This window comes from Sturnira hondurensis, unplaced genomic scaffold, assembly GCF_014824575.4.
Source record: "Sturnira hondurensis isolate 20B ecotype Veracruz unplaced genomic scaffold, ASM1482457v3 Scaffold0011744, whole genome shotgun sequence".
Lineage (NCBI taxonomy): Eukaryota > Metazoa > Chordata > Mammalia > Chiroptera > Phyllostomidae > Sturnira > Sturnira hondurensis.
The window spans coordinates 1,176,933-1,320,700 of NW_028084375.1; the positions used below are offsets into that span (position 1 = coordinate 1,176,933).

A 143,768-nucleotide genomic window follows, 5' to 3' on the forward strand; every position below is an offset into this window, starting at 1 on the left:
TCAGAAGTTCCTAAGATTAGGAGGTGGCCATCTTTGGGAAACCATTGATCTGCATTATTGTGGTGATACAGTGGTGAACAGAGGAAGTAAGATCCTACACCCAAGAAGAGTCTATTCTGATGCAGGAGGGACAGAAAATAAACACATAAATTAATTGATAGGATGTTGTTAAGTGCCATGAAGATAATTTTAAAAAGGCATCCCAGTGGTGACTAGGTATGAAGAGTGGTCAGTGAAGTCACTCTCAGGAGGCTTTTGAGCCAAGCCTGAAGGCAATTACTGGCACCCTTGGCTCTGTTTCCCCAGGGTCCTATGGAGATTTTTGGAAAATCTGTGGCCTGTTAGTTCAGGAAGTAGCTGGCTGTTACCCTCCCCACTTATGAATGAGTTCTATTAAGCAGACCAGTTCCAATTCACACAGTAAATATTAATCTGTTACCACCATCCTAGGGATTTGAGTCTCTTGTGTCCCTAAGTTTCAAGTCAAGGTCAAGAACCAACCTTGTGCACAATACCTCATGCTCTTTCTTTCCAACTTGGGCCTGGCATAACAGATCCCTCATAGGAGGGTGGTAAGAAGAAGAATAGCTGTTCTGCCACCAACAAGGTGACCAGAGAGTACACCATCAACAGTCACAAGAGAATTCATGGAGTGGGTTTCAGGAAGCGCACCCTTGGGCACTCAGAGAGATCCAGAAACATGCCGTGGAAGTGATGGGAACTCCAGGAGTGCACACCGACACCAGGCTCAACAAAGCTGCTTGGGCCAAAGGACTAAGCGATGTCCCATACCATACCCAAGCGTGGTTGCCCAGAAAATGTAATGAGGAAGATTCACCAAGCAAGCTCTATATATTGGTCACCTACACACCTGTCACCACTTTCAAAAATCTATAGACAGTTAATATGGATGAGAACTAACTGCTGACTGTAAAATAAAGTTATAAAACTGCCAAAACAAAAAAGAGAGAAAGAAAGAACGGACCTTGTTGCTTTAGGGTTAAGAACAGCCCCAGCACTGTTTCATGCACATTGTCTAGCATAACAGCCCTAAAACTGCAATGCAGTGGCAGGGACCGAAAAGGGTGTGTGATTTAAATCCTTTGGAAATAATTTCCAAAACCTTTTTGGAAAAGTTCAAAGTGGACTGGCCTCAGCAAGGGTCTGGTTTATTGCCAAGCCCTGGGACAGAGAAACTGGGCCCTGGATCCACCCATTTGGTGAGCTGGACTGGTGTCTCTCAAGTTTTGCAGCACATGAAGACAAGGACTGGACCTTAGGGCCAGCACAGCAGCCGGCTTCCCTGGAAGAAAGCCACCTTTTCCTACAGGCTGTGAAAGGGAGGGGACAGGGAGAGAGTCAGCTAGCTAAATAAGGTATTACAAAAAGTGTACAAAAAGAACAAAACGTTCTCAGCACAGATAACCAAAGACTAACTCCTCTTCATTCTCCTCCCAGGAGACGGTGTGGCTAATTTATCCTGGTGTGTGCCTGGGAATCCTACAATGATGCTCTCATATTTTGTCTCCCGTGTTGTCCTTTGTTTTCCCAAAATAATTACCTTATTTTATTTTAAAATAACCTTTCCTTTGATTGTAAAGATAAATTAGACCAATTTATAAATGCAAGTAAATGTATATAAATTAAATATCCAAATTATGCGATCATAAATATTTTACATATAAGATTCTTCTTTTCCTTTTTTTAACAGCTTTATTGAATTACGTGACATACAGTAAAGTGAACAAATGTAAATGTACAATTTGACAGTTGTGACATATACATGTCACAGTCAAGATGGTAAACATAGAAATCCACCAGAAATTGGGGTAGGGGTGGGGTTGGATGTGTTCTCCCTGGGTTTTAGCCTCTTCTTATCAGCTCACAAATTTGTACTCTGAGTAATGAGACAAGATGAATCATTCATAAAAATTTTTTGCACAAAAGTGGGAAGAAAGAAAAACAGCTTCCCACACACTTGGCAGGTAATCAGTAGTTCATTAACCTAAATCATGTCACTGTACCCTTTCTTCATTGCGCACAAGACTCAGCTGGAATGTAAAGGGCTGGGAAAGGTGCCCAGCTGGTGTCCCGGGCCACCTCCTGTCTGCCCTATGTGGGGTAGGAGGAGATTCTGGCCCTCAGTTCCTTAATAGGCCTGCCTTCCTGCAGTTCATTCTCACTGGGTACTCACTCGGCCCAGCGCTTCAGGCATGAGTTCAGTTCCTTCCCCGTCTGTAACTCCTCAATCTTCCTGTGGTCCAAGAGGAGAAGGTGCTTATGTATCCTTCATTCCAAAGCCAGCCTCTCCTCCTAGCGTCTAGACTTAATACTTCCTGCTCTTCTCCACTATTCAGCAATATATTTTTTATATACCTACCAGGTGACAGCACTGTTCTAGTTTCCTGGAATATAGCAGAAGTTACAACAGTAATCCCTGCCTTTGTGAGCTTACACGCTAGCTAAGCAGGGAAACTAAAAGCTAGACCCTAACTTCCACCAGTCTTTCTACTCTGTAGTCTTCAATAAGGTCCTCTCTGCATTACTTTCCTTCTGCTTTCAAAGATACATAGGAGCGTATTATCCTCATCCTCTTGCAACTTGTAGATGCTCTTCTATTCCTTTCCTTTCTATTTCCCGTTGACTGAGTCCATTTATATCCCATGGGTCAAGTCCTCTTGTCCCTCCTCTACAGCTGAACTCAGAAACGGAGACCTTCTCCAGTCCTCCCTCTACTGAATGTCCCTTGTTCCTTTGCACCCTGGTTTCCCACACTCTTTTTTCCTTGGGTTTCCACACTATGCTTTGTCTCTGGTTTTCTACAGCTCCAGCTCCTCCCTGTCTCCTCCATGGGTACTTCTTCCCCAGTCCTTGACTATGGACAAGGTTCTTTCTGTTGCCCTCTTCTCCCTCACTCTCCTACTTTCTACTGCCACCTCCAAGGGCAGACAACTCTCAGATCTCTATTTAAGCACTGACTGCCCATTGGTGTACAAAAGCTGGATATCTAACCTGCTTCAGGACTTCTGCACCTGTGCACCTCACCCTTACTCAGGACACATAAAAACCAGGTGCGTTAACTTCCTCAGTCCACCAGCATTCCATCCAACTTCCCGGTCTCAACAACAATAGTCCTTAATCCTTTCAATACCAGAAGGAACAATTCCTTGCCTAGAATTGTGCTGAGACACTAATTATCAAGAAAACCAGCCAGCTCCCTAAGGGAAAATTTAGTTAATTGGTCAATTAAGCTAGGGGATAATCGCAACCTTGGGTAAAGAAGGCTAGAGAGCAGCCTTTGGCTTCAAAGGAAGACTTACCATTGCTAGGTCGAATTCCGCACAGCACCAGAGTGAACTAGGGGAAGAGAAGGGGGCCTGGAGTCTCAGAGAAAGGGGATTAGAGGCGGGGGCGGGGAGAGGGGCAGGCACTAAGGGGCTAGAGTCAGCTATTTGCCTATTCTGTATCCTGGGCATGGCTACCTCAACAGAGTTTTGCTCCCATTAGTCAGCAAATTGATGTGGGATGACAATGATAAAAAGCAGGAAACTCGTATTACTAATACATATTAAATGGTATCCTGGATGGGATCTTAGAACAGAAAAAGGATATGAGACTAAAAACTAAGGGAATCTGAATAACGTATGAATTTGAGTTCATAATAATGTATCAATATTGGCTCATTAATTGTGATAAATGTAGCAATCTAAAGTAAGATGTTAATAACAGGGAAAACTGGGTATAGAGTATGTGAGAGAACCCTCTGTAGTTATTATCTTTGCAATTTTTTTTGTAAATATGAAACTATTCTTAAAGTATTCATTAAAAAATAAAAGGAGTAAATTCCAATGAATTCTCAATTTTGAATCTTTGGCTCCCTAAGTTCAAGGGGAAGGACCTATCACTGGGAGAAGTCCTGCTGAAGGGGACTGACAAGAACACTATTGTTATTCCCCAAACCTAGAAACACTGGTGTGGGCTTTGATGTCATCCTCTCCCAAGCCCTCTACATCTAAACTGTCAGTAAGTGCTATTTACTGAAGTGTAAAATACTGTCTCTCTCATCTATCAGTTTCAGTGTATCACATTAAAAGCTTTGTTTCTGTATAGGAGAAAAAATGCTGCAAATAAAATCAAAAGACTCATGCGTCAGGAACAATATTTATAATTCAAATAATAAGCAAAGAGCTAATTAATTTATATGAAGAAATACTAAAGATAAATAGACTAAAGGGAAAATAAAAAATGGATGGCAACAGGCAATGCACAAAAAGAGAAAAAGAAAAATGACTAATAAACACAAAAAAATGCTCAAATTTACACATGATCAAATGAATGCAAATTAAAACGACTACGTGGGGGGGACCCAAGAAAACCCAGAATTCATTTATAAAAAATTGTCTATTTATTCTCACATGTTTAAACTTCAGTCACTTTCAAAGTACTCTCCATTTGATGCAATACACCTACCAAGACATTTTTTCCACTGCTCAAAATAGTATTTGAGCTTGTCAATTTTGATGCTTTTTAGTGCTTCTGCCATTATTTTGGTTTGTTTCACCTCTTCCACGTCAGCAAAAAGTGTCCTTCTGAGGACTTTTTTCATCTGGGGAAACCAAAAAAATTTTACTCAGGGGGTGAGATTGGGTGAATAGGAAGAGTGGGACATGGGGGTCTTGCCAGTTTTTGGTCAAAGACTGCTGAACACTCAGCACTGTGTGTGTGGATGTGCTTGTAAGTCATTCATCATGAAATGGGCAAAAGAGTTGAGAGTCTTCAAAACAATTCACTGAAGCCAAATGCAGCCTCTCACAACGCCAGCTGACACACTGGTACAGATGGGTTCCTAGAACACTCACCCAGAGGGGGAGGCTTGTGCTACAAGAGGCCTGCCCTCCAGAAGTTAATTCCAGGGTTTTTTGGGTAACCCCTTATACAAGATGCCATTTTTTCTGCTAATCATATTGGCAAAGTTTTTAATGTTTGGAAATTTATGGAGTTGTCAAGCTGTAAAAAAATAGGCTTTCTCAAATATTCTTGGTAAAAGTGAAAATCAATGCAAACTTTTTGGAGAGCAACAGGCAATAATGATCATTACTTAAAATACAAATATCCTTTAACTTAGCAGCAATTCTGCTAGTGCAGTGTATGAATATAATTTCAAGATATGCCGAGGACTTCCGGCCAAGATAGAGGTGTAGGTGGAAATACTGTTACCTCTTCACACAATCAAGTTTAAAGACAACAAAGATTTACTAACAAAAATGCAACCAAAACAGACAGAAAATTGAACTGTACCGAAGTCTGACAACAACAAAACCATTCGGCCTGACCGGTAAGAGGGGCAGAGTCAGTGGCTGGTGGAGAAGGGTCTCTCAGGAAAAAGCAGCCGGACCGACCCAGGTACACAGGTGGCCGTTGGCAGATCTCAGGTGTGGGGTGGCAACAGGCGAACCCAGTGAGGGCGTAAGGCAGCTGACCAACCGTGGTCACACATTTGCATGCAGATAAACGAGGCAAAGGAGCAAGCAGTGAGATAGATTGCACAAACCAGGGCCCCAGAAATAGGAATTAAAGCCTAAAAGCACCAATTGGAAAAACTTTCGGGGGGTTGAGGTGCTAGGAGAGGCTCCCAGGCTCACAGAGAGTTCGTTGGAAAGACCCACAGCGTCCTGGAGGGTGTACAAGCCCACACACCAGGGAACCAGCACCAGAAGGGCCCAGTTTGCTTGTGGGAAGCAGCAGAGGGGACCAAAATTTGAGAGAGAGCAGAAAAAACGCCATCGACTCTCTCTGCCCCTGCCCCCACATACAGCGTCACAACCCAAAGACCTGGGTTGCCCTACCCTGGTGAACACCTAAGGCTCTGCCCCTCATACATTACAGGTGCAAACAGACCAAAACATTATGGCTCAAGAAGAAGAACAGCTCAAAGGCCCACAGCCAATACTTCTAAAGCAACCAAGAGATAGCCAACCTATCTCTCAGATGCACAGTTCGAAATACTGGTGATCAGGATATTCACAGAACTGGTTGATTTTAGTCACAAATTAGATGAAAAATGAAGGCTACACTAAGTGAAATGAAGGAAAATGCACAGGGAACCAATAGTGATAGGAAGGAAACTGGGACTCAAATCAATGGAGTGGACTAGAAGGAAGAAGAAAAGGACCAAACAGAAAAGAATGATGAAACAAGATTCAAAAAATGAGGAGAGGCTTAGGAACCTCCAGGACATCTTTAAATGTTCCAACATCCAAATTATAGGGGTACCAGAAGGGGAAGAGGAAGAGCAACAAGTGGAAAACTTATTTGAACAAATAATAAAGGAGAACTTCCCCAATCTGTCAAAGGAAATAGACTTCCAGGAAGTCCAGGAAGCTCAGAGAGTCCCAAAGAAGTTGGACCCAAAGAGGAACACACCAAGGAACATCATAATTACATTAGCCAAGATTAAAATGCAGGAGAGAATTCTAGAAGCAGCAAGAGATAAGGGGACAGCATCTACAAAGGAGTTCCCATCAGACTGTCAGCAGATTTCTCAAAAGAGAACTTATAGGCAAGAAGGGGCTGGAAAGAAGTATTCCAAATCATGAAATGCAAGGACCTACATCCAAGATTGCTCTATTCAGCAAAGCTTTCATTTAGAATGGAAGGGCAGATAAAGCGCTTCTCAGATAAGGTCAAGTTCAGGGAGCTCATCATCACCAAGCCCTTCCTATATGAAATGTTAAAGGGACTTATCTAAGAAAAAGAAGATAAAATATGAACAGTGAAAGGACAGCAAACTCAGTTATTAACAACCACACCTCAAACAAAAGCAAACTAAGCGGACACCTAAAATAGGAGTGGAGCCACAGAAATGGAGATCACATGGAGGGTTAGCAACAGGGGAGTGGGAGGAGGAGAGAGGGGGAGAAAGTGCAGAGAATAAGTAGCATAGATGGTAGGTAGAGAATAGACAGGGGGAGGGCAAGAATAGTATGGGAAATGTAGAAGCTAAAGAACTTGTGACACATGGACATGAACTAAAAGGGGGCAATGGTGGGGGAGGGGTGTGGAGGGGAATGAAGCGGGGGAAATGGGACAACTGTAATGGCATAATCAATAAAATGTATTTTAAAAAAGATATGCCAAAGTGTGTGTATGTGGGTATATGTATATCCGTATCTGCATTACAAGGATGGTCTATTCAGCATAATTTCTAAAAGTAAAATCCAAAGTAATGATCATAAAAAGGACACTCAAAAAATAAATTATAATACATCTATACTATAGATGTTAAAACAAAGTAGGTTTGTATATGCCCATAAGAAAAGATCTCCCAAGATAGAATACTGAGTTTTTAAAAAGGAAAATATAAAGTAGGAAGAAAGGAAGGAAGTTAGAAAGGGCAGAACAATATTTATAATATGATCTCACAAAATTAAAAATACATACACACAAACATAGAGCCAGTTACACAATTAGTAGCCCAGAAGCACAAGATGAAAATGATGTGGGTGCTCTCGTTCAAAAGTTAAGACTTTCAAGACACAACAACAGAACTTTAAACTGGCCCATCTGAATGCAGGGCTCCGTGCAAGGCCATAGGCCGCGAAATTGGTCCTCTTTCTCTCTGTACAATTCATTCTCGTTATTTGCAGGTTTTGTATTTGCCAGCTCTCCTACTTGCTAAGATTTATTTGTAATCTCCAGATCACTACTGCTCACAGCACTTTCATGGTCATCCACAGACATGGAGAGAGCAGCGAGCGATCCGAATAACGGGGACGGGCACATCTCCCACTGAAGTCAAACAACGCGATGCCCTGACTTCTTGTTCCCATTTTCATACAGTCAACAAGTATTTTGCTCGTGGTCTAGTTCGTGCCAAGATTTTTGCATTTTGTGTGCTTTTTGGTGATGCGTTTGCTATTTGAAATAGCCCCCAAATGTAGGGCTGCAGTGTTGTTTAGGGCTCCTAAGAAGGCGCGGTGTGCCTTACAGAGAAAATGCAGGTTCGATAGGCTTCCTTCAGGAACAAGTCCTGGTGTTCCATGATAATGACTCAACAATACATTGACTAAGGTGTCTTTAAGAAGAAACACACAAAAAACAAGGTTATATGTTGATCCGTGGACAATGTTAGGATCAGAGGCTTACAGGCTTACCTGACCCTCTATTTCCCCCAGGAGCAATGGTTGAGCATTTGCTAACTCAGTGTTCAAGGCCAGCTTATAGAACAGAACTATCTAGAACAACAGTCAACTGTGTGTATGGCTCGTTGTATGTATCATACTTATATTTACATATATATTGCCCTTAAACGTTTACTTGAAATACACAAGAAACCTTAAGAGTGGTTCCTTTCGTGGAGCTGGACTGGGGCTAGGGAAGAGGAGGGGAGACTCATTTTTCACTTTTTACCTTTATATACTATTCAGTTTTTTAAAAACTCTAAGCCTATCTTATTTATAGCTTCAGAGAATAAATTTAAAACTACATATCTCTCAAATTCCACTCATCTCCTCCATGTCTAGTGCAACATTAAATCAGGTCCTCACTACCTCAAGCCTAAATTATTGTAGTGACCTCCTGCCCTTTCTTCTTCTAATCTTTTCTCTTCTCCAATCTTTCCAGAAAACCACCGAAAAATGGATCTTCTTCCTAGGACTCCACTTTCAGCATATCATTTCCCTCTGAAAAGTCTCAACAGTTCTCCACTGCCGATTATAGCAAATCACTTTCAGAGTCTTGCGTAGTCAGGTCTCCACCTGCTCTCTCCCTGCTCCCCAATTCCAACTCTCCTCTCTAGCCATCTCTCTCTCTCTGCGCCCCATCTGCCCCCGTGCTGGGCCAGTTTCTCCTCCCTACCTTCGCCTGTTGATCTCTGGATCCGTGCCGCACCTCTAGCAAAATCTGGCCCACTGTGTAGTTTCACTGGTAGTGAAACTACTTTACTGGCCCTTTCTCTCTTAGTTCTTTTTCTTGTAATTTTTCCCACTTATGATTTTTTGGGAGGCTAAACCACACAATGAGTGCTTTGTTTATATCTTATTTATGATGCTCTAATTGTATAATATATTTCTTTAAAAACCACTTAAGCACTTATTATATGCCAGACATTATTCCAATTACTTTACAAATATTACCTCATTTAATTTTCACTGGTGGCCTTTGAGGTAGGTAGTATTACTAGTCCTATTTTAAGTGTGGAAACTGAAGCATAGACAAAATTAATAAGTTGCCCAGGGTCACTCAGCAGAGCTGGAGCACACACCCAGACAGTCTGATGCTAGAGTCAGGCTCGTAACTATATAAATTCTGCCAGCTGACTGTGCAAATGAATGAATTATATGTCAAGTTTCTTGAGAGAGAGGACTGTATCTTTCATTTCTTGTGTTGAGAACCCCGTATCATGCTTAAGAAAGTCTTATCGCCTGCTTTGCTGGGCCTCATTTTGATGCGAGATTGATACTCCTAGCCCTGGGAGTGGACTTGGGACAGGAGGCATTAACCTAAGCATGGTTCTCTTGAACTTGTGAGCTGCCTCATGCCTCCTTGAATACCCCATCTTTCTCCCATAGATGGGGGAGAAAGATGCTTAGCCCCGCTTCTGGCTTCCTCCTCCTCCTCCTCCTCCTCGCCAAGAGCTCAGTGAGTCCTGTGGCCACAAGGGGGCCAGATGGTCTGATTGTCTAACCACTACGCCATACATCTAAAACTAATACAAAACAATATTGAATATAAACTGTAATTGAAAAAAATAAAAATTTTAAAAAAGAGGGTGACATGGATGTCAACTCCAATGGGAAGATTCACCGAGCCACTGGAGAGCTAAGGGTGTGATTTTCCTCATCCAGCAAGCTTCTGGCCATCCTACCCTGTGGTCTACCCACATTGGGTCCTTCCAGGGCGCAGGGGGCAAGGTCACCATTTTAGGACTCATGTGAGGCTGGGTCTGAGTCTTGGCTCTACCACTTACTGTTCACCTGCTTTCTGAGCTGCAGTCAGGCCTCTGAATTTAATTATGCTGTTGCGAACACATTAACGGCTGACTGAGCACCTGCTATACACCAAGCACAGTCCTAAGTACTTTACATATATGAACTTGTCCAATCATTAAACTCTAGGAGGATGTGCTATTATCGACTTCATTTTATTTTTTTAAAATATTTATTTGGTGTTTTTTTTTCAGTGAGAGGGAAAGAGAGGGAGAAACAGAGGGAGAGAAAGAAACATCAGTGTGAGAGAGAAACATCAACTGGCTGCCTCTTGTACATGCAGGGACTGAACCCTCAACCCAGGCATGTGCCCTGACCGGGAATCAAACCCAGTACCTTTTGGTCTCTGGGACGATGCCCAACCACCCCAGCCAAGGCTACTGTCTTCATTTTACAGAGGAGGGAACTCAGGCACACAGAGGGAAAGTTACCTTCCCAATGACACATAGCTAGCAAGGGGCAACCTGGCAACCTTCAGAGCATTGTCATGAAGACTTTTTTTAAAAAAGGTAATACACATAATATAGCTGACAGATGACGGCTACATAAAACAGAAAATCTACATAAGAGTGACTTAAAGAAATTAAGATTCATTTCTCTTTTACATGGAAGAAGCTCAAAACAGGCAAAACAGGACTGGTAGGGTGGCTCCAACCCACGAGGGACTCAGGCTCCGCCCACAGCTCTTCTTTGCTGTCCTTAGCTCCTGCTCCCCTTCTCAAGCTGCCTCCTGGAAAAAGGATTTGTAGCTGCAAATACCATGCCCATATTCTAGGCAGCAGGAAGAGAATGAGGCAAAGGTAAAAGGTGACACCTCTCCGCTAAGCGAGCTCCTTTTAAAGAGCTTTCCAAGAAGCCCTCTCTGAATGTTCCCACCCACAGCTCACTGCTTCTTCAATCTGAGGGAGCACAGCACTACTATCAAAAACGTAAGGGGCTGGAAGATGGAGGTGTAGGTGGAAACACTGTGCCTCCTTGTACAACAAAGTTTAAAGACAATGAAGTTTTAGTAACAAAAACGCAGCCAAAACATAGAAAATTGAACTGTATGCAAGTCCAACAACAACGAACCACTCAGTCAGACCAGTAAGAGGGGCGGAGTCAGTGGCGGAGCGGGGTCGGGCTGGAAAGACCATTCGGTCAGACCAACCCAGGGGCGGAGGCGGTTGGTGGATCCCAAGCGTGGGGTGGCAACGGGAGGACCCAGTGAGGGCGCAGGGCGGCTGGCTGACTGCGGTCACACATTTGTGCACAGATAAACCAAGCGAAGGAGTGAATAGTGGGACAGACTGCTCAGGCTAGGGCCCCAGTGACAGGAATTAGAGCCTGAAAGCACCAACTGGACTTTCTCAGGGTTGAGGGGCTGGGAGAGGCTCCCAGGCTCACAGAGAGTTCATTGAAGAGACCCACAGGGTCCTGGAGGGTACATGGGCCCACACACCTGGGAACCAGCACCAGAGGGGCCCACTTTGCTTGTGGGAAGCCGCAGAGGGCACAGAAATCTGAGAGAGAGCAGAGCGGAGCAAAGTGCCATTTTTTCCCTCTCAGATCCTGCCCCCACATACAGCATCACAACCCAGCAACTGGGTCACCCCACCCTGGTGAACACCTAAGGCTCCGCCCCTCATACATAACAGGTGCGAATAGACCAAACATTATGGCTCAAGAACAGCTTGAAGCCCCAGAGCCTATAATTCTAAGTGACTAAGAAATAACCAACCCTTCAGATGCACAGTTCAAAATACTGGTGATCAGGATGCTCACAGAACTGGTCGATTTTAGTCACAAATTAGAGGAACAAATGAAAGCTAAACTAATTGAAATGAAGAGAAATACATAGGAAACCAATAGTGATAGAAAGGAAACTGGGACTCAAATCAAGGGAGTGGACCAGAAGGAACAAAGAAACAACCAAACAGGAAAGAAGGAAGAAACAAGAATTCAAAAAAATGAGGAGAGGATTAGGAACCTCCAGGACATCTTTAAACGTTTCAACATCCGAATTATAGGGGTACCAGAAGGGGAAGAGGAACAGCCACGAGTGGAAAACTTATTTGAACAAATAATAAAGGAGAACTTCCCCAGTCTAGTGAAGGAAATCGAATTCCAGGAAATCCAGGAAGCTCAGAGAGTCCCAAAGAAGTTGGACCCAAGGAGGAACACACCAAGGCACATCATCATTACATTAGCCAAGATTAAAATGAAGGAGAGAATCCTAGAAGCAGCAAGAGATAAGGAGATAGTCACCTACAAAGGAGTGTCCATCAGACTGTCAGTGGATTTCTCAAAAGAGACCTTACAGGCAAGTATTCCGAGTCATGAAATCCAAAGACCTACAGCCAAGATTACTCTATCCAGCAAAGCTTTCATTTAGAATGGAAGGACAGATAAAGTGCTTCTCAGATAAGGTCAAATTCAAGGAGTTCATCATCACCAAACCCTTATTATATGAAATGTTAAAGGGACTTATCTAAGAAAAAGAAGATAAAAAATATGAACAGTGAAAGGACAGCAAACTCACAGTTATTAACAACCACAGTTATTAACAAACTCACAGTTATTAACAACCACACCTAAAACAAAAGCAAATTAAGAGGACAGCTAGATCAGGAGCAGAACCATAGAAATGGAGATCACATGGAGGGTTAGCAACAGGGGAGTTGGAGGAGGAGAAGGGGGGAGAAGGTACAGAGAATAAGTAGCATAGATGATAGGTAGAAAATAGACAGGGGGGAGGGCAAGAATGCTATGGGAAATACAGAATCTAAAGAAGTTGTGACACATGGACATAAATGAAAGAGGGGGAATGGTGGGGGAGGGGTGTGCAGGGTGGAGGGAAATGAAGCAGGGGGAATAGAACAACTGTAATGGCATAATCAATAAAATATATTTTCTAAAAAATGTAAGGGGCTCTGTTAGTAAGGAAGCACAAAGTACTGAATAATGAATAGGCAACTGAAGTATCCCTCCCTAGGCCTGGAGATGGCACCTCCAATCCTAGATGTCTACATTTCAGTGTGTTCTCATTTGACAGTCTTTCTGAAGTCTAACTTGAATTTCTTCTTTTGTTGCCTCAGCTTCTTGTCCTGTTTTTGCTCAAACCCTTTATTCTTTTTTTTTTTAAGATTTTATTTATTTATATTTAGAGGGGAAGGGAAGGAGAGAAATATCAATGTATGGTTGCCTCTCGTGAGTCCCCTGCTGGGAACTGGCCTGCAACCCAGGCATGTGCCCCGACTGGGAATCGAACCACGATCGTGTGGTTCGCAGGTCCGCACTCAATCCACTGAGCTACGCCAGCCAGGGCCCCTTTATTCTTTTTTAAAAAAAGAATTTTTAAAGGTTTTTTAAATTTATTTTTAGAGAGAGGGGAAGTGAAGGAGAAAGAGAGAGAGAGAGACATCAATGTGTGGCTGCCTCTCACGTGGCCCCACTGGGGACCTGGCCTGAAATGCGGGCATGCACACTGACTGGGAACCCAACTGGTGACCCTTAGGTTCACAGCCCGCACTTAATTCACTGAGTTACACCAGCCAGGGCTAAAACCCTTTATTCTTATACAGGGGACAGACAAGAAGCACAGCCTTCATCCTCTAGATGGTTCAAACATTGAAAACCATTCACTCATTCACTTGACAGATATTCACCAAATACCAACTATTAGCCAGCAATCACACAAGGCTCTTGAGATACATAAATTTTAAAAAATGTTCAGAGGCCTCATTTAGCTTATAGCTAAAGGGGGAAAATGTGTTTTTTTTAGAGAGATATCTGTTCTTTAATGAACAGTTATGATTCTCATGGAAGAAGGGTGCTTCACCAGGCTGAAGAGACACGGGAGTAGGCCCAGTGAGGACACACAAGTCCAAGGAAAGGCGGCCGGATAGCACATGCAGTGCCCCGGGAATGGCAAGGTTTATAAGACTGGAGCACAGTCTTACAAAGTGCCCAGTGCTCAGCGGCCAGGGATGAGGCTGAAGGGGTAGGAAAGGAGAGAAGGTAAGACCTTGCAGAATTTGTATGACAAATGTTTAACTCAAGACTGTAGGTGATGGGGAACTATTAAGGAGCAACATAGTGAGATTCACATGTTAGGTGGGGGTGAAGGGGTATGAGGCTAGAAATAGGGACCTCTTGTTGGAGGCTATTTTGATAGTTTAAGAAATGATAAATAAGGGCATGGCGGGCAGAATGGAAAGAAAAGTTAGAGAGTGAGAGAAGTGAGCACAGTAAACAAAGACAACATTTCTCCTCACCTGAGCAGCCAAAACCTTCTGGTTATAACTAATGCCAGTGGCTAGCAATGGTCTCCAGAATGGATGAGAGTAGGAAGGATATACAGCCCTTAGCTCAACCTCACCCTGGGGACTTCGTCCTTTCTCTTCTATTTCAGACTTTAGGCTGCATTTCTGGGTGTGTGAGCTAAGGGTTCCAGAGGCTTCTAGTGCTCACCAATATGCACATTCTCCCCATTCTCCCTTTGCATACAGCCAGACCACACCTCCAGCCTCCACTATGGTTAGACTTGACCATGAGACGAAGTTCTAGCTGAAGGAATAGGAAGGGAAGTAATGTATTCCAGTGCTTCTCAAACTATACATGGCAAAAAGATAAGTTTTTTTCCTTTCTAATCCGCTGTAGACCAAAACTTTCATAAAGTACAGAACAAATTAGTTACTAGAAAATTAAATTTAAAGATTTTATTTATTTATTTATCTTTAGAGGGGAAGGAGAGAGGGAGAGAAACATCAATGTATGGTTGCCTTTTGTGCATCCCCTGCTGGTAGTTAGCCTGCAAGGAACCGGCCTGCAACCCAGGCATGTGCCCTGACCGGGAATCGAACCGCGATTGTCTGGTTCGCAGGCCCGCGCTCAATCCACTGAGCTACGCCAGCCAGGGATCTAGAAAATTAAATTTAAAAAGACATAACTTACGTCCTAATTTTTTATTAAATTCAGCAGACAAGTAAAATTACTCTTTCAAAATTGCTGTGAGACTGGCCTGGCTGATGTGACTCAGTGGACTGAGTGTCAGCTTGCAAACCCAAATGTTGCTGGTTCAATTCCCAGTCAGGCACATGGCTGAGTTGTGGGCCAGATTCCCAGTTGGGGGTGTGTGAGAGAAAGTGATGTTTCTCTCTCACATCTATGCTTCTCTCCCTCTCCATCCTCCTCCCTTTCCCTCTCTCTAAAGATAAATACATAAAATCTTTTTTTAAAAATTGCTATAAGAGTTTCTAAAAGCTTACTTTCCATTTCTGTACTTATCACGTCATGCACCATTCACAAATTGTTTGCAAACTGACAACGGCCTGTGCAGCCCATGGGGGAGGCACCTACTTCTAGGCCCATGAACTGCCTCCCCATGTGAGCTCCTCCATGCTTTTTTGCAGGCAGGCCTTCATTAACCTGGTTCCTGATGGCTGCATGGAAGCCATCCTGCCATCCAAGGAACAAGAAATAAGCTTCTATTGTAGTTGAGCCATTTTTTAAATTTATTACAGCCATTAGTCTGTCCTCACTAACAGGACATGCTTCTACTATTTCTTTCACAAGAGCAATTCTGTTCAGAAAGGATGCTCAGGAAATGTTGGAAGTGAGAGGTTAAGAACAAGTGTTAGGATGGAATGTGACCCACGCTCTCTGGATGTTTGTGGAGCAATGGTCAGCGGTAGGAAATATGTTTCAGGTTGTGGAGGTACCTTAAAGTATTTCTGTAGCTGGTCTCACTCTGCAGGATTGCATGTTAGGATAAATTTCCACTTGGGAAAAAATCAAAGTTTTTTCTTAGGCTTAAATATGAAAATGGTTTAGTAGAAAGATATCCATAAAGCTGCCTTGGATGTAGCATCTACTGCCGGCTTTTAATTTCAATGCCCAAGCTTCTCTACAAAAAAAAACCCCGATTTTTCTAGGATGAGACTCTCCCTCACCTGTGTTGTGTTGGTGTCTACTCTGCCTTGACAGCAGGAATTATCCTTCTTGAATTGTAACTTCCTTTCTCCCTTCTGTAGTTTCAGGGCCTCTCCTTGCTCATAGGGGAGGGAGAAAGAGTGTTGGTCAGGCAGAGAGATCAGTACAGTACACGGATAGTCATAACTGACTTTCTCAAAAGTAAAAGAGAACAGCCCATATGCCTAGGTTGGCTGTTTCTTCAAGCAAGATAATGGATCTCCCAAAGAAAGTGTGCAAAGTTAAAGAAACTGGCAGCTCTCAGCACCCCTAAGGTTTATTTCACTAGGAATTTCATCCACCTATTGAACTGCACAGACATTAATAATTAATTTGCTTCACTGCCCTACTACGAGGAGGCAGTGGCATTCTACTCAAGAGACAGGTTGTGGGTGGACACCTGGGTTCTTCCAACTTGTTTCAAATTGCTAGATAATTCTGAGTAAGTAACTGCACCATTTTCTCCTGTTCAAAATGTAGAAGAGGATTATTTCCCTCCCAGAAGGAGAAAATATCATATAATTTTTCTATAGAAGCTCTTTAATCTATAAGAAGAGTTAACTGAAGACCATTCTGAAACAAAAAGCATCTTAATTTAATCCTGATACAAGGTCAAGTTCTTCTGATTTTTAAGTGAAGAACTTGAACCACTGAAGTAAATAACTATAGCACAAAAATCTGCATCTATTTAAACTCTATATTATAATAAATTAGAGCAGGAAGGAGAGAAAGTAAAAAGAAGAAGAAAAGAAAATGGAAAGAAAGTGGAAGTCATAAGAAGAAATTCAGATGATAAGACACTGATAGATGACAAGAGGAAGGAGAGGGTGAGAGGCACAGAGGCAGAAACAAGGGGTGAAAGAGAGAAATGGGAAGAATTAAACTTTGTGAGAAGAGCTCTGTGCCAGGTGCTTTACATCCATCACTACACATTCATTCAATGCATATCCATCATATAAAGTTTCAAGTAGGGGAGTGACATGATTGATGTGCACTTTTAAAAGATCACTCCAGCCCTGGCTGGTGTAGCTCAGTGGATTGAGCGCAGGCCTGAGAACCACAGGATCTCGGTTCGATTCCCAGTCAGGGCACATGCCTGGGTTGCAGGCCAGTTCCCTGCAGGCCAACTCCCAGCAGGGGACGCACAAAAGGCAACCATACATTGATGTTGCAACCATACATTGATGTTTCTCTCCCTCTCTCCTTCCCCTCTAAAGATAAATAAATAAATAAAATCTTTAAAAAAAAAAAAAAAAGATCACTCCAGCCCTGGCTGGTGTGGCTCTGTGGATTGAGTGTCAGCCTGTGAACCAAAAGGTTGCTGGTTCGATTCCCAGGAGGGGCACATGCTTGGGCTGTGGGCCAGGTCCCCAGCTGGAAGACCTGCAAGGGGCAACTGGTCGATGTCTCTCTTACACATGGATGTTTCTCTTTCTCCCTCCCTTCGTTCTCGATATAAATAAATAAAATCTACAAAAAATAAAATAAAATATCACTCTAAATGTGGGTAGACAATTTCAGAGGCTGTTGTGGAAGTCTGGGAAAATGATGCTGGCTTGGATTAGAATGGCGGCAGGTATGCAGGGAAGAAAAACAGTAACGGGATTTTTTTTTAGGAGGAAGAACTGCCGGAACTAAGCCCTTTTAATATGTTTGCATTGTACCTTATACTTCTCTCACTATAGCTTTATTACAATTGCCTATTTGCTGGTCTGCATTTCCTTCTAGCCTGGGGCTGCCCAGTACGGTAACCACCAGCCGCACGTGGCTTTGAGTTCCTGAAACACGGCAAGGGCACTGTGAGATGGGCTCTAAGTGCAAAATACACACCACATTAGAAAAACTTAACTCAAGACAAAGAATTGATTACATATTAAATGATAATATTTTAGATATATTTGGTGAAAAAATGACTAAAATTCATTTTCTTGGTTTCTTTTAAGGGTCTTAATGTATCTACTAGAAAATTCAAAAATTACACTTAACTCAAATTCTATTCCTATTGAACAGTACTATGATAGACTATGAGAACTGAGGTATCTCCAAGGCCTGGCATTTAATAAACACGCATTGAATGAATAGCTCAATTATACTCAGCTGGGCACATTCAATCTCTAACTACAGGTGTGTGTCAACAATGATAGTTTTTAGCTTTAACATTGGCTGACAGTGTTGACAATGCCGACCTCCCCATTGGCTGGAAAAGGTGGTACTTCCTAAAACATCTAGACCCAAACATTGCCCAGAATTTGGCAAAAAAATTTAGAGTACTTCTGCAATTCATTACTTGTCTCAAAACCCCCAGGGTTATGTAATATGGACACGTGTTATGTTATGGACATAGTTCACTTTCAGCTCAGTCCGTCGCTCTAGAAACTGAGTGGCACAGATGTGGCTCTGTAATGGAAAACCATCTAAAGGTGTGAGCTCTTAGCAACCACGAAAACATGAAACATAACACCTACACATCAAAATCTGTGAAGCACTTTTAAAGTTGTGACTTAGTTTTAACCAAACAGTTCAGCACCTTGCCAGTGTCTGTGCTTCTACTGAACTCAGGTGCTTGAGGAAAAGGAAATTCGACTCTTGGCACAGCCAGTTCCAGTGGAACACTTGCGTGTCTTCGAACACATCAGCATTGCTCTTGTTTTATTCCCCTGCAGCCTTACGAGCACTGTGCTCAGCTGTCACATCACATCAATCAGAAAGAACAATTCTATGAGCCAGTAGGGGTCTGGCATGTTGTATCTAAGAATCCTTTTAATGAATTCACTTCAGTCTTTAATCTAAGGAAACAGTTCAGTAAGTCCCTTCAACAAGTTTCCACCATTCCACAGTAATAAATAAACTAGATCTTCATGTTCTGCTTTAGTCTTTTCCATACATACTAAAAAGCAAATATGGCTAAGGGCAGAAACACAAAGAAAATTCAGCCTTAATTCCTCCATCAAATCACATGACTTGGAGCTCCCTGCCCACACTCTCCTATTGAATGATGTAATGGGAGCTGGGCCCACTAATGGCTTCGTACATGAATAACGTCAATAATGTGCAGAAACGTTTTTCCCCTGATCAGTGTCAAGAGAGCTTAGCTTTTCCATATTTAAACAAACTTTTCAAGTTCTATATTGACAAGAGGTTAGGCCTTACCAGTTAAATTAAGCATACTTCTTTTTCCCCTGAAACTTTAAGCGTCCACATTCCAAGGTCAAGAGAGCCTGACTCTGGTACAAGGGCTGTAGGATAGACACCTCCACGCTAAGCTTTATTGATGAAGTCATTGTGCCACAGTGTCCCCATCCTGGTATTTTCCCTGTGTATCATATGAGATATGGCATGTTCATTCATTCAATCAATATTTATTGAGTATTTGCCATATGGAAAGCACTTTGTAGGATATCAAGATAAGTGATACTAATAGCTATCATTTAATGAGTCCCTGTTATATTCTAAAGCCTTTAAAATGCACAACACTGCAAGGAAATGAACTCTGTTTCACTGAAGAGTAAAACAGGCCTCTATAGGTGTTTACATTTCACAGATTTCTGGCATATAGCATGGTATAGAATGCATGTATATGAAATCCTAAATGCTATTTCCTTTTTAAAAATGTATTGATTAATTTAGAGAGAGAGAGAGAGACAGAGATGGAGAGAAGCATCTATTTGTGGTTTCACTTATTTATGCATTCACTGGTTGATTCTTGTATGTGCCCTGACCGGGGCTCAAATATGCAACTTTGGTATATCAGGACGACACTCTTACCAACTGAACTAACAGGCCAAGGCCTAAATGCTCTTTCTAGTGAGATCAACAGGTACGTCAGATTGATTATTTATTTATTTTTTGAAAAGATTTTATTTATTTATCTTTAGAGGGGAAGGAAGGAGAGAGGGAGAGAAATATCAATGTATGGTTGCCTCTGGTGTGCCCCCTGTCGGGAACTGGCCTGCAACCCAGGCATGTGCCCTGACTGGGAATCGAACCGCCATCCTTTAGTTCACAGGCCTTCGCTCAATCCACTGAGCTACACCAGCCAGGGCAGATTGTTTAATCTGTAGTATACCTACTGGTATCCTGAACTAAGCTCTTCCCAAATGTTTGTTGATGGTGCCAACCAAGAGAGAGAGAAATAGTCTGCTTTCTCTCCACACTAAGAACAACATGGCAAAAGATACTTACCATGCATGTAGCAATAAAGCAAAAATCCCTAAATCTGAATACGGATAAACTAGGTAAATTACCTACCTTTGAGATTTAAAAACATAGTCTGAATTAAACCTGGACTGAGTTTGGTACATAGTAGAGTGTTACTATGTACTCTGACCCACTCTAAGTAGAGTGGCCCTGGCTGATGTGGCTCAGTGGATGGAGGGCTGGCTTGCAAGCCAAGTCGGGTCCCCAGCTGCCCAGAGGCAACCACACATTGATGTTTCTCTTCTTCTTTCTCCTACCCCTCCCTTCTAAAATAAATGAATAAAATCTTTAAAAAGAAAAGTAGAAACATGTATTAGAATGGAGTGACACAATAACTCAAAGATATCACCGTGAAAATGTTCATTACTTACCAGGGTGATGTTTTGGGGAGTCGACCTCCACTTGCCCAAATTACCATCACACAAAAATCTTATTCTACATGCCCGGTGAGGGCAGAATACAGAGCCTTGGAGCTTGCTCTTCGGGCCTCTCAAGGTGTAATTTACATCTAAATTAATTTCAGAGAGAAAAAGTAGGTAAAATTGTATTTTTTAAAATCGCATTTTAATTTTTTTCTCCAGGCCACCTCATTTTCTGCACTCTTAACATGGTTCCCTTCGCAGTCTGAGCCCAAGAGATCATGATGACAGAAGTTATCAATGAAAAAAGACTACCCAAGCCCACTCCAGGGTTCAAGAGACATCGGCCTCATCCTACACTCCCCGGCCGCCAGCGCCCCCTCCCGGGTGGCGGGCGCATCACAAAGGAGCTAGGGCGGACACTGCCCTTCCAGGACTTCGGCGCTTTCTGCGGTCCACCCCGCGCCCCGCCCGCCCCGTCCCGCCCCCGCCGCCCCGCTTCTCTGCACCCACGCGCTGTCCCGCCCAGGACTACTGTGGTTACCACAGTTCTCGCCAGGACTGCCCCACCCGCCCATACGTAAAATGCTGTCTTTTCCCCTGAAAAGTTTCTAGACGGTAGGGACTATTTTCTTCTAATGTAACCTTCCACCAAACTGGAGGGAAAAGTTACCCGAGGCCGGAGGAGGGCCGGGCTCGGGAGGAACCTGGGGGAGCCTGGTTTTTTAAAAGATGTCTTTCTATCATGAAAATGAGTAATTGTGCTCCCACCGACCCTCAAACAATAGCTTTTGTTGTTGGGGTAATTGTAAAAGGTTCACGGTGATGCTAAATATTTAAGATGAGCATTTAAGAAAATTAATATAGAACAGATTCCACTAGACAAATGGCCCTTGTGTTCAGAAATGATTCGTTCTATCGATTCTCGCGTTATCTGACCCTTCCTTCTCGGGCTCCCCAATCCTGTCTCAGTTATCGGAGAACAAGGCCCCCTGGGAATGACTTCTTAAATCGTGGAGACAAAAGTCAAACAGAGAAACCACCTTTTGGGGCAGAATAGGTAAACTAGCCTGCAGAAATATTTAATAAGTAGGAAAACCCAGTAGACCTGTATTTTTCAGTTTGTAACTGGAAAAAAATCAGTTTGACAAGGCATACTAGGGAGGGAGGGGCGAAGGAAAGGGAGTCGGAATAAAAGGCTGGAAAAATATTACATAGTAAAACATTCTTTCATGAATATTCTGTGTCACGAGAGAATAACATGTGTCTTTGCAAATACCAAGTTGAGATGTGTATTTCTTACTGTAGGTTGCTGTAAAAAATGTTTTAAAACCGCTGCACTAGACAGTGGACTTATTTTAGGATGCTTAATTGGAAAGATTTGAAAGTTACCTAATTTATTTCTCCATACTTAGTATTTCTCTTGAAGAATAGTGTAGACTTTAATTATCTTTCTTGCTTATCATCTTCCCATCTCAACATCAGCAAATAGTGATTTGTGAATAATTTATCTCTTTAAAGCTGTTATTTCCATAAAGAAAATTATAACAAAGTATGAAGGCAAATCTGCCAAACTCCCCCTTTTTCAATGGCTCCTCTTTTACCCTCTGTCCCTAGAGCCACAGACGTGTTCCAAATGTGTCCAAAAGAGCTATCTCCAGGGCATTCACAGGAAGCCTAGGTTGCTGAAATATGTCATCAAGTATTCCTTTGTGTCTATTTTATTTATATTTATTATAGTTGACCCTTAATGCCAACTATAGGTGAGGAGCACCAACCTCCTGCAGTGGGAAAGTCATACATATCTTTTGACTTTCCAGTTGTCCTTCAGTGTCCTGAGGGATTGGTTCCAGGATCCCCGTGGATACCAAAATCTGCAGATGCTCAAGTCCCTTTTATAAAATGGCATAGACGAATGCATACAGTCAGATTCCTAACTATGAAAATACTGTTTTAGGCCCACAGTCAGTTGGATCCACGGATGAGAAACCCTCAAATACTGAGGACCTACTGTACATTTTCTGAAAAAATATCTACTCAAAAGTAGACCTGCACGGTTCTAACTCATGGTGTTCAAGAGTCTACTATAGCCCTGGCTGGTGTGGCTCAGTGGGCTGAGTGCTGACCTGCAAACCAAGGGGTTGCTGGTTTGATTTCCAATCAGGGGCACATACCTGGGTGTGGGCCAGGCCCCCACTTGGGGGTGCACCAGTGGCAACCACACATTGATGTTTTTTCCCCTCCCTTCTCCTTTCTCTAAAAATAAATAAATAAAATATTTTTAAAAAAGAGTCAACTGTAAAATCTGTAAAAATTTTCTTTTCTTTATTGCTCATTAAAAAATTTTATTTTTCTGGATAGGTCATGTGAAAGCCTGAAATGCTTGAATTTGACTACATTGCTTCTCAGACAGGGAAATTCTCTTTCATGCTAACCAGGGCTGCAGTCTGTGACTGAATTTTCTCTTTTTAGTCCTCCCATATCCCCATTGCCTACACTCACTTCATTCTTGTGATTTTCATTAGTTCAACATCCACATCAGAAGGCCCGAGTGTATGTGTCGGTGAGGGTGCTGATGGTGAAGGAAATATTCTTCATTGTCAATAGTGGGCCACAGACTCAACAACAATAACATAATTATTATTATTCACATAGTAGATGTAGATAACATTTACTCAATACTTTTTTGTGCTAGGCATCAGGTCAGTGAAGTCTAATAACACCATCTCATAACTGAAGAAACTGCACTTAGACAAGGTTCAATAATGTGCCAGTGAATGCTTGGCGGGACTCCATCAGCTGCCAGGCTCTCCTTCACTTTTTTTCCTGAATGTTGGGCCTGAGCATTTCCCTCCAAAGACCTCCTGCCTAATGGCAGTTGTGATATCAATGAGATATTTTATGCTGCTTGAAGTCATGCCTTATTAACTGGCATCTGCGGTGCAGCACGCACATGCTACGGATCTCCCTACCAGGCAGGAGGGGTCACTGCACACGTGGGCTGAGGAAGGTAAAATGTTCACAAAAGCTGTACACAAACCTACCCTGGGAGAAAGCAAAAGCAAACACTGAAAACTTACTTAACTGGTTTTATTTCCTTGGCATATTCATCATGGGTCAGGGCTGCTATTCAACTAGTTATGCCACTTATCAAGTATCAACCTGGCGATAAATCTTGGACTTTGACCTATGGGGGTCATGGGCAGTTGTTGGAGATCTATGAAGGAGAGGAACAGGGGATGGGGAGAATTTTAATGCAATTAGAAAAGTGATATTTTTGCCCTGGCTGGTATGGCTCAGTTTACTGAGTGCCAGCCTGCAAACCGGAAAAGTAATATTTTGAAAAATGGCGTGCTTTCCTTTTTTCCTTTCTGACTTTAACCTTTAGTTGGCCTTTGGCTTCCACCTGCCTGAGGGGGATGAGGGTTTGTTACAGAAGGATGGTGGTGGTGTCGGGGATGTCGATACTGAGATATTTTTTTTTCTGCCATTTATAATAGGATTTTACAGCAAGACAATAATTTTGTAAGCCAGGTTAGTGGCTTGAAAGAAGATTTCTTAAATTGCTTTTCAGATTTAAAAAAATTCTGTAACTCCCTCAAGAGTCCAGCTTGGAAAACTTAACTCAGGGAGTTCTTATTTGATAAGACTGCCAGGCTTCAATGCCTGCTACTACATGGGAGAAGGACACGGAGTAGAGGAAGGTGGAGAAGCCTGTGCTTTTTTGGTCCTGGAGGTAATGGGAAGAAGAAGGGGGAGAGAAAAGGGGGGAAATGGAGAACAGTCCGATGAGTGTCCTTATTTCTCCTCTCCAGGCTCCTGTCTAGGGATGAGAAGTGGCATCAGATAAATGGAGGGAACATCAGGGAACATCAGGGAACATCAGGGAACATCCTACCCCTGGGAGGGCCCTGTAAGGAGGCACAGGGTGCCCTGTATCCACCCTGGGAGGAGCACCAGCAAACTCTAATCAGGCAGGGGGCCCTGACATCTGACTTTTGGGGGGTGCTGTCAGAGAGGGCCACAGTACCTGAATGTCTGGCTGAGGAGCTTGCTGGAGGGGTGACCTTAGTGGGGTGTCACAGTAGTGAGGACTGCAGAGTGAACCATGCCCACCACCGTCCCAGGGTCAAGGTCAAATAGGCCTCATAGACAAACCATAATGGGGCCTGTAGAGCTAGAGAGCTGAGGGGAGTTTGAAGGAGAGCTATGAGGCCTTAGCAACCTAAGGGAGGCCAGCTCATAAGTTATACCTACAAGTCCTTGAACAACAAACTTCAACTGCAAATACTGCAGGGCAAGCTGTGACCAGGTAGGTGGAGAAGCACATTGCCCCAAAGGCTAGAGGAATCAAAGAACCCCGCACTTGGAGGCTCTGGACTCTCTCCCTCATCACACGGTTGCATAAGCCATGCTTGTCTCCTGATGCACTCAGAGAAAAGCTGGGGGAAAGGGGGAAAGTCTAAGAATGCTGAGAAAACCGAGCGTTACTTTCCTGAAAATAATTAGTATTACTTGAAGGGATTGTTTATTTTTTTAAAAAGGTTTTTAAATTTGTTTTTAAAAACAAACAGGGAGGGGAGGGAGAAAGAGAGGGAGGGAAACTAGATGTGAAAGAGAAACATCAGTTTGTTGCCTCTCACATGCCCCTAACCAGGGACCTGGCCCACAAGGCACGTGCCCTGACTGGGAATTGAACTGGCAACCTTTCAGTTCACAGGCCGGCACTCAAGCCAGGGCAGGGATTGTTTAAATTACTTGATGAGACTTAACTTTCTCTTTTCACTTTTCTTTAAATTATTTTTAAAAATGATTGTGAAATATTTAAGAACCACTGAAATAAGAAGCAATATAAGGAAACTAGATACCTACCACTTAGTGTAAAAAATAAAACCACACCAATACAGTTGAAACTTCCAGGGTATCAATCCACGAATGCCACTTTCACTAGGTTGAACAATGTGAAATTGCCAATATCAGAATTTTTTTTACCTACAATCCCTGCCCAGCAATTTTATATGATTGAACTTAATATTTCTTTTTTTCCAAATTTTTTATTTAATTATTTTTCGAGTACAGTTTTCTGTATATTACTCCCATTCCATCCCACCCCCGTGCTCCCCCCTCCCTCCCATTTCCACCCTTCTCAGTTGTTGTCCATGTATCTTTTATATATGTTCCTCTAAATCCCTCCCCTATTTCCCATGAAATTCCCTCCCCTCTCCCCCCTGGTCACTGTCAGCCTGTTCTCTATTTCAGTGTCTTTGGTTATATTTTGCTTGCTTGTTTGTTTTGTTGTTTAGCTTCCTGTTAAAGGTGAGATCATATGATATTTGTCCTTCAACACCTGGCTTATTTCACTCAGCATAATGCTTTCCAGTTCCATCCATGATGTTGCAAAGGGTAGTAGCTCCTTCTTTCTTTCTGCAGCATAAAATTCCATTGTGTATATGTACCATAGTTTTTTGATCCATTCATTTACTGACAGGCACCTAGGTTGCTTCCAACTCTTGGCTAGTGTAAATTGTGCTGCTATGAACATTGGGGTGCACAGGTTCTTTGGGATTGGTGTTTTAGGGTTCTTATGAACCTAATATTTCATTGTGGTCAGTACCTGGGTCATTCCGTTGCCCACTCGGAGTGCCTCCCTTCCTCTCCCTCATTTATCCACAGCCTTCAAGACGAGATCTGAGCCATACTCCTTTCAGGAAGTTTTCACTGAAGACTTGAGCCTACATAGAACTTTCCTTTCTCTTTCCAGAATGTACTGTCTGTCTCACACAGTTAGCATTGTTTTATATGTCATGTTCTTTAATTGTCTAGACCACTTAAATTAGCACTGGGCAATACTATGTTATCTTCTATTTTGTTAATTAATGTGTAGAAGAAATAACATGCTTTTATTAAATATTTGTCTGATTAGGGGCAATCATTTACTTACTTCTGGGAAGTTATTACTTCCAGCAATTTTATAACAGATGCTTGAACCCAAGCCCACACCATTCAGAAGAGCTATGCCAAGGTGAGATACCTGGGAAAGAATCAGAATAGGGAGCCCGTCATTCATGATTGTAGTCAAATGTTGTCATGTCCCATAAAATACCACATTATGGTAGAGGATATCTGAAGAACTAATAATATAACCCACCATTTATGGAGTAATTAATATAAGCAAGGTACCATTGTAGGCACTTGATGTATGTTATCCGTGATTCGATAACCCTGTAGGGGAGGCACTGTCGAGATTTACCCACATAACCGCACTGACTCCCATTCTTAGCCAGAGAAGTATTCTATGGTGATTTATTTTTTAATCCAATCTTTATACCAATGTATTAGCATAGTTAGGCTGTGCTACATTAACAAATTAATTCTGGGATTTCAGTGGCTTAGCATAATAAAGGTTTGCTCTTGTTGTTCTGGTAAAGTCCATTGTATAGTGGGCAGCTGACTAACTAGTTCAGCTCTCTTCCCTGCGGTGATTCTGCCATCTATGCTGTTCCCATCTGTGGTTCTGCCATCTTCCTAAAGGGGAAGCGTTGGACGGGAAGTAGCCCACCATTGCCACTTGTATTCCCATTGTCTGGGACTCAATCTGGAGGCCCCACCTAACACAGCTGCAGGGAAGGCTGGCAAGTGCAGGGCCACGACTAGTCAGTAAGCCACAGCCAGTGAATCAGGTGAAGGAGGACCCGGAACTCCAGGAGGGTCTCCGCATTTTCAGGACTCGAATCAGAGATAATCTTAATTTCAATGCTATCAATTCAACTAGCTGAGGTAGCCAGGCCATCTGATTGTCTTTCTGGTCTTAGAGGTTCCTGGACTTTCCTAGATATTGAAGAACATCCCGGGCAAAGATAAAGACATAAAATAAAAATAGTAGCCCTGGCTGGTGTGGCTCAGTGGATTGAGCACTGGCCTGCAGACCAGAGGGCCACTGGTTTGATTCCCAGTCAGGGCATGTGCCTGGTTGCAAGCCAGGTCCTCCGTTGGGGGTGCACGAGAGGCAAACACACATCGATGTTTCTCTCTCTCACTTTCTCCCTCTCTTCTACCTTCTCTAAAAATTAATAAATAGAAATGTTCAAAAAAGCTAAAAAAATAGTAATAACAATGGGTACGTTAGTAATACTAATGGTAATAATACATAATAGTAAGAACAATGACTACTTTACTAATGATGATGATGATAATAAGTAACTTGTTAAATTGAGAGGAATCTCTAGGGTTTTTTAGAATACATCTTTATATGATTACTGTGAGTTGTATCATTTCTCTGCGAAGATAGTGAGTATAGCATGTTGTCCACAGAGCCTGGGGTCCCGAGGCACTCAAATGGGCTTCAAGCCTGAATGTGCTGGCAAATTTAGTGCATGTGTACTAATATTCAAACTTCTGGGGGAGATAATCCATGGCTTTCATAGAGATTTTCAAGAGGTTCACATGGCAGAAAAGTCTAACATTTACTTTTCTAGGATAAGATGAAGATCTATGAATAGGAGAAGCAGAGTTCAGAGGCGGCCAGGAAGCAGGGAACTCAGGAAGGGGAAACCCAGTCTCACCTGACTCGGTGCTCACACACCAATGCGCTGACAGGCAAACCTACAAGTGCAGATTATTTCCTGGGTGAATGAAGGGTAAGTCATTTTCCTTGGTGAACCTGGGCACCTTTCATATTTTCGCATTTCATTACCTTTATGTTTCAGGCAGCAGGAAAGGCATTAAAAATGAATCCGATCGTCATAGGAGATGGCCTCCTCGCTACTTCTCACTCCTGCTGTAACAATAAGAAGAGACCCAAAGGGATCTTACCACTCACCTGCACCAGAAACCTCTAAACCTTAATTCTGGAGGATACTTCAGTCTCCTCATTGTCAAATAATGATATTAATCCCCATGTCCTCCAAAAGAGTGAATCAGTAACTCTGGAGACTATCCATGACTGTATTAAAGTGCAAACGCTGCTAAATTAGAAAAGAATGGGTCTTAGAGAGAGAAAAAAAGGAAGTTTTAATCAAATTTTACTTCGCAATCTATTATAATGAACAAGCCACATAACAAGTGTGTCTATAAAGTAATTCAATTCATTTTTCCATGAAGCTTTATGGAATCAGTTCAATTACTTTATAATTATACCTGCTCAACTCTGTGGCAACAACATAGATGAGACAAGTATAGCTTTGCTAATGGTGCTTCTTAAATAACATTAATTTAATTCAAAGTTTAACTAAATTATTATCTTCCATGAAATCACACAGCAACTCACAAAGAAGTCTTGATGATGGATGAAGTTGCTGCTCTTGCATTTCTTGCAAAATATATTTGAAAGATAGAGACTTCAATTGCATCTTACTAAAAGCTAATAAGAAACCCTTTCAGATACAAGTCTGAAACTTCCTTTAGCTATCTCTTACCTCTTGAGAATTTTCTGAGCCCCTAGAAAAGTCCTCAGCTCCTCTAAACATAAGATGGAAACAAATAATATTCTTAAAATCTAGCAGCAGCTCCCAGAGTTCCCCATTTTTTTTAAGTTGAAGATATTGGGTCATCAAACCATACAGGTTCAAGTGTACAACTCAACAAAACGTCATCTGCACGCTGCATCATGCGCTCATCACCCAAAACAAAGTCTTTTTCTGTCCCTATCTCTCCCCCCTTTGCCCACCTCCACCCATCCCCACCTCCCTTCCCCTCTACCATCACACTGTTTCTGTGTTATATACATATACACACACATAAACTATGTTTCTGTGCTAATAATATTTCTGTGTTAGATGTTTTATATATATAATGTTTTGTGTCATATATATATATATATATATATATTTGCTTAATCCCTTCACCTTTTTCCATCCAGCCCCCGGGCCCCCTCTTTTCTGACAGCAGTCAGTCAGTCCCAGGCCTGTTTCTATTTTGTTCATCAGTTTATTTTGTTCATTAGATTCCACAAATAAGTGAGATTGTATGGCTTTCTTTTACTGACTGGTTTACTTCACTTAGCATAATAATCTCCAGATCTGTCCACACTGTCACAAAAGGTAAAATTACCTTCTTTTCGTTTTAAAGCCAAGTAGTATTCCACTGTGTAAACGTTCCACAGCTTTTTAATCCACTCACCTACTGATGGGCACTTGGGCTGTTTCCAGATTTCGGCTACTGTAAACAGAGCTGCAGTGAACAGCGGGATGCATATGTTCTTTCAAACCATGTCCCTCATATTTTATTTGACATTGGTCAAACAGAGATGTTCACTTGCCCTTTATTTCACGATGCTTCCCCTGCCAAGTGAGGCGTTTCAGTGTCCTCCTTTCCACTCATGCATGTTGACTGCTCCTGACTTCCAGGCTCAGGGCAATTTGCTTTCAATCCTGGGCTGGGAGGTGCTCAGATGGTGAAGATTTCTCCACTGTTTTTCTAGCTCTTAAGTTTTCCCAAATGAGTAGCCCTCGTTGAGCTCCTGGTTTTGACCACCCTGAGGGTGTGTTGTAGGGAGCAGGATGCTGGTTTTTAAGGAGACCTGGCATTGTCCCTGACAAAGTTGCTTTCTGCCTGCACTGACCTCTGCCTTGGCCCTTCACCCCAACACCTACCTGTCGGCCTCACACTGAACCGGAGTAGTCAGTGATTGGCCGGGTTCGCATATTAGCTAAAGGACAGCAGGGGTGCCTCGTGGCTCACTGCCTTTGAAGACATGTTGAAATCATTTGTCTTTCTGCCTTGACACGCTCCAAGCTACAGGTGGTTCCAATTTTCAACTCCTGGTAGAAACCATAAGCCAAGGAAGCAAATAAGTGTTTCCATGAAATGTAGAAAAGAAACACTCTCCTGCTATCTAACTGTGAAATGCCCAACTTGGTAATTCCATTAACTTTTGACCTTCTTTCTAATAAACCCATAAGGAGAGGATTCGATTTTTCCAAGTTGGCTGCTGAAGATGGGTAGACTTTTAGCGACAGTATGGGATCCAATGTCTTCAATACACCAGACTGGATTGCCTTTCAGACCCCTCCAATACGTTATAAAGGCACACATGAATTGATTTCTGAGGATCCCACCCAGGTCATTTATTCTGCTGCTTTGGTCCCCCATCATTACCGAGATGATGGCTCCAATAGAAGCAAGGTCCCAGCTACCAGTCCTATAACTTCACTCTAGAAACTTGTGTTAGATGAAGACAGAAAAATGTTCCAACATTATATCCAAATTAGTATGGACATTCCCTTGGAGGCATAGGGGGTGCATTTCTGAAATGGGGACCTTAACTGTATTGTCCTTTATGAGGTGCTATTCCAGTTTTGCAAGGTGGTAGAGTTTTCTTCAAACCCTCTGAGTTACAGAATCTCTCTACCCCTAATTTCTTCCAGCTACCAGTCATTCAACTGTTGATAATTTTCCCATACTGCGGCATAGTTAGGACGCCTTTCATAATGTCGAAGGGCTCACCCCATTCTGATTGTTTGTTCATCCCTACCGTTGTTTCCTGAACTCTCTTCTAAGGTGCCTATAGTTCCCACAAAACTCCCATTTTAACATTCAGCCTGATATTCTTCCTTTATTTCTTTGGCAGGAAGCACAACACCATTACGCACATACATTTTGCCAGCCGTTGTGGGTGAAAACTGTTTCCCAGGGCACAAACAAAATGACAGAAAAATGGGTCACAGCGAAGTAAACAACACACGGCAGAAAGAACTCATTTAACTGAAGTAGCAGCTTCCCAGCTCCCACCCTGGTCCAGGCCACCATCATCTCTCACCATCATCTCTGCAATAGACTCCCAACTCCTCTTCCTGCATCTCTCCTTTCCCCCACCAGTTATTCTCTTCAGGCAGCCAGACCCCAAAGGGTCAGCCAGGTCTTGTCACTCCTCTGCTCAAAACCCTCCCATGACTTTCTTTTCACTAAGAGCAAAACCTGAATTTGGCCTCGCTTTCTTCAGATCCGTGCTCCTATGTCCCCTTAACGATGAAGCCCCTACAACCGCCCACATACAGTAACTTCCTCACTCCCATCTCTGCACCAAAGTCCCAGTTCTCCTGTCCTGCTCTTTTCCCCATCCACAGCACCAAACCCCCAAACCCACATATTTCTTTATTTAAGGTGCGGCAGTTCATATTTTCCAAGACGGCCGTAAGATTCCCCATTCCACATACTTTTCTTACAAAGTGATGTTTCCAGTGCCCCCTTTGAGAGATGTTCTTCTCCTCCCTGAATTGAGGTGGGTCTGTAATTGTGGTGGAAGTGATGCTATGTGATCTCTGAAACTAGGTCACACAGAGCCATTTAAACTTTACCTGGTTCTCTTGGAGCAGGCAATCTTGGAATGTGGCCACTAGGATATGAGGAAGCCCAGGTCACAACGACAGGTCAACAGCCAGCTGTTCTGGTCAACAGCCCCAGCTGCTGTCCAAGCCAACAGTCATCATTAACTTTTAGACTTTTAAGGAAGCTTTTGAGATGACTTCAGCCTCTGTCAACCCACGCGATTTGAAGTGAGAATGGTTTAGTCTAGCCCGCCTAATCCCCTTCCAGAACCATGAGATATAATAAAATTGTTGTTGTTCTAAGCCACTAAGTTTTGAAGCCATTTGTTAGTTAAAAATAGATATTAGAGCCCTGGCTGGTGTGGCTCAGTGGTTGAGTGCTGGCCTGCGAATCAAAGGGTGGCCGGTTCAATTCCCAGTCTAGGGCATATGCCTGCGTTGTGGGCCAGGTCTTCTGTAGGGGGCGCATGAGAGGCAACCACACATTGATATTTCTCTCCCTCTCTTTCTCTCACCCTTCTCTTCTCTAAAAAAATAACATAAATAAAATCTTTAAAAAGTAGATATTAGAAAAATATATGTGTTTCTCCCCACTAGTGTATGTTACATGATTTTAGGGATTGTTTTCTTTGTTGCATTCCCAGTATCTAGAACTGTGCTTGACATATTGCAAGTACTCAATAGATATTTTTTGAATGAAAGGATGCAGGATGCATTTTTAGTGTGGTATGCTGATGGTAATTGGTCAATTGTATGTGGTACAGTCTGTTGGTTTAGACCTCATTGGCAGAAAGCATAAGTTGGCACTTCAGCATGGCAAATATATGTTCAACAAGAATATTTCAGAAGCAAATAACATTATAAAAATTACAATAATTATTGCAGGAAAACATAAGATAGGATTACAGCTTTATATAGTATTTGTCTTTTGCTGATTGATTTCATTATTTTACCATAGGCTTTTCCAGATCAGGTTTGGAAAGACTTCAGAAGTATTTTCGAAAGGATTAGTGATTTTTCTCAATTCAAATAATGAAGTTCTTCTAAGAATGAGTATTTGAAATCACTCATGTTTTTGGCATAAAATAGGATAAAGTGGAATGAAAATGGGTGGCCTTGTGGGCACCCATGTATAAGAGAACACAATTTGGATTGCATACTTCCACTGCCTATTTTCATAGACTGGTGCTCTGAAGGAACTGTGCACATAAATAGAAGAAATAAATATAATTCTGGATCTCACCAATCTTACACCAAATACTTTGATTTAGTATTTGAAATGGAGCAAATATATTAAAAAATAACCTTGCTCATTAATGTCATGTGTAAAACTTAAGTTGTTGTTGTTTTTAAAGAAACACCACCCAAAGGGGATTGGCTCAGGCCATTTTCCTCAGTCATCTGCTTGCTGCCACCCTCCAAATACTATCTCCAAACACGATGGAGTCAGGACTGGTGGGGAGGCACCTAATTAAAGTCAGAGAGCATGATGAGCTCCTCTGGGTTGCATTGTGTGGCCACACTCATCTGGTAAGTACAGGGCTGGGACGATTGTAACTGGGGAGTTAGGGCTTGAGATGGGTGGGCTGGTCACCAGACTATCACTGAGAGTCCACCCTTGTTGAGGAATCAGCAACTAGCGCCTTGGAAGCCAAGGAAGAAGGTGGGTTGGGCGGGGTACATAATATCTTTTCAGTTTTCCCATGTGCTGTCCTTTGCCCCTTACACGTAGCTCAGAAACGGCCTCTTAAGACGAGTCTCATGGTGGGTCAGAAACTCCCCTGGTTCTAGAGCAAATATGACTTGTGTATTGCTTAAAGAGCAACAACATCATTAAATATCTAAGGAAAACATGAACAGTTTATCCTCCTGGGAGGTAATGAAAGACAAGATATCTTGGCTTCCTGGAAAAGAGGTTGTTAGTTTTTGTTTGGGGAAAATTACGTGGATGGTCTTGAATGGACTAATCAATATTTTTGAGCAATCCATCTCAGCCATGATTGAAGCAAAAAACAGATGTGGAGTCTACAGCTTCTTAGAATTGAGTATTTTTACTGAGTCTACTTACAATGATTTCAAAAACAGTTTTCATACACTAATCACCCTAATAAGCAATTATGTGTGATTCCTGAATCCAGAAAGATTTCAGAATAAAATGGCTTTTAAAAGTTCTTCACTTAAAGCTGCCATAGAGCTACTTGGCTGAATGTCTCTTGAGAAAGAATGTCATTTTGCTGCCTTTGTTCCAATGACAGTTGTTGGTGCCATTGGGCCTCACCATCTGGCCTGTGGCATGATGTTCCCCTCTTGATGAGGTACAAGCTTTGAGTGGAAAGTGGGGAAGAGTCCCAAAATCTCCCCCAAAAGTCCAGGCAAGTGAACTGGGGAATATTTTCTTTGGGAATCCCATTTTTCTCACCCACCCAAATTTAGATATTGTTTCTGAATATAATTATTCTTCCTTTATTTTTTTAAATGTTATTTATTTATTTATTTGCAGGCCCAGACAAACTTGACTAGAAAAGCAGCCCGGACAAGTGTTAGGCTGAGCCTATGACGTGTCACACACCCTAACCAATTGCAAGGCCAAGAAAGGGGGAGGGCGGAAGTGACGAGCTGTATCCCTCCGCGGAGCGAGAGGGTCGGTGGGGGGAGTCGGTGCCTCTCTCCCCCGCGCCAGCTCCCGTACACGGAGCCGCATTCCTTGGCCCTCCCACCCCCCCTCCCTCGGGGCCCCCCCCGCCCCCCTCGGGAAAAAAATCCAGCCCAAATCACTCGAACCCGAGGGAGGTTTCCTTGCACCCTCAGGGAGACGAGCTTTCAACAGTTCCCTTTTCTCCGTCTCCCCCCAAGCCCCCGTCCCCTCCCCTGCTCCCACCCCCTACTCCCAGCGCCGAGTGCAGGTCCCTTTAAGGCGACGGCGCCTTCCTCGGGTCAGACTAACGGCGGCGACGACCACGGGAGGTGAGTGAGCGAGCGAACCTTCTTTCTCCCCACCCCCTTCTCCCGGGGGTTCCGTTATCTTTTGACTCGGCGAGGCGTTCGGAGGCTAGACAATGAGAGGGGGATGGGGCGGGTACCCGAGGGGTGGGGGCGGGGGCCCGGTGGTAGCGCGCGCCCCCGCCCCCTGCGAGTGGCGGCGCGGCCCGCGGCGGTGGCTGGCGTGGGGTGCGGTGCGCGAGCGCGTATTTGAGTGCGTGCGAGCCGCGGGAGTTGCGCGGCGGGCCGGGCTGGGAGGCCCCTGCCTACCCGCCGGCCGGCGCCCCCGCCCCCCGGCGGCAGCCGCGGCGCGCGCGCGCGCACTCGTGCCCCACGGACCCGCACACACCCGACGGCCACACGCACGCCCGGCGCCAAGCGTCTCGGAGGAGTGGGCGGGTGCGGGTGCGGGCGGCGGCCCATTGGGGAAGGGGCGGGGGCGGGGGCGGCTGGAAGACGGCGCGGCGGGAGGGGCCAGCGAGGGGGTCAGGCTGCGCTGGGAAGTGTACGGGAGGAGCGGCGGGGTGACGTCCCACTGGGTAGGGGGAAGTCCTCGGCCCTCGTATCTTCCTTCTCCCTGTGAAAAGAGTGGGGCACTCGTATTTGAGCGCGAGGAGGGAAATGAGTGATAGCTCAGCCTCTCCCCTGTGTTATGTAATTCCCATTTGGTGCAACAGTACATCCCAAGGTTTAGTGCTCTGCATTTAATTTATCAAGTCTCCTCCTTTGGCCCTAAGTTTTCTGTGGGTTGGCGCTGTGATTTATAAAATGGGATGAAGCCAAAAATCTTTATTTTTTGGTTATTATATCCTGCCGCGGTGGGTGCCATGTTTATCCCAGGGACTATTTTTTTTTGTCTTACTACTAACTCTGAAAAGGAGTGATGTCGTTGATCCACCTGCTTTCCCTTCTTTCTGCGAGTTGTCCTCATTTCCTACCCCTTTTAGATACAGGATTCCCTCATACTGTTAGTAATGTTGAACGTTTCTCTGCCCACTAGTTCTGGACATTCTTGGCTCAAAAAATGCCCTGGCTGGGTAGCTCAGATGATTCCCAATAGCTCCCTGGTCAGGGCACATTTAAGAAACAATCAATCCCTGGCTGGTGTAGCTCAGTGGATTGAGCGCGGGCCTGCGAACCAGGCGATCGCGGTTCGATTCCCAGTCAGGGCACATGCCTGGGTTACAAGCCAGTTCCCGGCAGGGGACACACCAGAGGCAACCATACATTGGTATTTCTCTCCCTCTCTCCTTCCCTTCCCCTCTAAAGATAAATAAGTAAAATCTTTAAAAAATAATTAACCAACGAATGCATAAATAAGTTGGATAACAAACTGATTTATCTCAAGAGTAAAATTCTTTAACACCTTAGGAATGGTAGAGTTGAAAAGAACCTTGCAAATCATTGAGCTCAATCTCATTTTTGAGTTGGAAATTGAGGTAGAGTTGTATTATCTCAGAACAACTCTCTGAACTCTTACTTAGACACTTCCCACCTCAGCTCAAGCCCTCCCATATAGCTATTTTGGAGATACATCTCAAGCTAACTGAATGAGAAAGGAAGGAGCAAGGAAGGGCTGCTTCCTTGGTAAAGAACATTGAATTTTGAGACCCCCATTGCTCTTGGGGCTGGAGGTTGGGCTCTAAATTCAGTCCACTTGGTACAATCGTGTTTAACTTTGGAGTGCATAAAAAGCTCTTTGGAGGTTGCTGAAAGTGCACTTTGGCGGGGGGGGGGGGGCTCATCCTTAAGTCTGTTGGGTGGAATGGCAAGGGAGGTATCATTTCTACATTTTTAACCTGTTGTCCTTTGGCTGAGACTGATTGAGGTAACTACTACATTTATTAATTGTAGGTAACTACTACAATTATTAATTGTAGCATAAAGGTGCTCAGTATAGAATCTTAAAACAGTATTAAAATTGCAACCTAATGTCCTTGGTTGCCTGCCCCTTTCCTATGTAGGTGGTATATCCCAAACTAATGAACTAACAAATGAAGGCTCTTGGGAGAAACAGGGTTTTGTTTGTGTTTCCACCCCCACCTTGAAGCAGTGGTATAATTTAGGGAAGTAGATCTCACAGTGTGATCCACCAACACCTGGGCATCTCCTCAGACAGCTGAGGAGAACCAGGAAGTTGTAATTGTTTACAGAATGACACTAAGATGCTAGTTATCTTCTCCACCGACATTTGCACTCATGCTCCAAAAGCGAGGATGGGTAAAACTACTGGTAGTGTCTTAGCACAAAGCAAAGATAGTGTGTGGATGTCCAAGCAGAAAATGATTACTTTTCTTAAATCTCAGGTCTTCAGTACATGTCTTTTTTATTTTAAAGTATCTGTAACCAAATGGGAAGTATGTATAAAGCACCCTTATGATTGCTATCATAAGGAAAAGTACGTGTGAGATTGAGTTGTGGAAGAGCATTGTTTATTTCATGGATCAGCATTTTTACTTGAAAGAATGATGGACAGACTACAGTTTTTTACACTTAAGCGTTTGGTGGGTATTTTCTTGAATGAAGGGAGATTGTCACTTCCAGGAAAATATAACAGTATGTTACCAGTGATAACAAACTGAGAATGAAATTAGAATTGTTAAAAGCTGACATCTTAGGTTTGACTGTTTTCTAGTATTTAAAAGGCTTTTCTTATAATTATCAGTGTTAATGACTACTTTTTAAATATTGTATAAAGAACTGTGTCAGTGTTTGGAAGATGGGCATAAGTCAGTAAATATGTGCATATTTTCCAAATGACCAATGCATGATGTTTCAAAATCTCCATGGGTAAAAATTCTCTCAAGATATAGCAATGGATTTTCATATAGCCAAAAACAATAGGTTCACTAATTGGGTTTCAGATTCCATGATACAATCATCCTTTAAGAAACTACCAGTTTTGAGTTTTAGTATTGTAACAGTATACACAACTATCTGAAAAGGTTTTTGGAATATTTCTTTTTCCTACCAACTTTGTGAGGCCAGATCTTCATTATATATTTAACCAAAACAACATATAGCAACAGACTGAATAGTGAAGGAGGTATGAGAATGCATCTGCTTTCTATTAAGCTAGACATAAAAGGTTTGCAAAAGTGCTAAACAGTGTTACTCTCCTCACTATTTTGGGGAAAATAGTAATTTTACTAGAAAATGTTATTTATGTTAACATAATGAATGGTTTTTTAAAAAAATGCATTGATGACTTTTTAAATTTTTTGTTTAATTTCTGATATGGTAGATACCAAAAGATACAATCCACATTAATAAGAACTCTTTAGGGTCCTTGATAATTCGAAGAGTGTGAAGGGGTCCTGAGGCCAAAAATATGAGAATCACTGTGTCTGTCCTGTGCTCCTGCTCCTGAGATCATCCACATCTGCCTCTTTTAGGGATATGTGGAGACATGACAAATGTTAGTTGCAGTTAATAATAGAAGAGGCAATGACTTGGGGAAGAATTCTAGAGTCAACCTTGGTTTGAATCCCGGTTGGGATAGTTACTAACTTTGGGCAAGTTACTTAATGTCTGTGAACCTTGGTTTTGACCTCATCTGTAAAATGTAGTACTTAGGACAAAAAATTGGGAAAATTCATTGAAGTAATGAATGTAAAGTGCATAAAAATGCCTGGCCATATCACAATAAAGTAGAATATATTTCCAGATAATGTTTGAGTCTTTTTTTCTCCATGTATGTTGTTTTGTTGAAGGTGGAGATCTCTGATTTAAATTAAAAACCCTAGAGCTGGTTGGTGTCTTTGTAATATTAATATGGTAAAACTTGGTTAGATTCTTTGGCATCCTGGTTTGTGATATTATGCCATAGCCACAAAAAACATTTTCATATGTAACTGTGGGGACAAGAAGAGAAGGAAAATACAGACTAATACATTGCTAGTATTTAGCAGAGTTAAATGCAGCCAAGGGAGTAGAAATGGAATTTAGACCACATACCACTGTCAGTGAAGAACAGCTTTTCTTAGGAGAGGGACTCCTGAGTATTAAACCCTTTTTACTTATTTACTTATTTATTTAACCTCTTAAAAATAGGGAACTTATTTACTTACTTCAGTTATTTTAGTAAATAGCACATAACTAATACTTGGGTGCTTCTTGATAGAAAATCTGTTGCCACAAAACTGGAAAGCATTTTGTGTTTGGAAATTAGATTATTAAGAATATTTAAGAACTCATTGTGGATACCATATGTAACATCCTGTGAAGGACAGTATGGGGTAGGCAACAGATTGGATAAATAAAGCTTATTACAGGTTTAACAATAATTTGTTTTATAGCCATATTAAGGATGCCATATTAGGGCTCTAGAAAAACCCTATAGGTTTTCTAGAATTGATTCTTATTGAAGCTGAAAACTGAAGTAACATGGAAACAAATGGCAGTTGTTTTGAGTATTATCGTTTATTTCTCACTGTAAGAGAGGAACTTTTTAAAAGATATTTATTTATTTATTTTGAGACAGGGAAAATGAGGGAGAAAGAGAAGGAGAGAAACATCAATGTGTGGTTGCCTCTAATGTGCTCTCAACTGGGGGCCCTGGCCCACAACCAAGCTGTGCACCCTGACTAGGAATCGAACCAGCTACTCTTTGGTCCTCAGGCCCACTCTCAATCCACTGAGCTATACCAGCTATTCTTACAGTTTTTGAAAAAGATATATTAGCTCTAGCTGGTGCGGTTCAGTGGACTGAGTGCTGCCTTGTGAACCAAAGGATCCCCGGTTCATTTCCCAGTCAGGGCACATGCCTGAGTTGCAGGCCAGGTCCCCAGTAGGGGGTATGTGAGAAGCAACCACACATGTACGTTTCTCTCCTTCTCTTTCTCCCTCCCTTTCCCCCTTTCTAAAAATAAATAAATAAAATCTTTTTTAAAAAATCAGGAAAAAAGATATTATTTATTTTTTAGAGAGAGGAGAAGTGAGGGGGAGAGGCAGAGAAACATTGATCAGTTGCCTCTTGCACGCCTCCAACAGGGGACTTGGCCTGCAACCCAGGCATGTGCCCTGACCGAGAATCAAACTGACTACCTTTTGGTTTGTGGGATGTTGCCCAACCCACTGAACTACAGTAATCTGGGCAAAATTTTAGTTTTTAAAACATTTTTCTGGTCTTCCAGAAAAGATAGCAGCATAAATAAACACAGCTCACCTCCTCACACAACCATATCAAAATTATATTATATGACAACTGTCACTCAAATCAACTCTGACAACTATGGAATTAAAGAAACCACATCCATTCAGACTGATAGGAGGGGTGGAGACTTGGAAAGGGCTGGTACCACATCCAAATAAAAATTTGGGAGGGATTTCTTGGGGGTGAGGAGCCTCAGCCCCAGATCAGGCCCATCAGCCCAGGGTTCCAGTGCCAGGAAGATATGTCCCTGTAACTTCTGGCTGCAAAAACCAGCAGGGACTGAGTTGGTGGAACAAACTTGGAGTCCAAAGTAGTTCCGCTTAAAGAACCCACACACAGTCTGATTCAGACTTATCCCTCTGAGCTCCAGCACCAGGGTAGCAGCTTGAAATGCAACAGTGGCACACAGGGAGGAACTGAAGTGTCTGGCATCAGGGTAAGAGCTGGGGGACAGCTTTCTTCTATACAGAAAGGTGGGCAGGGGCCACTGTCTCTTTTCTGAGCCTTCTCTCCACAAGCTGCAGAGCTGGCAGGCTGGTTTCATATCTGAGACTCCATCAACCTGGTTAACATTGTTTGCCCCACCCTGGCGATCCCCTGAGACACCGTCCCATCCAATTTACCGGTCTGCCCAAGCTGTTAACATGAATGACTGGTCTTGACTCATGCTTCACAACTTACTAAATCCTTAAACCAGCAGTAGCCGGCATCATACCCGTAGCAGCCCCGTACCTCTAGACGGGTAGCCCCAGTCCTGGCACTAGCAGCAGCCAGCCTAGATTCACAGCATGGCATTGCCTGGGAATCTCCAAGCCCAGTACAATTAACAGCCATCTTAGATTGCTTTATAGCCCAGGCAGGGTGGCCCCAGGCAAAACACAGGTGGATGCTGGCCTGTGTTTTGTAACAGTATACACAACTATCTGTAAAGGTTTTTGGAATATTTCTTTTTCCTACCAACTTTGTGAGGCCAGATCTTCATTATATATTTAACCAAAACAACATATAGCAACAGACTGAATGGAGAAGGAGGTATGAGAATCCATCTGCTTTCTATTAAGCTAGACATAAAAGGTTTGCAAAAGTGCTAAACAGTGTTACTCTCCTCACCATCTTGGGGAAAAATAGTAATTTTGGCCTGTGCCACCTGGGAGACCCAAGGGCTTGCACACCCAGTGCACAGCTCTGACCACATCAGTGCACCACCACCCAGTCCCCGCACAGCTGATTCTCCATGGAGGGTGGAGGTTGGTGGTCAATGGTCACTGCCAGTCCTTTCAGCTGACTGGGTAAATCCCTCCCATTGATATGTCATCAGTAATGAAGTCTCAACTGCAAGAGGAGGGTGTACTCAGCCCACACAAGAGGCACAACATGAGTACCTGGCTTGGGTGATAGGGAAGGCTTTGCCCCTGGATCCTATAGCATACCTTCTATATTACGCCATGTTACCTTAACAGGGAGTCATAGCAGCTCTACCTAATACATAGAAATAAACACAGGAGGCTGCCAAAATGAGGAGACAAAGAAATATGGCCCAAATGAAAGAACAGATCAAAATCCAGAAAAAGGGAGGTAAATAATTTGCCAGATGCAGGGTTCAAAACACTGGTTATAAGGATGCTCCAATCAGAACAATATTGGAAATCTATTTGAAAAAATACTGAAAGAAAACTTCCCTAATTTGGTGAAGGAAATAGACATGCAAGTCCAGGAAGCACAGAGAATCCCAAACAAATGGATGCAAAGAGGCCCACTCCAAGACCTATCATAATTAAAATGCCAAAGGTTAAAGATAGAATCTTAAAAGCAGCAAGAGAAAAAAAAAGTTACCTACAGGGAGTTTCCATAAGACTGTGAGCTGATTTGTCAAAAGAAACTTTGCAGGCTAGAAGGGATTGGCAAGAAGTACTCAGAGTCATGAAAAGCAGGGACTTAACCGCCAAGATTGTTCTACCCAGCAGAGCTTTCATTTAGAATGGAAGGGCAGATAAAGTTCTTCCCAGATGAGATCAAGTTAAAGGAGTTTATCATCACCAAGCCCTTATTATATGAAATGCTAAAGGGACTTATCTAAGAAAAAGAAGATTAAAATATCAACAGTAAAATGACAACAAGCTCATAGCTATTAACAACCAAACCTAAAAACCTAAATTAAACTAAGCAAACAACTAGAACAGGAACAGAACCACAGAAATGGAGATCACATGAAGGGTTACCAACAGGGGAGTGGGCGGGGGAGAGAGGGAGAAAAGGTATAGAGTATAAGTAGCATAAATGGTAGGTAAAAAATAGACAAGGGGAGGGTAAGAATAATGTAGGAAATGTAGAAGCCAAAGAGCTTAATGTACAACCCATGGACATGAACTAAAGGGGGGGAATGGGGGTAGAAGGGGTTGTGCAGGGCGGAGGGGAATAAATTTTCCCCCCAGAATGGGGAAAATGGGACATCTGTGATAGTACAATCAATAAAATATATTAAAAAATACTTTATTGCTGAAAAATGCTAACCATTATCTCAGACTGTTGTAAAAATGGCACCAGTAGACTTGTTCAACACAGGATTGCCATACGCCGCCTTTTTGCAGAAAATGCATATCTGTGAAGCACCATAAAATGAGGCATGCTCCTACTCTGTATTGAGGTGTTCCAGTTGGCCCAAAATGTTACTGATTTTTTGTGAACCAGAATCCAGTAAAGGTTCACGTGTTACATTTTGTTACATCTCCAGGTTTTTTCAATCTGCTTTGGTCTTGCAATTCTGTGTGACATTGACATTTTTAAGAAGACTATGTTTTATATATAATATTTCATGCTCTTCATTTGATTATTTCCTTATAGAAGGTCTCACCTTTTGGATTTATCTCTGTTTCCTTGTGGTGCTAGTTATTCCTCTATTACTGTATATACTGGAAGTTCAATTTAAATGCTTGCTTTGGTTTAGAGTAAACATTATTGTCAGTGCCTTTTTTTTTTTTAAAGGAAAGAGCAAGCCATAGACCAAACAGCTAATGAAAGGTAGAGTTTGGATTGTTGGCTAAAATTTTTCTATTTAAATTTATTATTGAAATACCTGTTGGCTTTTGAAATTCAGAGCTACTTCTGTAACTTTACAATAAAAGACTTTGAGAATGAACACAGAAACAGGATTGCAGCACGATTTTGGTTCACTGCCTTCCGTGAAAATGATTCAGAAGCTAAAGAGGCAAGATTGAGTTTGATATATTTAACAAAAGCCATCAGTAATTTTGGAAATGGTGATTAGATTAGAGGTCTTTGGGAAATTATTTTCACAAAATTTTTCACTAGTCAATACTGGTAATAACAAATACAGATAGCAAAAAACTGATAGTAACCATGATTTTGGAGGGTTAACATCATAATTGCTTGAGTTTTATGAGGAGAAATTAACTACTTGGGCCACAAGTGTGAAAGTAAAATCAAGTTTTATAGGTAGATTATAGGATGAAATAAGCTAGGTGTATATGAGTTTTATAAATGTTCTTACTATATAAGATGTAACCATTTGAATAATTTATAGGAACTTGTTATGATTATCTTTTCTGTTGTGGAGAGGATAAATGTGGAATAGCTTTAAAATTTTTTTTCCGTTTTTCAGAACATGGATTCAATTTCATTAGGGTTTCTCAATCTTGGCACTATTGACATTTTGGACCACAAGAATTCTCAACTGTCCTTTGCTTTGTAGGCATTGAATAGTACCCTGGCCACATAAATGCCACTAGCACCCCCCCCCCCCCCCTCCACCCCTAGTTAGGATTACCTAAAATGTCTCAGACATTGCCAAATGTCTCCTGGGGGCAAATTATCTGTTTCAGTATCACTGAGTCGGATAAAATCCACTGGCCTGCACGAAGGCTCCTTCATGGTGTCCCTCTGCACTTGGTTTCCTGTTACATAACCTGTGTACAGCTGTTAAACCCAGTCCCCTCAGCAGATGTGCTGCATGGCTTGGGCTGTGACTGGTGGAGAACGCAGGGAATCTGGTGAAAGTTTTTAGCTCCATTGGAAATTTTATTAAGGATAGAAATGAGCTTTTCATTTCTAAGTCAAGGTCTAGGCCTTCTGTTTTTTATATGTGCTATGTATAGAGCTTTTATTAGGAGTAGTCGAGAAATTTGTTTGGTAGTTTTGAGGTCATCTGCCTCTATGATGAGTCTTTTGGCTTTTAGGAAAGATAGTTTCTTGCTAAAGGACTTGATTAAACTAACTAACTGAGTCCTCTTTGCTAACCTTTGTTGTCCTTAAAAATTTTAAACTATATGTAAATTCTGCCAATCATGAAAATGATAACATCATCTTGTTACAGGAAAGGAAAGAGAATACACACAGTTGGGATAGGGTAAAAGCAGAAGTAATGAGAATTTTAAAATCTAAGTTACAAGACTGAAACATCTCAAGAATTTCAGGAGAAAATATAATTTTGTTTAAAGTTTCTAAGACAAATATTACTTATGGACATGGAATTTTTTCCCCAAATGACAAGAATGAAGTTGCAGATAGCTGACTAATAGTTGGGAGTTGCTATGGACATAATTTTTTATTTAAAATGAACAAGGAAGGCCCCTAGAATCTAGATTGTAGCCTTGGAATATCATTCTTTACCAAAAGGAATTAGGGTTTCCTGAAAAAGTGGCTGATTCTAGGTCTGGGGAATGTATGAGGTGAGCCCGGAGCATCTTCTGTCAGCAGGGATTCTATGGAACACTGCAAAGGGTCCTGTGTGGACTCGGGAGCCAACTGCTGAAGCTCTCACGGGCTGAAATAGGACACTTTGGGTTTATCAGTAAAGATAACTGTAAACCTGTGATGTCATAACAGTAGTTTAAGAACAAATTTATCAGTCACTTTGGGGAAATGCTAGTACTTTTTGAAAACTGGTAAAGGGAAAGAATCAAGAAAGATGGAAGAATTAAGATTTACTCACTGGGTGACCAAATAGTAGATATACTTATATTTTTAATAGATGCATTCCAGTTAAGAAATGAAGAAGGAATGATAGATTTAGAATGACTGCATCCAGACATTGAACATAGCTCCTAACGTAAGAAAACAGCACACTTAAGAGTAGACTTGACCTTGACTGATGTGGCTCATTGGATTGAGTGCAGGCCTGTGAATCAAGGGGTCAAATAGATGTATAGATGTAAGGGGTAGTATAGATGAAACAAGATCAGTGTTGAGTTGATAATTTTTAAAACTATTTTAAAATTTTTATTTAATCTTTATTATATATATATTTTTATATTACCTTTTAGTCCCCTTATACTCTTTCTCCCTAGCAATCACCACACTGTTGTCCATGTCTGAGTTGATAATTTTTGAAGTTGGATGATAGATTCATGTCTATTTTTGTATTTAATTAAAATTTATATTTCATTTTAAGCCCTGGCTGGTGTAGCTCAGTGGATTGAGCACGGGCCTGCGAACCAGACGATCGCGGTTCGATTCCCAGTCAGGGCACATGCCTGGGTTGCAAGCCGGTTCCTTGCAGGCTAACTACCAGCAGGGGATGCACAAAAGGCAACCATACATTGATGTTTCTCTCCCTCTCTCCTTCCCCTCTAAAAATAAATAAATAAAATCTTAAAAAAAATTATATTTCATTTTAAAAATAGAAAAAAGGAATCATTACCATCTTGATTTAGAGACTCATAGTTGTAATGTGAAAGTTTCTCATTGGTTAAATTGTGACTCTTAAATTTACTGCTCATCCAAATTTTCCTCTTGGTGCAGCACTGTGTTCCCCATGTGCTGGCCTTTAAATTCTGAAATTCACATTTTTAACCTAGCAGTTGCTCAGAAGAAATGAAAATAATCCCTAAATTGAGTAAGGATTGAATTTCAGTATAATGTTGTTTCCCAGTATGTGAACTATTCAATCTATGAGTCTATTATCCTTTATAGCAAAGTAATAAGAAAAAAATGCCAGGGGTGTGTGGGGGGGGGGAGGAGGGAGGGAGGGAGGGAAATTAAGTTAAAGGTTTGGTGTGGGAAGAGATTAAACATGAGTAGAATGGTAGTTTGGGAAGATCTGTACATTTTAGTGCTGCGTATACGTAGAGTAATTCCTTTGGTTAGAAATGGTTGAAAGTGTCTACATGCCATGAATCACTTGAAAGACCAAAGAGAGTGATAGTGTTTCTTGAGCATGTTGGTGGAGATGTTAAACATCGTGTCTTAATCACATGAATGAGGATTTTTTTGATAATGAAAACCACCAGAAGGATGCCAAATTTTGCATTTTTCATTCTTAAAGTTTGTGATATACTTAGGTCATTTATTGTGGCATGGCCCATCTTTTTAATGGAGTTATGTTTTTGGTCTCTGAGATAGAGATGCTGAAATGAGAGGAATGATCACATTCTGAGATAAGCATCTAGGTCAGAATTGAGGACCAGCTGAGACGCTTGGTTTCTGTGTCTGTCAGACGTTTTGGACGTAAGTCTATAAATATGCTCAGTCAGCAGAAATATTAGACTTACTGGTTAATTCCCTCGTTTGCTGTAAAACATTTGAAAAATATTATCTTAGTTGAAGTTTTTTTTCCATCTTGAGTCTTAATTTACGTTGGTTGTCCTTTCAAATCAACCTTCCCATTCTGTTATGGGAGGAATAACATAATTTGACTTTGGTCAGATGGAAGAAACTTTCAATATTTTTATTAAAAATCACTGTTTCATGAAATTAAATGTGGACTGTCTCTTACGATATTATAAATATTTGATAGAAAAGACTAGCCTCTGGATATGCTAAGTTTTTAATGTCCACAGACAGGATGTTGAAAACCACAACTTGTATTCAGATAGCTCTGTTTAATTTGGAAGGAACATTTCCTACAGATTGCTCAGCATATGTATGGAGACTTTGCTTGTAGCTGGTCAGAGCTGTGAGAAGATCCTTGAAAACTGTCTGTAGAGGTCATCCACAGTCTTCTCCTGGGTAGTTGATATTTATGCGTTAATCATCTGTTGGCTCTCAGGAAGTTACACAGCAAAGAACAATGCTTAAAATTAAGTAGGTAGGGGAAAAAGTTTAAAGTGTTATCTTTCTCACTGGACTTAGATTGGAAAATACAAGAGGTCTGTGTTGTGTAGTCCTGGCTCAAAGAATGACTGTAATATGGATTTGCTTTCTTTTTAATTCAATTTATGGCTAGCATTGTCTTTAACATATGTAAATTAAATAGGAAACTAAGAAAATTTAAGTTTATCCCTTAGATCTTTTTCTTTTCTTGAGATTCTTTCTCTCCTCTGTGGTTTTGGGAAGACAAAAATAATTAAAAAACAATATTAGAGACCACTTAGAATCAAGTTAAGCACTTTACCCATTAAGACCAGGCACTTGGCTGTAGTTAATTAGCTCACTGGGGCGTTGCCTGGATTTTTTAAGTTTTCAAAGGAACAATGCCATCTCTTAGGCATCTCACAAACTAATGCTATTAAATTGTATGGACCTGATTGTTTTGGTTGTTTTGCTTTGTTTTCTTTTTGGCTTGTGGGTGTGGTGAAAATTTTATTGAGATATGAAGGGGACCCAAACCTTTGCACTAAAGGCTTTGAACATTGAGCAGTAATGCTGCTGCCCCCACTCCAAGACAAAGAAATTGACCTTTGGTCAACTAGTGTTGGAGGGCAGAATAGCAGTAGCCCTTTGTTTACATTGTAAAGATGTAGACTTGGTTTTTAGAAGAAGCAGGTAGCTGACTCTAAAACCACGGTGGAATACAAGACGGTAGGGCTAGGACTCGAGTTGGACAAGTGAGGTTCTTGGGTGCAAAATTTAAGAGGTCTCAAAATAGCTCAGTAATAAAGAAGATAATATTTTAATGTATCATAATTTTGGGCCCTTGGAAATAAGGGGAGGAGAGGTTAAGGGAAATGGAAATGAAAATGGTAGAGGGTAGGACAAGGGGGTGGGTAGGTTACCAATGGATTCAAGAATCAGATCTGTGTTTTGTGTAAAACACTTTTTCCCATTCTGGGGTCAATATCTTATTTAATTTTTTTTCTTGTAGCATGGCGGACACCGACCTATTTATGGAATGTGAGGAGGAGGAGCTAGAGCCATGGCAGAAAATCAGTGATGTCATTGAGGATTCTGTAGTTGAAGATTATAATTCAGTGGATAAAACTACTACAGGTAACAAAACTTTTTGATCTTACATTGTTTAAGTTGACTCAGTTGAAGGACATTTTTGTTAAGAAAGTGTGAGGTGAAGAAGGACTTTAAGAATCCAGGGATGCCTCTTGTGGCTTTGGTACTACCTTTATTTTCGAGTGTCTTAATTTGTAAGTGCCTCAGTTTCCTCACACATAAAGCTAGACACACTGTATTTAACTCGTTAAAAGCATTGAGAGTTGTATTAATCGTACATCTAGCAATCCTTACCAAGTGACACGTGAATGGGAATGCAGAGTGGTAGTGTATGTCAGTGTCCATTTATTCACCCAGCAGAAAACAGGTTCCTATAGTCTTGGGTTTTGTTTGATTTGTTTGTTTGTTTGTTTATTTTACTTGAACTTGGTTTCATTTGTGAGGTTAGTAGAATTTGCTTTGTGTATGCCTTCAAGGAGAGTTTACAAACAGGGTTGTTAGCTTCTCTTTCAAAAAGGTAATGTTGTAGGGTCAAGTTTAGATCTGAGTTCAGAAAGTGGGCCGTAGTTCTCCTTCTCCAAATTGTACCCGTTGCTTTCTTATTTTTATCTTCCTTGCTGTGGGACCTGAAGATAGCATTTATTTGAGCTGAAACAGGACATAGTGTAGAGTCTTGTGGACAGCTTACTCTGTGTGGTTCTGAATACCAGTTGTGGTGATAATAAACCTTTTTGAGTACTAGAGGTTTGCTTGAGCTGTATAAGCAATACATTAAAATCTTGGTTCAGTGAACTTGTGATTTAACTTCATTAATGAGGAATGTGAGACGGAGAAGGCATCATTGCGTCTAATTGGTGGAGTGAGGGACAAGTAGGAGAAATTGATCAGCAGCTGGATTTACAAATAAAGCAGGAAACTTTTTGGCTATAGAGACTGACAGGATGAAAAGGGAAGATTAGAACAGTATCCTTTTAGTGTCATCTGTCCCTGCCTCCAAGTGACTGTACCTCCCCTTCCCCACAGTTTCTGTGAGCCAGCAGCCAGTCTCGGCTCCAGTGCCCATCGCTGCCCATGCTTCTGTTGCTGGGCACCTCTCTACATCCACCACCGTTAGTAGCAGCGGGGTACAGAACAGCGACAGTACAAAGAAGACTCTTGTTACACTAATTGCCAACAACAATGGTAAGTGGGATTATTGGGAAATTCCTCCTGGGCTAGAGGGGTGAGAGAATGAAAAAGGTCTTAGGAACAGCTGTACCTGTTTTCTATGAGTTGGAGAGTGAATTTAGTAATCCTTTTCTGATAGGGAAGTGATTCAGTAGGTGGTGCTGTTCCTTCTGAGTTAGTGCTGAATTGATGATGGTGTTTCAAGTCAGAGTGTAGCCAGCCCATTCTTGCAGGTGATAATTTCTAGGAGGGAAAACATAACCCCAAATTCGTAACTATTAAAGAGAACTGGGTTGAGTTTTGTTTGTTTGATTGTTTTTGTTTTGTTTGTTTTGTTCTTTAAATTAGAAGAGCTCCATTAGTTAAGAATCTTCCCAGGGCAGATTTATTTTGTATTTTTTCTGGCAGATTCATTGGTTTTTGGTTCCTGGGTATGGGAAACGGGATAGGGTTGTTGTCTATCTGCAGAAAATGGTGAAAGAGGAGTGTTCTTAGTGTATTTATGGACTAGAGAAACTATTTAGTGTTGGTTTTTATTGCATTTCTGATGACTGTTTATACACGCTGAAGATGAGTTATTGGCAAGTTATGGCTCAAGATTCAAATTAGCACCTTCATAGAGTCATTCGTTGCCTTGCTGCAAAGGACTTTTATTTTTAATTATTTTATTTTCTTTAAAAATAAAAAAGCTCTGTTAATGTAAGAATAATATATGCATTGTAGAAAAAGGGGGCAGAAAATAAAAAAATTAAACTTTAATCCTATTTTCTGGATATAACAATTTGTAATTATTTCTGTACACACACACACACACACACACACACATATATACGTCTGTATACTTTTATATGTTATATGTAGTAATTTACTTTTTACAAAAATGGACCATACAGACTCTGTATTACTCTTTGCTTGCTTTTTTCCTTTAAAATGTAGTGAATATCTCCTCATTTTACTAAATATCTGTAACATTTTTATGACTATTTTCCCTTTGCTTGGTTAACTAACAGTAGATTGTAAGAGGGTAATATTGCTCTTTTGAAGAGCTATTGTGAACATCTCTATCTTTTCTAATATGCTTAGTTACCTCTGAGAAAACAAACTAAATAACAAATTGTTGGATCAAAAGACATCACAATTTTAAGGATTTTGGTCAATATTTTTTCTTGGATTAGCTATCTGGAAATGTTGTATCGGTTTATATTTCCATTAGAAGTGCATATTATGTTCTTATTTTTGATATAGGAATTGATAGGAGCACATTGATAGTATTTATAGTGATCTAGTCCTAAACCGGGTGGTGGTGTTTTATCACTGTACTTTATAACTTAATTCCCTGTTGCTGAATATTTATTACAGTTCTCACTTTTTGTGATTGCAGAGTACTATAGTGAACACTCTCAGACATTACACTGCTTACTATATAAGCATTCCTGCAAGCCCTGGCTGGTGTAGCTCAGTGAATTGAGCGCGGGCCTGCGAACCACACGATCGCGGTTTGATTCCCAGTCAGGGCACATGCCTGGGTTGCAGGCCAATTCCCAGCAGGGGACTCACCAGAGGCAACCATACATTGATATTTCTCTCCTCCTCTTCTTCCCTTTCCCTCTAAAGATAAATAAATAAAATCTTTTTTAAAAAAAGCATTCCTGCAGTATAAGATGAGATTGCTGGGTCAAGCATTTAAAATCTGTTAGTGTCAAATTGCCCTAATTGGTTGCTCTAAATAAGTGCCCACTGGTACTTCCTTCCCCATATTGTTGCCAACTTTAAGTATTATCAAACTGAAATCGACTTCCGCCAAGATGGAGGCATAGGTGGAAACACTGTGCCTTCTCCCACAACCAAGTTTGAATACAACAAAGGTTTGGAGAAATAAAGACACAACCAAAGGACAGAAAATTGAATTATACGGAAGTCTGACTACATCTAACCATTCAATGGGGACGGTAAGAGGGGCGGAGCCAGCAGCAAGCAGGGTTGGGCAGGACAGGGCCCCCGACCCAGGCGCGCAGGCAGATGGGAACCAGTTGGGGTGCGGGGCAGACCGCGGGCGCATATTCGTGCACAGTGAGACAGACCACGCAGGCCCCAGGGGGCGAGGGCTGACGGCGGTGGCACACTCGAGTGCAGTGGGACGAAACGCGTGGGCCCGGTGACGGCAGCAACTGCGGCACTGGTGAGGGCCGGGGCGGCAGGCGGCAGACGGCAGACAGGACGCCAGAGTCCCTCTTTGACTCCACCCCCACATACAGCGTCACAACCCAGCGACTTAGTTGCCCTGCAAGACCAGTGAGAGCCATTGTCCCTCTTTGACCCCGCCCCCACATACAACGTCACAACCCAGTGACTTAGTTGCCCTGTTCTAGTGAACACTTTAGGGCTCTGATCCTGCTATGGAACAGGCACGAACAACCCGAAAGATGGCGCAAGAAGAACTCAAAGTCCCAGAGCCAATAACTCTAAGCGACCGAGAAATTGCCAGCCTCTCAGAAGCACAATTCAAGACACTATTTATCAGGATGCTCACAGAACTGGTAGATTATAGTCACAAATTAGAGGAACATAGTCACAAATTAGAGGAACATATGAAGGCTAAACTAATTGAAATGAAGGGAGATGCACAGGAAACCAATAGTGATGGAAAGGAAACTGGGACTCAAATCAATGGAATGGACCAGAAGGAAGAACAAAACATCCCACCAGAAAGGAATGAAGAAATGAGAATTCAAAAAAATGAGGAGAGGCTTAGGAACCTCCAGGACATCTTTAAACGTTCCAACATCCGGATTATAGGGGTACCAGAAGGGGGAAAGAAACAGCCACGAGTGGAAAACTTATTTGAACAAATAATAAAGGAGAACTTCCCCAGTCTGGCAAAGGAAATAGACTTCCAGGAAATCCAGGAAGCTCAGAGAGTGCCAAAGAAGTTGGACCCAAGAAGGAACACACCAAGGCACATCATAATTACATTAGCCAAGACTAAAATGAAGGAGAGAATCCTAGAAGCAGCAAGGGATAAGGGGACAGTCACCTACAAAGGAGTACCCATCAGACTGTCAGTGGATTTCTCAAAAGAGACCTTACAGGCAAGAAGGGGCTGGAAAGAAGTATTCCAAGTCATGAAATCCAAAGACCTACAGCCAAGATTGCTTTATCCAGCAAAACTTTCATTTAGAATGGAAGGACAGATAAAGTGCTTCTCAGATAAGGGCAAGTTCAAGGAGTTCATCATCACCAAGCCCTTATTACATGAAATGCTAAAGGGACTTATATAAGAAAAAGAAGATGAAAAATATTAACAGTGAAAGGACAGCAAACACAGTTATTAACAACCACACCTAAAACAAAAGCAAACCAAGAGGACAGCTAGATCAGGAGTGGAACCATAGAAATGAAGAACGCATGGAGGGTTAGAAACGGGGGTGGGAGGGGGAGAAGAGGGGAGAAGGCACAGAAAATAGCATAGATGGTAGGTAGAGAATAGTGGGAGAAATATAGAATCCAAAGAACTTGAGACACGTGGTTATAAACTAAGGGGGGGAGAATGGTGGGGGAGGGGGGTGCGGGTAGAGGGGAATGAAGGGGGGGAATAGAACAACTGTAATGGTATAATCAATAAAATATATTAAAAAAAACTGAAATCTTTGTCATTTCCATAGGTATTTTTTCAGTCTTTGGGTACTGAAAATATAATTTTATAAAAAAAATATTTTATTTATTTATTTTTAGAGAGAGAAAGGGAGGGAGAAAGAGAGGGAGAGAAACATCAATGTGTGGTTGCCTCTTGGTGCCCCCACCAGGGACCTGGCCTGCAACCCAGCTATGTGCCCTGGCTGGAAATGGAACCAGCAACCCTTCAGTTCCCAGGCTGGCGCTTAATCCATTGAGCCAACAGCCAGGGCGAAAATACGATTTTTTTTATCATGTGGAAAATCTTTACAATTTTTTTCATTGGGAACCCTTTGTGTGTGTGTGTGTGTGTTTGTGTGTACATGTGTGTGTATGTATATATATAGATGAGAACTGCTACCCCAAGAATTCTCTCATTTTTACAGATGTATCTAGACTTCAAAGCTTGTGGCCTTTCCACTGTATTTACTGCTTTCCTTGGTTTCTCTTAACATAATAATCTGTCCAAGTTCTGTTAGCAGTCAGCTTAGCTAAACTTTTCTTTTATCTGAGGGTTCTAAGGCTCATGATAAGCATCACATAACCTAGTCTTCTTGACTCCTTGAATGGACTCGATTCCTGAGCCCACCTAGGGCTTGCGTGCAAAATTTTAAATATACAGTGTATAGAAGTTTATTTTATTTATTTCAGAAATGTCTATTATGTAAAATAAATATTAATTTAGGTTCATGGTTAAAAGAAAGTGGGTATTGACTGGTAACCGCAGTTACATAAATCTGTGTATTCTTCCAAAAACTATTTATGTGTAGATAAGCACACATTAATAGGTCCAGTTTGTCTAGCCTTTTCTCTCTTTTTTTGGTATGTGCATAAAATTCTGTAACTTTTTTTTTAATGAGATACTCTTGATGTGCTAGCATAAGTATAGGAATAGACATCACAATAGAGTGGATAAAAAATGTTCTCTCTTAACAATCCAGTTCCCCCATTAGCTTTCAGTTTAATTGTACTGGTGTAATTACATTAATAATGTAGCAAAAGAGAATAACTTTTAAGCAATTTAATGTTACTTCACTTAAGTGTATCAAGTTCTTTAGAAAGCTAAAAAGTTATCTGTTTGTTTTCCTGCTCCCCATCCTCCTTTTAAACCAGTTTTAAAATCATTCTGGCTCTGGTTACCAACAGCCACCATCTTCAGTAATTATATTTTAAAAGACTGTCCCTATTTTGGTTGACTTTTGGTTGGCTTTGATTGACTTATATAATTTACCTGTTCCTCTTTTTTATTTACAAATCCTCACCTGAGGATATGTTTTTTATTGATTTTCTTTTTTTCAGAGAGAGAGAAACATGGATCAGTTGCCTCCAGTATGCACCCGAACTGAGAATTGAACCGGCAACCTTTTGGTGCATAGATCAGTGCTCCAACCAATTGAGCCACCTGGCTAGGGCTGTTTCTCTTGTTTTTCTTGCCCTCTCGAGAAGTATTTACTTGACTCTTGATTTTAAGAAACACTTTTATATATGTGAGAGGGAAGCCAGGGGTTGGGAAGAGGAGGAAGGCTACATTGAGAGTGTTTGCAGTGGTCTAGTTCTCAACAGGGTGGTGTTCGTTTTATCATTATACTTCATAACTTAAATTTATTTAACATTTTATATGGATTAAGTGTTAAAATATAATTAGTATAAAGATTATTTTGAAAGAATGAATGGGACAGGGCTGGGGCAGAGGGACACAGTTTTGTCCTCTACTCCAAAATACCCATTATTCCATGGAGTGTGTAGTTGGTTTAAAAAAAAATGAATTCTTTCCTATACAATAGGGAAAGAATAGTTTTTTTTTCCTTTTAAATAAATGATACTTGGACAAGTAACTGGATAATTTTCCACACTGAAAAAAAAATGAAGTGCCACTCCTACCTTATATCATATACAGATATTAACTGAAAATGGTAAAAGACCCAAATGTAAGAGCTAAAACTGTAAAACTATTAGAAGCAAACATAGGGATAAGTCTTTATGACCTTGACTTAGGCATTGGTTTCTTAGATGGTGCACCAAAAGCATAAGTACAGAAAAATTAGATGAATTGGACTTTATAAAAATTAAAACCTTTTATTCTTCAAAGAGCACAATCAAGAAAGTAAAAACATACAATCTATAGAATGGGACAAAAATTTAGCAAATAATGTATCTGATAAGGGACTTATATCTAGAACATTTAAAGAACTAGTAATAAAAAGACAAATAATCCAATTTTTCAAATGGGCAAAGGATCTGAATAGACATTTCTCCAAAGAAGACATGTAAATGCAAATAAGCAAGAAGAGAAGATGCTCAACATCATTAGTCATTAAGGGAAGTGCACATCAAAACCACAATGGGGTACCATTTTACACCCACTAGGATGCCTATAATAAAAAAGATGGACAATAACAAGTGTTGATGAGAATATGGAGAAATTGGAACTTCCATATATAATGTATTGCTGGTAAGAATATAAAGTGATATGGCTTTTTTGGCAAATAGTTTTGCATTTTCTCAAAAAGTTAATCATCGAGTTATAATGTGACCCAGCAGTTATATTCCATACTAGATACCCAACTACGTACCCAGAGGGATTGACAAATGTTCAACACAAATACTTGTGCACAAATGTTCATGGCAGTATTATATTTTTGTAGTCAAAAAATGGAAATAATCTAAGCTGTTGAGTGGATAAACAGAAGGTGTTAGGTCCATAAAATTAAATATTATTAGACCATAAAAAGAAATGAAGTCATGATATATGCTCCAACATGAATGAACCTTGAAAAACATCATGCTAAGTGAAAGAAATTAGACACAAAGGCTCCATATTGGATGAGTTTTTTATTTTATTTTTTTAAAAGATTTTATTTATTTATCTTTAATAAATAAAAGAGGGGAAGGGAAGGAGAGAAGGGAGAGAAATATCAATTCTATGGTTGCCTCTTGTGGGTCCCCTTCTGGGAACTGGCCTGCAACCCAGGCATGTGCCCTGACTGGGAATCGAACTGCAATTGTTTGGTTCGCAGGCCCGAGGTCAATCCACTGAGCTAAATCAGCCAGGGCTGTATGAGTTTTTTCAAAGGAATATTCAGATTAGGCATATCCATGGAGATTGAAAGTAGATTAGTGCTTGCCAGGGCTCGGGGAGAGGAGAATGAGTAATAACTACCAGTGCATAAAGGTTTCTTTTGGGGGTGATGAAATGTTCTAGATTAAATAGTGAGTGATGATGGTTGCGCAAACTTTGTGAATATACTAAAGATCTCTAAATTTTATGTATATCAGTTATATTTCAATAAAGCTTTTTTGTTTTTCAAAGAAAGTCTCGGGAATAAAATGTTGGAACATTTTTACTATTCTTTTCGCTGTTCTTCAGAAACTACCACTCAGCATTTGGAAATTATTCCTATAGATCTGACTGATCATATGTTTGCAATGGAAGTGAAATAAACCACTGCTTAATTTTGACCTGTGAAAGATGTAAATTTAATGTTATAAATTTCTTTCTGCAAACTCATTATGATTTTCAATTCCTTTTTAGCTTATTTCAACTCTATTTTAGTCTTTCTTTTCTTTCCTTTCTTTCTATTCTCTCTTTCTTTCTCTCTTTTCTTTTTTTTCTTTTCCTTTTTCTTTCTTCCCTTCTTTCCCTTCCTTTCTTTCTGGAAGTGGAGGGAGAAAGAGGAGAGAAAAGCATCAATGTGTGGTTGCTTCTTGTGCGCCCCCTACTGGGGACCTGGCCCACAATCCAGGCATGTGCCCTAGGACTGGAAATCAAACTGGTGACCCTTTGATTCACAGGTGGGCACTCAGCCACTGGGCCGCACCAGCCAGGGCTAGCCCTCTTATTCCTGGGTTTTAAGGCTATGTATGTAAACTTTATAAAAATGGAGAAAAAAATTAAGACTTTCAGATTTGTAAAACAAACAGAACATAATTTGAGAAAAGTTGCTGTGAATCCCCTTCCCTTATTTAATCAGTTTATGGCTGTGATACCTAGTTTATATATTGAAAGCAAACTTAGAGGCAGGAGATTGGTTGAATAATTCTTTTCCAGGCTTTGTTTTAAGCCTCAACGTTCTGATTGCCTCATTCATCCTCTAGAAATTGAACTTTATATGACCTTTGAATTGTCAGAATTTCTTTGAGAAAAGAACTAATACAAATGCAGAAATCATTAAAAAATTCATTAGAGTTAAAATTTATTAGAATTCATTGGAATTATTAAAATGTGTTCAAATAATTCGTGAAAAGTTATTAAAATAATAAGTAAATATGCTATGTGACTTGCCATATAGTGACTGTGACTTGCTTTCATTTGAATTGGGAATTTAATCTGGGCTTAGATCCACTTTTTAAATTTTATTTTTAGAGATAGGGGTGGCAGGGAGAAGGAAAGGGAGAGAAACATCCATGGGTGAGAGGGGAACATCCATCACTTGCCTCTTGTACACCCCCCAGCTGGGGACCTGGCCAAGAATCCAGGCAGTGCCCTGACTGGGAATTAAACTGGTGACCTTTTGGTTTGCAGGAGGATGCCTTACTGGCCGACACCTTACTGACGCTTTACCCTCTGAGCCACCAGTCAGGGCAAAATCCACTTTTTTGTTTGCACTATATTTTTGGAACAGTCCTGACAGTCTACCAAATTCAAACATGACCTTAAAATGCTTGTGCTTACATTCTTTATAATAGTAGAGTTCATGCAGATTCCCTTTTGAAACTTGCAAACGCTGGTTAATTTCACATAAATGCAAAAACATTTCCATCATTTCCTTCCTGTATTTAGTTGGAATGTAGAGTTCAGTGATTATCTTAAGGATATTTGGACTTAGATAAATAACAGATAATTTATTTTCTTTTACCCTAGCATTGAAATTAATACATAAAAAATACATGTTTTTGTTTAGTCACTGTTTTTCTCTTTCTTTTTTTAAAATATATTATATTGATTATACCATTACAGTTGTTCTATTCCCCCCTTCATTCCCCTCCACCTGCACACTCCCTCCCCCACCATTCTCCCCCCCTAGTTTATAACCACATGTCTCAAGTTCTTTAGATTCTATATTTCCTCCACTATTCTCGCCCTTCCCCCTATCTATTTTCTACCTACCATCTATGCTATTTTCTGTGCCTTCTCCCCCCTTCTCCTCCTCCCAGCCCCCTGTTTCTAACCCTCCATGCGTTCTTCATTTCTATGGTTCCACTCCTGATCTAGCTGTCCTCTTGGTTTGCTTTTGTTTTAGGTGTGGTTGTTAATAACTGTGTTTGCTGTCCTTTCACTGTTAATATTTTTCATCTTCTTTTTCTTATATAAGTCCCTTTAGCATTTCATATAATAAGGGCTTGGTGATGATGAACTCCTTGAACTTGACCTTATCTGAGAAGCACTTTATCTGTCCTTCCATTCTAAATGAAAGTTTTGCTGGATAAAGCAATCTTGGCTGTAGGTCTTTGGATTTCATGACTTGGAATACTTCTTTCCAGCCCCTTCTTGCCTGTAAGGTCTCTTTTGAGAAATCCGCTGACAGTCTGATGGGTACTCCTTTGTAGGTGACTGTCCCCTTATCCCTTGCTGCTTCTAGGATTCTCTCCTTCATTTTAGTCTTGGCTAATGTAATTATGATGTGCCTTGGTGTGTTCCTTCTTGGGTCCAACTTCTTTGGGACTCTCTGAGCTTCCTGGATTTCCTGGAAGTCTATTTCCTTTGCCAGACTGGGGAAGTTCTCCTTTATTATTTGTTCAAATAAGTTTTCCACTCGTGGCTGTTTCTTTCCCCCTTCTGGTACCCCTATAATTCGGATGTTGGAACGTTTAAAGATGTCCTGGAGGTTCCTAAGCCTCTCCTCATTTTTTGGAATTCTCATTTCTTCATTCCTTTCTGGTGGGATGTCTTGTTCTTCCTTCTGGTCCATTCCATTGATTTGAGTCCCAGTTTCCTTTCCATCACTGTTGGTTTCCTGGACATCTCCCTTCATTTCAATTAGTTTAGCCTTCATATGTTCCTCTAATTTGTGACTGTAATCTACCAATTCTGTGAGCATCCTGATAAATAGTGTCTTGAATTGTGCTTCTGAGAGGCTGGCAATTTCTCGGTCGCTTAGAGTTATTGGCTCTGGGACTTTGAGTTCTTGCGCCATCTTTTGGGCTGTTCGTAGCCTGTTCGTGCCTGATCCAAAATGAATCAGGCTGGATCAGAGCCCTAAAGTGTTCACTAGAGCAGGGCAACTAAGTCACTGGGTTGTGACGTTGTATGTGGGGGCGGGGTCAAAGAGGGACAATGGCTTCCCGCCTGCCGCCTGCTGCCGAGTCCCCCACCAGTGCCACAGCCACCACCGTCACCAGGCCCACGCGTTTCGTTCCTCTGCACGCGAGTGTGCCACCGCTGTCAGCCCTCCACCACTGGGTTCGCCCCCTGGGGCGTGCGTGGTCCGTCTCACTGTGCGCGAATGTGTGACCTCAGTCAGTCTGCACCCACACCCCGACTGGTTCCGGGCTGCCTGCGTGCCTAGGTCCGGGGATCTGTCCTGCCCGACCCAGCTCCGCTGCTGGCTCCGCCTCTCTTACCGTCCCCGTTGAACGGTTCGTAGTTGTGGGACTTCCGTATAATTCAGTTTTCTGGTCTTTGGGTGTGTCCTTGTTCTCTAAACCTTTGTTGTATTCAAACTTGGTTGTGGGAGAAGGCACAGTATTTCCACCTATGCCTCCATCTTGGCGGAAGTCCTCTTCCTTTTTTTTTTTTTTAAGATTTATTTATTTATTTTTAGAGGGAAAAGAGAGAGGGAGAGAAACATCAATGTACGGTTGCTTTTCATGCGTTCCCTGCTGGGAACTGGCCTGCAGGGAATAGTCACTGTTTTTCACCATAAATTATAAAGGGGTAAAAGAGATAGATGAGGAACATATAGGTTAAAAGAGAAAAAAATTATTATATATTTAACTTTATTGAGTATAATTGACAAATATAATTGTAACATATAAAATGTACATTGTGGTGATTTGATATACATCGTGAAAGGATTCATGCTGTCTAGTTAATACACCTGTCACCTCATATATTTATCTTTTGGCAGAGGGGAGTGAAAACATTTAAGTTTTCTCTTAGCAAATTTCAATTATATGAGACAGTTATCAACTATAGTCAGAATTATTATTTTTTGGAGTGATAATGGTGTTGGTATTTGCTCTTCTTAAGTTATCTTTTACAGATATATAGTGAAATATTTATAGGTAAAATGATATGATTTAGAACTTGTTTCGAAATAGTATGGGCCAGTGCCCATAGGTATATATATGAAATGAGATTGGCTGATGGGTGAAACTTGGTGATGGTACATGGGATTCATTATAACATTTAATATATGTATATACACATGTATACACACATGCATATGTATATATATGTATGAATGCATGTGTATATATGTATGTATACATTTTTAACTTCTTAATTAAACATTTAAATTTAAAAGACACAGTCAATAAATCGCCAGTATAGTTAGCAGAGACAGAACTTGTTGGAATGATTTGTTTATCTATCACTCTCCACGATCACTAGTCTGGTGGCCTACTAATAGTCAGTGTCTAGTCCACTGATAGGCTCTCAGTTTCTGAGAGAATATGGGCCCAGCTGCTGTCAGCCCGTTAATAGGCACCTGCATGCCCAGTCTGCCGGGCTTGCTTTGTAACTGCAGTGATTCCATGTGTCTAGTGGAACGTAGAGTTCAGAGGAGTCCATCTCATTCTGCTGATTTGAGGCAGAATATTGAGGCAGGATTTTGCTTTAATTTTTGATTTAGGTACATTGGCTCCCTGAAATTTTCTAGCTGGTTTTGGAATATTTGTAAATTAGGAAATGTAGTATTGAGGACTTTTTAGCCACACAAGACATAGAGAAAAACATTTTTTCCTCACAGATGAAAAAGAATTAAAATATTTCAGCAGCAGCCCACTTTATTGGTATTTATTTATTAATATTTATTCACAAATGAACTGTTATCTTCTCAAGTCATACCATTTTTACTTTGGGTTGTTTAGTTTTTGACCAAGTCTTTTCTTTATCAGTCTTGATGACATAAAGAGAAAGAAGATAGCCTGTCCATCTCTGTGTTCCCATTCCTGAAAGACCATAGTTGTTGAGAGTGTTTTTCATTTCTGAGATTTGACTTCAGTCTTTATTTATTTATTTATGGAGAGGGGAAGAGAGGGAGAAGGGAGAGAAACATCAATGTGTGGTTGCCTCTCACAACCCCCCTAGTGGGGACCTGGCTTGCTAGCCAGGTATGTGCCCTGACTGGGAATCGAACCGGCAACCCTTTGCTTTGTAGGCTGGAGCTCAATCCACTGAACCACACCTGCCAGGGCTAAGATTTGACTTACTAAGAAGAGATGCCATTCTTTAAATGCTGTGTACTTACTGAATTAATGTTTGTTTATGAATATTTCTCATGTAAAAAGATTAAGGGGGGTTAGCAGCAAAATCGATTACATTCTGACAAAATAGATTTTACCTAGTTAAAATGTTTATTATTTATTTGTTTCTTTGTTTTAGAAAAACGTTACTTTGTAAGAAAAAGAAACTTAAATGTTACTTTGTTTTGCTGATTTGGTATGGGGAGATATGTGTGGTCACTTAAATAATGAGTCTTAATGTGTTAAGACATCCCTAGTAAAGATATGTGGGGAGATGTTAGTGGACCTTCCCTACCTACCTGTTTTTCTGTTAGTTGTAGATTTGGGTGAAGCTTAAATTTTTGGTGAGTTTGGTGACATTAAACCTGAGGTGAGTGACAGTCTTGGATACTTTGATATCTGGGACACCATTTCTTATCTAAGATCATGTTTCTTATAAAATATGTATTTGTTTTCTATTGTGATCATTTTTCCCTCCCTTTTACTCTTTAGCTGGCAATTCTTTGGTCCAACAAGGTGGACAGCCCCTCATCCTAACCCAGAATCCGGCCCCAGGTCTGGGCACAGTGGTTAGTCAGCCAGTACTCAGGCCTGTCCAGGTCATGCAGAATGCCAATCACGTGACTAGTTCCCCTGTGGCCTCACAACCAATATTCATCACCACGCAGGTGAGTAGGACTCTGAATTCTGGGACTAGTAAAGAGGAGAGAAAAACCATGAAACTTTGGGGGCTCTGACTTAGTCTTTAGTATCACTAGAGATGATTCTAAGTCCTGTCTTTTGACCTCGCTTTCTCATTTGCTATTTTGTAATTTGATGCTGACTTTTGTAGAAAGCCTAACATAGCTTACAGCTGGGTAATTTCCTCTTCGTGCCCCTTAGAGAGTTGTTAAGTGATTTGAGGTCTGGGCAGAAGTTAGTGGGAAAGCTTGGATTCAGAAGCCTTAACATTTGGCCCTGAAGGCTTCTTGCTCTTTGCTGTTTTTCTTAAAACTGGGTATGTTTACTTTTGGACATCTGTGTGTGAAATTGGTGAAATGTAGGCACATATTTGGAAGGGAAGAAAAGATAACTTATTTGAACTATAATGTGAATTGGAGTTGAAAGTCTAATGCTGAATGTGGGGTGTAAAGGCAAATGCTTCTCTTTGCCTATGACTTCCTGAGTTACAAACTCTTTGCTTAGAAATGTGCCAGAGATTTATGGCCTTTGATGTGGACTTTGGGAATAATTTCTTACAATTGTTTGTATGTTGAATCACTCTAGTGAATACTATAATGTCATTTTTCCCCTTATATGCCTTCAGCAGCTTGGGGGACAGTCTTTGGTTGAGTTTTTTTAACCTGAGATTTTTCTTAAGATAGGAAGTAGGTTTCATTTTTGCTTATATGTACCAAAGTTTATTCTTTAGTTTTGATATTTTATCACTGAAAAGTTAGCCAAAATTCCTAAATTTCTCCATGTCAGTCATTTAAAAACTCTTAACTCTAGACAGAGGAACCATTAGGTATGAGTGGGAATTTTTTGGATGTAGGCCTTATTGCAGTCTCTACTAGTGTTAGCTGATCTCCATGTTAAAGATCATTTTGCTTTTTAATGCAGGGATTTCCTGTAAGAAATGTCCGGCCTGTACAAAATGCAATGAATCAGGTTGGAATTGTGCTGAACGTACAGCAAGGCCAAACGGTTAGACCAATTACACTAGTCCCAGGTAAGGAAAAACGTCTCTCCATGTGGAATAAACTTGCATTCTGAATATTTGTTTTTATTGTCTCAATAGGTCATTTAAAAAGTGTATTTAAGGAAATCTAAAATATAAAAATCATATTAATTTAAGCCCTTTTTTTGAAAACTGTTTCTAACCTTTGGCCGCGTTGGTGGTTTTATTTTTCTTTTTACTTTTTACCACCTTTCATGAAGTAGTAAAATAGGATTTAAATATTCAGTTTTATGTTTCTCATGTTTTAGTCAGTTATGAAGTTTGTTCTCCTGAAGGATTATTATTAACACAAACTCCCAAGTTTTATATTGCTTATAATTCTACTCATATACATGGTGAGGTTATAAACTTTATTTTGATTTAATTTTGTAGTATATATTTTTGGATATAAATTAAACAAATGACATACCCTTTAAGGATAAATATTGCTGATGACTAGTTTTTTTTTTTAAGAAACTGAACTGCAGAATAATTTTTAAAGATCTTGTAGTTCCTTCGCTTTACCCCCACCCAGCTTTTTATTTAGTGGCTAACTTAACTATAATTCAGGCCAAAAAGGAATATCTTAGTTGAGTTGTTGTTAAGGATATTTCTGCAGCCTGTTTAAGTTTTTTTTGTTGTTCTTGGAGCCCATGGAATGTTTTTGGCCTTTAGTCTGTTGAACTTAACCTATCTTGTTCTGATATTTCTTAAATATATGTCAGTGCAGTTGTCTGTAGCTGAGCCGGGAAAGTCGTCTTTGGGATACCCTGGCAAGGGCACACTCAGTCTTCTGTTTGAGTTTATTTGAGAGAACAGAAGACTCCTTTAGGATTCTGAGAAAGATTGCTTTTTTTCAGGACCATGTCTGCCCTCTCAGCCTGTATTTACCCACACTGCCTTCCACTCTATACCCATTCTTTCTCTCCCAAGTTTGACCTTTCTCTTTCAAGTTCAAACTCCTCCTTATCATATTTTTAGAATGGAAAAGCAGTGGGTAAGATGTTTTGGGAGGAATTGATGGGAGTCTTCTTTCTTCAGTTTAATGTGTTATGGGCTAATTATTTAGGCTAATTTCTTTTATCAGCTCGCATACCTATTACTTTCTTAGATATTTGAATCTATGCTATTCTTTGTAACCTATAATGGTCACCAGTCAGTTTGGGGAAATAATCTTTTCCTATTTCAGTACTTCAGTAAAGATAGGAGCAATGTATTTATTATAGGTGAGCTTATTGACTGAGATTTGGTACTTTTCTTTGTCTTTCTTTTGAAGCCCCAGGTACCCAGTTTGTTAAGCCAACAGTTGGGGTCCCGCAGGTGTTCTCTCAGATGACCCCAGTGAGGCCAGGCTCCACAATGCCTGTGCGGCCCACCACCAACACCTTCACCACCGTCATCCCAGCCACGCTCACCATCCGAAGCACTGTCCCGCAGTCCCAGTCCCAGCAGACCAAGTCCACTCCCAGCACTTCCACTACTCCCACTGCCACACAGCCGACCTCCTTGGGACAACTAGCTGTTCAGCCTCCAGGCCAAGCCACCCAGACCTCAAATCCCAAGCTAGGTGAGACTTGGGGAGAGGAGCTGGCAGAGCTGGGGCGGGGTGGTGGGTGGAGAACAGATGATTATTACTTGGCCAACATAGCTCCCTCCTTCCCCTCTCCACCTGCAGTGAGCATTACCAGCTTTGTCACTGTGAAGCGACCTGGGGTTACAGGTGAAAATAGCAATGAAGTGGCCAAACTGGTGAATACCCTTAACACCATCCCTTCCCTGGGCCAGAGTCCCGGGCCAGTGGTGGTATCCAACAACAGCTCTTCCCATGGCTCTCAGAGAACCAGCGGACCTGAGTCTTCAATGAAAGGTACAATAACCTGAAGGACTCTGAGCAGCCAATCATTCAAAAACATTAATAAATATATGTTGTATCAGAATTCTATACTATGAAGTAGAGAAATAAAATAGAATACAGTTGCTACAATCTGTTCTCACAGAAGCTTCAGTATAGCAAAGGGGATAGCCACTTGTGAAAAGTGTAACTGAATCATCAACAAAGAATTTTGTAATGGTACTTGCAGATTAATGAGATGGATTGATCAGGTATAGGTGGTACAATCAAAAGATGGCTTCGCGGAGGAGATGGATTTCTGAACAAGGTTTTAAAGTGAGGATTTGGTACAGAGGTTTTCATGTAAAGAAGGTTACGATGATAGGGGTTTTCAAGGGTCTAGATCAGAGATCAGCAATCTTTTTTCCACAAGAGACCAGACAGCAAATATATTAGGCCTTATGCACAATACGGTATGTGTTACAACTACTGAACTCTCCCATGGTAGTGCAAAAGCAGACACGGGCAGTATATAAATGAATGAACGTGGCCGTGCTCCACCAGGACTATTTATGGACTCTCATTTTTGAATTTCGTATAATTTTCATGTGCCCAAAGATCTTACTCATCTTTGCTTTTGTTTCAACCATGTAAAAATGTAAAAACCTGCAACAAATGGTGTTGGGAAAAAGGAATATCTACGAGCAAAAAAAGAAGTTGGACCCTTACCATATATAAAAATTAACTCAGTAAATCAGAGACCTAAGCATAGAGCTAAAACTATAAAACTCTTAGAAGAAGACACAGGGGGAACTCTTCACGATGTTGGATTTGGCAATGATTTCTTGAATATGATACCAAAAACAAAAGCAACAAAGAAAAAATAGATAAGTAAACTACATCAAAATCAAAGTGTTTAGGGCAACAGAGGATGCCATCAGCACCAAAAAGGAAAGCTACTGAATAGGAGAAAATATTTGCAAATCAAGTATCTGATAAGGGGTTAATATTCAGAATATATAAAGAACTTCTACAACTCAACAAAAAAGGAACAAATAACCCAATTTAAAAAATGGACAAAGGTGTTGATTAGACTTTTCTTCAAAGAAGATAACTGTGCAGATGACCATTGAACCCTGAAGCAGCACTAAACATCACTAATAATTAGAGAAATATAAATGAAAACCACAATGAGATCCTACTTCATACCTGTTAGGATGGCTGTTATCCAAAAAACAAAATTAACAAGTTTTGGTGAAGATGTGGAAAAATTGGAAACCATTGTGCATTGCTGGTGGGAATGTAAAATAACATGATTTCTACTATTGATATATTTACTACAAAAAGATAAAACATAAAATTACTATATGATCTAGAAGTTCCACTTCTGGGTGTACACCTAAAAGAATTGAAAGCATGGACCCAACATTTGTACCTGCATCTTATTATTCATAATAGCCAAGAGGTGGAAGCATCTCAAATGTCCATCAACCTATGAATGAATACACAAAATGTGGTTTATACATATAATGGTATATTGTTTAGTTTTTCAAAGGAAGTTCTGACACATACTACAGCATTCATGAACCTTGAGGACATGATGTTAAGTGAGCCAGTAACAGAAGGACAAAAACTGTATGATTCTACTTATGTGAGGTAACTAGAGGAGTCAGATTCACAGAGACAAAGTAGAAAATAATGTTTGCCAGGGAGTAGGATGAATGGGGAATGGAGAGTTGTTTAAAGACTATAGAGTTTCATTATTGCAAAATGAAAAGACTTCTGGAGATTGCTTGCACAACATTGTGAATGTACTTAATTGTACACTCAAAATTGGTTAAGAAATAAATTGTATGTTACATACATTTTACCATAATCAAAGACAAAAAGTAAAAGCCCTTCTTAGCTCATGGACCAAACAGAAACTGGCAGCTGGCTGGATTTGATCTACGAGTCATAATTTGCTAATCCTTGGTCTAGAGTAAGAAGAAGAATGGTAAAAGGAATGTCCTTCATAACGATCTCTCATGCTTGCCTACCAGCCTTGGCATGTCCCTCAGGTTGTGTAACCTTTTTCCAAAAGGCCGGTAGTAATACCCCATATCATCTTACTAATCTTATCAATGCTTCTCACTTCTTCTAGTGACCTCTTCCATTCCTGTGTTTGATCTCCAAGATGGTGGCCGGAAAATATGTCCACGGTGTAACGCTCAATTCCGTGTAACTGAAGCTTTGCGAGGTCATATGTGTGTAAGTGATATCACGTATGATGGGGATCCAGTTTAAGTAGCTACCATTATATAACTCACGTCATATTGGGAGCTTGCGAAGCAGGGATCCTAAAATGACTTGAAAGCTTTTTAAAGTGTTGCTTTGTTGTTTGGACTAGTTACATACTGTGGAAGGTCATAGGGTATATTTAAAGACTCTCAAATACATCAGAACTTATGCAATCTTAATTTCTTAGTTGTGGTAGATTTTGAAACTGCACCGGACAGTTTAAACAACCAAAACTCAAACCAAGTTGGCTTCAGTTCATTTTCTGCTTATGTGTCATTAATGAATCAGGAGTTATTAACCACTTCCCACTTCCAACCTTATTTTTTTTGGTAATAGTTCACATGCAAAGATTGGAACTTCTTCCTGCTAGGGAGCTCAGAACCAAGTTATGCTAGTGAGTGGTTAAGGTAGCTATAAAGCCGGAAGGAGAAATACAAAATACATTGTTTGGAGTGACATATGGCCGTAAATACATATACACTAGAAAAAGAGAGAGACTTGGAAATGCTATAGAAAACTGGAGGGTGAAAGCTGGATGAAACCACCTAGGAACAGGGAGGTTGAGGGGTTAGCACACCCTAGCCCCCAGGATAACCAGAATGATCAGATGTCTTCTTTCTTTCTAGTACTGTTGTCCAGAAATGGTCGAATACCAGAAGAAAGGAAAGTCTCTGGATTCAGAACCCAGTGTCCCTTCAGCAGCAAAGCCCTCATCGCCTGAGAAAACAGTTCCTGTTGCTTCCACACCCTCTTCAACACCAGTTCCTGCTTTATCACCACCTACCAAAGGAACAGAGCCAAATGAAAATGTGGGTGATGCTGTCCAGACCAAGCTCATTATGCTGGTAGATGACTTTTACTACGGACGGGATGGTGGCAAAGTAGCCCAACTCACAAACTTTCCTAAGGTTGCCACATCTTTCCGATGCCCACATTGTACAAAAAGGCTAAAAAACAACATTCGGTAAGTGTTTTTGGGGGTTTTTAAAAGAGTTTATTTATTTTTAGAGAGGGAAAGGGAAGGAGAAAGGTAGAGAAACTCAGGGCGTGGTTGCCTCTCGCATGACACCTACTGGGGACCTTGCCCACAACCCAGGCCTGTGCCCTAGACTGAGAGTCAAACATGCTAGTGCTCATCCCACTGAGCCACAGCAGCCAGCGCATTTGGTGACTGTTAGAGACCCTTGGAGGTTACCTGAGACAAGACAAGACTGAAATACTCTTATGTTTAAGACTTTCTTTGGAGAATGGTCCTATTGTCCCGTCTGGCTAAAGATTATCATTAAATCAATAGGTAGTATTGCAGAAGGTGAAATTGTGGTAATAAATAAAATATGACTGAATAGAGTAAGGGAGACCAGTATATGTCCTTCCATAGAAGTCTTAATTTTAAGAACCTTTTTCTGCACCCAGAGGAAGTAGAGAAAGGGGAGTAGGTAATGTCTGTTCTGTGATTCTGCAGTTATATGTCTCCAAGGCTACTGGTTTTTCTCTGTTTTTTTTGTATTTTCCCTTTGTGCTGTACTACAGATTCATGAACCATATGAAACACCACGTAGAACTCGATCAGCAGAATGGTGAAGTGGATGGTCATACTATCTGCCAACACTGTTATCGCCAGTTTTCCACTCCCTTCCAGCTCCAGTGCCACTTAGAAAATGTTCATAGTCCCTATGAATCGACTAGTAAGTTTGGAAACTCTTAAACTCTAAGAATGTACTTAGCTCTTTATCATTAAATGGTCCTAGAGGGTGTTGGTTGTATTTATATGTGGGTAACAGTGTAGAGGAAGTTCTTTGTGGATTCATAAGTCAGTTCCTTGCTTCACTTGCCCTTTTTTCTTTTTTTTTCTTTTTCTTGAGATTTTATTAATCTTTAGAGGGGAAGGGAAGGAGAGAGGGAGCCTCTCGTGCCTCCCCTGCTGGGAACTGGCCGGCAACCCAGGCATGTGCCCTGACTGGGAATCAAACCGCGATCATGAGGTTTGCAGGTCCCCGTTCAATCCACTGAGCTATACCAGCCAGGACCCTGTTTTCTTTTAAGTCAGACCCTATTTTCTTTTAAGCCTGACTTATGTTCTGTTCAACATGAATGAGTTCAGTGCTAGATCCTGAATTATGAGGGCTTTGGTTCAGAACCACTGGAGAGAGATACATGTAGTGGATTTATCACCTAGATCCTTTTATAGGAGGAGCATCTATATTCGAATTTCCATTTTAGTTAGTCCCCTGATATGTTTAAGTAGAATAGAAGACAATATTTATTATAAAGTACCTTAAAAATTGAGGCAGTGCTTTTTAAAAATTAAGTCATTTACTTAAGACCATACACCTCAGTAAGGTGACATTGTGAGACTTTGAGCCCAGTCTTCTACAATATATCCTGTGTGCTTCAGGGGATTTCTAGTTCAAGACACAAAAGTTATGTAAATATAGGAAAATGTGAGAACAACACAGTACATTAAAACCTAAGTGTGTATGTTTCACCAAGAGTAGGTGAAATAGTTCAGAGAAGGAGTAAGGTCCTTGTGGCGAGATGTCACAGAAAGTCATGTTTAACTTTTTAGGATCTTTAAATACAAGAAGGGTTTAGATTGATGGTAAGTAATAAGAAAAGTTTTTAGGTGATGAAAAAAACGTGAGCAGAGGTGTAAAGACCAGAAATCTGCCTGTGATTTTGATGCTTTTGCTGCAAATTAAAAACCTCGACTAAAATAATTAAATAATAAGGACATCTATTTTGTCATTTAACTGAAAGGGCTTCAAGCCCAGAACTTGAGTGTACTGCCTCTCAGCATTTCTCTGGTCTCTGGCTGTGTTAGTCTCAGGTGTTATGTTCAGACCCAGAGTCATGCAGATGAACAGGAGACCATACATTCCGGTGTCTTTTCTGAATCTGTTTCTTACCAGGCAGAATTTCTCTCCCTTTGTATCTCCTTGGCCTTGGTCATACTTGCGTGCGGAATGGGATTGCTATGAGTGGCTCAGACCATCACTGGTCAACGAAGTAGAAAGCGAGCTACACATGTACTTTAAAATTTTTAGTAATTATTTAAAATAGGGTTTTGAAAAGATGAAATTAATTTTAATGGTATATTGTATTTAACTCATGCAAAGTGTAGTTACTGGAGCATCTGTTCACAATTCTAAAATTAATGAGATAGTTAACTTTTTCCCTTAAAAAACATTTTTAATGTTGTGATAACTGCATGAAAATGTTGGATCACTATATTGTACACCCGAAACTAATATTGTATACCAAGGCTACTTAAACTTTTAAAAGTTTAAGTGAAAAATAGATTTAAAAAATTCGGGTATATATATTACACTCACAGCAAATCTCAGTTTGGGCCTACCACATTTTAGGTGTCCCCAAGGCACATGTCACTGGTGGTTACCATATTGGACAATGAAACTTTAGACTAATCATTTAAGAGTAGAGTGGATATTGAAATTAACCATCATTTCACTGTGTTGTAGTGGCAGAGTAGCCAATTTGGTCCAGGTTAGGACCCCAAATTCCTCCTGTCAGTGATAGGAAGCCCAGAAAACCCATTTGCACCTCCAGTGAAAATATCTAACTCATTTTCATACAGAATCTATGGGTTTTTGTTAGTCTGTTTGTGTATGCATGGATTGTACGCAGGAAGGATAAGTGGAAGTTTTTCCTTCATGGAAAGCGGAAATAATACAGAACCTCGTCAGTCTTTTTCTGTTGGCTTACTACTCGGTATCTCTGACTTTTAGGAAAAAATATTTTATTTTTACTTTGTGGTGTTTTTAAATTAAATTTTAGATATAATTATATTTTGTTCCTAAATACTTCAGTATGTCTCTAAAGATGATATTTTTCTCTAAATAACCAGAGTACCTTTGTCAAGACCTAACAGAGTTAATCATAAATTATTTTCTAATATCTAGTCCTTTTTTAAAATTTTCTGAATTGTCCCCAAAACATCAGTGGATTAAATATATTTAATTAGAGTGGCAATGTAATCTGAATAGCATTGTGTTTTTCTTCATACTGTTCAAGGGCAGTAAACTGAGGAAGAGGTGGGGTTGAGGAGGAAATGCTTCAGGGGTCTTAATAACTGAGTTTAGGTGTCTGGAGGATACTGTATAGAAAAAAAGACTTAATTGCTTGATGAAATCTTGCAACACATGGAGTGATGAGGTTGGATGAGCCTTAGGAAGAGCATAAGGACTCTATCCTTCCCTAATTTGAAAAATAGAAAGCAGACACTTTTAGTAGTTGATACCTATTCTCTCAAAGTAAAAGACCAGTTAGGTGTTAAGATGGTGAGGTGAGTGATGCTGGGGAGGGACAGTGTTAAGGTAGTCACTTTGGAAAATCAGTTCTCCCTCTCGGATATTTTCCATACCAGCTTCTTCCCCTGTCGAACAGATGTGAAAGGTTACTAGAGATCTCTTAAAACCACTGATGTCGTAGGTGCCTACCTCACTGATTTTCTTGATACAAGATAATACATATAAATCTTAGCTTGGTATTTGTGATTAGAAATTGCTTGATGTTATTATTATGGATGTTGTGTGACAGCTGTAACAATAGAGCTGATGTGTAGGTTGTAGGAAAGCCTTCAAGGTTGGAGGAAATTGCCTTGGGAAAGCATATAGAGTAAGAAAGGGTTGGGCAAGAGGTTGCAAAACACCAATGCTTCAAGTTTTTCTAGAAAAGAAAAAAATAAAGAAGTTGAGCAAATAGAATGAAGAGGTAAGGTGGACAAAACAGGAGAAAATAATGTCATGCCCCTAGCAAATGTGTCCCATACATGTCATTCTCTACCTCATCGTTGCTCCTGTTCTTCTCTTGGCTGCTCTGCCTGCAAACTCCCATTCTTCTTTTAAGGTTCGGTTTACGTAGCTTACAGCTTTTCCTCCTTCCTCTAAGTGCAGAGTGTTTTATTTTTGTATGTATCTGTCCCTGTAGCACCTACCTTCAGGCAGTGGTTCTATATGGGGGGCAGACCCGTCTGAGAATAAACATAAAACTTGTGAATCTTCTTTCTAGAAAAATAGACTATTTTCCTCTTTTGCAAATAATTTCAGAGGATACTTAGATTTCCTGAGACCTCTTTCCTGGATCTCAGATGAAAACCCCTGGACTTTTCTGCATGTTTGTTTTACTTTAAAGAATTAACTTCACCCATCTTTTGGTGGGAGGATGGGGACCGGAGTTGGACGTTGTCCAGTGAATGCTTCAGTCTTCAAATTGATAGTTTCTGTACTTGCAAAAACTTGGAAATAATTTCAGTAACAATAAGAAAAATATAAATAACCACCTATATTTTGCTTCTATAATTCAAAATATGGAGCAATTAAAATTTTTAGCAAAAATTCAGAATTGCAACCTTAAGGGCTGCAGTTGACAAAATGGGCAGTTTCAGAATTGTTACCTCAAATTTGTTAGCACTGTCATAACACAATAACTCCTAATAAGGCAAGAACTTCATAATTCTCAGTTTTTTAATGACAGATTCTTATTGGAATTCATTTAAGTTGTTCAGTATGCTTATTGAATTATTAATATGAGATAATCATTGTTTATCCTTGAACAAAAGAATGAAGTGATGGAGTGTTTTGAAAGGATAGATTTGGTAATGACATGGAAAAATAAATATTGTATTTATTGGCAAAATAGGAGTTGAAATTCGCCTGATTAGCAGAAGGAAATTGTGTGGGCTTGTGTCAGGATTTTGCCTGTGAGATTGGAGAAGTGACACTTCCTAGATGCCTTTTGAAATCGTGGTGACTGAACACAGGGCTATGGATTCAGAGGTAGTGCCCAAGTTTGGAGTTTAGGAAGAGGTGGGGTAGTGAGAATGGAAACGATGGGAAGCAGGATGTTGCTGCTTTGAGTTATAATTGATGGTAGACTGTCCAATTAAAATTATCCACTGGCCTTGTGGATAATTCAAAATCTAGAATGGGGCTTTGGTAAGAAGTCTGAGCTAGAGACAGGGTTAGTTCTTATCAGCGACAGAGATATAAAGACAGAACCATTTTAAAGAAAGAGACTAAATGATTTTTTAACTATGGAAAGTGAAGATATGGAACTCAGAAAGTACAATGAGTCAGCGGGACCTCAGTCTTATTTTCAGGTGGGTATACTGATCACTTTTCTTCTTACAGCCAAGTGCAAGATCTGTGAGTGGGCATTTGAGAGTGAGCCACTGTTTCTCCAGCACATGAAGGATACTCATAAGCCTGGAGAGATGCCTTATGTTTGCCAGGTATTGCCTTTTTCTCTAGAGAGCTTTAGCTGTTTTGCTCTCAGGCTGAACACAAAGAATCCACTCGTGACTATTGTTGAACACCTACCACACACACAGTTTTAGGAGCACTGAGGAGATACAGAAGAAATAGTGAACATGGGTCCTGTTTTTAGAATTCTCCATGTAGGATAAAAACGTGAAGTTGCAGACACATGTACCGAGTGAGTGTCTGTGTCCTGAACTTACTTGCCCTTTGGAGATGGACAGAGAAAACTTTGTTACTCTCATCTTCTTATCCAGAAAACATGAATTGTTCTCAGACTTTTCTATTCTTTCCTATTTTTATCTTAATTCACAGCAGAATTTATCACAAATGTAGCCCTATATTACAAAGTCAGAAAGGTGATTTGATATATATATTTAAGAACTTTTATTTTTATATTTTAATATTTTTGTTGCTATCTCCTTTTTGAGGCCTCAGTTGTTTGCTCAGTCTGAGCTTTCTCTCCCTCTTATGTGACTCAGGTATGTCAGTATCGCTCCTCACTCTACTCTGAGGTAGATGTCCATTTCCGGATGATCCATGAGGATACGCGGCATCTGCTGTGCCCGTACTGCCTAAAGGTCTTCAAAAATGGCAACGCATTCCAACAGCATTACATGAGGCACCAGGTACCAGGCACTAAGCAGTTACTGTATTCTTATTTTTTAAACTTATGAATGCTGGGACCAGGGCCGAGCTAGGGAAATAATTTTGGTAGAGAAGAGTATACAGGGTCTGGCACAAATAATGCCCCTTTTGTATTACAAAATCTTTTATTACAAAAGCATAAGCATGTAATTCTGTAACTTCACACTGTCACACTCAAACACACCATTAGGTGAAATGTTCAAATTAAAACTATAAATTATTACACTCATGGTATTACCCTAACAGCTACACTCAGGCAGGCATTACTTCTGCTGGACCCTGTACGTGTATTTTAAAAGTGCACTGCATTTTGATTATATACATTGCACTAGGCTTAGGTGCTAAGAGATTTATTGGCAGACAAGACAATTACACAGTACGATAAAGCATGAAGGATGTTGTGTTGGGGGAAATACAGAACATAGAAAAGCATGTACCTATTCGGGGAGCCTACTAAGGCTTCCAGGAAGAGGAGTGTTCAAGACCTGAAGGGATGAGTAAGGATGAGCCAAGTGAAGTGGAGTAAAACAATGTGCTTGAAGGCTCAGAGCAAGAGTGTGGAAGTTCAGGGAACTGAAAGAAGTTCATTGTGAAGTGTAGGGTTGAGGGGGAGGTTGGCAGGTAGAGAACAGTTCATGGCGAATCTTGTAAGCCAGGAAAAGGCAATTCAACATTATGATAAGTCATTGGGAAGCCATTAAAGGGGTTTTTAAGTCCTGGAGTGATGTGTTCAAATTTGTTTTTAGTTACGATTACACTGGCTGCATGAAGGAGAGTAGGTTGAAGAGGATTAACACTAGATGTAGGGAGACTAGCCAAAGGCTTTTTCAGTTTAGGTCAGAGACGATAGTGGCTATTGGCTTTTGAAATGAAGAAAAAGAAGATAGAGTTGAAAAATATTGACAAGGTAAGTGATGTTTATGATTTTAGGGATGGTAGTAAGGGAGTAGCAAGGTGAGAATGGTGCTTAAGAATCTGTCTTGGGCAATTGAATGAACAGTGGGTCTATTTACTAGAGAAAGTAAAATTGGGGAAAGGATATAAATTTGCGTATCCTAAGTTAGCAGTATCTGTGACATCATGTAGTTGTCTGTTAAACTGGTAGTTGGGTGTGCAGACCTGTGAGGAAAGCCTGGGTTGTGGAAAAGGTACCTGGTGGTCATCATTCTGCAAATTCAGTGGATTTTGGACCTTTAAGCTCATCCCAACCACCACGCCTATCACTGAGAATAAAACGAAGGTTTAGGGCCCTCAAAGTCCTGATCCGCGCAAGCCTGGGCCATCGATCCGCAAGAAGGAAAACCAGAAGATTCTTGGTGTCAAGGAACCTGGGAGGAGAAAGTATATTTTGAAGAAAAGGTTTTGATCAAATGTTGCAGGAAGCTATCAAGCAGAAGGGAAACTTTGAGGCTGACCTGCAACTGGAGCTGTTTTGTTGGTTAGTAAGGTGGAAGTCAGATTTCAGCAGGACAAATGAGTGAGAGCTGAGGAGATGGAGACAACTTCTTCACAGAAGTTTGCTTAGGAAGGCAAGGACTGAGGGAGGTGGATGCAGGGGAAGAGATAGGGAGAATTTGTTACTGTGTGTGTTTTTAAGATGGAAGACATGTGACTTTGCTGAAAAACGCCACGAGAAGGGAGGCGCTAGAGGAGAGTGAAGGTACACAGAGGGCACAAAATGGAGAACAAGATGGGTGCACCTATGCTTAATGTTCACGTTGCGCAGAATGTCCACGCTGTCGCTTGTAAACACCCTCTTGGACTCACACAGCCATTGCACAGTAGTGACTGCTGAAATCCACTACAGATTTGTTTTCAAGGAGCAGCATGGAGATTGGTCACTTGCAACTCAGCTGAGACTATACAGCCTCCTATCCTAGGGAAGGAAATTGTAGGCATGCATCCTTTTGTTGAAGGACTTTAATACACAGCAGCCTGAATCCTCAAAATGGTCTGTCTCACATGGTAGCATATCTGTGTAGATTGATGGTGTTAAGAGGAAAAAGAGCAAGATGTGAAAAGTGATATCGTTTCTGTTGTCAAAGAAAGGAGAAGCAGGGAGGTGATGATGGAGAGATATAGGTTCATAACATGGGTATGTGCATAGACTGCCCATGAGAGGAACCCAAGAACTGGTAACAAGTTTTTAAGGAAAGGTACTGGAGATCAGAGTTGAAGACAAACTTACAATATGAAGGTGTACAGGATAAAAAGTATGATTTATTTTTACTTTGTACATTTTATTGCATTTAAAAAATACCAAAGAACAATTTCCAGAAGTAGATAGCACTGTCTGCCTTGTAAAGATAAAATAAATTTGAGCAAGTAAAGCTTGAATCTCTGAATCCAAATTACTAAAGCAAGTCAGGAAGAGATGATTTGAGGACCTAGTCATTCCTGGCTTTAAGTTTACCTTTATTTGGAGACTGGGAGGTGATGAATCTCAGTGGGAGATTTTTGCTGTTTTGTTATGTATTTTCTTACTCTGAAATTATCAACAGAAAGATGGGAAGAATGGTATGGTTGGCACTGATCTACCTTCTCCTCAGGGAAGAAAAAGATTCTCTTTTTTTCCCCCCTTCAGAAGAGGAACGTTTATCATTGCAACAAATGTCGGCTACAGTTTCTCTTTGCCAAGGACAAAATTGAACACAAGCTTCAGCACCATAAAACTTTTCGTAAACCCAAGCAGCTGGAAGGTTTGAAACCAGGCACCAAGGTAAAGGGTTTCTCAGCATTTCCTTTGCAGACTCAGGAGAGCAGTAGAGGTTTTCAGTATCTGGTGTCTAATTGTTTCTTCCCTTGACCCACAGGTGACAATCCGGGCTTCCCGAGGGCAGCCACGAACTGTTCCGATCGCCTCCAGTGAAGCACCTCCCAGCACCTTGCAGGAGGCAGGACCACTGACCTCGTCAACAGACCCTCTGCCAGTCTTCCTTTATCCCCCTGTTCAACGTAACATCCAGAAGAGAGCTGTTAGGAAAATGTCAGTGCCTTCTTCTAGAGGCCAGGGGCTTGGTGGGCATGACTATTCCTTCTACCAGTGTAATCTGGTCACTCCCGTTTTTTGGTTCTCACTTGAGGACATGCTTTTAGAGAAAAGGAAAGGGAGGGAGGCTGAGAGGGAAGAAACATTGATGTGAGAGGGAAACATCAATCAGTTGCCTTTTGTTTGTGTCCCAGCTGGGGACTGAACCTGCAACCTAGGCATGTGCCCTGATTACGAATTGAACCCATGACCTTTTGGTTTACAGAATGATGCTCCAACCAAGTGAACCACACCGGCCATTGCTCATCTTGTAGCCTTTTAGCAGGATCTGTTGTCTAACCTCCCTACAGTTTGGGGAGCCCACGGGCAGTTAAGTAAATCTTTTCTTGTTTCTTGACAGGAGTGTCATGGGCCGGCAGACATGCCTGGAGTGCAGCTTTGAGATCCCAGATTTCCCCAATCATTTTCCTACTTACGTTCACTGCTCTCTGTGTCGCTATAGCACCTGCTGTTCTCGAGCCTATGCCAACCACATGATCAAGTAAGTCACGATTGAACCACTCTTTCTATCTGGGAGTTGAGATTCTCCAGAACTCTTTTTATGCTCTCCCCAGTTTATAGTATGTTTTCTCTTTCAACTCTTAGAGCTGTTTCGTTCATCTCTCTGAGCAGAGTAAGAGGCCAGCCTATGTTCATTTGCCTTTGATGGGCTGTGTTCTGATTTTGTGGAATCTTCTACTCAAAGTGTGGTTCAAGGATGAACAGCAGTACATGGAAGCTTCTTAGAACTTCAGCCTCTGTCCCTCCCCCCCAGGCCTTCTCATTTGCAGTGTGCATTTTCATAGATCCCTCTCCCTCACTGTGGTTCATATGCATATTAATGGAACTCGTTATGTTGTAGGAAAACTGGCATGAGTTATGGTTTGGGTGGATTGACTAGGTGTCTCTTTTATTGGGTCATAGTCAGTGGCTGGTGATCTCTAGATCAGCCAACAGAACCCTGTAACTCATACCACTTATTCTTTGTCTTTCTCAGCAATCATGTTCCACGGAAGAGCCCCAAGTATTTGGCTTTGTTTAAAAATTCTGTGAGGTAAGGAAAAACTAATCGGTGGTCTCTGAATTTTTCACGTTGTTACCTTAGATCCTTTGAACTGTTTGGGGGAGGGTGGGTATGTGAATTAATTTGGGAAAGACAAGAAAAGACACTCCTTTATTAAGGCCTCAAAGCTTAATTCTCTGTAGTTCACTGCTGTATTTGACTTCTGTACTCTTTGCTCTTTCTTAGTGGGATCAAGCTGGCCTGCACTTCCTGTACCTTTATTACCTCTGTGGGAGATGCCATGGCCAAGCATTTGGTATTCAACCCCTCTCACAGATCCAGCAGCATTCTGCCGCGAGGTAAGTAGGAGAGATCTGGGGTTAGCAGGACAAGAAAAACATAAGGATACAGGTGATGTTACATAAGTCAGAAGCATCCATACCAGGAGTAACTCCTCACTGTTTTGATGTGTTTCACAACACTGAAAGCATTCTAACCTGAAATTATATAAGATTTTAGTTGGTAGTAGGTTTCCTTTTTTGGTTGAAATCTCAAGACGTTGTCTTTAGAAGCTTGTTTCTTCACTGAATTAACTTTTTTTTGTCTCATTTTCCATAGCACTCACTTGGACATCTCACTCAAGGTAACAGCAACTCACTTTATGGTTTAATTTCTTATTTTGCAGTGTGTTTGGTTTCTTTTTATTTTTGTTATTATTATTATTATTATTACTGTTACTTTGTTTTTCTGGTTTAACTGAGGTTTTTCTTTTTCTCTTTGCTAACCCTTTAGGCATGGCCAGCCTCGTGACAGAGTGCATGACCGGAACTTGAAGAATATGTACCCTCCTCCGTCCTTCCCCTCTAATAAAGCTGCCACTGTGAAATCTGTGGGGGCCACCCCACCTGAGCCTGAAGAGCTACCAACGCCCATGGCCCAGGCACTCCCGTCACCAGCTTCAACTGCAACCCCACCACCAACCCCCACTCACCCAGAGCCATTGGCCCTCCCACCCTTGGCTACAGGGGGCGCTGAATGTCTGAATGTTGATGACCAGGATGAAGGGAGCCCAGTCACCCAGGAACCTGAGGCAGCCTCAGGGGGTGGGAGTAGCAGTGCAATTGGCAAGAAGGAGCAGCTGTCTGTGAAGAAACTTCGTGTGGTACTGTTTGCCCTCTGCTGTAATACAGAACAGGCAGCTGAACACTTCCGAAACCCCCAGCGACGCATTCGCCGTTGGCTTCGTCGCTTCCAGGCCTCCCAGGGGGAGAATCTGGAGGGCAAATATCTGAGCTTCGAGGCAGAAGAGAAACTGGCTGAGTGGGTGCTTACCCAACGAGAGCAACAGCTACCTGTAAATGAAGAGACCTTGTTCCAGAAGGCCACCAAAATAGGACGTTCTTTGGAGGGAGGGTTTAAGATCTCTTATGAGTGGGCTGTGCGTTTCATGCTGCGGCACCACCTGACTCCCCATGCCCGGCGTGCTGTGGCCCACACCCTACCTAAGGATGTGGCCGAGAATGCAGGACTCTTCATTGAATTTGTACAGCGGCAGATTCATAACCAGGACTTACCCTTGTCTATGATTGTGGCCATTGACGAGGTCTCCTTGTTTCTGGACACAGAGGTGTTAAGCAGTGATGACCGAAAGGAGAATGCCCTGCAGACAGTGGGCACGGGGGAACCTTGGTGTGATGTGGTGCTGGCCATTCTGGCAGATGGCACTGTCCTCCCGACCCTGGTTTTCTACCGGGGACAAATGGATCAGCCTTCTAATTTGCCAGACTCTATATTGCTGGAGGCAAAGGAAAGTGGCTACAGTGATGATGAGATCATGGAACTGTGGTCAACTCGAGTGTGGCAGAAGCACACCGCTTGCCAGCGCGGCAAAGGCATGCTTGTGATGGACTGTCATCGCACCCACTTGTCAGAAGAGGTGCTGGCTATGCTTAGTGCCTCTAGCACTTTGCCTGCAGTGGTCCCAGCAGGCTGTAGCTCCAAAATTCAGCCGTTGGACGTGTGCATCAAACGAACGGTCAAGAACTTCCTGCACAAAAAGTGGAAGGAGCAGGCTCGGGAAATGGCAGATAGTGCGTGTGATTCTGATGTCTTGCTGCAACTGGTGGTGGTCTGGCTGGCTGAGGTGTTGGCTGTCATTGGGGACAGTCCAGAGCTGGTTCAGAGGTCCTTCCTCGTGGCTAGTGTTCTGCCTGGTCCTGATGGCAACATAAACTCACCTACAAGAAATGCTGACATGCAGGAGGAGCTAATTGCCTCCCTGGAGGAGCAACTGAAGCTGAGTGGGGAACAGTCTGAGGAGCACTCGGCCTCTACTCCACGACCCAGGTCATCTCCTGAAGAGACAACTGAGCCTGAAAGCCTTCACCAGCTCTTTGAGGGTGAAAGCGAGACCGAGTCATTCTATGGCTTTGAAGAAGCTGACCTAGATCTGATGGAGATTTGAGTGTTGGGGTCGTGAGGGGTGGGGCAGGGAGAGTGAGGGAGGGTAGAGGGGTTAGGGAAAAGGGGATATACCAGGTGGAGTATTTGGTTTATATTTTTTAATTTTATGCCAGCACTGGCCCCTGATGTTGACTTATACTTCCCTGTGGATTTGTGGATTATTAGGAAAACCAATAGTGATCATGTCTGAGCCGAAGAGCTGTCATTCACTTATGCTAAAAACAGGTTTTTGTGACTTTTTTTTAAATTTTAAATCACTGTGTTTGGTATTTTTCTGACAAAATCAAGAAAAGAAAAAAAATCTTTCGTGGACAAATGTTAAATATTTTTGTTTCCCCTTTTACCTCAATTGTGTCATAGTACATCTGGGTTTGTTTGTTTCACTGTGTGGCCACTGTCTTTGGGCATGATGCTATCCGACCATTGTCAATGTGAGGATATTTCTGAAGATGGGAGAGAAATATGTAGCTCACAAACTGGTTTATTATATATATGGAGAAAAACTTTTTTCATTGTGGTCTTAACACTTTTATATAAAAATGAAAATGGAAAAAACATCCCACTGACCTCTCTCTTCCTTCTCCTTACCTTCCCTCTCCAGAGAAGTTGGTTTCTACAGCAACCCAGTATAAAATTGTGGCTTTAAAAATGCATGAAACCACCTTTAATCATCCAGAATGGTGAACAGATTTTTTCCTCATCACCCTCCCTTCAACAAAAATACAAGAAAATATTCTTTGCGCTTATGATCCTTGGCCCTTTTCCTTTTCTCACACCATCACTCTGGACAAAGGATCACACGTGTCATTAACAAGCAGAAGGTATTGAGGTGATCACAGTCTTAGGGTGGAAGCCATTCCCAGTGTGGGGGTCTTAATCCTGCAGAGCCCCAGGGTCCGTCCCTGCTTTGTTGAACTTCCTTTTAAGTGGACAGCCTGCCTCTTCAAGAGACTACAAGTCCTACAGCCAGGAGCTAATTGTGCAAGAAGTTAAATGTTGAACTTTAAGAAGAAAATACCACTTGTTGAAATCCTGCTTACCCTGTGGCTTTCTCCTATTTCTCTTAATGCTTAGAGAAGAATCTGACTTGAAGAAATACATGGGGGTGTGCACAAAGAAAAAGACATGAATGTTTATTTTTCACTGCCAGCTTCAAGAAAAATTTTTTTCTACAATTTGCATGAGGGGTTTTTAAAAAATTGTATGTACTCATGGTTATAAACTGAATTGTACTGTAACAGAGAAAAGGAGCAAAAATCTTAAGTCCATCTCTCCCACTGCGACACCATTCTTCTCTCCATCCTGAGTCTTTGAGCAACATTTCCTTCCTATGAGCCAAGGAGGCAACCTGCACAGGCTTGTAAATCGTTCATCTTTAAAATGTACAGAAGTGGAACATTTAATAAAGTGAAGGGAAATCAGTTTATAAACAATGTTTCCCCCTTCCCTACGTGACCCTATTCTAATAGGCTTTCATGGACTGGCACATGCTTAAGATGTGATGGGCCTTGTGGTACAAGTGTGACGTTTGTTACCACCTGTTTCTCCTCACCCCAGTCTTTTCTGTTTTTATTTTTTTTAAACCCCCAGAACACTGTAACATAGTGAACTGGAGGGATCCCCCCCATAAACAGCTTGGCCATCTTTGGAACCTGTGGCATCTGAAAAATGAACTGAGGATCCATTTGGGCTTCTCTCCCCCAAGCTTTTTACCTGATGCCATTTTTGATAGAAAATGGACTTTCAAGTCAATCCTTTGCCTTTCAGAAAGATCAAGAACTGGTCAACTCTTACCTACAACGACCTAATTCTCTTTGGGAGTCTCCGCAGTGGCCCAGCCTTAGCAGAGCTGGGTTCCTGGTCTCTGCACACTGTGTGACTCTTTCTTGATGGGTAATTTTTGTGAGACCATAATACCAACTGTGGGTCAGCTGGGTTTTGGCCAGGAAGTTATCTTTGTGGATTCCAACCGCATGGCTTAGTAGTAGAAAGACTTTTTTTAAAAAAAAATAATTCAGTTTAATCAATAAAGTATTTATTGACTACCTTCTGTGTTGAGACTGAATGTGTGGAGTACTCAGGTTGAAAGCTCATGGTTTTCTTTAATGTACTAGTTTGTTGCAATCATGATACAAATGAAGGCATGTTTTGATTTCTCCCTCCCCTCTCATATGAATTTCTACATGTTTTGGGGTTTGCTGTCCATATTTCTCAGAAACATATGCATCCTAATTACCTAGGGTGTTCATTTTAAAATTCAGGTTTAACACTGTTCAGGAATCCCCCAACCGATTGGACTTCCAGCTACGCTTATGGACATTTTAACGAACACACAAAACTTGTAGGTGGTTTTCTGACAGTGCTAGAAATTAGTAATAAGTCTGAACAATAAACATTTAGGTTACAGGTTGAAATTACTTAGGATTCCCCATACAGAGGCTGAATGGAGAGGACTGAGGCTGTCAGTTCCAGGTTGAGGGTAGCCTTACACAGAATAGCTCTACTAAGCACCACATTTTTTTTTTGAAATGGTGTTTTAACTAAAACTAATTTGTAGCCAACGTTAACCAGGAACAGTATTTCAGAATCTAGTACATGGGTGGAAGTGTTGAAAAATATTAAACACAAAAACCAGTTAGATTATTCCACAGGATTAAGCCTGATTTCCACACAAAGCTGCCTTCACAGACGAAGACAGCAGTGGGCCCTCAGTAATGCCACGCAGAGGATTCCATGTGCTCTAGAGCCAAGAGCCAAAGGTCCTCTGATCAGGGAAGGGGGTGGCACATGGAAGTTTTACTCATGGTATAACCTAGTCAGACAGAATACAACTACTCAGCAAGTGTTTCAAAAGATTTATTTTACAAAAGAAAAGTCTACCTTTGAACCAGCCAAGTTCAAAGTTGGAAGGGTACAACTTCAGTTCTTGATAATGTGTCTGCATTTCATTCAAAGCCACTGAAAAGGAAGATAGCATAATAAAATTGTGAAGCCACAGGGAGAGGAATCTCCTAAAAGCAGTTCTATCCAACCAAAATGCATTACACCCACACAATTTAGGGGTTGAGATTTCAAAGTGGGGGGAAAAATCTAGCTTAGTGCAAGCCAAGGTGTTGTCCAACTCATACCCCCTATTTTTCTACTGTAATTTTAATTCCAATCACCTGATCATGTGGGCAATATCCCAGTTGGTTTCTGCAGACAGTGGTCCCTCTATTTCAACACCTTTTTCAGTCACAGTGGCAATTTGAAACTGAAAGAAAGCAGAGCTCTCAATGAAAATGTCTACCCCCACATGAAAGAAGTCTCTGGTGCTTGTCAAAGGTCAAGTAGAACGTCTTTCCCTAACATGAAAATAGGAGAGAAATGGGGCAGACTGTTCTTCAAAGCACAGAGACCCCAGGCCAAGTATTCAAAACCTGCCAGTTAGATCCCCATCACCTTTATCATTCATTCCCCTCACCCGGTTATAAGAACGGGCATCTCGATAGTACAGGACTCGCATGCAACGTTCCACTAGCTCTCGGGCCTCAGTTTGGCTCAGCACTGGCTGCTTCTCCAGAACTTCTCGAAGCAGAGGCTAGGGAGATTAGAGAAAAAACATGGGGGATATCAAGGGCTGAATACCAGGGTATCTGTCTCAGGTCCATGGTGTCATATATACAAATGAGTGAAAAGGAAACATTCCACCTACTACCTCACCAGAATACACTCTGTTTACTTGTGCTAAGACCCACCTGAAGGGGAAGTTCTAGGGTGTCCTCTCTTTACGTGTCTACTGACTCCTGGACATGCCTTATCATTGGAATATAAGTGCCACACTCATAGCCTCTGGGCTACAGAAAGAATTATCTGCCCAGCAATACGGATCCTAGCCTGCCTGTTCCTCATGTCGGAATTATAAAGGAAAAACAAGCACACAACCTCTAACTCTACTGCCTTCTGACTCGCCCTCTCCCTGACCTTTTATTCACTACTTACCTGAGCCAAGTATGCACCATAACCAGTGGCCAGCGAAGGGGCTTCATAGGCTACACCAAGCATGTCCACGTAACCGAGGAAGCTAACAGGACACAATAGGTCAAAGAACTCATTTCACCTTAGGTTTCCGTATCTTAGCTGAAGGATGGGAACACGGGGTCTAAGAACTGGGATTTACTCAGATAAAGATATACACACTACACAGGCACTACAGGTTAGGTTGTCAAGGAAATGTTACTTTAAATGTTATTTAAAACTTTAAATGTTACTTAAATTAACCTCTCTCCATCAGAATAGCCTCCAATGACCACAGTGTTCCACAGGGGGTTCATCTTGGAGCGGCGGCTGTACATGGCCCTGGTCAGCCATGAATGAATAGCTCTAGGACTATAGCTGTGTCCATCTCCCAACAACTCCTCATCAATCCTTAAGAAGAAATTGTGAGCATATGAAATTCATTATCTACGTCCACCCCACCCCCAAGGGCGTTAACACAGTCCTTCCCATTTTACACCCCCTATTGCAAACACTCCCACCTCCCAACAATTGTTCCACCCCCAACAATTCTCCCTGCCGTCCTCTGCGGCCTGAAGTGTCTCCATCTGACAACTTCTTGACGAGCTTTAGCTCGTCAAACCAGCCCCTTCCCTACTTGGGAACGGCGCCCTGTTCTCTAGATGACTTACACCATCTGGCTGAGAACTTGCTTCAGGTATTGGAAATCAGCGTAGTCTCCGGAAGCACCCAGCATTGTGCTGTCGTTGACTCGCATAATGCGAGAGATGTTGCGGAAACGGGCCAAGGAACCGTAGGATCCCAGCATGTCTGCTGCAATCACCACTCCGCCTTCAAACTTCACGCCCAGGACCGAGGTCCCGGTCACCATAGGGTTCCTGGAGAGAGAGAGGGAGGGAGGGAGGGAGGTCTGCAGAGGCGGCGCCGGGAAGAGCCTGAGTCTTCCTGCGCAGAGAGTTCCGCTTCGGATTTTCCACGGCTCCTTTCATCCCCTGGGGCTCTGCGCCCCTCATTCTCCCTCCCCTTCCCCAGCCCTCTCGGAAACTGCCGGGCGAACCGAGCCCCACAGGCCCTCCCCCTGCGCAGGCTGAGGCGCCCGGGGCTTACTGGGTGCGCGTAATCGGACCCTGGTGGAACGCCGACGCCGGGTCCGTGAAGGAACTGGGAGTGGGCGGAATGCGATAGAACTGCCCGGGGACCGGACCCCCGGCCCAGAGTCCGGACCGAGACTCCCAAAGCGCTTCCATCTTAGTCACGGTAGCAGAGAACTGAAAGTGCTTGCGCCAGCGGAAGCGGAAGTGATCTTCAGTGCCACACTTGCCCTCTTCCTGTAAGCCACTTCCAGCGTCCATGCTGATGAGGTCCTCATGGATCCTACCGGCGTTCCGAGTGGCGACCCAAGCCCCTAGAGTTGGAATTGAGCGACAACGCCTCGCGTCGCCGTAGAGTTGAATTAGATGAGCATGCCCTAACGCACAAATTTAAGGAAGAGGGGGTGTGGAAGGTAGGTGGGGGCGAGGGGGGCGTACTTCAAGACTCTTACCCTCAGGGAGGGGCAGAATTTATCTTGTCCTTATCAAAATCCTCCCATGAAACTACCAGTGAATCTTACACTGTATTTCCTATAGCAGCACCATATGGCTGGCATTATTAACCAATATGATAGATTAAGAAACCGAGGCTTGGGTTGTAGTGATTTACCCGATCCGACAGCTGGTGATGGTAGATCTGAGTCTTCAAACCCAGAACTTAAAAAGGAATCATACAGTTGCATATGCCCTGGGGTATATGGAATCTCCAGTGGATTACTCACTCAATAGGACCTTGGACAAATCTCTGAAAGTTTTATTAACAAATGCTCTTGCCCACCACGTAAGCAGCAGAAAAATTCCATTGACAGTGGGACTGAAACTAAATTCCAGGGACTGGCTTTTCAGCAGGATTGTGTTTGAGGCTGAAAGTACTGTGTGGAATCCAACTGGTTACTCTAAAACCACTGTTTGGGTAGTCTTTCCTACACAACTTGAATTTCAGTTTTTTACTCAGCAAAAAACTAAATCGATTTTGTTTCTTAAATACCCTGAGTTAGTTTGAACCAAAGCAATGCATGAAATTTTAACCTTATTGAAAAAAAAATTTATTAGATCATGACACCTGGGAATAGGAAGGATCAAGAATTCTGAATGTTAGAGGCACCCAGCGCTCGCTCTCTCTCTCTCTCTCTCTCTCTCTCTCTATATATATATATATATATATAATATATCTCTCTAAATATCTCATATACATATATCTCATATATATATTAGTCTTAGAGGGAAGGGAGGGAGAAAAAGAGGGAGAGAAACATCAATCAGTTGCCTCTCACAAGCCCCCAACCAGGGACCTGGCCCACAACCCAGATATGTGCCCTGATCAAAAATCGAACCCATGACCTTTCAGTGTGCAGGTGACACCCAACTGCCTGAGTCATACCAGTTTGGGCAGCACCCAGCTCTTTATATCAACTTTTGGTCTTGAAAAATAGGTATTCAATTTTTTCTCTAATTAATAGCCACCCACACCCCAAGCCTCTTTGCAGGTGACTTTTGGGCCATTTAGCAGCTTACTTGGACAAAAAAATAGGTTTTCAGTTGTGATGACAGTGGGCTTACTGGAGTCCCCCCAAACCCATAGAATACCTCACTCATGGCCACCAAAACCCCCATTGTATATGAACTGGCTATATTCTTGTTTGGAAGTGTGGCCTGAGGTGGCTTGTTGGTTTCTAGTCTCATTCCTTTTTAAGTCTCTAGATTAAGGCTCTGGTAGGGGCAGTTTTGGTTCCAGAAATCTAGCGGGTAGTCTAATTCCATAGGGTCTTAAAGCAAAAAAAATGAAAGGATCTGGCATCATCTAGCCTGAGAGGATGACAGAGAAAGCAAACCACTAACATCTGATGATGCAATACGCAAAGGGTGACCAGCCTGAACACAAAAAGACCTAAGTTAAACTGAAACGAGAAATTTAGCAATTTTCTTTCTTTTCTTTTTAAAGTAGGTCTGGGTTTTTTGTTGTTGTTGTTTTTTAAAATTTTATTCGTTCATTTTTGGAGAGAGGAGAAGGGAAAGAGAAAGAGAGGGAGAGAAACATGGATTGATTGTCTCCCCTACACCCCTTGACAAGGGATTGAACCTGCAACCTGGGCGGGCATATGCCCTGACTGGGAGTCAAACCAGCAACTCTTTGCTTTGTGGAATGATGACCACCCAAATGAACCACACTGGTCAGGGCTAAGACAGGTCTGGTATTACCTAGAAAATTTTTATGTGTACCCAGTTTTCTATGGTTGTCTATAACTTTGATTTTAATTAGTATCTACCTCCCACCAAAGTTCAAGCTTTTAACTCAGTAACCCTTGGACTGGTTTTATAATGAACAGAATGTCCTTGGTTATAGGGGTGTCCTGAAATTCTCAGAAAAGAAATAAAACTAGACTAAACCACTGTAACCACCAGCTCACAAACATTTTCTTACTTCCTTTTGAAATTTCAACTGCAAAAGAGTTATATAAGAATCATTCCTGTAACTGCTCAAGCATGGCCCCAGGGACTATAACAAAAACATGAGAGAGAAAACATGTCCAGCTTGTCCTGGCTGCACTACTTTGTGGGTCTTCCTGAGGATTTTGGCAGTTTTACATCCTCTGTACTTCAGTTCTGCAATGTCCCTCTCAAGTGTGCATGACGTTTGTTTGAAGACTACCTGCCTTGCTGCACTGAAAGTCCTACTACAGCAAGAACTGAGGTTGTCTTTCAACAGAGTCTTTTCATACACAGAAGCTTTGAACTCTGATTTGACCTATTTATGTATTTTTTCTTTTGTTCCCATAGTTTTGATATCATAATCTAGAAATCATTGCCAAATATAAGGCATGAAGTTTCTCTGATGTGTTTTTCCAAAATATTTATAGTTTTAGGTCTTATGTTTATCAGGATGGGCAGGGTAGGAGAAAATGGCGGCTGAACTACAACCTGGAAAAGACGGCTGATGTCAAACCAGAGAGCCAAAATGGCGGGCTCTGCCAAAACGGATATCCGCATAGCAATCTGAGCCCAAGGAGAACCACCAATGATATATTGCCGCTTTGTTCAAAGAGGATCAATCTCCAGCTCCCACGAAAAGAACCAACCAAAATAAAGCCCCTCCACATTCCCTGCTTGGTCCCACTCTGCAGACCGGGCCTGGGCGTGCAAACCCCAATAAAGCTTTATACTCCCTAACTTTGTGGTTGGTTGGTATTTCTTCCTTGGCGGAGCCTAAGAAAACCTTTCAGTGTTTAGATCTGATCCATTTTGAGTTAACTTTTATATATGGTATAAAAAAAGAATCTAACTTCTTTGGCATGTGGATATCCAGATTTTCTAGCACCATTTTGTTGAAAAGATTGTCTTTTCCTCATTGTATGGTCTTGACACCCTTGTCAAAATCATTGATCATATATGTGAGTATTTATTTCTGGGTTCTCTTTTATTCCCTTAGTCTAAATGTCTGTCTTTATTATGGTCCCACAGTAGTTTGATTACTGTAGATATGTAGTAAGTTTGGAAATCAAGAAGCGTAAGACCTCCAAATTTATTCCTTTTTTCAAGATTGTTTTGGTAAAAGCAACTTAAAAAAAAACTTTTGTGGCATTTTTGCCCATCAGTATCAAAATCTAGGTTAATGATTTTTCTATTGGAACTTTAAAGATGTTATTTAATTGTCTGCTAGCTTCTATTATTTTTGTTAGGAAATCACCTGTTTGTCATACTGTCTTTGAAGATAATGTGGCTTTTTATTTACTTCTGATTTCTTTTAAGATGTTCAGCAGTGTCTTTGATGTTTAACAGTATTACTATGATGTGACTGGGCATGATTTCGTTTATATCTATGCTGCTTGGGTTTGCTGAGCTTTTTGAATCTGTATGAATTGACATCTTTCATCAGTTTTAGGACATTTCCAGCCATTATATTTGATTGCTTTTGCCTACTATTCTCTCTTCTCCTCCTAAGATTCCTATTATATATATGGTAGGTGTTTGAGCATATCTTCCATGAGTCTTACTTCCTCTTTGTTTTCTTTTTTTTACATTTTTTATTTTTATTTTTTATAGTATATTTTATTGATTATGTTATACAGTTGTCCCAATTTTTCCCTCTTTCCTCCCCTCCACCGGGTATCCCCCTTCCCTCCAGCCATCCCCCCCCCACCTTAGTTCATGTCCATGGGTCGTGCATATAAGTTCTTTGGCTTCTCCATTTCCTGTACTATTCTTAACATCTCCCTGTCTATTTTCTACCTACAAATTTTACTTTTTAATTGCTGCACCTTTTCCCCCATTCTCCTCTATCCCCCTCTGGGCTGATAACCCTCCAAATGATCTCCATACCTATGAATCTGTTCCTGTTCTAGTTGTTTGCTTAGTTTGTTTTTGTCTTTTTATTTTTTAGACTCAGTTGTTGATAGTTGTGAATTCGTTTCCTTTTTAATGTTCATAGATTTGATCTTCTTTTTCTTAAACAAGTCCCTTTAACATTTCATTTAATAATGTCTTGGTGATGATGAACTCCTTTAGTTTTATCTCGTCTAGGAAGTACTTTATCTGCCCTTCATTCTAAAAGATAGCTTTTCTGGGTAGAGCAATCTTGAATGTAGATCCTTGCCTTTCATGACTTTGAATACTTCTTGTCTGCAAGATTTCTTTTGAGAAATCAGCTGATAGTCTTATGGGAACTCCTTTGTAGGTAACTGTCTCCTTTTCTGATTCTCTCTTTGTATTTAATTTTGGGTAACTTGATGGTGTGCCTCTTTGTGTTCCTCTTTGGGTCCAATTTGTTTGGGACTCTCTGAGCTTCCTGGACTTGTATGTCTATTTTCTCCACCAAATTGGGGAAGTTTTCTTTCATTATTTTTTCAAATAGGTTTTCAATTTCTTGCTCTTCCTCTTCTGCAATCCCTATGATTTGGATGTTGGCACATTTGGAGATGTTCCAGGGTCTTCTTTATACTACCCTCATTTTTTTTGAGTTCATATTCTGTTGTGGTTGAATGTTTATTTCTTCCTTATGTTCCAAATTATTGATTTGAATCCTGGCTTCCTTCCCTTCACTGTTAGTTCTTTGTAGATTTTTCTTTGTTATACTTAGTGTAACCTTCATTTCTTCCTTTATGTTGTTATCATACTCAATGAGTTCTTTGAGCATCCTGATTACCAGTATTTTGAACTCTGCATCTGATAGGTTGGCTATCATTCATTTAGTTCTTTTTTCTGGAGTTTTGTTCTCTTCTTTCATCTGGGTCATGTTTCTTTGTCTCCTCATTTTGGCAGCCTCCCTGAGTTTGTTTCTGTGTGTTAGGTAGAGCTGCTTTGACTCCTGTGTTAGTAGTGTGGCCTGTTGTTGAAAAGGCACCTGTATGCTGTGTGGAGCAGAGCCTTAGGTAATTGCCAGGGTAGGACAACCCACTTTCCTGCTTTGTGGCTCTGTGTGGGAGGAGGGCTTGGAGAGGGGACTATGCCACTGCTTGTCTTCTGGAGGTTTGCTCAGCACTTGTCCTATTTCTAGTTGCTTCACCCACTCCCTGTATGCGACTGGTGCATTCCAGCTGTTGCACTGGTGTTGAATTCCAGAGTGAGTGGGTTTGCACATGTTTTAAGATTGTGTGAGCCCTTTAAGCAATTTCCTGAAAGTCCAGCAGTTTCTTCTGCCACCCCAACCACCATTGGTGTTTACAACCAGAATTTATGGGGATTTTTCTTCCCAGCACTAGAACCCTGGGCTGTGTGGCCCGCCTGGGTTTGAGATCACTCACTTCCAAGGTATTCTTGGAATTTTTATCCACCACACATGAATGTGGGACTGCCCATGCTCGTTCCACTACCACTGCCGCCTCTCCTAGCCACACTGTGCCTCTCTATTCTTCTCCGAGTCTCCGCTTCTCCTATCCATCTAGATGAATGTGGATTCTTTAAATCCTTGGTTGTGGGACTTCCATACAGTTTGGTTTCCTGACAGTTCTGGGTATTATTTGTTTTGAGATTTAGTTATAATTCTTTTCATGGTAAGAAAGTGAAGTGTGTCTACCTACATCCCCTTCTTGACTGGAAGTCACTCCTTTGTTTTCCATTTCTTTTTATTTCTGGGCTTCTGACTGGATGTTTTTTATTGACCTGTTTTCCTATTCACTCATCCTGTGTCGTGCTATTCCTAATCTGTGTTAAACCCTTACACTGAATTCATATAAAATTTTGTATTTTTTCCATTCTTAAATATCTATTTGAGTTTTCTATAGATTCTAATTCTCTTTAGATTTTACAATTTTTCATCTATCTATCATTTTCACCGTTTTTCTTAGCATGTTGACCATAATTATTTTTATATTTTTTTAGAGAGAGAGAAAGGAAGGAGAAAGAGAGGGAGAGAAACATCAGTGTGTGGTTACCTCTCATGTACCCCCAACTGGGGACTTGGTCCACAACCCAGGCATGTGCCCTGACTGGGAATCAAACTGGTGACCCTTTGGTTCACAGGCCTGTGCTCAATCCACTGAGTCACACCAGCCAGGGTATGTGTTGAGGTTCTTAATTACAGATTTCCTCCTCCACTCCTTTCTTTTCATAACAGTTTATGTGTTGAAGACCCCAGGATGTTTGGCCTGTGTTCCCTGTCTTCTGCCTGAAGCCTAGATTTTGCTGATTGGATATGATAGTGTAGTTCAGCATGTTCCTCTGTCCTCTGCATTTTCTGTACATGGCAGTCAATCAGGGGTCTGAGCAGACCCAGGTTTGATGCCTTTGACAAGACTAGGTTGTGTCAATTCCCTAAAATACAACTAACCACCGATCACTGCCACCATCCCCGTCCCTACACCAAGGGCCTTCTCATCCTGCCCAGGCTCAGTTCTACTCTGTTCCATTGCTGCGCAGCACCCCCTGCGCCAACAACCTTGCTACTTTCCTCAGCCTCCAACAGCCTACACTGGATAGTCCCCTCATGAAGATGTTCTCTGTAACCACACTCAGGCTCCCACCCTCCACTCTGGGCCATCTCTCTAAGAACACACCCTGTGTACTCTTCTGTGGCTCCAACAGCTCACCCCAGGTCACTGCCGCTGCTGTCTTCCTTCCTAGATGTGCTCTTCAGACCCCATGCTGGACCATGGCGACTCTGTACCCATCCCTGCTTCACAGGGGTGCCTGTCTTGGTTGGTCCCAATTGTTCTCAAAAGGAAGAGGTAGGAGAAGAGAAAAATACATATATGTGTATACATGTATAAAAACCTTATGAATTCACACTGATACTGCCACATCAGATAAAATACTATAGTCCCCTTACTTAACTTTGACTGTATTGTATGTGTATATCTCTTTTCCGCAAAGAGAAGAGAATGTGTTTTCTCAAGGACATAGAGGGTTATAGAATTAAAATGTCTCATGATTATTCATTTATTGTTATCCCACATTATACATATACCTATCTCAAAATAACAATATTCATAGTACCACCAAGAATATAATTTCTAAAAACTGAAAATATTTTTTGTATTTTTCACATTCTTTCCTCATTCTAATAGATGAAGTGTATATTCACATTGTCAGATCACACAGTCATTATATCATAATCTTTTCTTTCAAACCCCCATTTTTCTTAATTGTACAAGTAATACATGAGTATCATATATATGTATATATAATATCTAAAATGTGTGTGTGTGTATACACCAGTTTTCCATATGTTGATACTGTTCTAGTTGGAAATGCTGGTAAGAATTGTCTGTGCTCTTCAAACTTCCAAGTTAATTTTATTGGATATCAAATCCTTTGCCTACATTTTTCCTTGAATATAACTTAGTTATATTACTGTATATTCTTCTGATGTAATCATTTCTGTTAAACAGTCTAATGACAATATAATTTCCGCCTTTTGTATGTCATTCACTTTTTTTGCCTAGATGATGAAATAATTTTTTTAAAGATATTATTTATTTATCTTTAGAAGGGAAGGGAAGGAGAGAGGGAGAGGCCAATGTATGGTTGCCTCTCATGTGTCCCCTGATGGGAACTGGCCTGCAACCCAGGCATGTGCCCTGACTGGGAATTGAACTGCGATCCTCTGATTTACAGGCCTGCGCTCAATCCACAGAGCTATATCAGCCGGGGCCTTTTGTCTTTTATGAAATAATTTTTTCCTTAAGGTCCAATAATATTACCAGAACATGACTATTTTAGTCTGAGTCAGTACTCACGTATGTGGTGTTTTAGCATGTGGTTTTTTAAAAAAATTAGTTTCCTGATTTACAGTTTTTAGTATGTATTCTCTCCCCCTGCTTTAGTTTTGTTCTTTGGGACTACTCTTAACTATATATTGGAGCTTCTGATGTTAATTATCTATGTTTAGCGTGTGTCACTGTCTCTTGAATCCTTAATAGCTCTTCATTTATTTAACATTTTTTTTACCTTCTGTTTTTCTTTTTTTAAATATTTATTTATTTATCTTTAGAGGGGAAGGGAAGGAGAGAAGGAGAGAAATGTCAATGTATGGTTGCCTCTGGTGAGTCCCCTGCTGGGAACTGGTCTGCAACCCAGGCATGTGCCCTGACTGGGAATCGAACTGCGATCATGTGGTTCACAGGCTCGCACTCAATCCTCTGAGCTACACCAGCCAGGGTGATTTTTTCTTAATTAAATTTTTTTTCTTTTAATTAAAAATGTCTTAAATTACAGTTGACATTCCATATTTCTATTAGTTTCAGGTAGACAGTATTGCACTTACACATTTATATAATTTACAGTGTGATCCCTCTGCTAAGTCTAGTATTCACCTGGCACCATACATAGTTATTGCAAGATTATTGACCGTCTTCTCTGTGATATACTTTACATCCCTATGACTCTTTTGTAACTGCCAATCTGTACTTTTTAATCCCTTCAGCTTTTTCATCCAGCCCCTCAACCCTTACCACATTTGGCAACCATCAATTTGTTCTCTGTATCTATGAGTTTATTTGTTTTGTTTGTTTATTTTGTTTTTTTTAGATTTTATGTATAAGTAAAATCATGTGGTAACTGTCTTTCTCTTTCTGACTTATTGCGCTTAGCATAATACCTTCTGGTTACATCAGTGTCGCACATGGGAAGATTTTGTTCATTTTTATGGCTGAGCAATATTCCATTGTATATATTACATCTTTATCCAAACGTCTGTGGTGGACATTTAAGTTGCCTCCATATCTTGACTATTGAAAATAATGCTGTCAATATTTGCTTGATATGTTTAGGTGCCTCCTAGGTTGGGTGCATAAATATTTAGAAGGGTTATATGCTCTTCCAGGATTGATCCCTTTATCATTATGAAATAATCTTTCTCTTGTTATAACCTTTGCTTTAAAGTCTATTTTGTTTGATATGAGTGTTGCTACCCCAGCTTTTTTTCATTTCCATTTGCATGACATATATATTTTTTACTGTCACTTTGTCTCCCTCCTTTGATCTGAAGTAGACTCGTGTACACAGCGTATGTATGGGTATTGTTTTGTCGTCCATTCGGCCATCCCCAATCTTTTAATTGGAGTATTTATCCACTTACATTTATAGTGATTATTGATAGGTATGTAGTTACTGCCACTTTATTATTCACTTGTTCTATTTTTTCCCCCTTGTTCTTCTTAAAGAAGTTACTTTTAACATTTCTTATAATACTGCTTTGGTGGTGATGAACTCCTTTAGCTTTTTCTTGTCTGGGATAATTGGCCTTTTATTTCTTGTATAATTTTCTCACTATCTTTTAGCTCTTTCTAAAATAGTGGGATTACAGTTCTACTTATGGGCATGACTGCCTGGCATGCTTTCATTCTCAGTAGAGCAGAATGTAATTCTGCTCATTATTCTCTTATTTTTTTAAATAAAAACTTTGTATCAGATTTTCCCTGGTATCTTTTCCATTGCTCATTTCTCTTACAAACATTTGTTTTGCTGAACATTGAGGAAGCTTAGTTTAGGATAACTTCTAATTTTGCAGAGTTCCCTCTGCTATTATTTTTATGTCATGTTTCAAAAAACATGGCTGCTTGCTCTCTAAGGTTAATTACGGTTAAAGGAGGTCATAAGGATGGGCCCTAATTTTTTAGAACTAGTATCCCTTATAATAAGAGGAAGAGACACCGTATATTCTCTTTCCACAGACACAGAGGAATGGCCACGTAAGGACACAGCCAGAAGGCAGTCATCCATAAGCCAGTTACAGAGGCATCCCCAGAAACCAACTTTGCTGACACCTTGACCTTGGATGTCCAGTCTCAAAAAATGTGAGAAAATAAATTTCTATTGTTCAAACCACCCAATCTGTGGTATTTTTTAAATTTTTTTTAAGATTTTACTTATTTATCTTAGAGGGGAAGGGAAGGAGAGAGAGAGAGAAATATCAATGTATGGTTGCCTCTCATTTGTCCCCTGCTGGGAACCGGGAACTGGCCTGCAACCCAGGCATGTGCCCAGACTGGGAATCAATCTTGTGGTTCACAGGCCCGCGCTCAATCCACTGAGCTACACCAGCCAGGGCCCAATCTGTGGTATTTTGTTATGGCAGCCCAAGCTACTAATATAGATTGTGTCAAACTTTTATTCTCATAAATGGTGTATGACTGTATAATTAGAACATATCCAATTTCCCTACACCCTCAGAACCATTGGGTAGTATCGGTTCTTTAGTTTTTGTCTATATGGTAGTGAAAAATAGACCTTAGGGTTTTTTAAAAGATATTTATTTGTTTATTTTTAGAGAGAAAGGAAGGGAAGGAGAAAGAAAGGGAGAGAAACGTCTTTGTGAGAGAGAAACATTAATCAGTTGCTTCTCGATCTGGGACCAAACCTGCAGTCCAGTCACATCCCCTGACCGAGAATAAAACTGGTGACCTTTCACTTTATGGAATGAAGTCCAGCCAACTGAGCCATACCTGTCAGGGCACATCAGATCTTTGTTTTATTAATTGTCTATGAAGAGTTTTATAATCTCTTCTATGAATTGCTTCTTTGTAGTCCTTACACTTTATTTTATTTGGTTCACTTTTTAAAAATTGGATCTTTATTGTCACTGGGTATTGTTTTTGTAGGTGATATAAGGTAGTGGATACAACTTAATTTTTTCAGATCAATACACAGTTATTCCAACACTATGCACAACTAAATATCCCTTTTCTTTGATTACCTTGGTCAAATAAGTCATAACATATTTGTAAATCTCTTTGGAGGCTCTGTTCCAGGATTGCAGTTACTTGTAATAATTTTAACAGTAAGGCAATAACCCCTAAAAAAGTTTTTAAAACTTTTTAGGCACTTTCTATTCATTTATTCTTCCACGTAAGCTTTAAAATAATTTCTTTCATTCTTTCAAATCCTTGGTAATTTGTAATAGAAAATAATTACTAATTAATTTAATGAGGATTGATTTTTTTTAAAGATTTTTTAATTTTTATTTTAGAGAAAGGGGAAGGGAGGGAGAAGAAGAGGGAAAGAAACATCAATCATTTGCCTCTTGTACATACCCTGACTGGGATTGAACCTGCAACTCAGGTATGTGCCCTGACTGGGAATCAAACCAGTGACCTTTGGCTTTGCAGAATGACACCCAACCCACTGAGCCACACTGGTCAGGACACAAGTATAGATATTTTTATGTTAAATTTTCCCAGCTAGAAATGTGGTTCACCTTCCATAGAGCCATTTCTTTACTTTAAAGAGTTCATCTTTTCCTTCATATAGATTATGGACATTATATTTATTGTTTTTTTATAATTTAGTGAATATAATTTACTATATCTATAAAGTAATGAAGAGAGCCCATAGGCTCATATCAATAGATGGCCCCCCTAAAAGTACCTTAGCCGCTGCAATTCCTAATAATACTCTGCAAAATAGGGATATAAAAAGAAGACATCAACATAATAATGCCCATTTGCCAAAACCCAATAATACACATATTAATTGCTGAAATATTCAAATCAGGAACTACAGACAAGGAAGTCCACTATTACAAGGATACTCTTCTCTCCACATCCTCACCAACACTTGTTATTTCTTGTCTTCTCCTCTGCCCATTTTTGAATTGACTTCTTTTTTTTTTTCTACTGAGTTGCATGATTTCCTTATATTTTGGGGGTATTAACTCCTTAACAGATACATGATTTACAAATTTTTCTACTATTCAGCAGATTGCCTCTAGATTTTTTGATAGTTTCCTTTGCTGCACAACAGTGGTTTTTTGTTTGTTTGTTTTTGTTTTTTACTGCTGGGTAGTCACCATGGTGTGGATGTACCATAGTTTGTTCAATCATGCACACATGAGGATATCTCGATTGTTTCTTTCTAGTTTTTATCTGTTATGAATAAAACTTGTATAAACAGCCCTGGCCAGTGTGGCTCAGTTGGTTTGAGAGTCATCCCGTAAACTGCAAGGTTGTTAGGGCACATGCCTGGGTTGCAGGTTCAGTCCCTGGTCAGAGGATGTGCAAGAGGCAACCAATCAATGTTTCTCACATTGACGTTTCTCTCTCTTCATTCCCCTCTCTCTAAAAACTCAGTGAGAATATCTTCAGATGAGGATTTTAAGAAATGGTATAAATATACTCATACAAGTTTTTGTGTGCACCATTCTCATTTTGGCATCTGATCCTGAGACTGGCTAGTATTTATGACTAGCTAGTTTCCTTTCCTTTGCCTTAATAATACCTAACATTTATAAAGTGTTTGCTACATGCCAGACCCTGTCCTAAGTGCTTTACAGGTATTACTTAATTCTCATATAGCCACTTGAAGCATGAACTATTATTATCCACATTTTACAGGTGTGGAAACTAAAGTAGAGAGAAGTACACATTGTGCATGTGTTAGCACCCAGATTTGAGCCCAGTCTGGTACCAGAACTCAGCCTCTAAACTGTCAGTTATACAGCCAGGACTTAAGTTGGTTCTTTTCTTATAGACCAACATGACCCTTCGTTCCTGGAGGACCTGAACTCTTGGTTATCTTGCTTCTGCAGCTTTAGTCTCCTGTTAACGTAACCACTGGACGTGGAGGAACAAGTGTCCTTGGGGTATCCCCCTCTATGACCCTGTCATGTAACAGAAACATTGTTGTCTCTAAATCATGAGGGTCAATCATCCCAGGTGGCATCTTCTTTCCCTTTGCTGCCCGCTCACTCAGCAGCATAAAAAGCCCAAGACAGCCAGGTAGCTGCCTCAGGTTCCGGTGCAATGGAGCTACTGGATCTCCTCTTTGTGCGGGCTACCAGACCTTGATACCCGCAAAGCCCAGAGGCAGGGACTGCGAGTGAAAATGTTGTGAACGGGTTATTAGGGGAAATTGTGAGAGGCCCGCTCCCACCTCTCTGTTCCTGGGCCCATCATGGGTTCTGGCTGAGAGAGAAATGGTGCTATAGAGTGGTTGCTAGTTAGGGATCTTTATGTATTAGGAGCAATCATGATTTTTCTGGTTAAACTTCTTTAAACTCTGGTTGTTGAGAAGACTTTTGGTAATCTGGAAGAGGAAATCCCACAATACTCCTTTCCCTACTAGCACTTTCCACATGTCTACGCATGGCTGTGACCCTGGGGAGATCCTAGTGGAAACGGCAGTTACACATGGTGGACGGAAGACAGAATCCAGGACAGGCTTCTTCCCAGGCCTCCTCCGATTTCATGTGGAGCTGAAGACAAGCCTGTCTACAAGCCTTGGGTTCCGGTCTTTCCGGGAATCTTGGAGAAGTATCCCCTACCTTCTTCCCAGGCAGCATTTTTGTGCTGAGGTGACACAACCAAGGCCTTGGGCTCCCCAGGGAATTGGGGGGATTTGTTCCTGCTTGTCCTGAGCCTTAGTAGCAAAGCTGACTCAGGGTTATGACTCCAGGGACCAAAGGTCATCTCAGCCGCAAACAGAAATGGCTTTTATTTTCCTTTGGATATTTTATTTGCAGTATCATAACGTGTCCAAAATTGAGGCTTTACTAAGGGTTTTGGTGGATTAATTGGGGCCATTAACCAAGACTGATGCAATTCTTTCTTTCCACAGCTCTTCAGGGAGAATGTGCGATCCAAGTGGGCCTCTGTGAAGGTGGAGATGATTGCATGAACGCCATTTTACAGCCCTGTCTCAGCTCTTCTGGAGCCAGGCTTGGCACAGGAGGAATGGTGAGGGAGGGTGGGGTGTGGTGGCAAGCTTGCACCTGTGTCCCTGCAACCTGTGTTGCTGGTACCTTTTCTAGTCCGTGTGATGGGTTTTCAAACCCACCTCACCCCTTTTCCCACAGATTAGATGTATAACAAGATATGTAACTTCTGTTCTGGTCAGATCCTTCTTAAATAGAAAATCAGTCTTCAGGATACTTCTCTTTCTCACCTACATAGATTAACCAGATTTAAGAGATTTATCAGAATAGACAACAGAAAGGTATGGACCCTCTTTAGATCTTGATTCAAATAAACAAACTGTAATACAAAAATTTTTGGGACAGTAGGGGAAATTTGAACACTGAATGAATACTGGATAATAGTAGAGACATTAATCTGTATAGGTGTGATTACGGAATTATGGTTTTAGAAAGCAATTCTTATCTGACACTTCCGGCCGAGATGAAGGCATAGGTAGATACACTTTGTTTCCTTGCACAACCAAAAGAAGAACAACAACAAATTTAAAAACAAAACAACCAGAACTGCCAGAAAAATTAAACTGTATGGAAATCTGACAACCAAAGAGTTAAAGAAGAAACATTCATCCACACTGGTAGGAGGGGCAGAGATGGGCAGCCAGGGTGGAGAGGATGTGCGGTAAGGTGGCAAGTTGCAAGACCAGGTAGGCAAGGCAGTAGCTGGCAGACCAAGAGGTCCACATTTATGTGTGGATAAATTGGAAGGAACACCTGGGGAGCAAGATAGACCATGTAGTCTAGGTTTCCAGTGAGAGAAAAGAAAGCCTCAAAACCTCTGGTTGTCAAAACCTGTGGGAGTTGTAGCAGTGGGAGAAACTCCCAGGCTCACAGGGTTCTGGAATATACACAAAACCACTCACCCAGGAATCAGCACAAGAAGGGCCCAATTTGTTTGTGGGTAGCAGAGAAAGTGACAGGAAGCTGACCAAGAGCTGAGCAAGAGGCATTGTTTCCTCTCGGACCTCTCCCCGACATATAGCACCACAGCTCAGTGACATGAGTTGTCCCATCCTGGTGAATACCTAAGGTTCCACTCCTTAATAGGTAACAGGTGTGCTGAGACAAAGAAATATGGCCTGAATGAAAGAACAGATCAAAGCTCCAAAAATAGAACTAAGCTATGAAGATAGCCAACCTATCAGATGCAGAGTTCAAAACACTGGTAATCAGGATGCTCACAGAAATGGTTGAGTATGGTTGCAAAATAGAGGAAGAAGTGAAGGCTATGCAAAGTGAAATAAAGAAAAATGTACAGGAAACCAACAGTGAAGGGAAGGAAACTGGGACTCAAATCAACAGTTTGGAGAAGAAGGAAGAAATAAACAGTCAACCAGAACGGAATGAAGAAACAAGAATTCAAAAAAAATGAGGAGAGCCTTAGGAACTTCTGGGACAACCTTAAACATTCCAATATCTGAATCATAGGGGTGCCAGAAGGAGAAGAGGAAGACCAAGAAATTGAAAACCTATTTGAAAAAATAATGGAGAACTTCCCCAATCTGGCAAAGGAAACAGACTTCTAGGAGGTCCAGGAAGCTCAGAGAGTCCCAAAGAAGTTGAACCCAAGGAGGAATACATCAAGGCACATTATAATTGTATTACCCAAGATTAAAATGCAGGAGAGGATCCTAGAAGCAGCAAGAGAAAAGAAGACAGTCACCTACAAAGGAGTGCCCATAAGGCTATCAGCTGATTTCTCAAAAGAAACCTTGCAGGCAAGAAGGGGCTGGAAAGAAGTATCCCAAGTCATGAAAGGCAAGGACCTACATCCAAGATTACTCTATTCAGCAAAGCTCTCATTTAGAATGGAAGGGCAAATAAACTGCTTCCCAGATGAGGTCCAGTTAAAGGAGTTCATCATCACCAAACACTATTTATATGAAATGTTAAAGGGACTTATCTAAGAAAAAGATCAATAATATGATCAGTAAAGTGACAACAGACTCACAACTATCAACCACTGAACTTAAAAACAAACCAGGCAAACAACTAGAACAGGAACAGAATCAGAGAAATGGAGATCACATGGAGGGTTATCAGTGGGGAGAAGGTGAGGGGAGAATGAGGAAAAAGGTACAGGGAATAAAATGCATAAATGGTAGGTAGAAAATAGAGGGAGGCCAAGAACAGTATGGGAAATGGAGAAGCCAAAGAACTTTATACGTATGAGCCATGGACATGAACTAAATGGGGTGGGGGGAATGCGGATGGGAGGGGGGTGTAGGGCAGAGGGAAATAAAGGGGAGAAAAAAGGGACAACAGTAATAGCATACTCAATAAAATAGACTTTAAAAAAGCAATTCTTATCTTGAAGAGATGCATACTAAAATAGTAATGTAGGAAAAGACTTAAACTATAGGGTTTATGAAGCAAAGGCTATTTACATCTTCAGGTTTTTTAAGGGCTGCACCTGAGCTACTGGGTTGCTGAGCTCAGCCCTGTGCCAGTCACACCTGGTAATAGGTTCTCATTAAACACTGTTCCCCTCGTCTGAGGGTGTGTAGTTGGCCAAAATGAGAAGACATGTGAAGGACAGAGCTCAGAAACTCTGCTTAGCTGGTAAAAACCTCACCCCGTCCAGCCAGTCCTGCCTCAGGCCTGCACAGACTGCTTGCTGATGCTCTGCATGCATTTTCTATGCCTTAGTGTGTTACTGGGTTTTTTAGTTTATATGTGTTGTTCCTAGCATACAGATCTGCACCTGGATGCACCAGAGAACCGTATCTAATGCTGTGCTCTCTGTCATCCCTACTGCTTCCTACTTCCTTCACAGCGCTTATCTGAAATAGCATTATTTGTTAACAAGCGATCGAGATTAGTAAGAATTAATTAGATGGGATTGAATTAACAGAAGAATATGATTATAATTTTTATGATTTCTTGTTTGAAATATTGCTGACTCCCTAATATTTTGCTTTTCCAGATTTAGGGAAATATTTTGTCTTTGTCAACAATTTGGTAAAATATACCCAACGAACAAATCAAAACATTTGCTGTTCATTCTTACATGATCCCTCCCAAATCCAGACACTCTGGAGTATATGTTACTTCACAACATAGCTATTTGCCGAAGTGCAGTGAGAATCTGTTCTCCTTATAGCAGGACACAAATAAAAATATTGGTTGCATCACCAAGGCTTTGAGTCGTATTTGGGAAAGATGTGATTAGACTCTGCTATGAACGGACAGTTTTAAGGAACAAATCAAATCAACCCTGTAAGGTTGACTTTACGGAGGCAATGAAAGCCCCTTGAAAAATCGTCCTGATACCTTGCTCACAGGGTGCTAGCAAAGCAGTCTTAATAAATTTATACATAGCTGGTCAATCACTCTTCTTTCTTCACTTTTTAAAATTACCAGCCAAGCCCTGGCTGGCATAGCTCAGTGGATTGAGCACAGGCCTGCGAACCAGAGGAACGCGGTTCGATTCCCAGTCAGGGCACATGCCTGGGTTGCAGGCTAGTTCCCTGCAGGCCAACTCCCAGCAGGGGATGCATGAAAGGCAACCATACATTGATGTTTCTCTCCCTCTCTCCTGCCCCTCCAAAGATAAATAAATAAATAATCTTTAAAAAAAATAAAAAAAAATAAAATTACCAGCCAAGCTCTGTGTGGGTTGCTCAGATGGATGCAGTGTCATCCTGATGAGCTTGGGTTGTAGGTTCAATCCCCAATCTGAGCGCATGCCAGACGCAACTAATGAATGCATGAATGGGTGGAATAACAGATTGACGTCTCTCTCTTTCCGTCTCTCTCCCTTCTATCTCTCTAAAATCAGTAAATACACAATTAAAAAGTCAGCAAGCAAAGTTTAATGTAAATAAATCAGTTTGTGATTATCTTTGACAAAATGGCAACAACTGAAGAGAAAAATATTATGTTTTTAACCTTTGTAAGTATTAGATTCTATTCCTAATGATTGTCTTTGAGGTTTTGTTATTAACCTGTAAACTGGACTGAATCCAGAATTCATCTAGTTCCTCAAATATCTGACTACCTATCTCCAAACTGACATTACCAATTTTCTCCCACCCCTCTGATTTGGAATCAATATGAACAAAGACTGCCCTTCAGTCTACTTGGAAGGACTTATACCAGGTCCTCCTCACTACCCAGACGGCAGCCACACTTAGGGACTTGAACCTTGGCTGCATATCTCGCAACTGAAGAGGACTCAGCCTGACAACTGGTCATATGCAAGCACTGGAGACCTTCAAATCAAATTGACACAGAAGAGAAGTACCTGAGATCAATGTAGACTGCTTTCTCCCACGATGCCAAATCGAGACTTCATACTTTACTTAATTGTGAAACCCTATCTTGTTCTTTCTTTGCTTTATTCTGGCATTGGCCTGGAAATACAATGCCATCATCCATATCTCCCAGGCCACTGCTAAAGGAAATAACCTCTGGAATTTGGAACAACTTTTTATTTCAGGCTAGGAGCTTCCAAAATGCTCTGAAAACGGAACTGACCCTCGGCTTCAAGAGGCAAACGTAACAGTCCCTGTGAATGCGTCTGTTAGCAGTGCCACCGAAGTGGAAGCAATCCTTAGTGGAAGGACTTCTCTTTGTGCTGATTATCCTTTTCCTTGACCCTATAAATGCTGTGTGGTGTGTGAGAACATGGGCCCCTCCCACTCCCACCCTGTGGAAACAGACGAGAGCCATCTGTAAGAGTGCCGTAGGACAGACCTTGGGAGCCTGGCCAGCTCCTTGGTCAAGAAAGGGCCAAACAGAAACTGCTTCTAGATGTGAGCCCAGACTGTAAACAACTGCAGAGAAATAGCTAACATTTTGATCTCACTGGCAGCTTGCGAGTGAGCATACCCCCTCCCCCCACCAGGTGCCTGTTGCTTTGTTTTCTGTACTCTACATAACCCTGTACTAGGAAAGCCTGTGTTTCGGGAAACTTCACTGGCTGGCAGCCCCTTGTGCATATGAAAATCTTAATAAACCAGCCAGTCAGCTGGGTTCTTTCTTTTTCTTTTAATTAAAACATATGTTTATTGATTTGAGGGGGATAGGGGTGAGAGAGAAAGAGAGAAACAGAGAAACATCTATGTGACAGAAACATGGAGTGGTTGGATCCTAATGAAGGGCCCCGACTGGGAGTCAAGCCCACAACCTGGGTATGAGTCTTGCCTGGGAATCCAACCCCAAGCATTTGGTGTAAGAGACAGCGCTCCAACCAACTGAGCCACACTGGCTAGGGCCTCCAGGTTATTTCTTTGGGATCAGCAAGCAATATGCTGACATTTTCTCTGATCTCGGCTCTTTGCATAACAAATACCTAGATGCTGGCACATACCCAGGCAGTGACTCTTAGGTTATCTAACTGTCCCCCTAACTTTCCACAAACAAAGACTCCTCATTGGTTAGCTCCTCTGATTTATATTATCTGGCTAGAAAGGACCTATCAGGAGGCATTCACAACTCAGGCTTCTCTCCCTTCAGCAAGGCTGTACTTTCCTGGTTAGGAGTAAATGTAAATGAGAATATGACCAGAAACCTCTCCTTAACTTGAAAATAATTCAGAAAACATCACTAAGACAAAAGCTTCCACTGGTCAATATTGTTCTCAATAAATACAATGGGCGTATTTATTGAGCTGGTGTAGCTCAGTGGATTGAGCTCTGGCCTGCAAACCAAAGGGTTGTTGGTTCAATTCCCGGTCAGGGCACGTGTCTGGGTTGCGGGCCAGGTTCCCGGTAGGGGGTGTGCGAGAGGCAACCACGCATCGATGTTTCTCTCCCCTGCCTTCCCTTCCCCTTGCTCTAAAACATAAATAAAATCTTTTTAAAAATATTTTATTTCTTTATCTTTTTAGAGGGGAAGGGAAGGAGAGAGGAAAGAAACATCAATGTATGGTTGCTTCTCGTGCATCCCCTTTCTGACTCCTGCCGGAAACTGGCCTGCAACCCAAGCATGTGCCCTGACTGGGAACTGAACCGCGACCGTCTGGTTCGCAGGCCCTTGCTCAATAAAAAATAAATAAAATCTTAAAAAAAATAAATACAATGACCCTTGATTATCTTTCAGCTGAGCAAGGAGGTGACTGTGCTGTAGTTAATACTATCTTCTGTGTCTGAGTGAACACGTCTGGGAAAGTTGAAGTTATATAATATGCCTGATCAAGCCCCTTGACGTAAGAAATCAAGCTCTTGACTTCTTCAGCTAATGATAGCCGGACTTCCTTGGGCGTCTGAGTGATAGAAAGAAAGAAAGAGAGAGAGAGAGGGAGGGAGGGAGGAATTGACTTCTTCAGCAGGGTCTTTCTATGACTTGTTTGCTTTTGATTGGCTTGGGTCTAAGGGACCATGGTTTTGAAATGCACTCCAACCATTGGGAATTATCCTGCTTATAATAATTATATCAGTCTCCTGGGTGCATTGTATTCTCTCAAAAGCTTTTAAATATCCACAGTGCTAACCACCAAGCAAATGCTCTCCCTAAGACTGGAACATCAGAAAATGAATGAAGATAATGGCCAACTGACTTAAACACTGGGAAGCTGAAGTTGTGACCTGTGAATATCACAGAAATTCAACAAAAGTGTCACATGACCTATGGGTACCACACAAAGGACTGACAAAAGCTGTGAGGACAACAGAGTCATAGTTGTGAGTGGCACTAATGACTTAAATTTTGATTACATCTCTAGTTAAACACAGAGTCAACCAAAGGGAGGGAATTGTTTAAAAGGAACAAAAAGCTCCAAAGAGAGTCATTTGTCCTAAGCAAATCAAGACTTAATACCTAGCCTAGTTGCAGTTACGGCCTTCTCCAGGAATTTAGTCTTACCTGGTCAGTGTGCAGTTTTTCGGTCAGTACCCTAAAGGAAGGGGAGGCAATCTGCCCTGTAGGTCCCTTTTATCCCCACAGGTAGGTTATCTAAACCCCAAACAACCTTTTTGTTTATAACTTCCTTGTCTTGCCTTTAAAAACCTTTTTATTTCTGTGGCCATTTGAAGCTCCTCTCTGCTAGACGGGGCGCTCCCCGAGTCACGACTCACTCACCGCAGCCGTTCAGAACTCTAATTTACTTTGTGTGCTGTTTAACAACGTCCCCTCTACGAAGGCAGAAACTGCCTTGTTCACCTCTTTCTCTATCAGAACAAGTGCTCCAGAAATGTTTATGGGGTGCAAGATTGAGTGGATGAGTGAACGACCATGCACTTGTGTATCTTTGAGGCGACAGGTCAGGCAGCTTGGTGGGACATCCGCAGGGCGGGAGGGACAGGGCCAGTCCCCCCACGTGCTCCCCGGGGCCCTCACCTGCCACGTATGGATCTCCCGTCCCTCTTTTCTTTATATATGTATATATTGTGTATGTAGAAAAATATTTTAAATAGACATATACTTTTAAAATATGCATGTCTTTTAAAAATATACGCTTTAAATAAAAGTATATTCAAGATTTTGGTTACAAAGATAATACATGCTTATTAGTTAAAAAACACAGAAGTATATCAAGAAAAAGTGGATTTTTCTTTAAAAAATTTTTTTTTTTAGTTTTAGAGAGAGGGAATGGGAGACAAGGAGAGGGAGAGACACACTGACCGGTTTGCCTAGGCAACCTGATGGGGACCAAGCCCACAACCTAAGCAGGTGCCCTGACTGGGGGAATTGAACCAGCGACATTTCACTTTGTAGGATGACGCCCAATCATCTGGGCCTTCCCGGTCAGGGCTGAAGTAAAAATGGGTTTTCAGTCCCTTCTTCCAGCTCGCACTTGGATGTGTGGGCATCAGTCCTTTCTACCTCACGGGGCGCCTCCACCACTCCTGCCTCCTCTGTGAAAACGCCACTGCTCATTCAGGAGACATCTGTTCTTCACTCCCATGTCCCCATTTCAGAGAAAGAGCCGCTCTGTCCTGGAACTTCCAGAAACAAAACACCTGACCCTCCCCAGTCCTTCTGGATTTGGGCCTCCCCACCCTCTTCTCCACCAAAAGGAACAAAACAAAACAGCAAAGAACCTAGAGGGATTGGAAAACAGCCCTGCAGTCAGGTGGATCTGGGTAGAAATCCGGAGGCTAGGGGCACCTGGGAGGAGCCACAGGGACCAGCCAGGTGAGGGCACAGTGCATGACAGAACTTGCAGTCAGTGACGCATTAGAAAAAGCAGAAGAACTGCTTGTTTGGAGTTAGAACTTCCAGAGCTTTTGAGAAGAGTGATGATGAGGTTTCTTTCTTTTTCAGATCTTGGATGTTGGGCTGGGGCCCAAAGGCAGGAGAATAGAGAGGAGGTAGGGGATGGAGCCCTCAGGAGGAGGCGAACCAGAGGGCAGGCTGAAGGCAGGGTGAGTGGAGGCAGCCTGGGGCCAGGAGAGGGGAAGGGGAAGCAGCAGCCCTCAGGGACTGCCCTCTGCAGGGCAGCTGCGCCCCAGGCCAACCTGGGGAGAGCTTGGCTGACCACCAGTGCAATGGTGAGGATGCAGGAAAGGGTCAAGGGGGTGGGTGATGTTGGAGATGAAAGGAAGCCCTGCCCTGGCAGCCACAGAGGACCTTCCTTTGTGGCCTCATGACCCCTGCTCACCCCTGGGAACCAGGAGGACAGGCACCCTGCACGGTGAGGACCAGTTTTGCTTTCCTTCCCTCCACTCTGGTTTGAAAACCCAGTGGCTCTTTCTGTTGCTAATCTCAGGCCTAAGTGTTGTTCCTTTCACTGAGCAATAAGACTTCAGCCCAGAGGTTTCATCCAAGAAGCTAAAAATGACTCTGTAGACACAGTGTCATCAGGTTCCTAGAAGAATGGGGCAGGGGCACCCTGTCAGACAGCCAACTTAGACAGAGGGAACCTTGGCCTTAGGATGGAGACTAGTTTGGGGGAGTTCCTTGACCAGCCAGCCATTCAAACCCTGGTGATTCTGTAGGAGGGCAGCCCCAGAGAGAGTTCACAGATCAGGCCTCAGTCTTGCTTTGGTTCTTCAGCAAGCATTTGTCATTTGCCTAGGGATCATGGCATGTCCCTGGGACCCTGTAGAAGCAGGCTCAGCACCCTGACACTCATTGAATCCTCCAGCTGTTTAGATGAAGACCCTGAGTTTTGTGACTTGTCATAGGTCAGCTAGGCCCAGTGGCATCGTGGTGCCCTTGGGGTCTGCTACCCGACCCTGGGGAGCTGCTGAGGAACCAGGTTGGAACATGAGTGGGAGGCACTCCACTTCCACCTCCTGAGGTTTAGGAGGGCAATGATGGGCATTGAGGAGTTTCCCTCACTTCAAAGCTCAAGGGGAATGAATGGGTCAGGGGAAAATGGAACCCAGACACTGTCCAGTCGTGGTTTCTGTTGGGCAGCTGTGGCAGGAAGACATGGGTTTTGTAGGCTTTGGAGGGTGGGGTCGTACCTGTGGGAGCACAGATGACTAGAATGAGAGGATAATCTCAGAGGGGAGCTCACCTAGCCATGCAAGAAGGAGCAAACAGGTCAATGGCCCTGGGTGCCTGCAAATGCCAGGAGGCAGGTCCAAGGACAGACATGAGAGTTCAGAGTGTTCATAGGAACAAGTGCGGGACATGCTCATGTTCACACAAGCATACCACCTACCAGGGTATGTGTGTACATGCCCACGCAGGTTAAATATTCTGGCAGGCACCCATCACATAAGCACACAGAACACGCACAAGTCTAGATACACAGATACACTCCCACAGGCCCACTCATACACACCGGAGCACAGATTTGCACACACAGGCACGTATTCACAACCCAGGTACACACTCATACAGCCAATACATAGAAGCACCGACATGTGCAGCATGGAGGTGCACAGGCACAGACACAAACTCCTACCTGCCCAGGCTGAGCACAGGCCTAGCACAGAACCGCATGTGAACAGGCACACACACACACCCGCTCCGTAACTCAAACACCAGCTGCCCAGGCCATGTGAGAGTTTCCTGGCCAGCTGCCCTTAGTCATTCACTCTGGGCTGAAGCCCTGGCCCTCCCCCTGCTCCGCCCAAACCCCCTGGTCACATAAAATCCTTCCTTTTGTTCCTGCCCTAGCTCAGCCTCTCGGGCACTTCCTGCCTCTCCACCAGCACAGCTTCCCTTCTCTGTCCTCTCTTGGCAGATCCAGCAGGACCAAAACGTGCCAGGCAGCAACATGGGTAAGGAGGGGGCCTTCTGACCACAAACTGCCCGCCTGAACCACCATATAAGAAGTGGCAGAAAACCCGGGTGGGGGTAGCTGGTTACGGAACACAGGGCTGGACTCTGCTCCTCTGTCCCCACCCCCACTCCACCCCTGCATTTACCAGCTGGGAATGGTGCTGGAAAAATTGACCCTGGGCCCCACTGCCAGCTCCCCAGCTGTGGCCTGGGGTCCGGGTGCCTTTATGCAGCTGAGAAAATCAGCTTAGCAGTGGGCACTTAGCAGTGGAACCTCCATGTCCCTGGCAGTTACCATAAGAGACAGTCCTGATGTCAGCCCTGGGCCAGCTTCTTGCTGCAGAGAGTAGAGAACCCAGGCCTTCAATGTACAGGGTGGCTCTCTAGCCACTTCGAATCACAGGTCCCTCTTTCGGGAAGGGGAAGCCCACTCTCTCTCACTGGGGCCTATTGACCCCCACTCCACCTTCTCTATCCCCAAAATCCTTCTATTCCCCCATCTGTGGGAATGGATGTCAGGCTATAGAGGCATTTGGGTTTGGTTGGAACTGTTAAGATCCTTGTCCCCTTAAATCTGTCTCTTTCCTGCCCTGGCAGAATGCCCCGCAGCCAGTCTGGCACTGGGAAAACTTAATGAGCTTCCCTGGACTCATCTCAAACCCAAGGATGTTCAGAGATCTGGCTTGAGACGCTTAAGAGAGGGGGTGCTGTGGTCAGAGGGGAAGCGGGGAGGTGACGCAGGCGGCCTCACCTCCTGACACCTTCACCTCTCTCCTCTCTCAGTCTCTGTTTGGCTTGGCAGCGTTTGTATCTCTGTCTTCACGTCTGTAGTGTTGAATCGCCTTCCCTCTCTGTGTCCAGATCCTCCCTCCCCATCCCCTTGTCTCCCCCTCCAAACTCCGACACAAGCTTGGCTGGGTAGCAGAACAACTTTCCTTAATTCCTTTGGACTGGACCGCCCTCTCACCCTGCTCTCACCTCTCACCCTGCCCCCCCCCACCCCGTGCCCCACTACTACTGCCTGGGATCCCCCCTCTGGCACAGCCCTACCCACCCACCATTTATCCTTTACAAAAGTCCTCCTGCACACACGTCTTATTTGACCTTCATGGCTACCCAGAGAAGAAGGTCAGATATTATCCACCTTTAGCAAATGAAGGGGAGAAAGTGGAGAGAGTAGATATAAAATCAGGAGCTTGAAGCCAGGTTTCTGGACTCCTAAACACTGCCGCCACTGCCACCGCCACCGCCACCGCCTCTCAGCTTCCTACGTCCTTGGCAGCTCCCTGGCTGGCAGTCGAGGCCCAGGCAGCAGTGCAGGCTCCACCCTGGCTGCTCTTGGCTCCCCACGTGCGGCCCCCAGCTGCCAGGACACTGGCCAGACTGGCCCTGGCACCGGGCAGGAGGAGTGTCCCGTCCTGGGAGCTCCACTCTGGGATTTCCTTCAGCCTGTGGCTCCCTCTGTGTTATTCCTCAGCCTTTCCTCCTGGTCAGGCCCCAATCCCCGATGCCTGAGGTGTGATGCTTGGTCCTGGCAGCCCTCCTTCTCAACAGCTGCCGTGCTTCGCAAAGATCAGTGCAGCTTCTCTTGCCAGGCTTCGGGGGACAGGAAAGCCACTGTATAGCTCTGTCAGGTGGGCCTCTGAGCTCTCCAGAGTAGGCCAAACACCCTGTTTTTTGTATAAAGGAAGTAGGGCTTGCCCAGGAGAAACCTGTCCTAAGGACATCCAGGTCCTATCAGCCTTGTAGCCTTGAACTTCAGCCTTCTAAGTCTTACTAGATCCTCAGTTGTGTAATCCAAACTCTGGCTAGCAGCCTCCGACCAAGACCCGAAGGGGAGAAGAGCATGAAGCGTCCCAGTCTCTGGAAGCACCTGTTGGCGAAGGGAGTGAAGTGGCACTGACCTTGATGCTGAAGGCTGTTCTTGAGTAACAGCCAGTTTTCCTGGCTCCAACCAGCAAGCACAGAGCTGCATATCTACCTACATCTCCTTGGTTACTCTCCTCAAAACGGACACTGGGGAGATTAATTAATGTGCTTAAGTTCTCATGGTTCCTGAGTGATCAGCTGAAAATGAGACCCGAGTCAATGCCATAAACACTGCACCACGCAGCTTCCACTGCACAGGTCCTTGTCCTGCTCTCCTCTGGGTGCGACAGAGTGTCCGTTTGCCCTCAGGTCATGTGCGGGACTTGGTGCTGTCCCCATAGCATCTGCTGCATGTGTTCCATCCCGACCAAGACCATGTGTTCCATCCCGACAGTGCTTTGGGCCCCACCCAACACCATCAGAGACTTGGGGTGCCGGGAGGGTGACTGGAGTGATGGGCTGGAGTTGGGATGGGACCTGGGGCAGCGCAACTGCCTTGGCCCTGGTAGGGGGGTGGGTTGCAGCAGATAGGGGAGCAACCTTCAGCCTAGAGGGTGTGCTTCTATGAACATTTCAAATTGTTCCCGCAGCTACCAAGTGTGAGAAGTGTGGGCCCGGGTACTCTACCCCTCTAGAGGCCATGAAAGGTAAGTGGGTGATGTTGGAGACTCAGCACCTTGGGAAGAAACTGCAAGCCAGTGCCCTCAACTGATACCATAGCTGCTGGGGCTAGGGCCCTTCAGACCCTGGCCTTCACATCCAGGCACACCCAGCGCTGTCCCTGCCATTCCTCTCCACCCCACCATCCCCACTGCCTGCTTTTTACTTCCAGGGCCCAGGGAGGAGATTGTTTACCTGCCCTGTATTTACCGAAACACGGGCATCGAGGCCCCGGACTATCTAGCCACCGTGGATGTTGACCCCAAGTCTCCTCAGTACTGCCAGGTAGGTGGGGCTTGGACAGCAGAGCACCCTGTGATCCCTGCTCTAGCCCTGGCCTGGGGATGCCCTTCCCCAGCCCCGTGTTCCTTCACCCTCCCTGAATACAGTGGTGCAGGCTGTTCGCTGCACAAGGGCACCCAGAGGCCCAAGGGGAGTGTTGAAATCCAGCCCGCACTGCACTGCAAGCCAAAGTGGGGCCAGCGGGTGCCTCTTCCCAAAGCAAACAGGAGTGGTATGGCTGAGCGTCCCCCCTGCCCCTTTCCCATCCTAGGTCATCCACCGACTGCCCATGCCCAACCTGAAGGACGAGCTGCACCACTCGGGATGGAATACATGCAGCAGCTGCTATGGGGACAGCACCAAGTCCCGCACCAAGTTGGTGCTGCCCTGTCTCATCTCTTCCCACATCTACGTGGTGGATGTGGGCACTGAGCCCCGTGCCCCGAAGCTGCACAAGGCATGTTCTCTGCCCCTGCCACTTAGGGACCCTCGTGTACCCCTGCCCTGGGGAGCCTGTGGGTGGGAAACCATGCCTAAACTAGCTGCCTCCTGCTTTGGGGCAGAGTCTGGGCTCAGTGGCAAAAAGACGGTCAGACTCAGCAGAGTTTTAGGTGGTTGCCATCCAGCACCGTTGGGCAGGGAGCTGGAGAGCACTGGGGAGGCTTCTGGTTTTTCCCTGAGTGGAGGAGCAGTTTCTCCCAGCCAGCCAGGAGCCCATGGCTTTCCTAAGGCAGGAGCCTCCACTCTTTCCTCTCAACACTTTGTTGACTTTCCTCTTCAGTGAGCACTTGCTGCTGGCTGCTGGTGACACACAGTTGACACTGGCATTGGCCCAGCCCAGGAGGAGCTTGCAGTCCACAGGGCTGTGAGTGTCTCAAGATGGAAGAGAAACCCATGCTTTCTGCCTCGGGAGTTAGCAGTCGCTCTGACTCTCTCTTGCTGCTTTGCAGAATCGACCAGACTGAATCTCTGCCATATTCCCACACGGAAAATCATGTCATGTGTTGGAGGGAGAGAGGACAGGGTCAGCAGATAGAAGTGGGGGAGTGAAGGGGTAGGGAGTGGGGACGCCCAGCCCTGTAAGATTCTAAAGCCAGTCCTTACCCCTCTCTAGGTCATTGAGCCCAAGGACATCCATGCCAAGTGTGGCCTGAGCTACCTCCACACCAGCCACTGCCTGCCCAGCGGGGAGGTGATGATCAGCACCCTGGGAGACCCCGAGGGCAATGGCAAAGGTAGCTGCTGCGGGCACCGCAGGCGCATCGGTGGGGGCAGCGGTCCTAAGAAGAGAAAGGGTGGACTGACCTTCTAGGGATAACAGGGGGCTTGGTCTCATCCAGTGTTTAAACTGCAATCAAGTAACTTCAGTTCTTTCCATTTTTTTCTATGAAAATGAACCTTGGCTAATGAATTCACTTAAAAGTTGTAGTTACAACAATCTGCTGTGGAGCATGTGAAAACAGATAATGACCCCAGAAAACACATACATTTAATACCAGCCTTAGCAAATTTATGAGCAAATCTCACAGTTCTTAGGATCCTTCATCTCCACATTTGCTATTTCTTTTCTGGTGATGGGGATGACACTTATAAAATATCCACTTTGTGACAGACGCAACCTAGGAGATGCATCCTGCCATGATCTTTGTTTAACAGATTGGAAAGCGGGCAGATTCGTTAAGTAACTTCCCTAAATCATACAGCTAGTGAGTCTCAGAACTGGTGCTCAAACCCAGCCATCAGGGGCTGCCCACCACGCTGGGCTGCTTCTCTCTAAACCTTACCTGTTTCATCAGAACTGCCATCCAAGGGCTTGCAGTGAGTTACCAGCTAAGGTCATCCAGTTACTTTTTCTGCACTAGACTATACTTAACCACTTTTTCCAGGAAATGGCAGAACCATGACATTCCTAGATTTAATTGACATTTAGGAGTAGACCCAAGTTGTTTTGTAAAGAAGTATCAACATGTCATAACATACACAGAAGGGGAAAACATGCTGGGGATTCACGCTGAACTACAGATAAATACAATCTGCCTGCTGTGTGAAAAAACGAAGTGAGCAGAATGGAGCTGGGCAGGAGCCCCGCACTGAACGTGGGAGGCTGGCGAAGGAAGCGCTGGCCGCTCCGTCCCCGAAGGCCTCTTGGCTCAGTGGGAGAAAGATCTCCCCGTGGTCTGGGAGAAGCAGGAAGCTGATGTGTGGCAGGGGCATAGAGTAAGTCCCCACCTCCTACCTGACCCTCTGGGTGAGACCCTGGGACACGTGAATTTGAGGAGCTGACACACCCAGTAGGATGTAACGGACCGGGTGCCTGTTGGCCTGGGGTGAGGGCTGGGTGGGGGCAGTCTCTCCACTGCCCCTACTGTCACCTACTCTCTTCCCTGCTCAGGGGGTTTTGTGCTGCTGGATGGAGAGACCTTTGACGTGAAGGGGACGTGGGAGCGACCGGGGGGTGCCGCTCCTTTGGGCTATGACTTCTGGTACCAGCCTCGACACAATGTCATGATCAGCTCCGAGTGGGCAGCTCCCAAAGTTTTACAAGAAGGCTTCAACCCTGCTGATGTAGAGGCTGGTGAGAACTCCCCTGGGGGTCGGCAGGAGCAGGGGCATACACCCTCTTTCTGCTCCCAAACCCCGCTTCCCAGCCTCTCACGTCCCTCACGGTGGACCCCAGACAGTGAGTGGTACAGGACGTGGGGAGTGCTCTGGCTGTGCCAGCGTCCTTCTGCCATACTCAGACTTCTGCCCAGTGTGGGGCCCTAGCCCTCCCCGATGCCCTCCGGGTCTGATCCGGAGCCCCGTCCTCAGGCCTGTTCCCACCCAGGACTGTACGGAAGCCACTTGTACGTGTGGGACTGGCAGCGCCACGAGATCGTGCAGACCCTGCCGTTGCAGGACGGGCTCATCCCCCTGGAGGTCCGCTTCCTGCACGACCCAGCCGCTGCCCAGGGCTTTGTGGGCTGTGCCCTCAGCTCCACCATCCAGCGCTTCTTCAAGAATGAGGTGACACACGCCCTCTGGCCCTGTCCCGAAGTCCTGTTGTTGCCTCTGTCCAGGCTTCTGTAGCCATGACGCTTGCTCCCCTCTCCCTAGGAGTGGCCACGACCCCTGCCTGGCTCTGCCATCCCAGACTTCTCCAGATCCCAAACCAGGGCCGCCTACCTGTCTCTCTACTCTCAGTCCTAGGCTGTTTCCACCTTAACTCTAACTGACCATATTTATTCATTCACTTAGTCAACAAAATACTGGCTATTTTGTGTGCCACTTCTGTGCCCCACTTCTGTGCCAGGTGCTGTCCCAGGTGCTAGGCATAGAGTGGTGAAGCAGACACGAATCCTGTCCTAAGGAGCTTGTGCTGGAGCTAGACCCTCCTGGCAAGAGGCCCTGTATCCACTGTCTCCCTGGAGGCAGTAGGCCCTGGGGAGAACCAGGTCTGCCCCCACCTCCAAGTCTGACACGCTCACCTCTCTGCCTCTAATCCCAATGCAGGGAGGCACTTGGTCGGTGGAGAAGGTTATCCAGGTGCTCCCCAAGAAAGTGAAGGGCTGGATGCTGCCTGAAATGCCAGGTGGGTGCCCAGGGAAGGGTGGGAATCAGAAGGCTGATGCTAGCCTGGAGATTCCGGAGTCCTTAAAGCCTCTGAACTGCACTCCCACCCCAGGCCTCATCACCGACATCCTGCTGTCCCTGGATGACCGCTTCCTCTACTTCAGCAACTGGCTGCACGGGGACCTACGGCAGTATGACCTCTCCGACCCGCAGAGGCCGAGGCTTGTGGGGCAGGTGGGGCCCTGGCAGGGTGGTGACGAGGGAGGGGAGAAGGAGAAGAGGGGCTACATGAGGAAAAGGGAAGAGTTTGGGGGCTGATAAGGGAGATACAAGAAAAGCCAAAGTGCAGGCTGAGGGATGATGGTGCAGGCCAGGACCGTCGGGAGTCCTGGACCAGCTGAAATGGGAGGGAGGGAGGCGTCCTGACTGAGGCGAGCAGCGCTCCCTGCACTGTGTCCTTCATGCGCGGCCCCTTCCCACCCAGCTCTTCCTGGGGGGCAGCATTGTGAAGGGAGGCCCCGTGCAAGTGCTGGAGGATCGGGAGCTAAAATCGCAGCCAGAGCCCCTGGTGGTCAAGGTAAGAATCTCTCCTCTGCCCATGCGCACTCAGACCCAGGCTGGAGAAGCCTGGGGGAGAGCCGGCAGCGTCTGAGGATGCTCTTGAGGGTTGGGAAGTACCTGTGATCTCCTCCAGCATCCTGGGGACTGACCCCTTGTTTTCCCAAGGGGAAGCAGGTCACTGGAGGCCCTCAGATGATCCAGCTTAGCCTAGATGGGAAGCGTCTCTATGTCACTACGTCGCTGTACAGTGCCTGGGACAAGCAGTTTTACCCTGATCTCATCAGGTGAGAAGCAGATAGCTGGGGCTTTCTTTCCCAGTCTTCTCCCAGATGGGTCCCTGGGCTTTCTGAGGACTCCTGGGGCACACCACCTGCCCCCACCATACAGACCCCACTCCCTCCTCAGGAGCCCACCTGTGCACTCACAAAGTCTGGGGGAAGGGGACGGCGCCCCCTGACCTCTCTCTTCTCCCTCCCCGTTGCCACCAGGGAAGGCTCTGTGATGCTGCAGATTGATGTAGACACAGAAAAGGGAGGGCTGAAGTTGAACCCCAACTTCCTGGTGGACTTTGGGAAGGAGCCTCTGGGCCCAGCCCTGGCCCATGAGCTCCGCTACCCTGGGGGCGACTGCAGCTCTGACATCTGGCTCTGAAGTTCACCCCTCAGAGCTCCACGCCAGGTTCTGAACCCTCACCTCCCCAGGGACCTGACTTCCTTTGGTTCTCTCTGGGCCACCACCTTGGCAGCTTGCCCACCAAGGTCAAGCTGAGGCTGTTGAAATGTATTGAGCAGTGTTTTCATTTATCAGCCACTGTTGCGTGTTGCTCACTGTGCTGTTTTTATATGAGCTTTTCAAATTATTTCACAAAAAAATAAGCAAATAATAAACCAGTGAACCTATTCCTAAATCACCTTGTCTCTGAGGCCATGGGGCCTGTGATTTTTCTTCCATTGACCCTTTCTATCTCATACAGTAAGTCCCTGAAGAGGACTCTGGGATTAAGGTAACTAGTTCATACCAGTGATTTCAATATGATGCTAATGGTGCCAAAATATCATTTTTATAGCTAGACAGAACCTGAAAATTTTAGATGTGGTTGTAATAAGGTCATCTACAGGAAAAGAATATCAATCAGTATTTCTAAACTTAAAAAAAAGAAAGATCTGTGTTTTCTTTTAAAGAAGCTACAATTTCATCCACTGTCCCCAGGAGAATGTAATGTGTCCTCACACACAGGGGATGCCCTAGACTCCTGATGAAGATAAATAGTGCAATGTAGTCCACCTGTGGGTGAGACTCCCCAGAGAGCACACAGTTGCAGGAGGTTAGGTGTGTCCCCTCCTGCCTGGAAGGCAGGAACATCACCCTGCAGGAGGGCTGGGAACATCCATGTGCACCCACTGTACAGACCAGGCCCTGGTACTCTCATCTCCTCACTAGGACAGTGTTTTAGGACTTTGGCCAAGTCAGAGATGTCTCCTTTCACTGTACTATGTCTTCAATCGCTTATAGAAGGTCTGAGATGGAAGCATCAGGAAGCTAAGAGACAGCAACAAGGTGGTAATGCTATTGGTCCTTTTATTCTCTTCCCAAGGCAAGATCAAGTAGCATTCAGGGATTAGTCCACATTCTTTTCAATCTCCCACAGAGGTGTCTTTGTTTTAAATACCAGAGTCATCTAGGAACCCCCAAGATGGCCAGGCCACCCCAAGAATGTCCCATGCTTTCCTTCCCTTTGAAGTTGTTTCATCACACTTCTAAAATACCTACCTCAGCTCAAGTCCTGATTCCCCCCTCCTGCCTCATCTGCCCCCTTTGGAAAGCCTCCTTCCCTGCACTTAACCTCAGCATGAACATATGTCACACTGAATTGTAACTTCCCACGTATTCCCAGAACACAGTACACGATCATGAATAAAAGAATATAAGGGAGATGCTTGGAATGATTAAGGAGTTACAGGGAGTCCTGGGATTCACTGGGTCTTATCCAAAGTTTCTCTCCTAGGTTTCTGCCCCATCCTTTTCAATAAGCAAACTTCTTTAGGAAGACAAAGGATCATATAGTTTTTCATCATATATTTCTAGAAGCTTAAAATTCCATTCAACAAGATGAACCTCAAGCCCTTTTCATACCAGAATGCAGGGAACCTACTGAAGACTACAGGGGTCATGTCTAAAGGACACAGGACACAAATGACAAAGGACTCGTGTGTGCAATACATGAAAACCCCTAAAACCTCAACAGTAAAAACCCAAACATTCCAATTATAAGATGGGCCAAAGACATGAACTGACATTTCACCAAAGAGGATATACAGATGGCAAATAAATGCATGAAAAGATGGTCCACATTGTTAGCCATTAGGAAAATGCAAATTAAGATCATGTGACTTCACTACATACCTATCAGAATGTCTGAGAGAGAAAATAGTGGTAACATGGACTTCCAGACAAGATGGAGGCATAGGTAGGCACACCTCCTTGCACAACAAAAATAAGGACAACAAAAAATTAGAAACAAAAACCAACCAGTACTGACAGAAAATTGAACTGTATGGAAGTCCAACAACCAACGAGTTAAAGAAGGAACATTCTTCCCGACCTGTAGGAGGAGCAGAGTCGGGCAGTAGGGTGGAAAGGGCTCACAGCAAAGTGGCAGCGGGTGGACCCAGGTGAGGCAGGAGATTGTGGAGGTGCACAGCACACAAGGTAGCTGGTGGACTGGGCGGTCCCACATTCATGCACAGATAAACCAGGGGAAACTGGGGAGCGAGACAAACCAAGCAACCCAGGGTTCCAGTGCAGGGAAATAAAGCCTCAAAACACTGATTGAAAACACCTGTGGGGGTTGAGTTGCTGGAAGAGACTCCCAACCTCACACGAGAGTTCCTTGGAGAGAGTTTCACAGGGTCCTAGAACATACACAAGCCCATCCACATGGGAATCAGCACCAGAAGGGCCCAGTTTGCTTGGGGGAAGTGGCGTAAATGACTGAAATTCAAGAGAGAGTGGAGCAAGTGCCATTGTTCCCTCTCAGACCCCTTCCCCACATACTGCATCACAGCCCAGCCACTGGGTTGCCCCACCCTGGTGAACACCTAAGGCTCCACCCTTTACTCCGTAACAGGTGTGTCAAGATAAAAAAAGATGCCCCAAATGGAAGAACAGATCAAAGCTCCAGAAAAAATACAACTAAGTGAAGAAGAGATAGCCAACCTATCAGATGCACAGCTCAAAGCACTGGTGATCAGGATGCTCACAGAATTGGTTGAATCTGGTCACAAATTTGATGAAAAAATGAAGGCTATGCTGAGTGAAATAAAGGGAAATGTACAGGGAACCAATAGTGATGGGAAGAAAAATGGGACTCAAATAAATGGAGTGGAGCAGAAGAAAGAAAGAGACAACCAAACAGAAAAGAATGAAGAAACAAGAATTCAAAAACATGAGGAGAGGCTTAGAAACCTCTAGGACATCTTTAAATGTTCCAATATCTGAATATAGGGGCACTAGAAGGAAAAGAGGAAGAGCAACAAGTGGAAAACTTATTTGAACAAATAGTAAAGGAGAACTTTCCCAATCTGGCAACGGAAATAGACTTCCAGGAAGTCCAGGAAGCTCAGATAGTGCCAAATAAGGTGGACCCAAGGAGGAACATGCCAAAGCACATCATAATTACATGAACCAAGATTAAAGATAAGGAGAGAATTCTAGAAGCAGCAAGAGATAAGGAGGCAGTGACCTACAAAAAAGTTCCTATCAAACTGTCAGCTGATTTTTCAAAAGAGACCTTATAGGCAAGAAGGGGCTGGAAAGAAGTATTCCAAGTCATGAAAGGCAAGAACCTACACCCAAGATTGCTCTATCCAGCATGAGTATCATTTAGAATGGAAGGGCAGATAAAGTGCTTCTCAGATAAGGTTAAATTAAAGAAGTTCATCATCACCAAGCCCTTATTATATGAAATATTAAAGGGACTTATCTAAGAAATAGAAGACGATTAAAAAATATGGACAATAAAATGACAACAAACTCACAACTATCAACAAATGAACCGAAAAGAAAAGAAAAACAGTGAAAACAAAAATTAAGCAAACAACTAGAACAGGAACAGAATCAGAGAAATGGAGATCACATGGAGGGATTTCAGTGGGGAGGAATGGGGGCGGAAAGGTACAGGGAAGAAGAAGCATAATTAGTAGTCATAAAATGGATGGGGAGGAATAAAAATTATATAGGAAACAGAAGTCAAAGAACTTATATGTACAACCCATGGATATGAAATAAGGTGGGGGGAATGCTGGAGGGTTGGAGTGCACAAGGCAGAAGGATGATAAAGGGGGAAAAACTGGGAAAACTGTAATAGCATAATCAATAAAAATACTTAATAAAATAAAAGACTACTCTGTATTCAGGGGGAAAAAGGAAAAGAGTTAGCATCAGAGTCCCAGCCAAGATGGAGGCCTAGGTAGAAACCCTTCACTTCCTCGCACAGCCAAAAGGAGGACAACAATGAATCTAAAAAAATAAACAATTAGAAGTGCCAGAAAATCAAACTGCATGGAATTCCAGCAACCAAGGAATTAAAGAAATATTCACCCAGACCAACAGCACCACAAAGCAGCAAAGAGGGTTGCTTTGCCCTGGTGAACACCTAAGGTCCCACCCCCTTACAACATCATAGGTGCACTGAGACAAATAAATATTGCCCCCAAAAAGTACAGAGCAAAACTCCAGAAAAAGACCTAAGCAATGAGGAGATAGCCAACCTATCTGATGCAGAGTTCAAAGCCAACATATCTGATGCAATGGTAATCAGGATGCTCACAGAAATGGTTGAGTATGGCTGCAGAATGAGGGAAAAAATGAAGGCTACCCAAAGTGAAATAAAGCAAAATATACAGGGGACCAACAGTGAAAGGAAGGAAACTGGTACTCAAATCAATGATTTGGAACAAAAGAAAGAAATAAACATCCAACCAGAACAGAATGAAGAAACAAGAATTTAAAAAAGATGAGGAGAGGCTTAGGAACTTCTGGAACAACTTTAAACCTTCCAACATCCAAATTATAGTGGTACCAGAAGGAGAAGAGGAAGAGCAACTAATTAAAAACTTATTTGAACAAAAAAATTAAGAAAAACTTCCCCAATCTGGCAAATGAAAAGACTTTCAGGAAGTTCAGGAAGTCCAGAGAGTCCCAAAGAAAACTGACCCAAAGAGGAACACACCAAGAGACATCATCATTAGATTACACAAGGTTAAAGATAAAGAGAGAATCTTAAAAGCAGCAAGAGAAAAGGAGAGAGTTACCTACAAAGAGTGCCCATAAGGCTATCATCTGATTTCTCAAAAGAAACCCTGCAGGCAAGAAGGGGCTGGAAAGAAGTATTTGAAGTCAGGAAAGGCAAGGACCTACTCCCAAGATTACTCTACCCAGCAAAGCTATCATTTAGAATGGAAGGGCAGATAGAATGCTTTCCAGTGAAGGTCAAGTTAAAGGAGTTCATCATCACCAAGTCCTTATTATATGAAATGTTAAAGGAACTTATCTAAGAAATAGAAGAAGATAAAAAACTATGAACGGTAAAGTAAAAACAAACTCACAACTATCAACAACTGAACTTAAATAAAGACGAAGAAAGCAAAATCTAAGCAAACAATTAGAACAGGAACAGAATCAGAAAAATGAAGATCACATGGAGGGTTTTCAATGGGGAGAGGGATGGGAAGAATGACGGGGAAGGCACAGGGAATAAGAAGTGTAACTGGTAAGAATAAAATATGTGGGGGGAGGTTAAGAATTGTATAGGAAACTGAGAAGTCAAAGAACTTATATGTACAATCCATGGATGTGAACTAAGGGGGAATGCTGGAGGGTTGAGGGGTGAAGGTAGAGAGGTGATAAAAACTGTAATAATCAATAAAATACACTTTTAAAAAAGAGCACTAACACTTAGAGGCCTTGGTCTGTTACCTGACTTGAGCTTTTCATTTATAAAGTGAAAATGGTAGCTATTGGTGGTATGTGTGTGTGTGTGTGTATAGATAAATATAAAATAGTTGAAAAACCTGTTTGCACTATTAAAAAAAGAAGAAGAAGAAGTTATACACTGACCAGAAGAATGGAAGGAGGATACAAGTGATCAAATGAAAATGAATCTTTGGTGTTACACAAACCATTAGCTATTCACGGGGTATGGGAATGACAAGGCATAGCTTTGCTTTATGGAAGCATACAAACAAGAAAATGGTAAAGATTTGTATGGTCAGTTTTGAGAAAACTGCTTAGGAAGACACAGTGACCTAAAAGGGGACAGAGAATGGGCTAAGAACAGTGTGAGCTGGGTTATGGTTTTGATGGACATGTATGAAAAAAAGGATACCAATGGCCTTCAGTAGGCACATGTCTTACTTCATGGTTCAGTCATAAAACTTAGAGCATTGAAAGTGAGCTGTGACATTTCATCCACATTAGAGGTTTTGGCGAGTAACTTTTAAGCTCACACATCGCAGAGGTGAGTTGAGTTGTCGTGTAACCTACATTTCAGGACTATCGACCTGAGTGTGTCTTGGTAGTAGAAAGGGAGCACATCTATGTCAACCACCACATGTCTGTCCTTAAATCTGTATTCTAGATCCTGATTCAGATTAATGTCTCTATAGGGCCTGCTTAGAGGAGTGACATTTCTCAGCAGGGGCAGAGGTGTGGTGAGCAAAGAATAAGGGGAATACAGTTGGAGTTGAATCACATTGACCATAGAGTACTCACTGGCTGCTTCCATAGAACAACAGACTTCCAGATCCTCAAATGAAAAGATGGCAGAGCTCCCACAAGGACACTAGGAATTCCTGAGGTCAGGAAGAACTGGAGAAGCCAAATAGTTTTCATCCAGGGAGTCCAAGAGCAGGTCATTCTCTGCCATCTGTGGCAGTTCCCCATTGAAAAACTAAGAGTAGGGAAAACTGAAGATTAACCCAAGAGGGACCAGAAATTGTAATGTCCGACCTAGTCTCAACAGAAGTCATAAGGCAATTGTCAGAACAACAAAGAGCTTGACTCATTAAAGAAGGATAAACTTTCTGAGTGTGTGTGTGGGGCAGGGGCAGAATGTGTTTGGCAGTGGGCATGGAGATAGAAGGAGAGTAGGTGCTCAGTGCACTGACCAAGGAGTAAGCAGATGAAGAAAGAGACTGAATTATTTCTGTGCAGAACAGACATCACTCACCACATACAGAGACATGTAACAGTGGCCTTCAATCTTTCATTTAAATTGCATTGACTTTCACACAGGGAGGCCAAGGGCATAGAGCTTTTAGGGCATTCTACTAGCCCAGAAATCTCATGTCACCAAGGTTTATTTCTTCCAATAGGGTGGAATTATCTAATAATATCTTTGCCTACTTATATTTCCAGGTATGAAATACATGGCAGTGTACTAATGCAAAACAAGCAAAAGCAGCCCTGGCTGGTATAGCTCTGTGGATTAATGCGGGCTGCAAACCAAAAGGTTGCTGGTTCGATTCCCAGGCAGGGCACATGCCTGGGTTGTGGGCCAGGTCTCCCATTGGAGGTGCGTGAGAGGCAACCACACACTGATATTTCTCTCTCTCTTTCTCCTTCCCTTCCCCTCTCACTAAAAATAAATAAATAAGATGCTAAAAGCAAAAGCAGACATGGACCTCACTGCGGAAACCACGTAGGCAAGAATGATCCCTGTGACTTATTGGTTTATTGGAGTCAACTGACTCTGGGCTACTCTACTTGAGAAATTAATAAGAAATGGAAAACAATACAAATGCCATAATGAAAACAGAAAACATTATGAAAAAGGATAATCTGTGGTTGGCAGAATGATGATATAGTTACATTCAGCACTTTCCACTTCTGTCTGGATCTGAGGTCTGAACCATTGACTTAATAGCCCATGGTTAGCCCACAGTTATTCAGAATTATCTGGGGACAGCTGACTTTTCTTTCATCCCCCGATGATTTGTTTGGTTTTATGCAAATAAAATAATAAAAGCATAGTTACATTACATATATCCCCCTTCACAAATGCCCAATTCCCTGTCCAATCCTAGCACAGGGACATAAACACATGTGTTGTTTTAACAGGTTATTGGGAGAGAAATATTCTCAGAGATCTTAGGCAGGGCTTTGTAAGAAGTAACTGGTTTGCTTTCCTGAGCTGTTGGACAAATCTCCCTGATAAGAAGAGTCATCATCATAGTGTCCTGTGTCCTGAGTCATCTTCTTAATGTATTCTCTTCCCAGGAAAGCTGGGGAACCACCTCAGTGCCTTCAGAGGGCTGTTGCAATGTTCAGACTTTTTCTATCTGGAAAGAATTAATGGTTTGGAGGAATTATACGTTGTTTAGACTGATGAGTGGAATCTACATGAGATCAAGTCAAAAGATTTTCAATGCTATAAAGAAACCATAGCCTTTCATGGGGTAGAGAAAGTTGAGGTCCCTGCCTTGCTTCAAGGAAACATACCAAGTATAATAATGGTGCTTACATTGTGGTCCTCAGATGCCTTTAGAGATGAAATAAGACAACTGTGAGGAGATAGACTCTTCTTGAGAAAATGGAACCAGGGTAGTGACAACTCCAAAGATGTAAAAATAAGGCTACCAACAGCCTTGAAAAGGCATATCAGTTAAAGATATGTGGTACAGCAATAAAAATTACAGTATTGCATATGAGACAAGGGATTCACTTGAAATTGAGAAGGTCTGTAAATCACCTCCTGTGCCTGACCTGAGCTATAGAAGTATAGGTAGTTCTGGCAGGAAAACCTAGGATCCAGTGATTAGCCAGTAGAGACAAAAATGAAAGAGGAGTTGTGGCCTTAAAATAAGAATTGAGCAATGTACACTGACTCATGGAGCATCTTATTATTTTTTAAATTCTCACCTGAAGACATTTTGTCATTGCTTTTAGAGAGAGAGGAAGGGAGACAGAGAAACACTGATGCAGGAGAGAAGCATCAGTTGGTTGCCTCCCCTACATGCCCAGACTGGGAACTGAATCTGCACTCTAGGTATGTGCCCTGACTGGGAATAGAACCCACAACCCTTTAGTTATGGGATGACATTCCAGCCAACTGGGCAACACTGGCTAGAGCTGGAGCGTCTTAATTTAAAATGAATCCCAGTGCCTGGTTCAACCATTCTGTAAGTAGACGTTCTGCTAGGTGGTATAAATCTCTCAGCCTAGAAAGTCTGTGGAGAACAAGGAATATGGAGGCTGTCTGGAAGACCAGTTGAAGTTTCATTCCCTTTGCAATGGGAGCTACATCCAGAGCAGAGCTGACTTCCTGTTCATCCAGTGTGAATTTGCCATCACAGTCTGGCTAGTAGTGGGAAGACCTATCTTGGTGAGTTGAGGTCAGAAGACATTCACCCTGGGACTTTTGCAGGACTTTCTTTTTTTCATCCTGCAGCTCCATGCTGTGCCACAGGGCTTGGGGATGACACAAGATTAAACTAAGATCACAAACCATGGCACCCTAGCTGAGCTTTATGGGAGGTCAGGGAGTGATCAGGTTGGAGCTTCTGTAAAGAGGGAAGTAAGGATTCTCTTCTATGTGGAGTGGAGCATGGCTGCTGAGGGACGGGGGGAAAGAGAACAGCAGATGCTCAGTGCACTGGCCACATAACCTGCTGACGGGGGAGGAGACAGACTCTCCCAGTATGCTGTGGTCTGCACTCCCAACACACACAGGGCTAGAACAGTTACCTCCATACTTTTGTACACATGGCATTCCATTTGGTATGCAGTTCCCAACTGACTATAGCTCTTGAGACATTATAAACTTTCAGATATTCTGCATTTGAGAAATATTTCCTCAACAATTTGATACAATATGAATCTTTTCCCGTTTACAATCATACATTCAAATACTGGTCAACATAAGGATGCCAAACAGACACAAAGCAGAGATGCATCACCTGAGGGAACACATGAATGATATGCCTGAGTTTGGTTAGTTAACCTGGGCCAACTGACTGTCGGTGACTGGATTGAGAGGATTGAGAAAACCCACACAACTACCACAATGAAAATAGACAACACTGTTAAAAAGGACATTTGGATGTTGGCTACATGGATGAAATAGATTTATTCAGCATTTTCTGTTGTTGTTTTTTTTTTCTGGATCTGAGATCTCAAGATGTCACCATTGAAATTCACAACCCACCAATCTTTAGTTACTTGGGGGACATTGGCCCTTATCCATCCTCTTCCTCACAATCATGTTCATTTTCTGCAAATTAATTCTGAGATGTCAGACCACATTAAACAAATCCCACTTCACTCATTATCAACTCTGTGACTGCTCCTACCATGAGGAGATTAATACTCTCAGTGCAACATATTATATTCTGGCAGAAATATACAAGGGTATTTAAGGCTAGGTGCTTTGAAAAGTAAATGAGACTGCTTCCAGAACTTTTGGGGGAGTTCTCTCCCTTATCTGCTAGAACTGTACGCCAATACCCTCTGTTCTGAGTCTGTGCAAACGGTTGGTGTTTTCCCCAGAAGTCCCAGGGAATCAGGTTAGCTCTTTTCCAGAAACTTTGCTGCAATCTTGGGTCATCCCATCAGATATTATTCAGGCTGATGGTTGAGAGGAAGATACAGCACTTCAGAGCAGACTGATGGATATATTGTACAAACTGTCAAATCAAAAAGAATCTTTGCAACCTGGCTGGTGTAGCTCAGTGGATTGAGCGCGGGCCTGCAAACCACATGTCGAGGTTCAATTCTCGTCAGGGCACATGCCTGGGTTGCAGGCTGGTTCCCTGCAGGCCAACTCCCAGCAGGGGATGCACAAAAGGCAACCATACATTGATGATTCTCTCCCTTCCCTTCCCCTCTAAAGATAAATAAATAAAATATTTTTTAAAAAGGATCTTTGCTGCTAATAAAAATGATTGTCAAAAACAATAGACGTCTCTCAGCCATTTGTGGACTGAGAGACATCTGGAGCCCAGCCTTGTTTCATGGAATCATGCAAGTCGGGTCATGGTAGAACTGTTTATGTCTGGGTTTTTAGATAACTTTTCAGCCAAGATAATCAACACAGAGAAGAGAGAGACTTGGACTGAGACCCATGAGATCGAGAAGATTGCCTCTCCTAATAGATGATAGGTCAGCCAATGTCTTTGGACAGGCCTAGAAACTCAAGACACACCGAACAAGAACCAAAATTTTCTCACAGCAGGTGACATTTAATTCAAATGAGGAGCTCTGAAAGATACCCCCTATAGATGCCCTGCAAGGTTGGATGTGACTGTCACACCTGACTTGTGTCTGATGGCCTAACACTGGGCCAAGATAACAGAGCAGGGGCCCTGACCTAGGAAAAAATGAAGGCTGCTTGAGCCACCTGATGTTGTGTCCATAATCCATTCTTACCCCCAATTTAAACCAATATGTGTCTGAAGAGGCTGTCTTCAGAGACGAGCTTCCTGAGTCTGGACAGGGTGTGGGGAACAAAGAAAATGAAGGCAACCTGTGAATGGGAGCATTCACAGGCTGCATCCAGAGCAGAGATGACTTCCTGTCCATCCAACGCAAACTTGCCATCAGAGTCAGGCTGGCACATTAGACAAGATAGCTTCATGACGGTTTTAGAGGAGTTGACTCCAAAGCAGGAGAGAATGTTCTTTTCAAGTGCACATAGAACATTCTCCGGGATAGAGCACATGCTAGGTGACGAAACAAGTCTCAATAAATTTAAGAATATAGAAATTATATCAAGCATTTTCTCTGACCACGATGGTATAAAACTAGAAATCAATTACAAGAAAAAAGTAAAAAACACACAAACACATGAAGGCTAAATAGCATGTTACTAAACAATGAATGAATTAACTATGAGATCAAGGAAGAAATCAAGGGATACCTCGAGACAAATGAAAATCAAAATAAAATAACCCCAAAATCTATGGGACACAATAAAAGCAACACTAAGAGGGAAATTCACAGAAATATAGGCTTACCTCAAGAAACAAGAAAAATCTTTTAAAAATATATAAATTTACATGTAAAGAAATTTTAAAAAACAATAAGCAAAGCCCAATGTGAATAGAAGGATGGAAATAATGAAAATCAGAGTGGAAATAAAATAGTCTAAAAAAACCAAATATCAGTGAAATAAGAGCTTGGTTTTTAGTACTTCCGGCCAAGATGGAGGCATAGATAGACACACTGTGTCTCCTCGAACAACCAAAATAAGGACAACAACAATTCAGAAACAAAGTAACAACCAAAAATGAAAGAAAATTGAACTATATGGAAGCTCTGACAACCAAGGAGTTAAAATAGACACATCCATCCAGACTGGTAGGCAGAGCAGAGTCCCGCCGTGGAGCTGAGAGGGGTTGCAGCACAGGAAGCAGTGATACCGGGCGTGCAAGGCACCTCGGGCATGCAAAGTGGCACCGGGCAGACGCTGGGCACCCAGGTGGCGGCTGGCAGACCCCAGGTGTGGGGTGGCAATGGGCAGACCCAGTGATGCGGTGATTGAGAAGCGGGGCACCCTGCGCAAGGCGGCTGGCTGACCAGGCAGTGGTCCCACATTTGCGTGCAGGTATCTGGGGAGCGAGACAGACCACATAACCCAGGGTCCTAGTGCCAGGAAATAAAGCCTCAAAACACCAATTGAAAACACTTGTGGGGGTTGAGGCACAGGGAGAGACTCCAACCCTCACAGGAAAATGGGTTGGAGAGACCCACAGGGTCCTAGAACGCAAGCCCACCCACATGGGAATCAGCACCAGAAAGGCCCGGTTCGCTTGGGGGAAGCAGCGGAAGGGACTGAGGTGCAACAGAGAGCAGAGCAAAACGCCACTTTTTTTCCCTCTCGGACCCAGCCCCCACGCAAAGTGTCACAACCCAGCGACTTGGGTTGCCCCGCCCTGGTAAACACCTAAGGCTCTGCCCCTTGTATGTGATAGCTGTGAACAGACCAAAACATTATGGCTCAAGCAGGAAAACAGCTCAAAGCCCCAGAGCCAATACTTCTAAGCAACTAAGAGCTAACCAATCTATCAGATGCACAGTTCAAAACACTGTGACCAGGATGCTCACAGAACTGGTTGATTTTAGTCACAAATTAGATGAAAAAAATAAAGGCTAAACTAATTGAAATGAAGCAAAATGCACAGGGAACCAATAGTGATGGGAAGGACACTGGGACTCAAATCAATGGAGTGGACCAGAAGGAAGAAAGAAGCATTCAACCAGAACAACAACCATGAAGAAATAAGAATTCAACAAAATGAGGAGAGGCTTAGGAACCTTCAGGACATCTTTAAATGTTCCAACATCCGAATTATAGGGGTACCAGAAGGGGAAGAGGAACAGCCACGAGTGGACAACTTATTTGAACAAATAATAAAGAACTTCCCCAATCTGGCAAAGGAAATAGACTTCCAGGAAGTCCAGGAAGCTCAGAGAGTCCCAAAGAAGGTGGACCCAAGAAGGAACACACCAAGGGACATCATAATTACATTAGCCAAGACTAAAATGCAGGAGAGAATCCTAGAAGCAGCAAGAGATAAGGGGACAGTCACCTACAAAGGACTGCCCATCAGAATGTCAGCTGATTTTTCAAAACAGACCTTACAGGCAAGAAGGGGCTGGAAGGAAGTATTCCAAGTCATGAAAGACAAGGACCTACATCCAAGATTGCTCTATCCAGCAAAGCTTTCATTTAGAATGGAAAGACAGATAAAGTGCTTCTCAGATAAGGTCAAGTTGAAGGAGTTCATCATAACCAAGCCCTTATTATATGAAATGTTAAAGGGACTTACCTAAGAAAAAGAAGATAAAAAACATGTATAGTAAAATGACAGCAAACTCACAATTACTAACAACCACACCTAAAATAAAAACAACCTAAGCAAACAACTAGAACAGGAACAGAACCACAGAAATGGAGTTCACATGCAAGGTTAGCAACAGGGATGTCGGGGGGAGGGTACAGAGAATAAGTAGCATAGATGTCAGGCAGAAAATAGACAGGGGGAAGGCAAGAATATTTTGGGAAATGTAAAAGCTAAAGACGTTAAGACACATGGACATGAACTAAAGGGGGAGAATATGGGAGGGAGAGGGTGTGCAGGGTGGAGGGGAATGAAGGGGGGGGAATGGGACAATGTAATAACATAATCAATAAAATATATTTTTAAAAAGAGCTTTGTTTTTTAAAATGATTGATAAAATAAACAGGGTGATTTTAAGAATAGTTTGGGAAATGAAAAAGCCAAATAACTTATATGCACAACCATTGGACATGAATTAAAGGAGGACGTTGTTGGAGGGAAGTGGGATACCAGGTCGGGGGTGGAGCACCAAGAAGAGTGAACAGAGGGGGGAAAATTGGAACAACTGTAATAGCATAATTAATAAAATATACTTAAAAATTGATAAATCTTTAACCAGACTCAACAAGAGAAAAAAGGGGGGAGAGAGAGAAAGGAGAAAGAAGAAAGAAGGCCTAGAATTCATTGCAACAACTCAAGTCTAAGCACTGTTTTAACAGAGGAGAAATCTAAGGTACGGAGAGGTCTGCAGTGGAGCGTGAGCCCGTGAAGACTGAACCATAGACCGTACTTTTCAGTACTTCACCCTGCCACCACAACACCTGGGTTTTGGATGATAACTTTCCTTATCTCCAAAATTTGTTTTCTACAGTTATGTTTTGATTATAAGGAAAGATGTAAATAAGACATAGTTGGTCCTTTCCCAAAGCTCATCTCTTCATTTTCTCAAAAAACAGGCTTTTATAATTTTTTCTGTGTGTCAGTCATTTTTAATTACCACCTCCCCATTGGTTTATTGGAAAACAATTGTAGAAAAATGACACCAATTCAGGCTCAGAGTTGTTAAGATTTCTTCCAATCACTCTCTTGAGCACATACACCATTCTCATGATTCCTTTTGTCAGTACAGCTTCCTTTTTCAAAATTTATTTTTTAGCCTTGCCCAAGGAAATTTTTTTATTGTTTTTATTTTTAAATTATATTTTATTGATTATGCTATTACAGTGTTCCTGATTTTTCTCTTTGTCCCCCTCCACCCAGCAGCCCCCACTCCCTCATGCAATTCCTCTACCATTGTTCATGTCTATGGGTCATGTGTATAAGTTCTTTGGCCCTTCCATTTCTTATACTGTACTTTATATCCCCATGGCTATTCTGTACCTACCAATTTGTACTTCTTAATTCCCTCACCTCTTCACCCATTCCCTCACACCCCTCCCATCTGACAACCATCAAAACACTCTCCATATCCATGATTCTGTCTCTGTTCTTGTTTGCTTAGCTTGTTTTTTTATATTCAGTTGTTGGTAGATATGAATTTTTACCTTTTTCTCACCATTTGATCTTCTTTTCCTTAAATAAGCCCCTTTAACATTTCATATAATAATGGTTTGGTGATGATGAACTCCTTTAGTTTTTTTCTTGTCTGGGAAGCTCTTTATCTGTCCTTCTATTCTAAATGGTCGCTATGCTGGGTAGAGCAATCTTGGGTTTAGGTCCCTGCTTTTCATGACTTTGAATATTTCTTGCCTATCCCTTCTAGCCTGCAAAGTTTCTTTTGAGAAACCAGCTGACAGTCTTATAGGAACTCCCCTATAAGTAACTAACTGCTTTTCTCCTGCTGCTTTTAAGATTCTATCTTTAACCTTTGGCATTTTAATCATGATGTGTCTTGGAGTGGGCCTCTTTGCATTCATCTTGTTTGGGATTCTCTGTGCTTCCTGGACTTGCATATCTATTTTCTTCATCAAATTAGAGAAATTTTTGTTCATTAACTTTTCAAATAGATTTCCAATTTCTTGCTCTTTCTCTTCTCCTTCTGGCACCCCTATCATGTGAATGTTGGAATGCTTGAAGTTGTCCCAGAGGCTGTTTATACTGTCCTCATTTTTTAAATTCTTTTTTTTCCTTGTTGCTCTATTTTTTTTTTTTTTTGCTTCCTTATATTCCAAATCTTTGATTTGATTCTTGGCTTCATCCATTCTACTGTTGTTTCCGTATAAATTGCTTTTTATTTTTATTAGTGTATCTTTTATTTCTGACTGGATCTTTTTTATGCTGTTGAGGTCCTCACTAAGTTCCTTGAGCATCCTTATAACCAGTGTTTTAAACTCTGCATCTGACAGATTGCTTATCTCCATTTCATTTAGTTCTTTTTCTGGGGTTTTCATCTTTTCTTTCATTTGGGCCATGCTTTTTTGTCTCCTCATTTTGGCAGCCTCCCTGTATTTGTTTCTATGTGTTAGGTAGAGCTTCTTTGACTCTGTGTCTTGGTAGTGTGGCCTAATGTCTTAGGTGTCCTGTAGGGTCCAGTGGCACAGCCTTTTCTATCACCCAAGCTGGGTGCTCAAGGTGCACCCTTCACGTGGGCCGAGTACAACCTCCTCTTGTAGTTGAGCTTTGGTTGCTGTTAGCAGATCAATCAATGGGAGGGATTTACCTAAGCCAGTGAGCTGCAAGGATTGGCTGTGACCACTGGCCACCAACCTCCACCCACAGTGGGGGATCAGCTGTGCAGTGGCAGGGTGGTGGTGCTCCAACATGGTCTGTAGCTGTCCACTAGGTGTGCTGGCCCTGGGGTTTTCCAGGTGGTGAAGGCCAATGTCATCCTGTGTTTTGCCTAGGGCCACCCTGCCTGAGTTATAAAGCAATCTGAGATGGCTGCTACTTGTGCTGGGCTTGGAGATTCCCAGGTGAAGCCAATCTGTGAATCTAGGCTGGCTGCTGCTAGTACCAGGACTGGGGCTCACTGAGACCAGGTGTTGCTTGTTTGAGAGGATTTAGGAAGTTGTGCAGCATTAGCCAATACCAGCCATTCGTGTGAAAAAGCAGCTTGGTTGAGCCTGTAAGTTGGGTGGGGCAGAGTCTCTAGGGATGTCCAAGGCAGGTCAAACAGTGTTAGCCAGGTTGATGAAGTCTCAGATATGGCACCAGCTTTCTGACTCTGTCGGGGGAGGGTTTAGAAAAGGGCCTATGGACTCTGCTTGCCTTGATGCCAGAGACTTCAGTCTCTCCCTGTTGTATCACTGATTCCTTTCAAGCTGCTATCCTAGTGCTGGAGCTCAGAGGTAATGATTCTAAGTAGGTGAGTTCATGTGTGGATTCTTTAAGAGGAACTTGGGGCCACAGAAGTTTCTTCCACTGACTCAATCCCCTGTGTTTTTTGCAGCTGGAAGTTGTGGGGACTTATCTTTCTGGCACTGGAACCCTGGGCTTGGGAGCCTAGTGTGGGGCTGGGACTCCTCGCTCCTGAGATATCCTTTCCAAATATTTATCCACCACCTGTGGGTGAGCTACCAGCCCATTCTGTATCTGCACCCCTCCTATTTGGTCTGAATGGATGTGGTTTCTTTAATTCTGTAGTTTTCAGACTTTCAGTCAGCTCAATTTCTGATGGTTCTGAGTGATGGTTGTTCTATATTATGGTTGTAATTTTTATGTGGTTGTGTAAAGAGGGAAGCCATGTCTGCCTATGCCACCATCTTGACCCGAAGTCATAGACCCATTTTGATGAACAGACATAGGAGCTTCCAACTGTGAGGCTGAGGGACAAGAGGTTCTGCCCCACACGCTGCCTTGGTTTTACTGGGGCTGGAGCTTTACCCCAGTTACCTCATGCTCACATTTTCTACATGCCTCATACCTTCTACATGTCTCACACCCAGACCCTCAAGATCACCTGGACCTTCTGCAAGTTGGCCATTCTGCATCACTGCAAGTTCGCCAAAGGGAGACTGATTGGGTGGCACAGACTCACTGATTCCCCCAGAAACTCCCTCAGCCTCACCACAGGTGTCAAATGGCTTCCTTAGACTCGAGAAGAATCTGTGCACAGGAAGCATGGATTCCCTCTCACCAGGTTGTCCCTGTCTTGATGGCATCACTCATGGGTATCACAGTTCCAAGCGAGGAACAGACTAATCTTGAAGTTTCATAAAAGCAGGTAGTGACCCCTACTTTTTCCTGTGTGTACTATCACCCAGCTTCCCCAGTGTAATTAGCATAGAGCTTTGTCAGTGGGACCTCAGAGAAGCTTAAACTGGTGGGGTTCATCGGTCCAAGGCATTTAGGCCAGCAGCGATGCGGATCTGATAGAGAACAGAGAGCATTCTGAGAGAAGACACATTTCTGTGCCTGCACCAGGAATCAAGAACAGGTTTTAAGTTGAATCCCACCTTACACCTCACTGCACACTGGAAAAAGTTACTGAACTCTTTGGGCCTCAGTTTTCCCATCCTGAGCAAACTGAATGTGAGATGCCAATTTCTGCCATTCCTGGATTGTGGACAGAATGAAATTTATTTTGGCAAAGGGAGTAGAAGATAAAGCCTGAGGTGTTTTATAAGCGAAAGGACACTAATCACTCATCACTTGGGTGACCATGACGCTGTCGGACACAGTGTATTTCTGCAGCTGGTTGGCCAGGATGTAGGAAGTGGCTGCATCACCGCAACTAGATAAGGATATATATGGATATCACTGCAAGCTAGGATATAAGGAACTTCTGCTGAAGGTCTCTGAAGTCCTGTTTACTTTTATCCAGCTGGCAATGAAGCTTCTGGTGGATTTCCAGGATGGTAATTTCAAGACAGACTGCCATGGTGAGGTTCGGCAGAAGAGGTAGTGTCAGGGATGAAGAGAAAAGGCCAAACAAAAAATGAGTTAAAAACGAGTGCAGTCAAAGAAACTTAATCAAGACGAAGGGATTGTGAAACAGGAATTCTTACTTACTCTTGGGAGCAGCTTGATTAACACTCCATGACACTTGACAGCCTGCAACAGCGGAAACGAGGATCAAGACTCCAGGGCTCAGGGACGAAGGCACTGCCTGTCCGCAGCTCGCACTCCCACAGCGGTGAGGGAGGAAGTTCCCAGGAAACAAGGTTGTAACAGCCCAGAATTGGAAGGTGGGGGGTGTCGTGGGACCTTAGGAGCCACTGCCTTCCAGTTGCCCAGGCCATGCCGACACCCAGGGCCACCTGGTCCCTCCTTATGGTCACCACCAGTGGGATCCATCGCTCAACAGCCACTCTCAGCAGTTGGCTACCCTTGTGCGATATCACCAACCCATCTCTTTCCGAAAAACGTCTCAGCACAGCTCTCACTTTTCTTTCTTGTATATGAGATCATTGAGGTAGAAATAGTTTTCCCCAAAGCTTTATTTTCTCAATTGTCATGAAGTCACTGTATTTTCTCTTTCAATGAAAACAGATCCTAAGTCTTCTCCACAAGTGAAAGATGGCAAACTTTCAGAACTTCAAAAGCTCATGATGATCTCTGGGTTTTCTCTGCTTCCCCCCCCCCCCATATCCATTAAAAAGTGCAGGACAAAAGGCAGAGTATGATATTAAGTAAATGAATAATTAATTTAAAAAACCTTTTTTTCTGTACTGTCTCAATATTATTTTTGCTGGAAAACCTATCCATTGATGTCAGTGGGGTGTTAAGATCTCCTTCTATGATTGTATTGCTATCAATCTTCCCACCAAGATTTTCTTTATATACTTAGGTGCTCTTACAGTGGATGCATTTGGGTTTTCCAGGATCATATCCTCCTGTTGGACTAATCCCTTTAGCATTATGTAGTGACCTTCTGTGTCTCTTTTGATGGCCTTCATTTTAAAGTCTATTTTGTCTGATATAAGTTTTGCTACCCCAGCTCTTTCTTATTTCCATTTGCATGGGAATTTTTCCCCATCTCTTTACTTTCAGTCTGAGTGTTTCTTTTGGTCTGAGGTGGGTCACAAGAGGTCATCTTAAACTGTCAAGAGTCTCTTGCCAAGTGAGTTGGTTATGAGGCTGGCACTTGGGTGCCTGGTTGTAGGGGTTCCAAGTTCTGAAGGAAAGTGACTTCACCTCCTGACATCCCCTTCCCTGAGTCCCCTCCTCAAAGAAATACATCCAAATGGTACTCAGGGCTGCTGACTGCTCACGCCCCTTCTCCATGGAATACCGTATCTGCACCCAGTGACACCACACGCCCCACTCCACGCCCTCTAGAAGGTCTGGGGGCAGCCAGGGTCCCAGATCTGATGACAGAGACCTGGGTTCAGACTCAACTCCTCATTCCTTCCTCTTCTGGATTCTGGATGGGCCACTGTGCATGTCAGGGCCTGTCCCTCTCTTGCCTGTGCAATGGGACTATTCTGGCACGTACGTCTTAGGGACGTTCAGGCACAGGTGGGACAGTAGCTATGAAGCTGGAGGAGTGCTGTCACATGTAGGTAGTGCCTCCAACCTGTTGTTTCTTCCTCTTGTCACCTCCTCTGTGTCTGCTCCTCTTAGAATCCCTCCCACAGTCATTACATCTAGAGTGTGTGTGTGTGTGCACATGCACATGTGCCAGTGCTCACGTACTGGATCCCAGAAGAAAACAGCAGAGGCAGGAGTAGGCAAAAGCTTCCCAATATGTTAGGATCTCTAACTTCCAAACCAACTAACTCTATGGGAGCAGTTGGAGCCTTGGTCTGGAAGGTCAAAACATTCTTGGACTTTGGGCTCTGAATGTCATGTACCCTGGCCAGTCCCTGCCTCTATGTGGGCCTTGGCTTCCCAAGTATCCACTGAGGGTGAGATTCAGAACTTCATAAGCACGAGTTCAGCGTAAAGGAAGCCAGGGCCCCCTCCATTCTGGGTGGGCTGTGGACAGAGTTGCTACTTCCCAACCTACTCCAGAGCCCCTGAGAGAGCCTGGGTGCAGCCAAGACCCCAACTTTGAGGTCACAGGGCTGGGCTCATCCCTGACTCTGCATCCGGACCAGTCTGTGATCTGGGCAAAGCATGGACTTCTGAGCACCTTCCAGTTCTCCTCTCAGTGTCTCCACGATCCCCACCTCCTGGTGGGCACGTCTTTGTGTGATGTGGATGTGCGCCCTCCTGTTAAGTGTGGACTGCATTGGTGACTCCTTAGAAGACGGCAAAGTGATCCAAGGTCACTTCCAAGATTTGGTTATAGAAAGTTGGTGCCTAACCCCTTGCTCACTCTGACCTGTGTGTTTTCTCTCTCTCTCTCAGTTCCCTCACTCTGGGGATTAAGCCTCTGTCTTATGAATTGCTACCGGGAGAGACCCTCATGGCCTAACACGAAAAGAGAGAAACACAGAGAGAAAGTCAGGCCTTCCATCCAAACTGAATCCCCCCAACACCCCCGAGTAGGCTCAGGTCCTGAGTGCAGCAGATCCTGCCTCGGGTGAGACCACAGCCCCAACCTCCTGAGAGTCACTGGCAGAAGCACTCAGCTGAGCCACACTGGGTCCCTCGTCCAGGAAACCATGAGATAGTAAGTGTTTGCTGGTTATGTCAGTGAGTGGGGGGCAATGTTGTCACAGCAGTAGATCGCTAGTTCAGTTTTCTCTGTGCCAGGCCCTGGACCTGCCCTCCTCCCTCCCTCCCCCACCTCCTCCCAGGCTGCCCACAGCCACACCGACCTCCTATCTAACCTCCTCTCTGTCCAGACTCCTTCTGCCTCCAAGTGCCTGCACAGCTGTGCTTTCTGCCAGGATGCACATGCCTGAGTTTGTGCAGGCTGGCTCCTCCTGGTCATGCTGCTGGGAATAGAAATGTCAGCTCAGTGCAGATTGTCAGCCCTTCTCCCAGTGGCCTCCAGGCCTCCTCGTAGCACCTGCTCAGTTTCTACATGGAAGTTGTTCTTTCCCTTCACATGTTTGTGTTTTCGTGGTTGTGTCCACCTTCCCCTCCAGACTGTGAGCTCCTAGAGGGCAGAGAACTTGTGGGTATTTTTAGCACAATTTAGCACAATCAAGGGCACAGTGGCTGAGAGAGCAGATAAGAGGGTCCATTGCCCTACCTACCAGCTCAGTTCTTAGAGAAAAATTGACTTTGGTCATTTTAAATGGACTGGATTGATAACTACTTAAGCTAATTCTGTGATTATATTATCTTTCCTGGTTAAATTAACTTATGGTGAATAAGCCCCCACCCAAAGTTTTCTGGTAGTCACTATATATTTCCTCACATAATTGTGCTGAGCATGTACACAGACTGGGGAGGTGCACTCCTTCTCATGGTCATTGAAAGCACAGCTCTTCCATCATGTGCCTTCCGTCCCTAGGATGTCACCCTCATCGGCTTTCGTCAGCCTGAGAGGACAACGTACAGAGAAAAACTTAGTTCTCTGACACAGGCTGTAATTCATTTAGAATCATTGTGTTTTTCAAGTCTCTACTGAGTTTTTACTGTATAACAAGCACTGTGCTAAAATCTAGGTGGAGATCTGATTGAGCAGCATCTTGGCCTGGGAGAGGCCCCCAATCTGAAGAAGGAGCTAGCACATGGCATGAAACACCTGTGACCCTAAGGAAAACGAATGGAGTGAGTGCGCTCCAAAAGTTCAGTGAATTATTCCAGATTTGGAAGCTACCTGGAGGTCACAGCAATGGAAGACAAGATACAGTTGGCAGAGGAAGTTGGCAGCAGGAATGCTGCATCAGGTCAATTATGCGCAACATCTAACAGGAAATACTGTGCAGCCGTGAAATCATAGATCCAAAAATACGGAAGGGCTGGGATAATTATTCATGTTTAATGAAAAATTGCTGGGAATATAGGGTGACCCCACTTTGGGAATAATTCTATGTCTAAGTGGAGATGAAAGCATACAAATATGCTGAAGGTTTGGTAATTTTCCAATTTTATAAAATGTTTATTGTTTAATCAAAAGGCTTTTATCAATATGCTTTCGCTTCACAAACTTTTCTTCAAACCAGACACAAGGCACTGTGATGTAGAACACCCACCCTCACACTGCCCCGCCCTGCCACTGAGGGTCCAGGGGCAGCGACCTTGTCTGTCTTCTATCAATACACACTCCGTGAAATACCGGACTTGGGACAAAGGCTGTGTTCTCCTAGTGTGAATGATAGGACAATGACGTCTAATAAAAGACACTCCGAATACTGATGCTTACAGAGCTTGCTTTGGTCCAAGGGCGAGCCTGGGATGTTGTCTCAGTTTGGTGTCAGCTAGTTTTCCTGACAGAACCATGAGCCCCTCAATACGCATGCCATGTCTCATATGGCCACAAGAGGGCAGTGCAGCCCTACTCATGATAATGAACTTGACCCACTTCCAAATTTACAAGTTTACCTTCTTCAAAAGCTTCTTGATAACATTAGAGAATTTCTTTAAGGAATATTTATTTGCTTAAACTGTTAAATTTCATTTGGAAGCTAATTAAAATACCCTTCAAGTAACAAATGTAAGGTGATCTCCAGATTGGAAGATACCACTTCAGGCACAGACATGTAAAATTACGTGTCCCATGTTCTGTGTTCACTCTGCCCCTTTCCCCCCTTTTCTCCATCCATTTATAAACACATATCTTTGTAAAGTATCGTTTGACCTTAGATGTGAAGTATTAGAGGTATTTGTCAATCACGTTGCCCCTTTTTGGTGATGTGAGTCTTTGGGTAACAAGTGGTCTCTTCATCAGGTCGTGGAAATGTCTCTGACCTGGGACACCTCAGCACAGCCAGTCTTGCTTCATTTGCCCATGTCTGGTTAGGGATGTGTGACAGTGGGATGTCTGTGGCCCACACCGCCTTCCCGTGTGTCTCCTGAGATAGGAACTCTGCACATCTATATTGTTCACCGCTGCCCCTCCAAGGCCTCACAGAAGACGATGTAAGCATCTTGTTTGTTGAAGAAAAAAGCTATGTTATCCAAGGGGCTTCAACTCCAGTCTCATCAACTGCCCCGTAGTCTGAAGTTGGTGACAGTCACAGCTGTCCCTCCCCACCCGTACCTGCTCTGTCCGCCGGAGGAGGCAGCCGCACTGTCCTGACTTTCCCCTCTCATATTCTGTCGAAACCTGAAATCCTGGTCACTCATATCTTCCGTGTTTGCCCCCATTTATGGACTCAGAGGGTCCTATTTACCCTGTAACCATAGTTTTACATTTGGGGCTGTTCTGTGGAGAATGTTTGCCCCATATCTTTGAGGAAAAAGCTGAGACAGAGGATAAGAAGATTCAGGTTTCAGAATTTCTGTCCACAGTGGGACATAGCCTGGACTGCCACAATCAGAGCCACAAGCGGCAGTGAGCCGGGCCCAGCCTGAGGCCTCCAGAGATGCCCAGAAACAATACAGTGTCTCCTTCTCCCAGACACGGCCTCTTTCCTGCTTTTCTTTGGCTACTTGTGCTGTCAACACTGCCACTTCTTGGTGAGCCTCATTGGGGACACTCCATGGGTTGCATTAGCCTTAAAGGGGCCAGCGGAGTGCCCTCCTGTGGCCGTCGGCCTCACTGGCCACCTCTCTCAGCAGGGCCTTGTGACCGCCTGTGCCCCTGCTCCCTAGTGTAGGGAAGGTAAGGAGAGAGCCTTGTCATGAAGTGCAGACGGGGGTATGAGGAACAGAAAAAGGGCGCAGTGACTGGGGGGCACCGATGATGTTTCTCTGTTGACCCAGGTGTTGGTCACTGGTGTTAGAGATGATTCTCTGGACTGTACGTTGTGGTTCTTTGTACTTTTCTATATGATTGATCCATATCAAATAGAGAACAAAGGTAGAACACGGACCAAAATAATTATTTTTAATTAACGGATTGATTGATTCTTTTCAGAGGGGTCAGGAGGGAGGAGGAGAGGCAGAGACAGTGATGTGAGGAGAAGCATCGATCGGTCACCACTGGCCACACACCCCAACTAGGGACTTAACCCAGGCGTGTGCGCTGCCCTGGAACCAAACTGGTGAAGTTTTGCTTTGCGGGAGGACACAAAGCAACCCGCTGAGCCACACCTGTCAGGGCCCAAAATAATTATTTACATGTGTGAGAATGCATAAAAATGAACAGAAAAAATACCTTGCTTTTGGTGGGGGGGATTGAACAGTAACTGAGATGAAAGAAAAATAAAGGGACGGGGATCTTACAGCAAATTAATGATGTTTACAGAAGCCGAGGGTTATAAATAGCTCACACTCTGAAACTGAGGCTGAGATTGAACAAAGGAAACTTAAATATAAAAATTAAAAACTAACTTTAGGAATTTTGACATTGTTCAGATTGAAAAGCTACACCAGGGTGCCCATGGGAATGAAGCCTCAGTTCCCTGGCCCGGAGCCCCCGCCCCCGCCCAGGCTTCCTGTGTGTCCTTCCCAGGGGGCTTGTCTTTGGGGTGAGATTAATGCATGAGTGGACCAGAGGGGTCAGGTGATGGTGCAAATGTGGACAAGACTGGGGACAGAAAGGCCAGGGAGCAGTATAGGAGCTCAGTGGGGGCCCGGTCCCTGGGGGCCCCGGGCCTGACCAGTCCCTTCACTTCAGGGGAGGGGGGTGGAAGGGAGCAGGGAGCAGGAACGAGAACTCCTCAGTGAGTAAGCAGGGCAGGTCCCAGGCCTCATCCTGATCTGCAAGCTCCTGTTTCCTGCACTTGGGCAGACTTCCCACAGCAGGTTGGGACACAGCAGACCCCAGGGCATGGCCACTGACTCCTGAGCAGACTGTTTTGCATAGAGGGAGGCAGAACATCATTGGAGACCTCATAGGAAGTCAGCATCGTGGGTGGGGAGGCGACTTTACCCAATCTGCTGCCTGAAGGTTCATTCCATGGTGGTCAGCACCACTGAATCTAGACAGTGACTTCCTTGGTGGGCCCAGACAGCCCCTGGAACTGCTGAGTGAAGTTCCAGAGTATGGGGCTAACATCAGGACTCAGAGCTCGGACCTCATGTCTTCCCTCACCAGTAGGCCATGTGCTGAGCAGCTATTCTCTCTGGGTTCCCTGGTCTGTCACTGTGGGTCAGGACACCTGTTTGCCTCCTAGGGCTCCAGTGAGGACCCACTGTGAAGATAGGAGGGTGGTGACCCTGCCTCCTTCCCCAGGACTCTGACTCCACAGGCCCTACAGTGACCCCAGATGTTTAATAGTGGGTTAGGGGTGAGGTTTTGAATCTGGCTTCTCTGGGATCACGCCTTGACCTTGCTCTCTACTGGCCTCATGCACACGGGAAGTTTGCTTACCTCTCAACCCCTCGATTTCCCCTCCTCGACACGAGGGTAACAGGCCATCTCATAAGGTTATGAGGACTTAGGAGGAATGTCAGCACGGCAGGTGTGCTGATGCCTGGCACAGCGAAGGGCTCATGAACCAGTGGAGAGAGTGTTGTTAGCTGTCAGGACAAACGTGTGACGGACTGGATGACGAGCAGACACAGAACAAGCTGCCTTTCAGAGTCCCTTCCTCTCTGTGTCCAGAAACCCGGTTTCTCTATCAAATTGCCTGTCCTGTTATGACACATGCCACTGTCCCCCAGCCCCAGATCAAGTTAGGGACAGACGAAGGCTCCTGTCCCTTGGGAGTTGCCTGGGGTTTTACCAGGAAATGCTGAACACTCACTCCTAGGTGTGTCCCACCCACCTGAGTGGAGCAATGGTCCAGGAAGCAGGCAGCAAACATGGCCCCAGGGCTCCCAGCCCCTGGAGGAGCCAGACTGAGCCTTATAAAGGAACCGATCTTTGCCCAGATGCACAGCACACGCATCCTCCTCCTCAGTGACACCTCGTCAGCTCAGGTGAGTCTGCAGCCCACTGCCAGGAGAGCTGCTCAGGCCCGGCGTGTTCTGCGGTGTGCAGCAGCAGGGAAAGCGTGATGGGAGAGGGTTGGGGAGCCTGGGTCCGGTCTCAGCACTGCCTCCAACGGGGCTGTGTGACTTCCTCCCACTGAGGTCCCAAGGTCCTCATCCACAACAAGACGGCTGGACCCGGTGTGCCCCACTGCTCCCTTCCCTCCTCTGGGACAACTCCTGTGGAAACATCCCTGGTGGAAGATGCAGGAATGGCCCTCCCTCCCTCTCTCTCCTCCTTGTCTTCTTTTCTCTCTGGACTCACCTGACTCTCAGGCCCTGGGTTGGTGAAGACCCACTGTACACCCCAACCTCGGGGGAGAGTGGGTGTCCCTGCCAGAGTCTTTTGGGGTCTCCTGAGCCCAGGCCTGGGATGCCCACTCACCTCACCC

The 143,768-nt window shown here is 42.9% G+C and overlaps 4 protein-coding genes and 1 long non-coding RNA gene across 13 annotated transcripts in view; 4 read left to right on the forward strand and 1 right to left on the reverse strand.

The window, feature by feature from the left end:
- The first annotated feature begins 34,398 nt into the window (after window positions 1-34,398).
- On the forward strand, window positions 34,399-81,724 carry POGZ (pogo transposable element derived with ZNF domain). 7 transcript variants are annotated; one of them, XM_037060378.1, is made up of 19 exons: window positions 34,399-34,722; window positions 47,931-48,055; window positions 49,034-49,192; window positions 61,748-61,923; window positions 62,858-62,966; window positions 64,231-64,521; window positions 64,603-64,821; window positions 66,929-67,035; window positions 67,692-68,029; window positions 68,596-68,750; window positions 73,215-73,315; window positions 73,823-73,969; window positions 76,573-76,707; window positions 76,802-76,974; window positions 77,378-77,518; window positions 78,014-78,070; window positions 78,266-78,378; window positions 78,638-78,662; window positions 78,812-81,724. In XM_037060378.1, the coding sequence occupies exons 2-19, from the start codon at window positions 47,932-47,934 to the stop codon at window positions 80,481-80,483; spliced, it is 4,242 nt and encodes a 1,413-aa protein (XP_036916273.1). In that variant the 5' UTR covers window positions 34,399-34,722; window position 47,931; the 3' UTR covers window positions 80,484-81,724. The 7 variants fall into 7 exon arrangements, with proteins under 7 accessions (XP_036916273.1, XP_036916274.1, XP_036916277.1 ...); XM_037060379.1 differs by having other exon boundaries at window positions 64,630-64,821; XM_037060382.1 differs by lacking the exon at window positions 64,603-64,821.
- A 1,598-nt stretch (window positions 81,725-83,322) lies between these two features.
- Window positions 83,323-85,764, reverse strand: PSMB4 (proteasome 20S subunit beta 4). Its single transcript, XM_037060385.1, has 7 exons — window positions 85,586-85,764; window positions 85,150-85,356; window positions 84,743-84,889; window positions 84,464-84,545; window positions 83,946-84,062; window positions 83,647-83,735; window positions 83,323-83,440 (listed from the first exon to the last, which is right to left on the reverse strand). The coding sequence occupies exons 1-7, from the start codon at window positions 85,723-85,725 to the stop codon at window positions 83,428-83,430; spliced, it is 795 nt and encodes a 264-aa protein (XP_036916280.1). The 5' UTR covers window positions 85,726-85,764; the 3' UTR covers window positions 83,323-83,427.
- Window positions 85,765-85,768: 4 nt separating this feature from the next.
- LOC118996816 (uncharacterized) lies at window positions 85,769-100,187 on the forward strand. 2 transcript variants are annotated; one of them, XR_005068557.1, is made up of 4 exons: window positions 85,769-85,982; window positions 95,676-95,798; window positions 99,064-99,292; window positions 99,556-100,187. It is a non-coding gene; the product is annotated as an uncharacterized LOC118996816 (long non-coding RNA). The 2 variants fall into 2 exon arrangements; XR_005068558.1 differs by lacking the exon at window positions 99,064-99,292.
- A 9,499-nt stretch (window positions 100,188-109,686) lies between these two features.
- On the forward strand, window positions 109,687-117,641 carry SELENBP1 (selenium binding protein 1). 2 transcript variants are annotated; one of them, XM_037060387.1, is made up of 12 exons: window positions 109,687-109,812; window positions 112,273-112,329; window positions 112,515-112,627; window positions 112,896-113,081; window positions 113,739-113,859; window positions 115,017-115,199; window positions 115,452-115,630; window positions 116,117-116,195; window positions 116,289-116,410; window positions 116,661-116,753; window positions 116,903-117,021; window positions 117,226-117,641. In XM_037060387.1, the coding sequence occupies exons 1-12, from the start codon at window positions 109,809-109,811 to the stop codon at window positions 117,386-117,388; spliced, it is 1,419 nt and encodes a 472-aa protein (XP_036916282.1). In that variant the 5' UTR covers window positions 109,687-109,808; the 3' UTR covers window positions 117,389-117,641. The 2 variants fall into 2 exon arrangements, with proteins under 2 accessions (XP_036916282.1, XP_036916283.1); XM_037060388.1 differs by having other exon boundaries at window positions 109,687-109,809; window positions 112,270-112,329.
- A 25,584-nt stretch (window positions 117,642-143,225) lies between these two features.
- Window positions 143,226-143,768, forward strand: part of LOC118996792 (protein S100-A7-like) — a 2,957-nt gene continuing 2,414 nt past the window's right edge. The window contains exon 1 of the mRNA XM_037060337.1: window positions 143,226-143,325. The gene's annotated coding sequence lies outside the window, so the exon portion shown is untranslated. The remainder of the gene's footprint in view (window positions 143,326-143,768) is intronic.

Bases quoted from the DNA above. Each gene is read 5' to 3' on its own strand.
- POGZ (XM_037060378.1), top strand. From the start codon at position 47,932: ATGGCGGACACCGACCTATTTATGGAATGTGAGGAGGAGGAGCTAGAG. The intron at 64,522-64,602 runs GTGAGACTTGGG...TGGCCAACATAG, and splicing joins GACCTCAAATCCCAAGCTAG to CTCCCTCCTTCCCCTCTCCA. The intron at 64,822-66,928 runs GTACAATAACCT...CACTTCTTCTAG, and splicing joins ACCTGAGTCTTCAATGAAAG to TGACCTCTTCCATTCCTGTG.
- PSMB4 (XM_037060385.1), bottom strand. From the start codon at position 85,725: ATGGAAGCGCTTTGGGAGTCTCGGTCCGGACTCTGGGCCGGGGGTCCG. The intron at 85,357-85,585 runs GTAAGCCCCGGG...CTCTCTCTCCAG, and splicing joins GGTCCGATTACGCGCACCCA to GAACCCTATGGTGACCGGGA. The intron at 84,063-84,463 runs GTAAGTAGTGAA...TAATCTCCCTAG, and splicing joins ATGGTGCATACTTGGCTCAG to CCTCTGCTTCGAGAAGTTCT.
- SELENBP1 (XM_037060387.1), top strand. The intron at 112,628-112,895 runs GTAGGTGGGGCT...TTCCCATCCTAG, and splicing joins AGTCTCCTCAGTACTGCCAG to GTCATCCACCGACTGCCCAT. The intron at 113,082-113,738 runs GCATGTTCTCTG...ACCCCTCTCTAG, and splicing joins GTGCCCCGAAGCTGCACAAG to GTCATTGAGCCCAAGGACAT.